This window comes from Malus domestica, chromosome 12 (assembly GCF_042453785.1).
Source record: "Malus domestica chromosome 12, GDT2T_hap1".
NCBI classification, from domain to species: Eukaryota; Viridiplantae; Streptophyta; class Magnoliopsida; order Rosales; family Rosaceae; genus Malus; species Malus domestica.
Genome location: NC_091672.1, coordinates 27,605,560 through 27,718,740, shown reverse-complemented (window position 1 = coordinate 27,718,740; position 113,181 = coordinate 27,605,560). Strand labels below are relative to the sequence as shown.

At 38.2% G+C, this 113,181-nt stretch overlaps 14 protein-coding genes, 1 long non-coding RNA gene and 1 pseudogene across 23 annotated transcripts; 7 read left to right on the top strand and 9 right to left on the bottom strand.

Moving 5' to 3' along the window:
• Positions 1–248: 248 nt before the first annotated feature.
• On the top strand, positions 249–6,705 carry LOC103450881 (eukaryotic translation initiation factor 3 subunit A-like). 2 transcript variants are annotated; one of them, XM_017336460.3, is made up of 14 exons: positions 249–476; positions 1,035–1,124; positions 1,349–1,830; positions 2,449–2,664; positions 2,800–3,168; positions 3,269–3,298; positions 3,690–3,917; positions 4,018–4,179; positions 4,268–4,489; positions 4,577–4,777; positions 4,851–5,057; positions 5,321–5,401; positions 5,617–5,818; positions 6,007–6,705. In XM_017336460.3, exons 2-14 carry the CDS (start codon positions 1,079–1,081, stop codon positions 6,414–6,416), a joined length of 2,856 nt encoding a protein of 951 aa, XP_017191949.3. In that variant the 5' UTR covers positions 249–476; positions 1,035–1,078; the 3' UTR covers positions 6,417–6,705. The 2 variants fall into 2 exon arrangements, with proteins under 2 accessions (XP_017191949.3, XP_070665331.1); XM_070809230.1 differs by having other exon boundaries at positions 470–572.
• A 901-nt stretch (positions 6,706–7,606) lies between these two features.
• Positions 7,607–10,251, top strand: LOC103450880 (single-stranded DNA-binding protein, mitochondrial-like). 2 transcript variants are annotated; one of them, XM_008390282.4, is made up of 6 exons: positions 7,607–7,853; positions 8,254–8,447; positions 8,763–8,971; positions 9,042–9,142; positions 9,639–9,698; positions 9,937–10,251. In XM_008390282.4, the coding sequence occupies exons 1-6, from the start codon at positions 7,781–7,783 to the stop codon at positions 9,951–9,953; spliced, it is 654 nt and encodes a 217-aa protein (XP_008388504.1). In that variant the 5' UTR covers positions 7,607–7,780; the 3' UTR covers positions 9,954–10,251. The 2 variants fall into 2 exon arrangements, with proteins under 2 accessions (XP_008388504.1, XP_008388506.1); XM_008390284.4 differs by having other exon boundaries at positions 7,664–7,853; positions 8,257–8,447.
• Positions 10,252–13,366: 3,115 nt separating this feature from the next.
• On the bottom strand, positions 13,367–16,855 carry LOC103450879 (probable protein phosphatase 2C 5). 2 transcript variants are annotated; one of them, XM_008390281.4, is made up of 9 exons: positions 16,558–16,775; positions 15,576–15,829; positions 15,094–15,265; positions 14,784–15,001; positions 14,570–14,677; positions 14,352–14,477; positions 14,029–14,258; positions 13,682–13,929; positions 13,367–13,572 (listed from the first exon to the last, which is right to left on the bottom strand). In XM_008390281.4, the coding sequence occupies exons 2-8, from the start codon at positions 15,783–15,785 to the stop codon at positions 13,710–13,712; spliced, it is 1,284 nt and encodes a 427-aa protein (XP_008388503.2). In that variant the 5' UTR covers positions 15,786–15,829; positions 16,558–16,775; the 3' UTR covers positions 13,367–13,572; positions 13,682–13,709. The 2 variants fall into 2 exon arrangements, with proteins under 2 accessions (XP_008388503.2, XP_070665329.1); XM_070809228.1 differs by having other exon boundaries at positions 13,367–13,929; positions 16,558–16,855.
• Positions 16,856–20,209: 3,354 nt separating this feature from the next.
• LOC103450877 (kinesin-like protein KIN-14I) lies at positions 20,210–25,770 on the bottom strand. The gene is made up of 19 exons (XM_029089978.2): positions 25,425–25,770; positions 25,126–25,292; positions 24,888–25,031; positions 24,523–24,756; positions 24,367–24,438; positions 24,184–24,252; positions 23,958–24,047; positions 23,703–23,822; positions 23,529–23,610; positions 23,304–23,399; positions 23,019–23,195; positions 22,831–22,937; positions 22,557–22,735; positions 22,298–22,459; positions 21,922–22,175; positions 21,662–21,825; positions 21,377–21,574; positions 20,744–21,282; positions 20,210–20,609 (listed from the first exon to the last, which is right to left on the bottom strand). Exons 1-19 carry the CDS (start codon positions 25,540–25,542, stop codon positions 20,483–20,485), a joined length of 3,099 nt encoding a protein of 1,032 aa, XP_028945811.1. The 5' UTR covers positions 25,543–25,770; the 3' UTR covers positions 20,210–20,482.
• A 9,200-nt stretch (positions 25,771–34,970) lies between these two features.
• LOC103450876 (uncharacterized) lies at positions 34,971–38,685 on the top strand. The gene is made up of 4 exons (XM_008390278.4): positions 34,971–35,122; positions 35,647–36,900; positions 37,006–37,987; positions 38,212–38,685. The coding sequence occupies exons 2-4, from the start codon at positions 35,647–35,649 to the stop codon at positions 38,463–38,465; spliced, it is 2,490 nt and encodes an 829-aa protein (XP_008388500.2). The 5' UTR covers positions 34,971–35,122; the 3' UTR covers positions 38,466–38,685.
• A 1,835-nt stretch (positions 38,686–40,520) lies between these two features.
• LOC103450875 (protein DEHYDRATION-INDUCED 19 homolog 3-like) lies at positions 40,521–48,570 on the bottom strand. The gene is made up of 5 exons (XM_008390277.4): positions 47,795–48,570; positions 42,426–42,568; positions 41,864–41,941; positions 41,240–41,493; positions 40,521–40,909 (listed from the first exon to the last, which is right to left on the bottom strand). The coding sequence occupies exons 1-5, from the start codon at positions 47,868–47,870 to the stop codon at positions 40,801–40,803; spliced, it is 660 nt and encodes a 219-aa protein (XP_008388499.2). The 5' UTR covers positions 47,871–48,570; the 3' UTR covers positions 40,521–40,800.
• A 701-nt stretch (positions 48,571–49,271) lies between these two features.
• On the top strand, positions 49,272–52,548 carry LOC103450874 (syntaxin-43-like). Its single transcript, XM_008390276.4, has 8 exons — positions 49,272–49,796; positions 50,461–50,737; positions 50,903–50,992; positions 51,261–51,338; positions 51,513–51,590; positions 51,683–51,748; positions 51,825–51,905; positions 52,007–52,548. The coding sequence occupies exons 1-8, from the start codon at positions 49,600–49,602 to the stop codon at positions 52,112–52,114; spliced, it is 975 nt and encodes a 324-aa protein (XP_008388498.1). The 5' UTR covers positions 49,272–49,599; the 3' UTR covers positions 52,115–52,548.
• Positions 52,549–53,214: 666 nt separating this feature from the next.
• On the bottom strand, positions 53,215–56,682 carry LOC103450873 (exonuclease DPD1, chloroplastic/mitochondrial). Of its 2 annotated transcripts, XM_017336537.3 has the most exons (5): positions 56,384–56,628; positions 55,805–55,865; positions 54,784–55,437; positions 53,774–53,979; positions 53,215–53,692 (listed from the first exon to the last, which is right to left on the bottom strand). In XM_017336537.3, the coding sequence occupies exons 3-5, from the start codon at positions 55,359–55,361 to the stop codon at positions 53,478–53,480; spliced, it is 999 nt and encodes a 332-aa protein (XP_017192026.2). In that variant the 5' UTR covers positions 55,362–55,437; positions 55,805–55,865; positions 56,384–56,628; the 3' UTR covers positions 53,215–53,477. The 2 variants fall into 2 exon arrangements, with proteins under 2 accessions (XP_017192026.2, XP_008388496.2); XM_008390274.4 differs by lacking the exon at positions 55,805–55,865 and having other exon boundaries at positions 56,384–56,682.
• Positions 56,683–59,100: 2,418 nt separating this feature from the next.
• Positions 59,101–61,033, bottom strand: LOC103413947 (GATA transcription factor 16-like). The gene is made up of 3 exons (XM_008352380.4): positions 60,716–61,033; positions 60,512–60,616; positions 59,101–59,815 (listed from the first exon to the last, which is right to left on the bottom strand). The coding sequence occupies exons 1-3, from the start codon at positions 60,731–60,733 to the stop codon at positions 59,411–59,413; spliced, it is 528 nt and encodes a 175-aa protein (XP_008350602.2). The 5' UTR covers positions 60,734–61,033; the 3' UTR covers positions 59,101–59,410.
• Positions 61,034–64,305: 3,272 nt separating this feature from the next.
• Positions 64,306–68,558, bottom strand: LOC103450872 (importin subunit alpha-1b-like). The gene is made up of 11 exons (XM_008390273.4): positions 67,982–68,558; positions 67,254–67,350; positions 67,076–67,167; positions 66,858–66,989; positions 66,542–66,727; positions 66,199–66,362; positions 66,038–66,116; positions 65,697–65,825; positions 65,436–65,563; positions 64,970–65,347; positions 64,306–64,877 (listed from the first exon to the last, which is right to left on the bottom strand). The coding sequence occupies exons 1-10, from the start codon at positions 68,189–68,191 to the stop codon at positions 64,972–64,974; spliced, it is 1,593 nt and encodes a 530-aa protein (XP_008388495.1). The 5' UTR covers positions 68,192–68,558; the 3' UTR covers positions 64,306–64,877; positions 64,970–64,971.
• A 2,475-nt stretch (positions 68,559–71,033) lies between these two features.
• Positions 71,034–72,482, bottom strand: LOC103450871 (uncharacterized). Its single transcript, XM_008390272.4, has 5 exons — positions 72,097–72,482; positions 71,856–71,940; positions 71,688–71,758; positions 71,507–71,563; positions 71,034–71,415 (listed from the first exon to the last, which is right to left on the bottom strand). Exons 1-5 carry the CDS (start codon positions 72,205–72,207, stop codon positions 71,269–71,271), a joined length of 471 nt encoding a protein of 156 aa, XP_008388494.2. The 5' UTR covers positions 72,208–72,482; the 3' UTR covers positions 71,034–71,268.
• Positions 72,483–73,097: 615 nt separating this feature from the next.
• LOC114820051 (calmodulin-binding protein 60 B-like) lies at positions 73,098–79,261 on the bottom strand. The gene is made up of 10 exons (XM_070809227.1): positions 78,761–79,261; positions 77,622–77,914; positions 76,154–76,298; positions 75,998–76,067; positions 75,597–75,649; positions 74,982–75,484; positions 74,718–74,878; positions 74,420–74,620; positions 74,057–74,228; positions 73,098–73,847 (listed from the first exon to the last, which is right to left on the bottom strand). Exons 3-10 carry the CDS (start codon positions 76,243–76,245, stop codon positions 73,345–73,347), a joined length of 1,755 nt encoding a protein of 584 aa, XP_070665328.1. The 5' UTR covers positions 76,246–76,298; positions 77,622–77,914; positions 78,761–79,261; the 3' UTR covers positions 73,098–73,344.
• LOC114820052 (uncharacterized) lies at positions 79,239–81,535 on the top strand. Its single transcript, XR_003767350.1, has 2 exons — positions 79,239–79,376; positions 80,653–81,535. It is a non-coding gene; the product is annotated as an uncharacterized lncRNA (long non-coding RNA).
• Positions 79,723–85,071, bottom strand: LOC103423645 (uncharacterized). 3 transcript variants are annotated; one of them, XM_070809226.1, is made up of 13 exons: positions 84,709–85,071; positions 84,549–84,606; positions 84,198–84,250; positions 83,584–84,086; positions 83,239–83,399; positions 82,946–83,146; positions 82,560–82,754; positions 82,143–82,195; positions 81,541–82,031; positions 81,280–81,437; positions 80,982–81,182; positions 80,619–80,790; positions 79,723–80,409 (listed from the first exon to the last, which is right to left on the bottom strand). In XM_070809226.1, exons 1-13 carry the CDS (start codon positions 84,798–84,800, stop codon positions 79,961–79,963), a joined length of 2,787 nt encoding a protein of 928 aa, XP_070665327.1. In that variant the 5' UTR covers positions 84,801–85,071; the 3' UTR covers positions 79,723–79,960. The 3 variants fall into 3 exon arrangements, with proteins under 3 accessions (XP_070665327.1, XP_028945806.1, XP_070665326.1); XM_029089973.2 differs by having other exon boundaries at positions 83,530–84,086; positions 84,549–84,615; positions 84,709–85,022; XM_070809225.1 differs by having other exon boundaries at positions 84,549–84,615; positions 84,709–85,022.
• Positions 85,072–89,446: 4,375 nt separating this feature from the next.
• Positions 89,447–91,819, top strand: LOC139189941 (uncharacterized; annotated as a pseudogene).
• Positions 91,820–104,040: 12,221 nt separating this feature from the next.
• Positions 104,041–109,223, top strand: LOC103413943 (uncharacterized). Of its 3 annotated transcripts, XM_008352376.4 has the most exons (14): positions 104,041–104,351; positions 104,451–104,538; positions 105,292–105,365; positions 105,476–105,651; positions 106,231–106,274; positions 106,419–106,909; positions 107,048–107,132; positions 107,267–107,354; positions 107,570–107,754; positions 107,905–108,037; positions 108,135–108,271; positions 108,385–108,459; positions 108,725–108,832; positions 108,924–109,223. In XM_008352376.4, exons 4-14 carry the CDS (start codon positions 105,504–105,506, stop codon positions 108,993–108,995), a joined length of 1,566 nt encoding a protein of 521 aa, XP_008350598.2. In that variant the 5' UTR covers positions 104,041–104,351; positions 104,451–104,538; positions 105,292–105,365; positions 105,476–105,503; the 3' UTR covers positions 108,996–109,223. The 3 variants fall into 3 exon arrangements, with proteins under 3 accessions (XP_008350598.2, XP_070665325.1, XP_008350597.2); XM_070809224.1 differs by lacking the exon at positions 106,231–106,274; XM_008352375.4 differs by having other exon boundaries at positions 106,231–106,909.
• Positions 109,224–113,181: the final 3,958 nt, after the last annotated feature.

Genomic DNA, 113,181 nt, shown 5'->3' with positions numbered 1-113,181 from the left:
ATTTATATGAGACGACTCAAACAATAATCTTTGCCCTTTATATTTAAACTACATTAGTTTAACTTTGTGAAATGTCCGTAAAGTATCATCATATGATTGGTTTTAGGGCACATTTCCAACAGCTTAACCGTGATCACACAAAACAGGACGGCACGGGAACAAGGAGGGCAGACAATCCTTACCCTTTTAAAAGCGCTTTCAAATAGGGAAGTTAATCCTTTAAAAATCCAAACTCCAAGAGGAATAGCGGGTCGGTTTATACGAAAGCCCAGCCCAATATAATAATAGCACGAACTCTGCAACCCTACGATAAAAGTCAGGCACCCAGCATTCACTTAGCCCACCATATCCACAGAGAGCCCAATCGGACTGAACCAATCTCCAGTTGGACATCGGCAAACCTAAAACCCTACACTCTCTCCCTCTCTCCCTCTCTCTCGCTCCTCTCTCTGTGCATACAATTGCGGCAACTTCTGGTACGTTCTCTCTCACTCCCAATCTCTCCATCTCTCTATCTCTGTCTCCGACTTCAATTCCAATCAGAAACCTGCTTCTGTTCGTAATTGCTGCCGGTAGCAATCTAATCTGCTCGGATATTATCCCTTTTTTTTGTTGATGTATAAATTTCACGATGAATCCCTGAAAAATATTGGGGTTTTTAATGTAATTTCATGAAATATTGGACCCCGTTTATCTCGCGGATCTTGGATTCGTGAAAAGTCACAAACTTTATCCCCAGAAACGATTCTGATTTGCCCTTTTTTTGGGTAGAGTTTTGTATGATTGTTTGATGATAGATGCATAATGTTTCCCGGTTTCATGATTACGTGATTTGTTTTCGGAGTTTTTTTCGAGCCCTGTGTACTGTGATTTTTCTAATGGAGTTAAACGTTATAGTGTGCCCCGAAAGTTGACACTTTATCTGCATATGTTTTCTAATTGTGTGATTGATTAGTGGTGTAGGCAGACTGATTGGATTTAGATGATTCGTTAGCCGAGTTCAATATTGACGAGATGGAAATTTTCTGGTTCAGGTGACTGTTGCGTTGTGTAAGGCGGCAGGAGTTTTGAATTCAACATGGCGAATTTTGCGAAGCCGGAGAATGCATTGAAGCGAGCTGAAGGTGAAATATGAATGCTTAGTTCTTTAGTTTTATAAGTGATTGCTTGGTTTCAAATTTTACCCTAGCGTTAGTATCTATCTTTCTGTTTCATTACATTCTAGTAATTGGGTAAAAAGAATAAAATTGTTTCGAACGTTGATGTCAATTGCTTGACAGACAATAGCAATTCTGGTCTCAGCATTACCCTATATATCTATGCTGACAATTATAATGTGTGGATGCAGAGTTGATCAATGTTGGGCAGAAGCAAGATGCATTACAATCGCTTCATGATCTTATCACTTCAAAGAGATATAGAGCTTGGCAAAAACCACTTGAAAAGATCATGTTTAAATATGTAGAGCTCTGTGTTGACTTGCGCAAGGGTAGATTCGCCAAAGATGGTCTTATCCAATATCGTATTATATGCCAGCAAGTTAATGTTAGTTCGTTGGAAGAAGTTATCAAGCATTTCATGCATCTATCTACTGAGAAAGCCGAGCAGGCTCGTACTCAGGCCCAAGCCCTTGAAGAAGCGCTTGATGTTGATGACCTTGAAGCTGATAAAAGGCCAGAAGATCTGATGCTGAGCTATGTCAGTGGTGAGAAAGGAAAAGATAGGTCAGACCGTGAAGTTGTTACTCCCTGGTTCAAGTTTCTTTGGGAAACTTACAGGACAGTGCTAGAGATCTTGAGAAATAACTCGAAGTTGGAGGCTCTATACGCGGTAATGCATTTCTGTGGAACAAATTTTCGATTCCATTGTTTTTGTTGTTATGTTCCTTTAACAAATTTCGCCCACAAGCATTCTAGCAGTTAAAACCACTCTAACTAAAAATGCTGTAATGGAATATTAATGTTCTCCAAGGTTCTAGTAGTAGTAAAATCAACTCAGCAATTAAATACTCATTTCTTGATTATTAGGTGTTCTCCAAGTTTAACTGGTGGAGATTTATCTAAATTTTTGTAGAAGCCTTGTTCTTGCTCCGAATGACTAAAATAAAGGAATTCAATCAATCAGTAGATAAAATTTTGTCTGATGTTTACTTCGACTTGTTTAACACTTTATAGTTCTTGCAAAGGACCGTTATGGGACCTTTTCTCATGCCAACTCCCAGTGGAGTTGGAAGAATATACTTTATAATGCTGCTTTCTACCTGGATTTTGTTAAAAGCTAATGGTTGCCATTTCTTTTCGAGCTTTCTACACAATGGTGCCATTCTTTTTTTTTCATTATTTATTTTTGTGGTGTGTGTTGAATAGTATTGTACAATTGATGTTACTAATTAAGATTTGTGTTTCATGAAATAAATTATGGAGTCTTATTGAGATTTTTAATCTTTAGATGACGGCACATCGAGCCTTCCAGTTCTGCAAACAGTATAAGAGAACGACGGAGTTTCGCAGGTTATGTGAAATCATCAGGAATCATCTGGCAAATCTGAACAAATATAGAGATCAAAGAGACCGACCTGACCTATCTGCACCTGAGAGCTTGCAGCTGTATTTGGACACAAGATTTGAGCAGCTGAAGATAGCCACCGAGCTTGAACTGTGGCAGGTGTCTAAATTGTTTTTTTGTCTTTTTTTCTTTTTAATTTAGGCGTGGATTCTGTGAACAAATTGAAAAATCTTTGTATCTGCGTGTAAGATCTGTCGATTTCTTACAATAGGTTTTTAATCAATGTGTCTGCAGGAAGCGTTCCGTTCTGTTGAAGATATTCATGGCTTGATGTGCATGGTCAAGAAAACACCCAAAGCATCCTTGATGGTGGTTTATTATGCCAAATTGACAGAGATCTTTTGGATTTCAGCTAGCCATCTTAATCATGCTTATGCATGGTTCAAGTTGTTTACACTGCAAAAAAGCTTTAACAAGAATTTAAACCAGAAGGATTTGCAATTGATTGCATCATCTGTCATCTTGGCTGCACTCTCGGTTGCACCCTATGACCAAACACGTGCTACATCACATTTGGAACTTGAAAATGAGAAAGAACGCAATTTGAGAATGGCTAATCTCATCGGGTTTAATCTTGAACCCAGAGTTGACAGAGGAGATGTGGTATTGCCATTTTCTCTTTTTTATTTTATTTTTTATTTTTTTATTCTTATGATTCCATTTTTAATGAGTTCATCATTCTAACGCTTTGTTTTGTGTGCAGCTTTCAAGATCAGCTCTTCTCTCGGAATTGGTAAAGTTTGTTTTGTTATTTTTATTTACACAGTCAATTGAAATTTAATTCCTTTTTCCTGTGATGGACATTAGCAAAAATTTCTCTTAGCAATAAGGGCAATGCTTCTAATGCTTCTCTGATATATTTTATGATTTTCATACAAATGACAATTTTGCGATGGCGTATCATGTTGAGAATTTAATCTTTTGGTACTTTGAGTAAAAAATTGGCTTTCATTTTGTCATATAAATCTTGCTATGACATAATTTCCTTATGTGCTATTACTTATTAGTACTAAATTAGATTTTCTTTTCAAATGTTTGTCAATGTGTATGCATTGTGCATATTATGACATTGTCTTTATGTTAAGTTTGCAATCAATATGGTCTTATTTCGGTTTTGTTTTCAGGTCTCGAAAGGTGTGTTGAGCTGTGCAACCCAGGAAGTAAAAGATCTTTACCATCTCCTGGAGCATGAGTTCCTACCCCTTGACCTTGCTATAAAGATGCAACCATTGTTGACCAAAATCTCGAAATTTGGAGGTAAGCTGTCCTCAGCATCTTCTGTTCCAGAAGTGCAACTGTCTCAATATGTTCCCGCCCTTGAAAAGCTTGGTACTCTGAGGTTGCTCCATCAGGTGTGTTGAATATTTGTTATCTTAAATGATTTGTAGTAGTATCTCTGTGTTCGTATAAATTTTTAACATTGTTGTTGATTTATCCCTCTTCAATTGTCAGGTATCCCAAGTGTATCAGATAATGAAGATTGAATGTTTATCTCAGATGATCCCATTTTACGACTTTTCTGTTGTTGAGAAGATTTATGTGGATGCTGTTAAACATAACTTCATAGCTATGAAAGTTGACCATATGAAGGGTGTTATGTTGTTTGGTAACTTGGTAAGTTAGAGATTGCATACTCTGCATTTGCCTCATTTTTCATGCTGTACAAGTCACAGTCTGACTGTCTTCTCAATAACTCTGTCAGGGTCTAGAATCTGATGGGCTTCGAGATCACCTAACCAACCTTGCCGAGTCTCTAAATAAGGCTAGGTCTATGATGTACCCTCCTATTAAGGGAGAGTCAAAACTAGTTGAAATTCTGCCTTCTTTAGCTGATACTGTTGATAAGGAACACAAAAGGCTTCTTGCTAGGAAATCAATCATCGAAAAAAGGAAGGAGGAGCAAGAACGTCAACTTCTGGAAATGGTAAGTCTCTGCGTACATCTACCTTGAGTTGCAGTTATTAATAGTATGGAAATGGACAAATCATAGACTAAGCTTTCAATTTCTCAGGAACGTGAGGAAGAGTCTAAGAGGCTCAAACAACAGAAAATAACTGAAGTAGCAGAACAGAAGAGGCTTGCTGAAGAAGCAGAACAAAGGAGGAATCAAAGGATCCGAAAGGAAATAGAGGAGAAAGAAATTGACGAAGCACAGAAGCTCCTTGACGAAACACGCAAGAAAAAGAAAGGAAAGAAACATATTTTGGATGGAGTAAGTGAAAGATTTCTTGTTAGTTATGTTTTAGATGGAAGACCCTATCTTTATCTATATTATTTGTGTACAGGGGAAGGTGACTAAGCAAAGTTTAATGGAGTTGGCCCTGAGCGAACAGCTCAGGGAGAGGCAAGAAATGGAGAAGAAGTTACTAAAACTTGGAAAAACAATGGACTACTTGGAAAGAGCAAAAAGAGAAGAGTCTGCTCCTCTGATTGAAGCTGCATATCAACAACGTTTAGTTGAAGAGCAGTTACTTCATGAACGTGAACAGACGGTATGTATTATGGTTACATTTTGTATTTAGTTTACCAACTAAATTTATCCATTATAATACTCTTGTCAGTTTTGTAAATATCAGTTTTCACTGTAAACTGCATCATTTCTCAATGTTGGCCATGGCCTGCAGTTTCTTCCTTTTACTTCTGCTAATTTTGGCCATTTAATGACTGCGTTATCATCCTTTTCTTTCTCCCTAAATTCATTTTTATTTTCTCTTTGCCTTGTATGCTAACCGTAATTCAATATTCTGCTTTGCAGCTGGAAGTTGAACTGAGCCAACAGCGCCATGAAGGAGATCTGAAGGAGAAGAATAGGCTATCACGGATGATGGACAATAAGGTGAGTTTGCATTTTTATCTGGCCTAACCGTGTTGGATTGCTCAGAAGAGTTACACTTCTGATCTTCATTTTTAACACAGGATACGTCTAGATTATATACACTGCCCTGAAAAATGTTCATGCTATTATTTTTGGGGAGAGAGAGAACAGATGCATGCACAATAATCAATTTTACTATCAACAAAATTATTCTGAGCTTTTTTCCTCTTTGTCAGACTATCTTCCAGGAAAGGGTCTTGCATCGTAGGCATGAAGAATACGAGAGGAGGAGGGCAGAGAGAGAGGAACAGATTAGCCAACTGATTTGGGCCAGGAAGCAAGAGAGGGATGCCAAGAGAAAGAAGATATTCTTTGTGCGGTCTGAAGAGGAGAGACTGAGGAAGCTTCGTGAAGAGGAGGAGGCGCGTAAGCGTGAAGGTAGCTGTCCTCCCTGACTTTTGACTAGTTGACTTTTTCTGATTTCTGCAGTTCTTCTAGTTGTTTCTCAGCTGATGAGGGAAACATTGTTGAGTAATTTTACTATCTATGATGGCTCTTGTGCTTGCTATGTCTTGTTATTTTTGTCTTCTGATGTGCGTCCATCATTTCTGTTTTGAACCATGCAGAAGCTGAGAGGAAAGGAAAAGAAGAAGCGGAGCGCAAGGCCAAACTGGATGAGATAGCTGAAAAGCAGAGGCAAAGAGAGAGGGAACTAGAAGAAAAAGAAAGGTTGAGGAAAGAAGCACTTTTTGGGAGACCAGCCGAGATTCCAAGGCCTGCTGAGCCACGCACGGAGCCTGCTAGTGCTCCTCCTGCTGTTGCACCTGCTCCTGGGAAATATGTACCCAGGCACCTTCGGCAAAGGGGAGCTGAGGCCCCTGGCCAGGCTCCTCCAGAGCCTGACCGAAGGGGAATCAGGCCAGAAGACCGCCCACCGCCTTCAAGTGATAGGTGGCGCAGTGACAGCGATGAGCGCAGACCTGCACTTGGTGGCGGTGGCCCAAGGTGGTCTTCGTCCAGGGGTCCAACCCGCTGATTATGTTGAGTTTTGGTCTCGTTTCTTGATACCTGGGCATTTTGATCTTGTTCAAGCTGGGAGTGTTCCGGGTGGACTAAGAAGGGTTATTTAAATTGAAGCAGTAGACATGCTAGAGCGGATATAACCTTTGCGTTTAGTTAAATTCTTTTTCGCTTGTTTATTTGCCATCTTACGAGTCTCTTCTCGCGCGAATGCTCCTTGTAATCTTGAAAGTTCAAACTTATTGTTCCCCCTGTGCATGTTTGGATTGTTACAAAGCTTGCTTCTCAGAGGTGTGGTTTTCCAATGCTTCTTTGTCGCCAACTTTTCAATCTTCGGAATATCCAAAAAGTAGAGAAGATGTTTGATTTTGAGTACGTTTGAAAGTACTTTTAAAATGATTGAATTGCGTATAAAGTAAATGATTTTGGGTTTCAAAAGCTGTTGAAGTGATTCCTGTAAGAAGCATCAGTTGAAGGAAGTATTTCAAGTGTTGTTTTTTTTTTAAATTCACTTGTATTTTTATTAAAAATTGGTTTTAAGAATATTATTAAAAACACTTTTTGTTATTTTAAAAATACTTTCAAACGAGCCATTTATTTTTATTTCTCCAAAATGTCCTACAAACAAAACCATGTGATAAGTTATACAATGCATACTACAAATGGAGCCAAAAAAAAAATCATTTTCTCCATAATTTGGTTGTTGGAAGGGTAAATTTATTATTCATGTTAACATGTACTAGTAAATTTTTTTTTTTTTAACAAACGATATTATTTACACGGGGATGAGAAGTGGGTTAAGCCTCATAATTGGCTGATAATAATGTGGTTCAAATTCACCGTAAGACCTCTCACTTACAAATGAAGAAGAATATCATTAGACCATAATAGTAACAACATGTACTAGTAAATTTGAATATATTGATTTTTACAAGCTATTTGCATCTCTTATATTGATTAGGAGCATTGACTCTACATTTTGAGTTTGATTTTGCCCTGTCAATATCACTTGTATGAAAAAACAAAAAAGACCTACTAATTTTGTGACGGGTTTGAGTGTGCTACTGTGTCTATAAAAAATTGCCAAATTATTTAATGAAAAGTTATGACGATGAAATAGGGTTTTTTGGTTTTTTTTTTGCTTGAGTTGAATTTAGAATTTCATACTTTTATCTATTTGAGCTACAAACTCTTTTGATTTTTAATTTTTTTTTTCAAAAGCAAAATTAGTTATTTATTTTTTTTTTTCATTAAGGATGCTCATTTAGCTCGCTTTTCTCTCTCTCTGACTCTCGCGCCTCCTCCTCCCAACACCTAAACCCTCCTTGAACCCTCCACGCTCCTTCCCAATTCGCATTTCCTGCACTGACTGACTGAGTTATGAGTTCAGTCGCTGCGCGATTCGCCAAGTTTATGCGAGTCTCCGTTCCTTCCTCGCCCACCTCCTCACTCGGTTCTCTCTTTCTCTCCCAAAACATTATTAGTTTGTATTTGTGCATATGATTCCTGAATGTGTTATTTGCAGTGCGCATTCTGATTTCTGATTTGGTATTTGCTTAAAGTTTTGATTTTTTTTTATGGGTTGTGTTCAAACCCCTTTTAAATGGACTATTTTTCCCAAATGCAAGTTTCTGCAAAATTTAATGATCTTGTTGGTTTATTTGCTGTATTATTTTCACTTTTGTATGTTTCCAGAGATGGGTTTAATCCAGAAAATCATTTTGAATAACTTGTTGCCTGGAATTCAGCATGATTACATGTTTTGTTGGTGAACAATTTCCTCGAATAGTGAAGAATGGGTGTTTTTAGGTTGATTATTTGGTGTATATGTTTATTTTTTACCATTTTTACAGCAGTGGGTGTGCAAAGAAGCTCAAAGTTGTGGTGCTCAAGCATCCCATCTGACTCTGACATTGGCAATGATGACACAAAGAACAATGGGGCGGAAGATGGTTTCGACGACTTTATTGGTGCGAAGAAAGATGTGAATTTGCAACCCCAAGGAGTTGATCCCAGGAGGGGCTGGGGATTTCGTGGTGTGCACAAGGTATTTCATATGCCATTTCAATGGAAAACAAAGACGTAACTGTTACTCATGTGTATGTAATCGAGTTTTCATGCGTGTGAGTGTGTGCATATAGATTTACTTACATGTTTACACATACAAGTCATCATGTCATAACTTGTAAAAGACTTTTAAGGTCTTACGGATGGAAAAAAAGGATATTTCATTGGGGATGCTAGGACACGAACAACATAAATAATCAAATTTTAATTTTTCTTTAGTTTATCAGTAATCAAAAAGTTGAGTAGGGATATGCTCTTTCATATGTTTAAGTGAGGCTCTGCTGAATTTATGTAGGCAATTATCTGTGGAAAAGTTGGGCAAGCCCCTGTGCAAAAGATCTTGAGGAATGGTCGAACTGTAACCATCTTCACGGTTGGGACGGGAGGCATGTTTGACCAAAGGGTAATGGGAGCAAAGGACTTGCCAAGACCTGCTCAATGGCATCGAATTGCTGTGCATAATGAAGCACTTGGGGCTTATGCGGTTAAACAATTGGTTAAGAAGTATGTGTCCATTTTTTAAAATGAATGAATGTCTATATATGTTGTGTCTCTAATGATTGGAGGTTTGCAGTGCATCAATCTATGTCGAGGGTGACATTGAAACTAGAGTTTACAATGACAGCATCAATGGCGAAGTGAAACATATTCCAGAGATATGCATTCGTCACGATGGTATAAATACCAGGATTTTCTTTTCCTTTTACTTTACTAAATTTATTTTTTTAGATTGGTTTTCTTTTTTCTGCAGTTCTTTTGGATAAACTTGTGTTCGTTCGTGTACTTTTGCATCAGTTATAAATGTATTCCAACATTATGTTGCAATGATAACTTGGGAGGATTTATCAATCTAACATTAGAATATTCTCGATGCCCGAAATTCATTGAATTAAAGCTTTCAATGAGGATGAATAAACATGAACACGAGGATTTGTATTTTTGACCATGTTCTGCATTGACAGAAAGTGCTGATATGGCAAATAAGAGTGAAAGGTTCAACTTCAATATTTAGTTTGATTCCGTAGATACTTGTAACCATCCCTCCAATCTTTAAAAATCAAGTATAGAAATAGAAAACATATTCATTTCATGTAGATGCTATATAATTCAAATGTTCTCCTTCCATAATGGCACTGTGAAATTTCTTATAGTGTGATATGATATCTTACAGGGAAGCTTCGTCTTATAAAGACTGGAGAAAGCGTCAGCAGTATATCCTTGGATGATCTGCGTAAGTTCCTTTACTTTATTTAACATTTAAACTGATGCCATGCCCAACTGGTAAATAGTAATCTCCTCCTGTGCTATCGTTTTGAGACTGCGGTTGGATACAAACATTACGTGTGTAATCATTGTTACTTCTGTGCTCCGCTGAAGTTTTTCAGACCAACCACCGCAGTCATTTGAGTTATACCATTCCATCTTTTGACATTTATATTTTGATCAATGTGCTCATTGGTTACTTGCAGGAGAAGATTTGCTTTAGCTAACGGAACAGTTGATTAGCGCATTAGGGAAAACTCCGCTTTGGAAACGGAACATAGCTCAAGCCACTTTTGTAGGAAATATGTTACATTTGCTAGTCTAGTCTGGTTGTAACCCGGCAAAGAGTAATCGATGGAGTTTTGTTCTTCTAATGTGTTGATATATCACTCAGTTTACTCCAGTGAATGAAGCCATTTATCCTTTCCTCTTGTTTGGAGAACGTAGCGTGCTTAACGAATGTAAAAACTATTTATGTTCTTAAATCCCACTAAATGAAGTCATTTACTGTTCCTCAACTATTTTAGGGGCCCGTTTTGAAATGCTTCTCTAAAAAGCGAAAAAACACTTATATTTTGCTTCAGCTAAACATTGTGAGAAGTGCTTTTGATGAATTGAAAGTGCTTGAAGTTATTTTAAAAGCACTTATAGACTGACCCTTATTGTTTTTACTGTAGGACTCAAAATTTGAAAAAACCACTTTGCTTTCTATATAAATTGCCCATCATTGTTCTGCTCATAACTCCATAGTTATACTTTATACAAGCGATTCAGAAGGTGGAAGAATTAAACGATTTTAGGTTAAGAGATAAACGTTTTTAATTACTTAAACAAAAAGTTCCTCGCACAAGTGTTTGCATTGAAAATTTAATTAACATAAGTAGTTTGTGGATGGTTTACGGGGTCAGGGTATAAACCACATTCTTTTAAATATAGATCGTACCATTGACTTGATCTCTTACAATATAGGATACAATTTTCCAATAGACTTTGCACAAGACAATCTTACAGGACAACACATGGCCGTCGACAACCAAGTATTTAGAGGAACGATTCCGCACATTTTTTCTTCTTCTGCATATGAATTTGATTATTTCTCAGAAGAGATCCTCTCTGGATCTCTTCCACCAAGGTCATGGATCAAGTGATCCGGAATTTTAAAATTTCATCCAATGGCCCACCTGTTTTGACCCCTTAAAAACTATAATAATTTTTTGCCGTTAGATGAAATTTCAAAGATCCGAATTAGTTGCCACTTTTGCTTTCTCTCTTGTTTCCTTTTCAAATTAGTTGCCACTTCTTGTTTGTTTCCTTTCCAAATTAGTTGCCACTTGTTATTTCCTTTCCAATGGGTGAAATAAGATAATTAGCTTCACCATTCATGGGAGAGATTTTTCAGTGTCCAAGAACACAAGCACATACGACAAATGTGGTTATACAAGTGTAGGGACATTTAAAAAGAAAAAATTTCCTCCACTTGTGTAATATAGTTTGTGAAATCACATAATCATCATTTGTAAAAAACAAAAACATTACGCTAACTAACTAGCCTAACTCACATATGCCGACTTTTACAACATGTTAATCACATAACTAAGTACATATATATATATATATATATTTTTTTTTTTTAAATTTCCGTATTAATAAACTAATCCTTCTTATGCTAAACCCTAAAAATAATATAGACGTTTAGTTTTCAGCATGTCATGCATCCTCTCTCTGCTGCATTCAGATATGGTTTTCAAACTTTCTGTGTTCATGCTCATCAGTCTTACAACCATCATCAAAACAGTCCACGTGTCAGCTCTTGGTGCTTGCCCTAAACGTGGCAACATGGAAGTTCCGTACCCTTTTGGTACAGACGACACGTGCGGGGGACTCGAGTTACAAACTCTACTGCAACAACAATGGAGAGTTCTCGAGTTCCAGTCAGCTGAAGGCTTCAGCTACAGGATCCTCAGCATTGACCTAGCTGCTCATAAAAACCACATGATCACGTACAGGATGACGACACGTGTCGCTCTACCGATTTCTCCTCAGAAGGTCCGAGACTCTTGATGAACAGTTGCCCTTCAACGTGTGTGCTCAGAACACTGTCACATATTGCTCAACTGCTGCGACGATCTTCTCCGATCGCTTCTCAACTGTTCCCCAAACAGCCTCTGTAGGGTTTGTGAGGAGAACATGTTGGACGGTAGGAATAGTGCATGCAAAAGCAGGCTCTGCCGCAGTTACTTTAAAGACTCACACATGACGTTGCATGTGATTAGGGTTAGGGTTAGGGTTAGAGGGTGCACTGCTTGTACAAGTCTTCCTCTTCCACCGACGGTGCTTCTCTTTTTGTAGCTTTTCGCAAGCACGACCAAAACCACGAAGGATCCATTTGTGGGAAAAAAACAATTGTACAGTTTTCGCAAGCTTGAACGATAATCAAGATGTTACAACCATTTAAAAGCAGGCTTACCATTTATCTGAGTCACATAAGTATTTTTTTAATCTAATTTTTATGTCGAAATAAAGAAATTAATAAAAAAGTTCAAGGTCGGAATATCTTTTAGTCAGTTTTTTATTTTTTGCACAAACAATATCACCAACATTAAGACCATCTCCAACTTTTATGTTAAAACTTAAACCTTTTAACCTAGAAAATTTAGGTTTTAATTCAAAAACAGTTTTTCTACTCTAACATTTTTGAGTTAAATTTTTAGCCTAAAATTATTAAGAATGAATTTTGGATAATTTTTTTTCTTAAAGTAACTTTTTTCAAAAATAATAAATTTTATGTCTGAGTATCCTAATTTAATTTTATGAATATTTTAACTTAAAAATATTTATATTTTGATAAATATTAAAAAATCACTAAACGACATCATAAAACTCATGGGAAAATTATGAAAAAAAATATGAAATACATGAAAGAATTTTTTTTTATTTACTTTAGCTGTTGGATTTAAATTTGAATCGTTAGATTTTTTTTTTTACCATTGGACTTGATCATATTAAATCTTAGCCGTTGAATTCAATGAATTTATAAATATATAAAACTATAAAAAAATACACATATATAGTAAACCAACCCACTAACCAGCGAGAAATCTTGGCCTAAATTTACAAAAATGGTTTTTGGTTAAAACTCATATTTGCCCCAAAAGTTGGAGCAAGTTAGAATGGGTTTAGAACCTAAAAATTGAGTTTTATTCCAACGATTGAAATAGGTTTAAAGGGATGAGAAAGTGAGCTAAACCTCACAATTAAGTAGTCATCATAATGTGGTTCAAATTCATCTTTGGCGATAATCGAACATAATACCTCACAAGTGAAAAGGAATACCACTAGACCATAGTACTAAGTGGCAGTTTTTCATTAGTTTTAACATCTCACAATGTCCAGTACAAACAATTGTGGTGCTTAAATCTTACTCTTGTATTTCAAAACAGCAACTAAACGAGAAAAGCTTGTATAGACCGTATCCATTTCATACAAGACCGTATCCATTTCATGCAAGTTGTTCTTCATTTAGGCACATTTGGAGTAAAACAAAATCAGGCAACTAAAGGCAGCTCGTTACATGAAAAAAAACAGTAAATTGACAAGATCTAACCAGCATTTGTAGGCAACTGCAAACAAGTGCTAAAAAAAATTGGCTATCGATTATATATTCATTTGTTGTAACACAGTAAGTAGAGGGAACAACAATGAGTTAGGTTCGTTCTAACACAACAATTACTCAAACCTTCAATTTACTTACAAATTAAAGCTGATAGCGATAACACTTCAACCCTTTGTCAGTCAGTCAAACAGCCGAGCACAAACCAGAATCGCCACAAAGTTTCGACACACTGCAAAAAGGATATCTCAACTTCATTTCTTACACACATCTATAAATAGTCACCACCTGAAAAACGAAAACCAAGCATATGCTCACACTGCCAGATTAAAAAAAATTACAATTTAGTGAACGTAATCGGGTAAATTACTACAAGACCACTGTGGGTCTTGTCAGTCTTTTTCCTTCCATGGCGTCTTTCTTGTTCTGACACTTTGCGCAGAGGAAGGGGCCTTCCCATGGCTTTGATGCCGGGGAGAAGAAAGGCGCAGAGTTTACTGATAAACCTTCAACTTGGGGCTGATCCACTTGGCAGACTGCGCAACGGAAAATCCCCGAATTAGCATTCAGAGGAGAATCCTTACCCAACCTGTATTTCAGTCAAGAAACGAAAGAAATTAGGGCTGCATTCAAACTAGAAATACAGCATAATAATTAGCAGTTAGATAATAAACCATGCTGAACTGACCTTTCATCGAGCATTGCTGAACCTTCTTCAAACAACTCCTCCACAACTCCGATAGCAGAAAGTTTATTTGTCTTGTTCATGGAGTTCTGATTTTTCTTCCCAAAGATAAGCGAAGCAAGCATGTTTGGTTTCTTAATTGGTGGTGGAGGCAAGACAGTATGGCCTGAAGGGATTATGTCAACAACTACGCAGGTTGTATCATCTTTCAGTCCCCTTGACCTCAGAGCCTCCTAAAACAGAACAAAGAAAATCGGGACTAGATCAGTAAAAACAGGCTTAATTCTCTTGAGCTGTACATAATGTTTGTATTTAAGGAGCATCACCTTAACGACCAGCTTTGCAGCAAGCTCTGCAGGCAATCCTCGACATGACTTGGCAGCCATATCAGATGACAAAGCATCCCAGATGCCATCAGAAGCTATTATAAGTCTTCCCCCAGCATTTGAAAGCTGCATAACCAGGGAAAAAAGTTGCTGAGAATTAAAATTTTGTAAAAGCATAGTAAAAAAGAACCATTGTCAATAGTACAAGATGAAGTCACCTTCACTTGCTTGACATGGGGTATTGGGACAATGTATTCTCCCACATCTGTGTCGCCAATTGACCTAGAAAGGCATAATCCACCAGGCCAACAGCGAAGGGGACCAACCTGAACCATGTAAACATAAGAAATTTAGACCATAAAAAAAAATGGTTCATTGAAATGCCTTTCAGTTTACAAGTAAAAAGGGTGAACAAAATAAACTAGGATATACCTCATTGCCCCCAAAAATATTGAGCCTTCCTACTTCACCTCCACTGGCAGTAACACGCTCCCTCTCTTCTTCATTTTCTTCCAGCCTGTGATCAACAGTTAAGAGTGAAACAACACCTCCCTGGGTGTCTAATATACATCGTGAATCCCCAACAGATGCAACAGTCACAGTCCAATCATCAATCACAACAAAAGTCACAGTTGTACCAGAAGTTTCCCCTGAGGTTGAAATTAAATCAGAAAGCTAAGAAAAACAAAATCAAGCAAATCAAATAAATAATTACTGGAAATCAAATGGCTTGATGTTATACCTTTCTGTTGAAATTCTATATCAGTTTTGACAAATCCTGCAACCAGCGCCCGAGGAAGGGCTTGCAGCCATTCATCCCTACTGGTTCCTTGAGGAATGGCACTCAAAACATTAGCCAATAAATTCTCCTTGGTAAAAATAGCAGCTGATATACCATTATGCCCATCAAAAATCTGCAGACAAATAATTTCAAATTTGTATCAGAAAGAGTGAGGGAATGAAGTGATGCTCTATTGGTGCTGACAAATGTAGAAGAAGAAAAGTTACTACACAGTGATTGCTCATTTATCACACCGTTTCAAACCTGAGAACAACAATGTTCCACTTTACCGGACACAAATGCAACTATCAAATTCACTCAAGGTGACTTTTCACTTTAAATGATTCTCAAATTCTTTTCCTTTTCCTCAGTTTTCAGCAGCCAAACAGAGATCAATTGTCCTTCATATATGTACAAAGACAGAAAATAGAGGGGGAAAGTACCGCAAAGACAGAAAATGATGTTGACGGATCCGAATGAATTCTTTGGCAATCGGTTTTTATAAGAAAGTAATCTTCTCCTTTCTTCGCCAAACCAGCCTGCCCATACTTCAAATAAGGTTTCTCAACTTTCTCACCCCTAAGCTCACGACCAATCAGAGTCGCAAGTGGAGTGAGAGGAGATTTCATCGCCGATACTTCAATCTGGCTCATTTTAGTGTCCGTTGGGACATTTCCAAGACCCAAGTGCCAAAACCCTATTCATCCAAACGATTAAACAAAATCCTGTCAGAACTTCATTGCAAACGTGTACATCTAAATGTACTAAATCACCTCGTACGTCCATCAACTGGCTTAAATGATTCACATATCAAAGTTAAAAATGATAACTAGATAACGGAGCATATGCCACTAAATTTTTACACATTAGAAGCTTTCGCTACGCCTACAGAATCTAAAACCATCCCCGGAAACTGACCCAATGCTTCTATGCACATATTTCATAAAACCGGTAAGCTACAAACGAAACAGAGCTAGATACAATTTCTAATGGAAAACAAAAACCAACAGAATTCATACCGAAAGAAGAAAAAGAAAAAATTGTTCTTGCTAGTATATTTTATAAATTTAGTACCTTTTCCTCGAAACAACAACCGATCAGAAGCCATTTTACACCAACAAAATGAGAAAATTATATCAAGTAAAAGCAATTTACAAAAACCCCCACCTAGCAATAACAAAATTTAAACTTTCATAAATAGTAAAGGGCGAATTCAAATAAAACACTTCACAAAATATGCAAAAATAGTCCCTTTAGACCCCGAAATCCATCGAAAGATCACAGTAAAGCAATCTACTGAATCCTCAAGAAGTAAAATTGAGCTAACCACGAACTATACGAATCATAAATATTGCAAAATTAAAAACCGGGGAAATTCAGAAATAGCCAAAAAAATGGAAAAATCAGAGGGATTTATCGGGGTACCTTCGAATGCAGAGCAAAAACACTGACAGTCAGAGACGGATCGAGCAGGGAGGATCCGACATTGAAGCCCATCTACAAGTCCTCCATTGGAATCGAGCTCGCACTGGTTCGAGAACAAACCCTAGGAGAGAGAAAGCGTCGCACCTTTTCCGTGATTTGATTGGAAGACAGCTTAGAGAGAGAGAGAGAGAGAGAGAGAGAGAGGGGGTGGGATTTTTGGGAGAAAACTGTGTTGTATGAGATTTATGTCCGAATTCTCCGGCGAGAGAATTGCAAATTGGTAGGGGTGAAATGACGGAAGTGACCTCTGATGGAGTGGGTTTGGTTGACAGTTGGGTCCCTTTGACTAACGCAGCTGGATGTGGTTGCCTGCATGATCCACCGGCTGGTGGGGACTTGGGAAGCCACATTGTTCGTATCGTATCTTTTTTGTTTTTTTATTTCGACGTAATATTTACGTTTGTTGCCAACCTCCATTTGTGAACCACGTATATTGATTAGATCAAATAAACGATCAAAATAGTTCAATTTGTTAATTTTTAGGCGAATATCAAGTCAACAAATGTATCAAATAAATAGACGGTTCATCATGAATATATTATTTGATATCTGCAACTCGGGCGGGTTGAATGGTCAACCCAACCCTGATTCATTCTTTACAATTCAGGTTTGAGTTGGGTTTGGGTTCAAGCGGATTTAGTCAAGTTCATATTTTAATTGGATTCAGATTTTATTACACCTTGTTTTCCTTGATTTTCACATTTTGAGCGAAACAACGTCAATTGTAGTTAGATTTTCATTTACACATCATCATCCACACAAAAGTTAAAACAAACAATTTTTAATGTTTCAACCATGCAAATTTGAAATTGGATTACAAGACCTACACAGAGATTCAATAAAAAAAATGTAATAGTAACACTATCATTCATTCATATTCATATGAAGACAAACTATAAAGAAGTATAGTCATTCCAAGACTTATTCATAACTTATATAATATGAAGTGCGATGGTAATATGTGTATGAGCGAATTAGAGCTCAAAATTGGATTGTGTTTCAGTTGACATGGGCGGGCAAAAACATCATGTCAACCCAACCCAATAAATGATCTGGTTGAGGTCGGGTTGGGTTTGGGCGGGTCTTTTCTTCATACTAACCTACCCGATCGGATTTGAAAACAAGTTGGACATGGACGGATTCTGGTTGACCCAACCCAAGTTGCACCCCTACCTACCCTGTCTAGTTATTATATACATTCAAATGACTAAATGATCTCCGATTATAAGTAATTGAATGATTCCAATTATGAAATTTATGGTCAGAATACGTTATTTGTAAGGATGGAATGAGCTCATCCCCCAAGGGGGAAATGCAAGTATTAACCAACGTCAAATGTAGTTTACATTAATTAATTGGGTTAAGATTTAACTGTTGCAAAGACTTATTAAATCCCTACATGCAATATTTAATCGTTAACTTTTCGGACCATGTACTTGTACGTAGTATAGAAGTACAAGTGCAATTAATCAGGGGCACTGTGCTCATCTCTTAGGTCTCGAGTTTGAATTCTCTATTTTCTACTTCATTTGTTTATATCTTAGGGTTAATTTATTTCTAATTAGATGACAATATAATTTAAGAAAAAATTAGTATCCGGTTCCTAGTTCTTACTGTTCATTAACTAAGACCTTATTAGTTCTCAAATTTTGATTCAAGTCCCTAGCATTAATGTGATAATGAATTTACATGTTTATTATATATTTTTTTAATATAAAAATTAGTAATTAATTTAGGGTTTAATACTCACACCTCTATTAAACTTCTAATTAATTTTCAATTCAAACATTTCCAAAATAATAAAAAATTAAATTAAGTTTGTACCTATTAGTTTATATATATATATATATATATATATATATAAAGATTCTCAATTTTTTAATCTTAAATGTACCCATTCATATAATTTTTCAATTTTTTTAATCTTAAATGTACCCATTCTCAAATATATCAATTTGTTATATGTAAAATGTACCATTTTTTTAATATAAAATCCATTCAAAATTTTTAATCTATGTTTAAACTTATATGGGTACATTCTTTTTCGTTGATTTGAGAATGTATCCATGTTTTGGTACAGTAACTTTTTTTGTTAATTTTGGTTAATGTACCCATACATATATGTACACACACACATACAATATAATAGAGAGTATAATTTTATTTTATTATTTTTAATCCCATAAATTATGGGTTTTATTTAAAATCTCATTAATATAAACAATTACAAATTTCAATTTTTAATTTTTAATTTAAAAAATATAGTAACTTATATTATTACATTAATGTCAGAGACCTCAATGAAAAATTAAAAACTAACAAGGTTGCAATCAAAGAATATTTATAGTTAGGGACCGCATCCAAAGTGTCTCATAATTTAATGTAGCACCCAATTGCGTGAACAGTATAGTTTCAAACTTGAGATCTCTTGTTGAAGAGGTAATTTGAATTGTAAGCGCCTTGCTCCAGTCAACCCTAATTTGAAAATCGTAGAGTATTGTACCAATATTTTTATGTGAGATCTCTTGTTTAACAACCCTAACTTGGCAGCCACGCACCAACTCCAATTTCACCAAAAACAAACCCTCCTCCCTTGTTCCGTCACAAAACATGTGACGGAACTTTTTCACCTTGCAAGCAAGAAAGACTCCGACTTCATTTAATGAGATAAGACTTTGTTGTTGTTGTTATATCGGAATGATCGCCAAACTGTAGTTAATTTTGTGTGTACCATACTTGATCAATCCTGAAACTACTGAGCATCGGTCAACGTTATACCGTCAAGGACCCAGAAAAGTTTCCCTCCAACCAGGAGGCCAATCACAGCGCGACACGTGTCGACATCAGAAGCCAATCACAACACGACACGTGTCAATGTCAAAATGAAACTAGAAACTCTCTTCTATAAATAGAGATCATTCTCTTACAATATTTCCTAATGGCATTTGTACTAAATCATTCACTAGTACTCATAAAAGGAGAGCTTGAACCTATGTATTTGTGTAAACCCTTCACAATTAATGAGAACTCCTCTACTCCATGGACGTAGCCAATCTGGGTGAACCACATACATCTTGTGTTTGTTTCCCTGTCTCTATCCATTTACATACTTATTCACGCTAGTGACCGGAGCAATCTAGCGAAGGTCACAAACTTAACATTTTTTGTTGTACCAAAGTTCTCACTGATTTTGTGCATCAACAAATTTCATGTTCCCAGTATATTTCTCCAGTCAAGGTTGATAAAATGTGTACTTAGCAGTTAATTAATTAGTAGGAACTGAATTCTGATGAAATGATGATACTTATAAATCCGCTTAATTACGACATTGATTTGTTTATGTTAATTGATAACGTGGATAATCTTGCATGAACTGGATATTTCAAGATCTTTGTGAAAGGAACAAGTAACTTGCGTTTTTTGTTGGGATTATCAAACTAGTATGATTTTAACCGTGCACGAAAGGCTTGTAGCTCAAGTTGTTTATAACGGTTACCATGCATCCAAGATTTATGTTCAGTTTTCCTCCTCCCCTACCCAGTATTGTTTGTATCGAAAAGAAAAATATAGACTCGCTTCAATCCCGAGGGCAAACTGTAATATCAACACTCATATAAAATAAACTTTGATGGAACGGGGTGCTCGACAACTTACATCTCATGACCACCACCGGAGAAACTCAGGCAACCAGAATTATTGCCTATAGAAAACCTCTCTCTCTCTCTCTCTCTCTCTCTCTCTCTCTCTCTCTCTCTCTCTCTAGGTATATGTGAACACACAAAAATGACCCCGAAAAAACAAAAAAAAGAATCATACAGCCAACTTCCCTCAAAACACAATAAAAAAAGCAACCTCGTCGTCGGTATCACTTTGCACTCCCAGGCCTTCGTTTCCCTTCACCGGACCTTCCACTTAAGGTCCTGTGCAGAGGCTGACTAACTCCATTGGGTGGTTTCCGTGATGGCGAAGGAATAAACGATGGAATCATACTCCTGGTGACAAAGCAGATAAGTTGAAACATCTTATTAGAACATGTCAAGGTACATAAGATATTTTGCATAGGAAACAATATGCTGATAATGCAGCTCAAAGAAAACGATATAAACTTATAGCAGTCGGAGTTTACCTAGTTTCCGGGCTCCTTATTGGCCTCGAATTAGTTTTCTTTGCTTTTGCCCTCAGACCGTTTGGAATGCTGGTAGGTTTCGGAAGGTTTTGCTGCCAAAGCATGTCTGGCTCTGAACAATCACTTGTTGCAGCATCAAGCTGATCATCAGAATCATCGGTATTGGCCATCTCATTCCGACTCCTTTGTACATCATAGTCTTGGCTGTCCTCTTTGCTCGCCGTTAATTTTCCAAAGTGTTGTTCCATGTACAACTTCGGAGGGTCAGGAAGGCTACTCGGTCCAAACATCTCCGGCAACTGTCTATTGTCCATATCCCAACTTCCTAATAGATTCTCTTCTCTATTTGCACCTTCATGTTTGTTCACCATGACCTTATCAACCCAATCTCCAGAAAGTACTGAATCCTTATCGGATTCCTCCTTTGAATTTAGTCCTTGATTACAAGCAGGTGGCCAGGGAGGCGAACGTGCATGCATCATCATATCTTGAGGATCTAAACTTCGCCTTTTTGGCTTCAATGCAGTGTTTTTGCGAACCTAGTGCAATTAGATGAACCTCCAGTGTTAGATTCATCAACTAAAAAGGATAAAATAAAGTTTTCAGCTTATCAATTTAATACTTAGCCAATACCTCTATGTTTCCAAAATCATCTGCTGTTTGCCTGCGAGCCCCGGCCAAATCTCCAGTGCTTTTCCGATTAAAATGCAAAGGGGAAGACCCAGCAGACTTGATTCTAGATCTTTCTGGGCTCATGGATTGAGAATATTTAAGTTGCGCTTGCGCTCCCTCGCTTTCCTTCCTTGCTAAGGCTGCCTTAAGTGTAGCAATCTGGATAAGACAGTAAGAAAAATTGGTGAACAAGAGGTTATTGTACATTATAATTGGATATAATTGTAGAAGCCATAGATTAACCACCTGTTCTTTGAGTTCTTTTACATCTGCACCGTCTTTGTTAACTCGAGCAGCACCAAGTTCAACTGTGGAAACTCTTTCTGCAAATTTGAGTGTACTAAGTGTTTCTCCGAGAGCGTCAGGCTCAGGGCTGATATGAACAAACATGAGCGTCTTTGCTTGCCCTCCTGACACAATTGAGGATGGATCAAATGATTACAATGGAGACCAACAAAAAATCAGAAAAATGCCTCTGTGTGCTCAAGTTTATTAAACAATCTTACCGAGTGAGTCTTGGAGTAGTTGTGTAAGTTTACTGTTTCTGTAAGGAACGTGTGCGTTCTTTTGAGCAAGAGAGGCAATGACATCTCCTAAAGCTGAGAGAGATTTGTTAATATGTTGTGCCTCCTTTAACCTGTCTCCCGTCACCTCAGATTTGTCAACTCTCTCACTTCCTGCCAAGTCAACTAGATGCATACAACCCCGAAGAATACTTCCTGACGTCAGGTCTCTTCCGTGAATATGTACTGTCAAGCAACTGTTTATGATGTCACAGGAGTTAGTTTAGACGGATTCATGGTCACTTCAGAACTTTACTCTTAGTGTGAAACGAGAAGGGATCAACTCACAATTTATCTAAGAGGACATTATTAATCTTACCTGTGCGACCTACTACTCCTGTCATTCATGGCTGTGGCACTCACTGAACGATTCTTATGCCCAAGGTTCATCAAATATATAACATCAGAAGTCGATGATACGGGAACAAGGTTCGCCTCAGGTACATTAATTCCGTTTTGAGAGCTGTTGCGAATTTCTAATGTATGTTGGAGTTAAGGACACAGAGAATTATGATATGCATTGTAAAGAAAACAATAGTAAACGAAAAATAATGAGTGTCATGACTCATGAAGGATATCGTTTGCTAGAACCCTCCACCGCAAGGAGATCCTTGACTTGCTCATTGTAAATTTCAAGCATCTGAACAGAAATTTCGTAACAAATGGTGTCCTTTCTCTGTTCTGATAGATAAAATAAATCACTGAGTGCTCTGTAATTTACACCTCGACTTTCCTCTGTAATCTCCTTCGGTCCAGTCTACATAGGTGAACAACATGAATTTATAACTTGTAAGGAGTCAGTTGGCCAAAGAATGAAGATTATATGATGAAACATCTATGCACATATTTTACCATTGTAAAAGTTTTCCCTGATCCCGTTTGGCCATAAGCAAATATACAGACATTGTAACCATCGAGAACAGACCGAATCAGAGGCTGCGTATCTGAAAACACCTCCTCTGCAGAGAAAGAAAAGTGGCAGTGAAAAATGCTGACAAATATGATAGATTAGGAACGAAACCATATTGAGAGTAGCTAACCTTGGGTTGAAAAGGGACCAAAAACTTTGTTGAAAGTGAAAGATTTCCTTCCCTCTTTGCCATATTTGGAGGGAGTGATAATTTTAAGACTTCTGTCATCTATGTGATCATAAGTACTGGCCCGATTTGGTTGCCCAGGCAAGAAGGGCCGCACTCGACAGTATACCCTTATATTTCCTAACCAAAGTAATTGATGGACCAATTAATCTTGTAGACACGTACAAAACACAAACTGTTTCTTAAACATAGAACTCGAGACCATTAAAGGAAGACCAGAAACACTACCTTTCAAATCCTGCACTTGATTGTATAACTTGCGATTTTCTTCAAGAACCTTCTGATATCCTGTCGCTGCAGAAGCCAAACCATGGAGGTGCTTGCCTACATGCATGGTAAACTAGTTATGGTCCTCCGTTGAGAACGTGAAACAACGTTAAAGTATTCGACAAAACGTGAGCTAAGTGAGCCTTATTAAAAGCATATCATATCGTTTTTCATTTGAAGTCCTACCTAGGTTGTTGAACTCCTGCTGGTACCTCATTTGTAGAAGCTTCATTCCTGCTTTTGTATCGTATAGAGTATGTTTCAATTCCTACAGAATAAAGATTAACATAAGTTTCGCCAGTATCTTAGGGCAGATAAACAAAATTTTGTAGCTGCTAATATGATGTGACCGTAGTTTACCTGGATGTCTTTCTGTTGTCGATCAACCAACGTTATCTGCTTTAAAGACTGACTTTTCGATACCTCGCTTTGGTTGTATATTTCCTCCTCTTTGGTTTCAGAGGAAGCTTTCTCTTCAATCTTAATCATCCATCAATGGCAGCAAAATGTCACCCATTGTGCTAATGATAAAAGATACAAACAAAACCGAGACACGTGCACAAGGATATCATAACGACACAAACTTGCCACTTCTATTGAATCTAAAACTTGTACCTTCATATCACCAGAAGCACATTCAGAGGCACAGTCCGAAAGAGGTCTATCAGGGCCGGACAACGTCATATCTCTGGAAGCTGTTTTCATCTGTCATAAAGAATTCAATCATCCCACATATAACATACTTTCTCGAAAGGAGGCAATGAGCTTTCTTTGGGAGAAAAGCAATGCACATAGGAAAAAGCAAGGCAATGTTGAAGAAATGCTGCTGCTTAGTGCTTACCAGTTCGCCTTGGCTTGCTAACCGATGCTCAAACTCCTCCATGACTTTACTCAGCATATTTTCCACAATCTGTTAAAAGCAACAGGAAATTGTTTCTCTAAGTTATACATATATGCATATATATAAACAGGTGCTCGGGCTGAACGAGTAGATAATCAACATAAAAGGTAGAAGAACCCTTACGATTGGTATGTCTTCCTGCCTCTTGTCTGAAAGCAGTTCACGGACTAGCACATGTAAAGAATGAGAGGAACTCTGAAGAGCAGAAAGCAAAACAATTACTTTCCTGCAATATTATGAGTGCAAAATAAAAACTGAGAAACACCTGATCTCACTTACTGCTTCATTGAGATCTTCACTGGACAAACTATCGTGGGACTTTTCGCCCCATGATAAGGTCATTGGAAAGGAATTTGAAAAGGGTTCTGAATTTTTTCGCACGAAGTATTTCCCGCAGGTAGTTGGTTTCAAAGCTCCACAATATTTCCACGATCCAATTGCACCTCCTTGTTTCCACTCAGAGTATGATTTCAATGCTAGAACGCAGTTCACAATCCTTGCGGATTTCCCTCCCTGTAATTTCAGAATGTGAAAAACTGCCACAGCCGAACAACAAATAAACAAAGTACCAATGCATTTCTTCCTAAATCATAAGGATTCATCAAAACACAATTGTTTTCGGAGTACATTTCCTGAGCACAAACCTGTTCCAAATCCGAGGCTTCAAAGGTTGGAAGCCCCATTTCCTCAACAGACACAAGGAAGTTCCTGACATTTTCGAAGTACTGATACGCTGACAAAGCCGCCCCATCGGGAATAATAACGGAGTCACAAGGGCCTTCAACTACCTAAGAACAAATCGCCAGTTAACATTAGCAAAACCAGTCAATAAACAAAAAGGGCTTGAACCAATGCAAACTGGAAACCAAGTTGGGCCATTACCTTCGGCACAGCTCCGGGTTGAACTTTGTTGAGAACATTGCAGAGGATTATTCCACTGCGCAATCCGAGGCGGAAATCCTCTTCCGAAGGCTCAGCCGGCAAATCTTTACCCCCAACGACGCCAACGGTCTTTCTTAGCCACCTTGCTGCTTCATACCTTCTCAACGCTGCACAATAACACGGCAACATTCATAGGATCAGAAGACTTTCTTGGCCACCTCAAGAAATGCAAGAACCAATCAATTGAAAAAATTAATCTGAATTGAAAGATCAAAAATAAATAAAGGAAAGATGATTACATGCTTCCTCGGCCTTCCTAGAAGCCAAGTCGATATCGTTTAAACGACTCCCATGCTTCTGAAGAACGCATTCAACCACAGAAGCTATGGAGAACGGCAAGACTTGCTCCGTCGCCATTTACCGCCAAAAAAAACCCAGAAAAAAAAAACACCAAAAATCTGGGCGTTAAAATTCAACTCCTACCCGTTAATCCAACTTGCTCAAACTACCCAAATCACAATTCATAAGCCAAAATCGTAATGGGAATTCCGGCAAGTTCGAATCTTTTTCTTTGGAAAAATGTGAAGTTTATGAAAAATTTTCCGGAAATCTCTGAGGGAGAAAGTGAAATTAGAAATGGGAGGAAACTTGGATGTGAAGATAGCAAAAAGATAAAAAATTTGGAAAGTGAAGAGAGAGAAGATTTTTAGGTTCGGATGATTTGATTCTCTCTCTCTCTCTCTCTCTCTCAGGCTTTCTCTCTCTATCTTTCTCTGGTTAGACTAGTTTTAGCTTGTTTCCCTTCTCTCTCCGTTTCTGGGTTTGTCAAATATAGAAGGAAAAATACTACACCGAACCTGGTTCCGAGCCTCTCGGGAAAGCTTGGCTCTAACGGTTTGTATTTAACGGATCCTTTTGTCTCTAAAATTAACATTTTCCTTGTTACTTTGTTATTTCATTTTAGGTTGTGAGAGATGAAAGAATAACTTTTGTCACATGACGTTTTGTGCTAATGGAATAAAAATATGTGAACAAAAAGTTACATATGTCTTTATTTCTTTGAGCAGGACGCTACCATGACAGTATACATGTGCTATATAAGTCATTATCATTGGAGGGATTCTTTTTTCTTGGAAGTGAATTAAAGGGGCATTTCTTCAATTTTGTGGTCACATAAAACCTAATTTGACTCTTGCCCTTCTCTTTGGCCAATTGGACTGGTTGGATTAACAAACTTGTCTTTTGCCTTTGTTTCTCACTTTTTGGTTAAAAAAGAAGGGTGTGGCTTTATGTAAGGTAGATTGATGAGAAAGTTTTTAATATCGTCATGCTATTACAAATTCACATGTTATATTATAGTGTATAATACTACTTATATATTATAAATATAATATATAATATTAACAACTAAATATACATGTTATAACGATTGATGTCTATAAAATTACTCTCAAATACAAGCAAAATAAAGAAGTCAAAACCTTTTATGTTCAAATAGTAATATAATATTCAACACATTTCTTAGAAAAGTCAATATCTTCTCAAATGACTTAGTCATCTAATTGACGTTATGTTAATTGATTGAAATGATTAGAGAAATTAATAATTCAAAAAATAAATAAGTTATTAAATTATTAAGAGTTAGGATATGATCATTAGGACCATTCTACTTGCCCAAAAATTGAGAACTTGGCCTTTTTAGATATATTACTTGATTTGAACTTAATATTATTCAGTAGTTCTCATGCAATTAATCAAACCCTTCATAAAGCACTTTAATTTAATTAAAAACCATATAAACTAATTCAAAATTAAGAAAAACAAAATATAAATATAAATTTCAACTAATGAAAAGGAAATTGAAAGAGGAAGAACACCAGCCTCCAGCTGCATGCACTACCCTATCTTCTTTGCCCCTCTTCCACTTGTCAATGAAAGATGATTGGGGACCCATTTGAATAGCACATGATATATGTGCACCACTTCATGATTTAGGCCATTTGTAGTCACATTAAAAAAAAATCATTTGTATTAGAAGCTTATATACTAATACCTTTAAACTTTGCTAATAATATTTTTCTCTTTTGGGTTCACTTATTTTGAATGTTTTATGGTAAAGTTGCATAGTCCAAGATTCTTCTAGGCTTTGTGAGTGTGGTGGGGTGGGATAAGGTGAAGATGCACATGATCTCAAAGTTTTTTTTTTCTTTTACATTTTTACACTAGGAGAAGGAGGAGTGCGGCTAAACTACACAATGGACAACCTAATTAGAGCCTCCACCTCAATCGAGATCTCCCATCCACCCAAGGTTGTTTCCTTTAATTTGGGGATAGATATGCGACTTTGGGTTGATTTCTCAGTTGTTGGTGGGTTAAATTCATTTCCAACGACTTGATTTCCATAGTGGTGTTGCTTTTCTTGAGATTTGTGGTAGCGTCGCCTTACCTAGCCAGATCTATTGTGGCTCTGCTTGCGGTAGCAGCGGATCTCATAGTTATGAAGTCATAGGTGGTGATGAACTAACTAGTGGAGTGAATCAACCGGTGGATTTTGTTCTTGGGTTAGTGTAGGTTTAGTGCAACTTTTGTTTGTACGGCGTCTAGCAAGTGATGTCTTGCCTAACGAGTGATGTGGCCTTCCTGTTAGTGATGGTTTGATGTGGACTCGCTTCTTGGTGATGATATTGCCTATGCTCTGATATAGGTCTATTGTGTCTGTCATTTTTATGGCAGATCTACCAGCAATGCTTATGCTATTTTCAACGTTGCATATGCTTGTGGTAGTCATTTATAGGATTATTGTTTATATATGAGTTGTGCGAATTATCTCCATATCAATGAATTGATTATTGAAGAACGTATCAACATGGAAACCCTTGTCATTATTATTGTTTATCAATGAAAATTGCTATTGCTTCTTGTTAAAAAAAAAAAAAAAATCACGATCCAACCTCCATTTGCATGAAATGACCTCAAAAATAATAAATTAAATTCAACATTCGCAATGATAAAGTAATTATTATGAGCATCATGGAAAATAAGGGAAAAAAGAAGACACATTTTTAGTTGTTCTAGCAGTATTCAGTTTTTACATGGTTAGAGAATGTTTTAAAGTTTAGTTGACACGAATGCAAGATGACAATATTTATTAATAAATTTATTATGAGTTCGATATCATATTGTTTTTTTGTAAGTAATAAATAAATAAAAAACTTAAAAAGAAAAAGAATATTGTTGTTAATTCAAGGCTAGCCTTAATTCAACTCCCGTTCCGTCTTCCAACGGTTGAATTATTCAAATTTACCCGGTTAGGAATACGAGCCTAAACAGGTTCGGCGCCAATTTTAAATGTTCGTTAGTCGGAGATTCGACAAAAGCCGTTGTGGGGCCCGAAAGTTAGAGGTCCACACGGGTAGGACCCAAAGCACCACGCCGGCTTTGTAATATTAGTTAAGGACATCAGGCTGCCGGCCCAAGCCCAACAATCACAACAAATGGGCTCCACAGGCCCCGCTAAAGACCCGCCCAATAAAAACATGACAACAAATCACATCATAAAGTTTATAGAGTTAATTATAAATTTGTTCCCTTAATTTTAGTGGTTGTTCCACTTTGGTCCTTGTACTTGCTTTCGTTATATTGTTCCTTAAACTTTTGAATGTGTCAAACAAGGACAGTAGTGTTGAATATATTGACATAGAAACCTTAAAAAAAAAAAGGGCTAGAAGAAGAGAGGACTAGCGTTATAGGGCCGATAAAGTGTTTTATGACCAGTTTAACATCGAAACAACCACTCAAATAGCTACACATCTAACAAAATTATTAGACCACATTATTCAATGAGGTCGATTTTATTGAACTTTTTGAAATTGAAAACTAGAAGTAAGTGGTTATGTGTTAGTAGATTGTGAGCATTTTCAGCAAAGTAGATGAGTTACTAAAATGCACTAAAAAATGTAGTCACGTGTCATTGTGCCAATTTTTTTTAAACAGAGGCTACCGTTTATCCTTAATAATTTTATCCTTGATAAACACACTTTTAAAAGTTTAGGGACCAATTTGGAACGAAGCGACATACACATGGTCGAGTAGTTGAGCTATAATTATTAATATCAAATTCAAATGTGAGTAACCTCTTAGAGATAGAGCCTAGAGGCATGTCCCTCCCTAGCACATGTTTAGTTTGCAAATAGACTATGCATACTTTTGAATTTGACCAAAGAGAGAGACCCTCCATTTCCAAACAAGTCAGTCATTGTCTAAAGTTAACTTTGTAGGACACTTATTGAATTAACTAGAATCTCTACACTCAAGGGACACATCTTAATGGATTTCATAATATTTTGTGAATCTTGATGCAGTAATGTCTTCTTTTTTCTTAATGTCATTGTTGTTTTGCATGATCAGGAGTTACTTTTACAAATGATGAACTAATCGTCGATCGTTGTCAGTCGTTGATGTATCTAGATTTTTTTCGTGATTAGGATCGCCATTCCTTTACCATAACAAGCTATAATTGACAGGTTCAAAGAATCAAAGGCTTTAGCTATAAGTCAAGAAGAGTTAGTTCAAGATTAAGAGTACTTAGCATAAATAGTATAACGGTGCCTCATTTCCACCGAATCGCTAGCTTCCAAGACCAAACCCGATTGAAGAGAGGTTATTGGCTTTCTGCGGAGATATATCTCGATCTTTGTATAACACTCAAAAAATTATTTCATTTGTATGCAAGATTCTCTATCTGTCATAAAGAGAAGCTTTTGGTTGTTTGCGGAGATCGATACATCTCCATCTTCCTGATCTTGGTTGCATGCAAGATTTTCTCTCAATTTCGGATCACCAATCCTACACTTTTGGCTATTTAATGAGGAATTCAGGGGTTTTGTTTGCACTTTGCATTTGCTTTCATAGAAATTTAGAAAGAACGTCAAGTGACAACAGAGAAGATAAGGGAAACAGATAAGAAAAATAGCGAAAATTTAGGGCCTGTTTGGTATTCTATTTGAATTTTTTTATCATTTCTCAAAACATTTCTTAAGAACATTTATTGAAAATATTTTTTTTAAGACTTAAAAACTTGATTGTGTACGATTTAAAAATTTTAAATCTTACAACTTAAACTAGACAAAGAGATATAAAAAGAGGGGATCGCAGGAGAGGGAGAAAGATGAGAGAGAATGAAAGAAAGTAAGAGATGATTGAAGAAAAGAGAAATAAGAGAGAGGATGAGATAAAGAGGAAGAGGAGTGAGAGAAACAAACGAGATAATGAAATAGCGGATTGAAAGAAAGACGAAAAAGATAAAAAAAAATAGGAAGAGAAAGAAGAAAAGAGAGAGAGAGGGGGAAGGAGGGAGATAAAAAAATGAGCGAGTTTAAGTTTAAAATTTCTAAAAACTAAATTTTTTTGTTTTTAGAGAATAAACTATATTTTTTAGTTAGTCTTGAGTTCAGTTTTTCAAAATAGTTTTACCAAACAAATTTTTAAGGCCTAAAACTTGAAAATTGTTTTTCAGTTTAAAAAGTTGGATTCAAGTAGAATACCAAACATTCTCTTAGGGTTTTTGACATTCTTTCTTTAGTTTTCTTCTAAGCACAACAAAAGGGTGAAATAGAAAAAGAACGTCAAGGTGCAATGTCGAAATTCCAATTATCTGACCCTTTTCTGTGAAAAAAAAAAATCTCAACCTAACCGGACCCAAAACTTATCATAATTTTGAAAGCACATAAAAAAAACGGGTTGAGGCCATCATATGCAATTGTGACTTGTGAGTCAAGTCAGTCATGGCACTTTTCCCCCTAAATCATGACAGGATCAACATTTCATATCTTTTGCTGCCTCGCCTCTTTGCCCCCTAAACAACTCGTAAATTTCTATCACTTGGTGACATTTCTACACATTGTTTTGTCTAATGGTCCAGCATCATATGCTGCAGATTAAAAAAGTTCAATAATACACCAAAGTAATGCAGGTATCATGTTTGCTAGAGCAGTGTGGCTATCGCACACAAAACTATAATATATTAAGTTAAATTGTCTTGGCACATACGCGTGACGGAAAGAAATTTCATTTTGAACTCCTTATGTCGAATTTGTGGATGCTCCACCTATTTGCAATCGTTGATGTCCGCATCTTCAATTTTACTTGGCAATAAGGGAAGGGAGCCTTTTTGTAACGGCGACAAAGGGTGTTGCTGGACTTTGTTTGCAAAATACATAAATACAACTTATCATATGAGATTTCAGGGGATCATATGCTGCATTAATGGCTTATACTCGTCCACATTTTTATTAAATTTTGTACTGTTTCTAAGTTTGAATCTTCTTTTCCTTCCTATAATTTAGATTAGATTAAATATTGCTTGAATAGAAAAATTAATAAATTAAAGTAATAGGAAGCTTTGTGCTAAAGAACTTGCTAAATTATTATGTCTGCTTTCCTTTAATCTCACACTAAATTCTAACATGGAGGAGTTTTTTTTTTTGCCTTATTAATTTTTTTTTTAAAGGGACCAACTAATGGCTTTGTTATGGTAGTCATTCTTTTGGGGGCCGATAAGACTCACAGATGCATTTGAGTCTCCCCCTGGGCATCATCGTGTGATTCACCAGCGCTAGGAATCAAATTCAGAACGTATCGTATGAAATACGGGTATGAAATTCATCCTAACCACTGGGGCATTTAACATGGATGAGTTGGGGAAATTCAAGATAAGCACATTAATTCAAGAGATTGGGGATTAAAGCTTTGGTGTTCTTCTTTAAGGGGCCAAGTTTCTGTTTTCTTTTGTTCCCAAAACCTTCATTATTTTAAAGCTCTCAGTCACCAGGTCGGTCCATAAAACATTTAGTTTGAGTGGTTATGGATAGGCCTAATAGACAATGCCATTGAATTAGACAACTCAACTCTCTTCCAGTCATATCATGTGTGGGGGAAAAAGGGAAGTCGATGAGTTGTTAAACCTAAAAGAAAGGTGATTGATTCCAATTTTCATGCTTCAAAATATTGTGAAACAATAAGATATGTGAAATAAGTGTCTTCTAGGCTTTTAGAAACCTAAAATACGGCGAACTTAAGAGCATCTCCAACAAAAGTTGTAAAACCACTAAAATTTTATTTTAAAGAGCTAAATCTAAAAAACACATCGTCAACTGACTCAAGGGTGGATCCGTGAGCCAAGGAGAAAAGAAAAGAGAGAGGAGGTGGTTTTAGAAAATGAGTGTGTTGGATTTTTTTTTTATTTTGAAATGATTGATTTAAAGTATTCAACGTTTGTTAAAATATAGTGTGGTTGGATATGAAAAATTAAAGATACTAGCTAAAGTAGTTTTTCGACACTATTCACCAGCTAAACTAGCAAAATTTAACAAAACTGTTTGTTAGAGATGCTCTAAGCTCGTATGATTGGATCAATTAGTTCTTTGTCTAGTGATCCTTAACTTATGAAAGCTCAAAGAAACTTTAAATTTGAATTCCCTTCCCAATGGATTCAAAGAAGAGAGTGCAAAAACCAAAAAGAAGATATTATAAGAAGTGAACAAGGGCTTGAATAAATGAAAGAGGACTCAAGAAACATAATTAAGCAGAGAATTGTAACAGGTTAAAAAAGAGTGCGGAAATCACTTTTGTGCAAAAAATAAAATAAAATGAGACCAATAAGATGAAAGGCCCAAACAAACAGTTCTACTGCTAACCCACAAAAACATTGATCAAAACCCAAATTTGGTATCTCAAGCCCAAGTTTCACTCTTACCCTTGCAATAGGTCCAATGTTGGTTGGATCCAAGTTCAAGTATGTTTTAAAAAGCCCAACCGCTAATTATAAGCCTAATTACCATATATAGTGTGTGGGTTTATCCACAAAACACAATCTTTACCACTAATTGAGCATGAATGGTTGAAATTGCATAAGCTTAAAAGTTAAAAGCATTAAGCACTTGACAAATCAGACCCCATAATATTTTCCGATAAATGCATTTTTTTCCTAATGGTTCTTGTTAAGTGGAAAATACACGATAACACGTTGCAATCAGTGTTATGTGAAATGAACATGCAGAGATTAAAAAGAAATGGTTGACATTGGAGGGGAAACGTTTATGACTCGTTTGGAAGTACTTTTAAAATGGCTGAAAACGTTTTTAATGAAATTTTTTTTGAACCAATCTTTAATAAAAATACAAGTGAAATCTAAAAAAGCATTTCAAATGCTTTTGAAACCGAAAAATATTTTCTTTACAAGTACTTTCGGACATTTTAAAAACAAACAAACATGATGAATCCACATTCCACACCGACAAGGCATTAGAAAACAAATGGCAGTGCGTACCTTGCCTAAGCTGTAGGTCCACGTCATTTTGTGATTAGACTTACAATTATTCGGTGCATTTCCTTACTGAGCAAATTTCTAAGGAATAAGATCATCTCCGGATCTTATTTGTGGAAATTTAGATAATTAATCATTCATATTCGTTTATTGTACATCGTACAGTTAAAATTTATTTAAATTTAAATATAAATAATACCTAATAAAAACTGATCGCACGATACACAATGAACGGACACAATTGATTGATCTTCCAGATCCTTGTCCAATTTCCAATGGTGGAGCTTACCACACATTTTAGTGGGGGGCTCACCAATTAAAAAAAAGAAACCCTTTAATTAACAACAATGATGATGGGAAAATAAAATAAAGAAACAAATAAAAACTAATTAATTAACTCTTTAACTTTATTACTAAATAAATTTATTTGTAAATGCCGTATTTCAGGTTATGATTCTCCATCCGATTTGGACGTTTCAAAATGTATATTTGTTAATGGGAAAGAGCCATGTAAAGAGAAATAATTTTGATTCTTAACAGGCAATGCTTACTTAGATGAGATAAGAAATAATCTTGACATTTTTCTTGCGTTTACCAGAATACAAGAAAATGCGAGTTGTAATGGTGGAGCTTAGCACAACTTTGGTAAGACCAATTGGTTTTATAGAAATGAAAATTTTCATGGTATTCTAGAGTATCGAATATTCTGAGTTATTTAATCATTAAATCTTTGGTTAAAACCACAAAAACTATGATCTAACAATTAAAAAGTTCGGAATATGAAATACTTTTGGAGCACTATAGAATTTTATTTAGATATTCATTATTTTCCATCTCTATTTTACTTTGCTCATTCTGAGCATTCGACCCCACATTTGTCACGTCGTCAACTAATTACTAATTTGACAACATGCAACGAAAGTCTAACATGACAACGAAACAGTAACTTCAAGTACGACACAACAATATTTTACATATTAAATATCAAAACATTAACTTCAAGTATGACATAACAGTATTTTACAGATGAAATATAAGCGTAAAAATATGATCACATTTACTTATAATTTTATGACATAATTTATTTTAATTAAAAAAAATTTGAAACAAATATTGTGCGAAAAAATAAGTCCTTTGGGGGATTTTTTTTTAGAAGAGATCTCGGATCTCTTCTATCACCAAGGTCACCGGATCAAGTGATCCATGTCTTTAAAATTTAATCAAACGGCTCACCTGTTTTGACACTTTAAAAGTTATAATAATTTTGTTACCGTTGGATGAAATTTCAAATATCCGAATCACTTGATCCGGTGACCTTGATGGAAGAGATCCTTAGGTTAAAAGCCAATCAAATCTTTCAAGCCAGTCCTACGTACGCAGTGAAACCAAAATCTACCAAAAACCTACCAAATCCATCCATGCCTGTACGAAATTACGAATAAGGGCCGGCAAAGCATAAGGGTAATTCCGTCACTCCAGAAAAGGAAACATCCAACTTGCGTACGCCGTTAAGAAGCAACGTTTTCTGTTCCCCTCCCTCTCGCGTTTTACGTTTTCGCGTTATTTGTTTTTTGTAATGCTCTCGAGAGGAGAGAGAGAGAGAGAGAGAGAGAGGAGAAACAGAAGCATTTCGGACCATTTTCCATTGTTTCCGGTGCTCGCTTTCTCTCTCAGGTACCCACCACACACGCCCTCTCTCTCTAGAATTTTTTGTCCTTCTGTATTTTTTGTATTTTGTGGTTGTATATATAGGTGTATTTTATGTGTGTGTTCGTATGGAATTTGATTGGTTTTAATTTGAGTTTTTTAGGATGTGTTTTTGTTGATAAGTTTCTAGGGATTTGATTCTTGAATTGGGGATTTGTTATATTTGTTGAATTTTTATTGGTAATTTGGATAAAATTTAGCTGAAAAAATATATATGGAAAATAAAAATGGGAGAGGAGATATTTGAAAATGGAGGTTCTTGGTGGATTTTTTTGGTCAAGGAATTTGGTGTAACTGGAAAGAATTTGTAGGAAAGCAAATCTAGGATTTTTTTTTTAAATTTTAAATTTTAAATTTTAATGCAGAAAACAGCAGATCGGTGTTAGGAAATAGAAAAAAGATTGAGGAAAGATTGTAATTTGATTTGTTTTAGCTGGTTTTGGGAATCTGAAATTTGGTTTAATATGTGGATTTTTGGGTGCGAGGAACAGATGGTAAAGGGAGGGAAGGTTAGTTCCAAGCGAAAAATCAAGACGAGGATTCCGTCAAAGGATCAGGGTTCCGATGATTCGGATGAGGATTATGTGATTTCGGGGGAAGAAAATGAAGTTTCTGAGGATTTAGAGGAGGATTACTGTTCTTCTTTGGATGGAGATGAGTCAGAAGAGAGCTTTGGGAGTTTTGTGGACGAGGAGGAAGAGGAGGAAGAGGAGGAGGAAGTGAAAAAGGTGAGGAAGAACAGTAGATCAAGAGCGAAAAGGGGTTCTGCTGGTTTTATTGTGGAGGAGGAGGAGGAGGAGGAGGAGGAGGAGGAAGACAAGGAGGAAGTGAAGCCGGTTAGGAAGGGAATCAGGTCAAAAGTCCGAAATGGTTTTTCTGGTCGGCAGAAAAATGGGGTTAAACCGTTACGAAAGAGGAGAATGATTGCATATCGTGAGGTGGAGGATCAGGATTATAATGATGAAGATGATGATGACGATGAGGAATTTACACCAGATGAAGATGAATTTTCAGAGGTGGAAGAAAAACATGTGGTGAAAAAGAAGAAACTGGGCAAGCGGCAGTTGAAGAAAAAGGGTCGTTCTGTAAGAGGTGAAAAAAGGAGAAAATCTATGGCTTTAAAGAAGCCTTTGAGAAAGAAAGGTAGAACGAGTCAGGAGTTGGGGAGGAAGGCAAGAAGGGATGATGAACTTGAAAGTGATAGTGATTTTATTGATAGTATTGTGCCCTTGAGAGTAACGAATGAGAAAAAAAGGGTTAGGAAAAGGAGGAGAATGTCCGTACCGTCAGATTCAGATTTTGTGCCTTCTGGAGCATCTGATTTTGACTACACCATCTCCGAGGAAGAGAGAGAGCAAGTACGAGAAGCCAAGGAGTTGTGTGAAAGATTGGAAACTAATTTGCAAAGTTCATCAGTGCCTACTAGCCTTCAGGAGGATACGCTTGTACAGCAGCCAAGAAAGCCTCCTAGAAGGAAGGGCAAAGAGAAGATTGAGCAAGTGAAGGTTGAGGTTGTAAAGCAGGTCTGTGGAATTTGTTTTTCCGAGGAAGATAAAAGAAGAGTGAGGGGAACATTAGACTGTTGCACTCATTATTTTTGTTTTGCATGCATCATGGAATGGGGAAAAGTGGAATCTCGTTGCCCTTTGTGCAAGCAAAGGTTTAAGACAATCAGTAAGCCTGCAAGATCTACGACAGGAATTGATTTGAGAGAAGTGGTGATACAGGTCCCTGAGCGTGATCAGGTACCTTATCGTTTATTTGTTATGTCATGCTTTTTCTTGCATTCCGTTTGCTTCTTCTTCAATATTCTGTTTGTTTGTTCAAAATGGGTTTATTTCTTTATGCAGGTCTATCAACCGACGGAAGAAGAACTCAGGGGTTATCTTGACCCTTACGAGAATGTGATCTGTACAGAATGCCACGAAGGAGGGGAAGATGGCCTCATGCTACTGTGTGATATATGCGATTCACCTGCTCACACCTTTTGTGTTGGTCTTGGGCGAGAAGTACCTGATGGTAATTGGTACTGTGAGGGTTGTAGACCTGTAGCTATGGGATCATCAAGTTCACAGGCTCAGGGTCGGTCGTCTGATCAAAGAAATACAAACAACATTCTGTCTAATAGACCATCACCTGCTGTATATTTTGACGAAGGGATAGACCTTAATGTGGTGTCCTCACCTTGTCCACAATTCACTCAAGGATTTTCCCCAAGAATTCCTGTTGGAGGTTTTCAAGCACCTTCCCCGTTGTCTGGGGCTGCAGCACCGACTCTATCAGGGAGACGCTTAATACAGCGTCATATTCAACAACTCCTTAATCTTAACAGGACGACTTATATGGCCAGTATGAATGAGAGGAACTCATCCAATAATTTGAGTAATGATTTCTCAAACTCTCAAGCTGCTCGGGCGAGGGAAATGACAGTCCAACATACCAGGACAGACGAGATGGAGGCAGCTTATCATACATTCTTTGAGGAGAGATTACAAGATAATCATTTAGCACTAGTGCCAGATAATTTGAGTACTGATTTCTTAAATTCATCAGCATCAACCCCTCAGAGAAGGCAAGCAATCGAGGATCCACCTACTACATCTGCTAATAGATCTCTAAATGGAGCATTATGGCCTGAACTTACCGGGATGAACTCAGTACCAAATTACGGACAATTCCATCACTTAAGCAGTAGACCAAACATTAGTGGATCTGATGCTGGTGTGTCCCCTAATACAGCTGTAGAACAGAGTGGCTTTCACCTAGCAAAGGAAAAACTGAAAGCGATGGTGAAAAACCGCTTGGATAATTTGTCCCGAGATGTTGATCTAGGTATGCGAAGCTTTCAACTTATTTGTATGCTTGTATGTAAACATCTCCTAGTTCATTTTGGATTGATTCAGACTCGGCATTTCTACGCTGAAATGTGAAAATACCTTTGATCTGAATCCGTCCGCTTGTCATTACGAATTATCATTCTCATGTCAGGCAGCCTAGCGCCTATGATCTACACTGCCAGTCGAAATGATCTAACTCTTTGTATCCCCGTGTTTCAGACAAAGATACTTTCAATGACATTGCAAGGAGATCGACACACACTGTCTTGGCTGCGTGCGGACACCAGCACAGAAGCAACGAGGTAGTTGTGGTTCCTCCCCCATCAACCTGCTCCCACATTGAATTAACAGCGTGTGGAATGACAAGTCTGATGAGAGGTTGCTGTTCATGTTGTTTCGAATCTTTTGTAGGGGAAGTCGTAAAGAGGATCCTCGATACCAAACTCCAACATTGGTTGAGTTTAGCTCTCTAGGTATCGAGGATCCTCGACGCAACACGCGTCCTTTTGCTCTTTCCCCTCCCCGTCGATCCTGTTTTGTTAGGAATTTTAGACCATAATTTTTTAGCTAGTTCATAGATTAAACTAGCACTGAAGTCACTCAAGACTCCATTATTCTTATTTAATCCCATTTTTACATTAATTTTTTAGATTTAGGCTGATCCAGATATATTAAATTGCTACGTATTTATCACTTTCCATTTTTGCTCATTGGCTGCGATTATTCCTAGCCGACTCTGCTATTTTTAGATGTTTTCTTGACGGTTGTTTCTTTGTCCAACTTTTTTTAGGCTTTTTAGCCAAAATAGTATTGGCATAACTTTGGTCCAGATTTAAAGTCGATAGAAGTGAATACTGAGATTGTCAACTGTCAATCATTTGTGTTTCACTGAGGAATTTCCATTAAATTGAGATTATTTTTGTTAATTAACTCTCCACTTGAACTGGATTTCTTCTATCTAATGGAGATTATTCATAGAATGGCCAAAATGATTGACGAGCTGTACAATCTCAGGGATTATTTTTATTGATTTTAAATCTCAATGATCAAAGTGAGAAGTTATAACAAACTATTTTAGCTAAAAAGTCTTTATTTTCTTTCTTTTTACTGGAAGTTATTTATGCATTTACTGTTTGGGAAGAATGATGTTTGGGGTAATTATAAAGTTACATTGGGTGAATTAGAATTAACCACTCTCAGTACTGGATTGGTACTAAGGTGTTTTTATAAAAAGTGGGTATAAAAAAAAACTGAACTCAAAAAGGTGTTTGGTAAACACTTAAAAACAACTTATTTTCACAGTTTTGGATAAAAAAAAGCTAAAAACATGAATCAGTAAAACCGAACTTATTTTCACAATACAACAGAAGCAGTTTTTTTTCGGTCACCACCAACCAGCCATTTTTAGCCTTTTGTGTTTGCCCTTTGTTTGTCATCCCACTCAGCCGTCCACTACTTCACCTTTCTAGTACAAATTGACATGTCAATCCCACTAATCTTTTCGCAATTTGAGACCGCTGAAAATACTTGGCTCGTTACATGTAAACCTCTTCTTTGGGGGTAAAGTTATATTTCCAATTATGAAAGATGCTTGGCTCTTTGCATGCAAGAAAATGATTACAGTTTGATGTGTGCAAAAACATCTTTTTTGTAATTGTGAATAAACATGTGTTAAATTATAATTTGCAAAAGCGACAAACATGGCTCTCTCATGCTATTTACATAGATTAGTGATATCCAAACATTTATTTTTACCTTCTTCACACCCTGTTTTAATTTATGTCATTTATTTTTTAACAAACCCTGTTTTAATTTATGTCATTTATTTTTTAACAAACGATATTATCTCCACTAAAGGGAAATGTGGGCTTAGTCTCACAATGAGCTAGCAATAATGCGGTTCAAATTCGTTTTTGGCGAGAATCGAACCTAAGACCTCTCACTTACAAGGGAAGAAGAATACCACTAGACTGTAATACTAAATGGCTAATTTATGTCATTTGAATATTCTTCAATTTATTTGATCTAACCACCGAAAATTAAGAGAAATGTGTTGATAACACCGCACTTCACATATATCCAACGGGTCCTTTTCTTCAACAACTGTATGAATACAAAGGAACCGGCTCCATATGTCACATATCCTTCAATTATGTTCACACCCTCCCATGACCCCTTCCCAATTATAAATATTTAAGGGGCCATTTGTTTTCTGGTTGGTAAGTGGGTGGATATTGACTGCACCTCACCAAAACAAACAGCCAAATTATGATCCTGCCATTAACTGTGGTCCATGTTAGGTACGTTGGATCTCCTACTTTTCTCACCATTTTCTCTCACTGTTCGTCGATGCATTGGTCAATTAATTGAACAAAAACGATAATGCGATATTTCAAATTACTCTACGGAAAGAGAAATATGAATTCGGTACAAGCAGCGACTACCTTGACCGACTGACCTAACTCAGATTTGCTGTGGAAGAACAAAGATCCGTACAAAATGCTTAAAGGGGTTTTGAGAGAGAAGCATTGAAGGAAAAGTAGTTATTTTCTTTTCTTTTCTTTCCCTTTAAAAAAGAACTAAAAAACGACCTGAAAACGACAATTGACGAGAGTTCTGTTGAGGCCTATAAAACTAAAGTTCACATGCCAACATAATTACACTGAAACTCCTACAACTTATTCCACACACTCCTTGTGCTCAATAACCATTGGGAAATACCCTCAGCTACAAACCAACCACAGAATGCAACGGACTTCGCTCTCGGTTGTGAAAACGTTCACTCCAGCGGCGGCGCCATGAGGAAATTCATAAACCGTCGTCAAGAACGGTGGACAACAACATCCCCTGAACAAACGCACACCTTTTCGTCTTCTCTTCCTTATCCTTGATGGACAGAGGAGGCGACTGCACATTTCTGTGGCCAAGCAAATGTATTAGACCTACGACGCTGAAGCATAACGAGGGGAAAACCAGAAAGGCAGAATAGCATGCTCTTTGTAGAATTTTGACAATATCTATGCAAATGCAATCGTGCGTGCCTAGATGGTGTATGAAATTGAAATTGTGTCCAACCAACAAGACCAACCCTTGTCCAAACTTCTTATGCATAAAAGGAGATTTGGCAAGAAATCATGACCGTTTAGGCATTCAGCTTGACCAAGGGTTACAGGATCAGAACTATAGCAAGATAGGAAGATAGGTTTTACGTGCCCATCAAAAGGAATTTTAAGATTAATTAACGTACCGTTCTGATACTTTCTCAACTGAACTTTTCTTGGCTGAGCTTGTTTCAGTTGAGAAGGGTGGCATGCTAACAAAATCATCTGCCATAGGCAAAATAAATTGTGACAACAATGGATCAGGCGCTGCATTGGAGGAGGAAAGTAAACAGGAAGAGTTCCCAAAAAGAGACTGCAAATTTCCTTCCCGCAGCTCTTTCCTCAACAAAGATAGAGTTGAATGAGCTCCACTTTTCCTTGTCTTCCTCTTGCGTTGCATGTAATTACTAGTTAAGGAATTCAAGCATTTGGAGAAATCTTCAATCTGATCAATCTTTGATAAAATGTATGATAAATCTCAGCAGTATGATGAAACCAAAAGAAAAATGCCCTACGAGAGACCTCGTAATGTTCAATCAGAATTGTGGGAATAATGGAGCATGTTTTCATGCAAGAAATTATAAATTACTAGTTTAAACCATTAAGAACTCAAACAATACCGTATGCATATATAATCCTTAGAAAAGTTATTTAAAAACAGATGTCATGTGGAATGCTAATAAATTTGCATTTAACGACAAAGTTGATTACGACAGAAAAAGATAACACATAACATCTGCAACAGATGTCAACTGCAAAGAAAAGGATATCTTGAATATACTTCCATGTTGTAGGGTAATGTGCGCAACCATATCAACCCCCACCCTCATTGCACAAACCGGACATACCTGCAGAAAACAACATTCCTGTTTAGTAAGATTGAGCTCCAAGTAAACCCATTCTCATTAAAATAAGAAAAAGGTAGCATCCAACAAATGGAATATCTTAGCAAGTTTACATAACTTGACCAGCTACCTAATTTCCACTTTTCCCACCACATCAAAACCTTGTATATCAATAAGAAAGCACTGAAATCAATTATTCAAGGGCAAAATCCAACTTTATAAGAAACTGGGACCAACAAAATTCCCTTAATATTCAGAAACCAATTGGCTTTGAATCCAATCATTTTCTGGCCAAAGGTTGTCGTGGCAGTTTTCGCCTACTAAAGTGATGCTTGGATACTTCTTTATAAAACAAAGCATGCAATAGACTCTCAAGAAAAGTTAAAATTTAAGCATCAAGTGGCACACTAATTTCAAGTTATATGCACCAAACAATGATGAAAGTTAGAGTAATTTGGTATTGATAGATATGGAAAAGGATTCATACCCCATTTTTTGCCTCCACTGGGTGCTCTTCATCAATGTGGCAGCACAATCCGACAATGTCAAAGTATTCGGAGCAGAACGGGCATGGAAATTCCTCCCTTATATCATCATCCCCATCAATTTCTTCAAACCCCATGAACATATCTGCATTACACAATGCCATGTTTCAATAGGTGCAAAATCATAAAACCGAAGAACTTCAATTGATTGGGGTTTCACCATTGAAAAACACAAAATTCTGATGTAATACAAAAGCTCGAGAAAGAAATACCTAGGAAAACTTTGGAAGAGACTCTAAGAAAAGACTTAGAGTACTTGGATCTAACGAAGGACATGACACAGGATCGAGCACAATGGCGTTCTAAGATTCATATAGCCGATCCCACTCAGTGACTTGGATTTTCCAAGTCTCCAACCGAGAAGTTTTCCTCACTCGGGAAATTAAGGGAACACTACCCCAACCTACATGCTCCACTCAGAAAGCTTCAACATACAAGCTTCAACAAAAGAAAATTCAAAGAACTTAGCGAAGAAGGCTTTGGTGTATTTAACACAATACGTTGAAATGAAGGAAAGCTTATTTATTGATATCCCCGATCAGCTACAAATATGTACATATACATGAGTCAAAATAAACACACAAGACGGAGCCTTCACAAAGGTTGCTTAGGAGAAGTCTCAGCAGTCGGTAGAGCCCCAGAAAGAGAAGGCACCGGAGGGGGATCATTTGGAGCCTCAGTACTGGACAAAACCCTAGAAGGAGGAGGCATCAGAGGTTGATCATTCGGAGCTTCATTACGCGGTACAGCCCCAGAAGACGAAGGCAATAAATGCCTTTGGAACAAACCCACAAATCTCTGATGATCAAGTAAAACCTGACCATCAGTTTCCTTCATCTGGTCAAGCTTCCTCTTCATGTTTGTAGCATAGTCATGTGCGAGCCGGTGCAACTGTTTATTCTCATGCTTGAGCCCTCTAATCTCCTGTTTGAGACTCATCACTTCAGCCGCCAAGGATTCAACTTGGCGGGTTCGAGCAAATAGGCGTTGGGCCATATTAGACACAGAACCTGCACACTGAACACTGAGAGCCAGCGAATCCTTAACAGCTAACTCATCAGACCGTTTGGAAAGTAGTCTGTTATCTTTGGGAGTGAGAAGGTTCCTGGCCACCACCGCAGCGGTCATATCATTCTTCATCACGGAATCCCCAACGGTAAGAGGACCAGTAGGGGAGACGAAGGATGGGCGCCATATGTTGTCTGGAGAAGGCGGGGCTGCCTCTTCAACAAGGTTCAAGTCAAAACGACGGTCGGAGGGGCCAGACATTTTCAAAGGTGTTGAAGAGAGAAGAGGTCGGACAAATCAAGATCTTAGAAGTGCAAGAATGAAGCTTCTACTGGTGGAGATTCAAGTGTGCTTTGGAACTTAATGTCAGCCTCTATAAAAATCTGCACTCGACGGAGCTTCAGAAATCGAAGAGGCGCCTGCTCAGAAATCGAAGAGGCGTTTGCTTTCTCAAAAGCTGGGCTGCTTAGAGATCACGAGGGTTGATCTCAGAAATCGAAGAGGCGTTTGCTTTCTCAAAAGTTGGGCTGCTCAAAGACCACGAAGGCCGATCTCAGAAATCGAAGAGGCGCTCGCTTTCTCAAAAGCTGGGCTCCCCAGAGACCACGAGGGCCGATCTCAGAAATCGAAGAGGCACCTACTTTTCCAGCCTTGTCAGCACCCGTCACACGCACACTCAGCTTTGCAGAAATTATGGGCATTCTGTCGAAGACTTCTGGGGAAGTAGAAAACACATGAATCTTACTGTTCAATCACCCACTTCCCACACGCAACAATAGCTCATGGGTACCACAGATAACTTTGCCAAAGTTGAGCACGTGAAGCTTGCAGCTCCCACTACATCGCTCTGACCAAGAAGGGTAAAAGAATAGCAAAGAAACAGCACTAACAAAGTTTAGACCCATAAATTTTGAAGGTCTAGCTACCATATTATTACCCACAAGGGTAAAGGAACAGTACCACTGCTGGATAATTGGAAAGTCCCTGTGTGTCAACCTCTGTGCTTCGTGGCAAGGTAGACTAGCAAACATGCCCAACCTTTACTCACATTCGAGAAAACACTCCCAATAAGATTGCTTGCTCCAAAATCGAAGAGGCACCGTCCTCCGAATCTCGAGAGCCAGACTCCCAACATGACTACTTTCTTAAAAATCGAAGAGAGGGTAAAGGAACAGTACCATTGCTGGATAATTGGAAAGTCTCTGTGTGTCAACCTTTGTGCTTCGTGGCAAGGTAGACTAGCAAACATGCCCAACCTTTACTCACATTCGAGAAAACACTCCCAACAAGATTGCTTGCTCCAAAATCGAAGAGGCACCGCCCTTCGAATCCCGAGAGCCAGACTCCCAACGTGATTACTTTCTCAAAAATCGAAGAGACACTGCTCCCCGAATCTTCGAGAGCCAGACCCCCAGCATGATTGCTTTCTCAAAAATCGATGAGGCATCGTTCTCCGAATCAATCGAAGAGGCGCTCGCTTTCTCAAAAGCTGGGCTGCTCAGAGACCACGAGGGCCGATCTCAGAAATCGAAGAGGCACCTACTTTTCTAGCCTTGTCAGCACCTGTCACACGCACACTCAGCTTTGCAGAAATTATGGGCATTCTGTCGAAGACTTCTGGTGAAGTAGAAAGCACATGAATCTTACTGTTCAATCACCCACTTCCCACACGCAACAATAGCTCATGGGTACCACAGATAACTTTGCCAAAGTTCTCTGCCAAAGTTGAGCACGTGAAGCTTGCAGCTCCCACTACATCGCTCTGACCAAGAAAGGTAAAAGAATAGCAAAGAAACAGCACTAACAAAGTTTAGACACATAAATGTTGAAGGTCTAGCTACCATATTATTACCCACAAGGGTAAAGGAACAGTACCACTGCTGGATAATTGGAAAGTCCTTGTGTGTCAACCTCTGTGCTTCGTGGCAAGGTAGACTAGCAAACATGCCCAACCTTTACTCACTTTCGAGAAAACACTCCCAACAAGATTGCTTGCTCCAAAATCGAAGAGGCACCGTCCTCCGAATCTCGAGAGCCAGACTCCCAACATGACTACTTTCTCAAAAGCGAAGAGAGGGTAAAGGAACAGTACCATTGCAACTGGCAGCTCCCACTACCGTGCTATGACCAAGCAGGGTAAAGGAATAGCATTACTACTTGTTGTTAGGGAGACTCCTATATATGTCGACCTCCATCCCCAACGGACAGGCAGACCTGCAAAAATGCTCAACCCTTCATCATATCTGAGAGGGCACTCCCAACGAAGCCTTTCGAAATATTCAGCTTTCTTTCCCCCCGATAATACCTCTGCAAACAAGCTATACTAGAGCAAGAATATCTCATATCATCAGGGTTAAAAGCAAGAGTATCTCATATCATGCTTTTTCCCTGTCTTTTCCTTTGGCCTTGTTTTTACCTGCAAGACAAGGAGAAAGAGAGCAATCAGTCAGCACTTGGAATCAAGCTTCCAGCCAGGAACTGACTGCCTGGAACCCCTTACCTGATTACTTACCTGGCATTGCTCTCGAGTACTCATCTTCAACATCTTATGTTTCCAGGGAAGATTCTGCATCTGCTTGAGGAACAGATAGGGCAAGTGCGAAGGATACAAGGAAGCATGTGGAGACAAGCGTAACAGCACACGTGCCGATACACCCATTACTCTGTCAAAAGCAAAAGTATCCCATATCAGTAGGGTGGAACGTACTCTAGATTTGATGGACTTGTTTTGACCCTCAAATTCTTCAGTCGGCCTTATACTCTGGAGGAAACCAGAAAACCTTCCAGCTCAGTTCAAGAATAAGCCTGTGGAAAGTTACTTCTTCAAAAGCAAAAGTATCTCATATCATCTCTTCTCATTTTTCTTCTCTTTATCCTTCATGCTGCTGCAAGATGGGGAGAAGGTGAACAATCAGTCGGAGCTCTGATTGCTTACCTTGTCTGTCACCTCTTTCAGCAGACCCCCTAGCTCGGCGACTTGGGGGACTCCTACTGCATGGTTTGTATCGCGCTTGACCAAGCCTGAGACTACAAGTAAGCTTCAAGTGAAATTGATACATTACCTTGTGCATCTCCACCAGTTAAAGATACCACCCCTGGATGGAGGAAGAGTACTTTCAGAGAAGATGCCACATCTACCTATGAGACAGATAAGGCAAGTCAAGACGACACCACACTCCGATACTTAGAAGTTTCGTGATTACGAGATCATTCTCCCACAATATTTCCTAATGTCATTTGTACAAAATCATTCACTTGTACTCACTAAAGGAGAGCTTGAACCTATGTACTTGTGTAAACCCTTCACAATTAATGAGAACTCTTCTATTCTGTGGACGTAGCCAATCTGGGTGAACCACGTACATCTTGTGTTTGCTTTCCTATCTCTATCCATTTATATACTTATCCACACTAATGACCGGAGCAATCTAGCGAAGATCACAAAAAGCGACCGTTTTCGCTACCTAGGATCTATCTTGCAAGAGAACGGAGAATTAGATGGAGATCTCAACCATAGAATACGAGCTGGATGGATGAAGTGTAAGAGTGCATCCGGCGTGTTGTGTGACCGTCGTAGGCCACTGAAGCTCAAGGGAAAATTTTATAGGACGGCAATAAGGCCAGCGATGTTGTATGGCACAGAATGTTGGGCGGTGAAGCATCAACACGTACACAAAATGGGTGTAGCGGAGATGAGGATGCTTCGTGGGATGTGTGGGCACACGAGAAAGGATAAGATTGGGAATGAGGATATCCGAGGTAAAGTAGGAGTAGCCGAAATTGTAGGAAAGATGAGAGAAAATCGGCTCCGATGATTTGGACATGTGCAAAGAAGGCCGACTGACGCTCCGGTTCGAAGATGTGACTACGGGACAGAGGTTCAGGGCCAAAGGGGTAGAGGAAGACCTAGGAAAACTTTGGAAGAGACTCTAAGAAAAGACTTAGAGTACTTGGATCTAACGGAGGACATGACACAAAACCGAGCGCAATGGCGTTCTAGGATTCATATAGCCGACCCCACTTAGTGGGAAAAGGCTTTGTTGTTGTTGTTGTTGTTGGGTATAAAAAATTGGGAAATTGTAAAATTCCAACTTTTAATATAATAATGAACCAAGCTTTCTAATTTCTCTCCTCTACCATATATGTTTCTCAGATTATTACCAAAAATTAAGAGGAAAAAAAAACAAAACAAACAGCAGCATTTGCCTAATTCCTCTAAAAATCCATAACGAAACAAGAAAATACAGAGGAAAAAAAATTAAAAATGAATGATAAAATGGGGAAAAAATGAATGTGAGCTTACCAGATCGAGATTGAAGAGCGGATTGATAACGCCGAGAGGCAGAAGAAAGACGGGCGCTCCAGGAATCACCGTCCATAGCTAACTACCCTTTACGAATATAAGCGAAAAGGTAAGGTCTTTGGGGTGCGATTCGCCTTTGGGTCTGATTTCTCAGATTCAGAAACCCTAGAAATGAAGAATTGATGAGATTATTGATATGGGAAAAAGGAATCAGCTTTTGGGGTTGGTTGAGCTGGAGGAGCTGAGGATGACGATGGTTGACGAAGGCGGCGGCGGTGGCGATGGCGGTGGTGGTGATTCTGGAGAAAGAAGGAGGAAGAGCAGGAATGAGGATGAATTTATCTCTCTTACCAGATTTTATCTATATATATCTACTGAATTGTGGAATATCACTCTCTCTCTCTCTCTCTCTCTCTCTCTCTCTCTACGCTGTATATTTCTGTAGTTTTTTGTATTTTTAGTTTTTTTATTTAATTATCTGTTAGGATGAAAGAAGGGAATTTAATAGAGGTAAAAATGTGAGTATGACAAATGGCCAGTAAAATAGTGATGCACTTGTGTTATATAAGTCTTTAAAGAGGAGAATAATTTGTATATTAGTTTATTATGACCTTATTTTGCGTCAATAATAATTTGTATGACAAGAGTTATCGTTATTCAGAATAATATTTCATGCATCGGCCCGTATTCTTGGCATATTGAAAAGTTCTCTTCACGGTGGCTGGCACACATCGTTTTGCAGCTCGTTGTTTGTTGTGACTTTCTCGCTCAGCTGTGCCTTCATAGTAAGTTTCTTCCCCTTTTCAATACCTCCACTTTCACTTGGGTAGTTTTCATGATTTGACACGTGGCCTTATACGAAAGACTCACAACAAAGTTATTTACGAATTTGCCTAGAACTTTTGTGAGTTATTCCACTTTGGTCCTTGAGACTGTGTATTTGGTATAGAGAATTACAACTTCCTACATTGTTGTTGAGGAGGGATTTGGATCATCTCCTAAGCTCAGCCTGCTGAGCCTCCTGAACAAATCACACGGGTCGTTGAATTTTAATTCAACGACTACAAACAGAGAGGTCCCTCTAAAAGTTATAATAATTATAACCGTTGGATTTTGATTAGGAGGCTGAGCTCAAGAGAGGATCCAAATCCGTTGAGGAGTCCGGATCCTCTTTGTGAGGATTCTAGGGATTTATGAATTATGTTCATTCATTGTACATCTGCGGTCAGAAATCATTTTAAATATTTTTATTTAAAATAAATATAAACATTACTTAATAAAAATTGATTGCATTATGTATAATGAACAGACACGATTCATAAATATCGAAGATCTTCATCAAAAGAATCCGAAGACGATCTTGTTGGGTTGTTGAGCTCTCATTCCACAAAAATGAGATAAACTCTACAATTCCTCAGGCCCAGGCCCAAACTGGAAGAAGACGGCGTTCGTAATTGGAAGTTGAAACAACACCGGCGAACTTTCAAACCAACCGACGAAGAAGCCTTAATTACAAAGTTACCAACTCCAACACCCCCCAACCTCTCTCTACCAAAAATTACAAATTCCAAATTCGCCGGAGCACGTGACTCGCCGCCCGCGCCTCCCTCTCCCCGGATCTCCGACCACGTGACCTCCGCCCCCACCCGCCCGAGAGAAGAAGAAGGACCCTTCATATTTTCCACTCCATTTCCCGTATCATTTTTCATGTCAAGGCGCGCGCAAAATCAACGTCTCTGATCGTCCGTTGGATCCGTAGATTTTGTGATTGTCCAGTTCGAATCTGAATCAGGAGCTCAGTTTCCATGGCGACGAGGAATCGGACCTTGGTTTTCAGGAAGTATAGGGATGCGTTGAAGAGCGTCCGCGCTCCCACGAGCTCCTACGCTTCGCCATCTACGAGCTCCGGTGGCGGTCCGGTCATTGAATTGGTCAGCACTTCGCTTTTGAATCCCAACCGGAATTATGCCCCGCTCAGTACTGAGGATCCCGGTAATTCAAGGTCTCTCTCTTCTCTCTTTCCCTCTCCGTCAATTGGTCTGCTCTGTTTAATTTAAGATTTAATTGAAGTGTTTAAGATTTAATTAAGTAAAAGTTTAGCTTGGTTTCATAGATCAATAGTAGAAAAGAAATGAAAGGTTCAGATAGTGGAGAAACAAAGAAGCCTAAAACTGAAGTATGCTGAATGCAGATTAGGTCACACTGAATTGGGATATTTAGATAACAAAATTGAAGTTTTAGGCATTCGATGTCGGGTGGATGATCATTGGGTGCAATGTAAATGTACAATTCAGAGATTGCAGTGATGAACTTTTAGGATTTTGAAAGTTGCGGTCCACGAAGATGATTCATTGTATAGGAGCGTTATGATTCGTGGGTTTTCGTATTTGAGGTAGTTCTAATATGTTTGCAATGTGAGAACCTGAAATGGTTTGGTCCTCGACCCTGCTATTGCAAGAAGGTTGTTGAAAGCCTTTTAGTAAGTTTGGGAAGTTTGTAATTACTGAAATTTGTTGCAGGAAGGGGGATGAATTTGGTTTCAGGGGAATATTATCCTTTTTTATTCTTATACTGCACAGAAAAAACCAATGCATTGGGTGCAAGTATGGGGTTTTTTTATCATTTATCTCTGCAATGGGAAAGTCATTGTGTTTTTATTTCTGCAGTCGTGGTGCACTTACTGTTGGTCTACCGCCAGCATGGGTGGATCTATCTGAAGAGATAGCAGCAAACGTGCAGCGTGCACGGGTAAAAATGGCTGAGCTAACTAAGGCTCATGCAAAGGCTTTAATGCCTTCTTTTGGAGACGGTAAAGAAGATCAACGCTTGATTGAGAGTCTTACGCAAGAGATAACGAATTTGATAAGGAAATCTGAGAAGACACTACAGAGACTTTCTGCAGCTGGGCCTTTTGAAGATTCAAATGTTAGAAAAAATGTGCAGGTATGAATTAGAAGTCACTAGATATTTTTGCCAGCTCAGTAAAATGGTTTGGGGTCAGTTCTAATGTCTGGTTTATTCCAGAGTGTTACTCTCTTGAGCGGGGCATTATATATAATTCAACTATTCCCAAAGGGCAGTGCTAATGTCTGCATGTTTTTTTTGCAGCGATCTCTTGCCACTGACCTTCAAACCCTCTCAATGGACCTTCGCAAGAAACAGTCAACTTATTTGAGGCGACTCAGGCAGCAAACAGAGGTGCGGAAAGAATTTTACCTTTTAACCATTCAAGTCAGTGGATTGTTATACATCATAGCTTTGGTTCAACATTCTGTTCTTACTTTGGCTTGATAATCTGGTTCATACGTAATATTCCATATACTTTTTGGAACTTGGAATTGTGTTTTCATGCATTCAGTTTGTATACTGAGGGTAACTGTGTGATCTGACATGTTATTGGAAACTAGTTAAACTGTTAGTTATATATTTTCAAACATTCCTTTTGTTTTTCTTTTTGGTGATGCAGGGTCAAGATGGGGATGATTTAGAGATGAACCTAAATGGAAGTACGTCGAGAATGGATGGTGATGATTTGGATGACATGGTAAGCTTTCTCTCCAGTTCACTACCATTTTCTCAAGATCTTGTCAATCATGACAAATATGAGTAAACTAAATTCCCTATACTGGTATTTGTAATGTTGTTGAGTGATCAAATTTTTAAGACACTTTTTACCATAGATGAACGTAGTATGATAGTAATACACATATCCTGTCAGATGTTTAATGAGCGTCAGATGGCCAAGATAAAGAAAAACGAGGCAGTCACAGCAGAAAGGGAAAGAGAGATCCAACAGGCAAGTGAAGATCTTTTCGTTTTTTCTACATTGACGGGTGTTTGATCATGCATCTTTCACAGTTGACAAATACTCTTTTCTCTTTCCAATAGGTTGTGCAATCTGTGAATGAGCTTGCTCAGATAATGAAGGATTTGGCAGTACTAGTGATAGACCAGGTTAGTCTTCATGCCCTGTCAATACTTGATATTTATCAGAATATCAGTCGTTAACTAAATATCTTTCTTCAAACAGGGAACTATTGTTGATAGGATAGACTACAACATCCAGAATGTAGCAAGTACAGTCGATGAGGGCCTCAAGCAATTGCAAAAGGTCCCTTTCTTACATCGATAATTATACTTCATCTTTATGTTGTTTTGAGATTCTTTACTGTGTTCTTATGGAATATTATGTTTAACGGATGGGGCTTACAGGCTGAGAGAACACAGAAACAAGGGGGAATGGTGATGTGTGCTAGCATACTCGTTATCATGTGCTTTGTCATGTTGGTCCTCCTAATCCTCAAGGAGATATTCTTTTGATCTGCAAGCGAAATAACAGTTGATTCCAGATTTTGGTTTCATACTAGTTGTCATGACCCTTCGAACTTCTAAATGCGCAAAGATGCTCTCCGTAGTAGAAGATTAGACAAGTTTTGGAGTGCCTTAGTTACATATACTACATCAAGTGACCATCTGTGGGTATTACTGTATTGCTAGGAAAAGGTAAGGGGAAGGGGTAATGATTCATTGGGGAATGAATGCCCCGGAATCTGTATAGAGCTTAAAATACATGTTCTCCATGGGGAAGGGCGTTTTGTTTTCGCCAAGGGATCTATGTTGATTCTTCCGATTTTTATTTGCCGGGATTTTGTGCTTTCATTCCCCAGAACTCGTGTGTAAGATGAGGCATTTATTTGTTCCATTGTATGTTTGATCGTTCAATAAAGTGAAATACATCAATTTTTAGCTCCCAACTTTCTGCATGTACACCTTATATGTACGGAGATGATATAGGAAATGATTTTCGCACTCTTTCTCTCCTTCTACGCATCCTTGTTGATTTATGTCCCTAATAATCAAGGGTGTGCAGAAAGGAAAAATGGTGTGTGACAATCAATTCCTCGAACATTGTGTTGTGGTACAGCTGAACTGAATTGGAGGCAGATTGTCTGCCCTCCTGTTTGGGTGCCCTTCCCATCCCCTCTTATTCGTACGGTCACGATTAAGCCATATCAACATTTTATATTCTTATTGCTTTTTGTCTTATTATCTCTTTAAAAAAATTAATATAAAATTTTGATATGACTTAATCGTGACCGCACAAAATAGGAGGGGATGAGAAGGACATCCAAACAGGAGGGCAGACAATCTGCCTCCGAACTGAAGCCTGCAATCCAAGTTGCAGGACTTCCAAATTGAGCCCGACGTGATGGTAGTACAAGCTAATTGACATAGAATTCGAACTTAAGCGTAGAGGAAGTCAAGACCTACATAGCTTGACTGTCAAATCTCTACAAAATCAAACCTTTCATTCCGAGTTTCCTCGCTAAACGTAGATTGACAGAGATAGGAAGTTCTAAACAAGCTTCCTTCCATTTCCGCGCGAGATCGACGGGCCGAAAATGTTGTTCCACATGAAATGGGGTTATTTGGTGTATTTATATAAGTTTTTTAAGTGAATCCAATACAGATAAATTCTGGGCATAAATTATTAGAAACAACAATGTATTACAGTTACAATGATCAGCTGTTTTCTTTTTCGACCAAACCCTAACAGGTACCGTTAGGATCCTCGAGCAATCTACAGCTCCGACCTGAAGCTCTGCGAGAGGAATCCCACGCCACCAGACCACATTTGATGATTGGTTACGAGAATGTATTTCAGTAATGACCAGAAGCATGCCTATCTGGAACCCTTTTTCTTTGCAGTGCCAGTTTCCGACGCTAAGAAAGCTTCTCCAACAAGGCTGGAAAGTGGGAGTTTCAGAATACAAGTCAGCCTTTGTAAAACTGCTGACAGCACTTTCACGTCGGCCATGGCTCTGTGAGCTGTACCATCCAATGGAATCTGGAAGTGCTCACGAAGGGCTTGCAACGATATACTTCTTGAAGATGATCCTGTTCACAAATAAATTTAAAGGCTTAGATATCTCATCAATTACATTCCACAGGCTTCAGCATGAACACACAAAAACTGACCTTCAGACTTCATTGCTTCACGTCCCAAAGGCATGGTATCCCTGAACAGCCAAGTTGAAGGAATATCTACGGAACAGCGAAGGAATTCACTTCTAACGAAGGGTACATCAAAAGTACGAGCATTGTGAGCAACCAACATTACACAACCTCCCGGTTTTTGACGGCTTTTGACATACTTGACTAAGATTGGTAAGAGGTCCTTGAACCTACATGATATTCACAACAGAAAATCCATAAGTAGAATTTCCGAAAATGTTCACAAGCTTATACTATGTACGTGTTATACACACACACATACTCTTTCCTAAATCTTTCAAGGAACAAATACACTAGCAAACTTGATGATGCTTTGTACATAACAAATGGTTCTACCATAGCTTTGCCATATAGGAGAGTGCTACAAACCAAGGCCTACATGTTGGGTCCGTATGCGTGTGTGTGTGTGTCGAGGTACAAATATCATGTATATTTGTACTTCGACAAGAAAATAATATGCATCAGGTTTACATATGGACCCAGCATGTAGGCCTTGGTTTGTAGCACTCTACTATATAGCTTGGTACATGTTATGCAAACACACACACATACACTTTCTAAATAATTTATCCTCAACCCCTTGAAAATCCCTCATCCAAGCATAGACTTTGAGTGAAAAATACAGAGATACACGGGTTTATTATTCAGCGAAACCAAAACAGTACCGTGCTTGTGCGAGCACATGCACAAACCAAGAAACTTCAGTGAATTTTCCTCTGCTTGTCATAGTCTAATTGCTCAGCTATCATAGCCTGATTGTAAAATTACATATAGCTTTAGGAAAACAAATTTAAACCAGCAGAAAGAACCAGGAGAATTTCCAATTAAAAAAAAAAAAAACACTTGGCATGAAACATATTTCTGAACAATAAGGCCTCATATAAACAAAATTGAAGGCTTTAGGTACTAGTGGGCTGATTCACATACGAGAGTAAAAGTTTCTAGAAAGTAAAAAAGCAGTCAGGGAGGATTACCTTGGAACATCAGGCCTGTTGACCATATCGGTTGTAATTCCATGAACATGTGAATTTAGAACACTGCGTTCAGGGTTTACCAGTGTCTGGAAAGTACTGTTTTCACCCCCTTCAAGATCTTGAAGTGCAATCTCTATGATTCGATCTTTCTCTCTGCTAAACCCAGTAGTCTCAATATCGAAAACAATAACTGTCACTAAGTCGGCTAAGTCTTTATTCTGAGCAATTGCCTGTCGAAAGTCTAAGGGTTGAGTCTGTTGGTATTGACTTGTTTCCATTTTATTTATATTTAATGCAGCGCTTGTTGAAACCGTTACATCTAAAATTTCACGGCTAAGTTTTATGGGGCTTTTGTTTCTTCCTTCTGTTTTTGTGGTCAGAGATCTTCTAGTCCATTTCCTACTGTTTCCTCCATCAACCGCATAAATTCTGGAATCATGTAGCTTAGAGTTACAATTGTATCCACAAGTCCTGCTCAAATTGGGAAAACCTTCACTCCAAAAATGAGCTAAACTATAAACACTGCATGATCTAGGCACTTGCGATAAAGATGAAAAGCACATCGACAAAGTTCTCATCTGAACGCAAGAATCAAGAACAGGCAAGATTACACCAGGAGATTAATTCCCACCATAAAAAGCAATTGGCTTTTACCTGAAAATTAAGATGCAAAAAAAAAGGGCACTGATGAAAAGAATGACAAAACGAATACTAATCAAACCACTACCTCAATAACCAGAGCAGCAAATTAATATGATTCAACCCAGAATGAAGAACAAATTTAAGCTTAGATTAGCCATCAAATGTTGCATATTTATCAAATCTGAGCGCGAAGTAAAGTAGGGATATTAAGTAGACATGAACAAACAAACAAACTTTCATCCTGGTTGTACGAGTTTCAACACTTACATCATCAAATCAAACATAGCAAGGAGTCGAACTAATTTCCAGTTTTATCTCAAACAAACAATTATTGAACGCTCAATTGGAAAATTGATAAATAAATTCAAATGCCACTTACAATAGTCTCAGTCTCCACACACACAAAAGGTCCAACACCAGAATTACATTTTATTTGGAACCTGGAAAACCAATTCCACTTCAATAAATTTACTTCAACTATTTCGGAAAAATCGTGTGAAAATCGTAATCCGAAACTACAAAATGACCATAATATTTCAAATTTTCATAATCCGAAACTACAATACGACCATAATATTTCAAATTTTCATAACTTTTTGAAGTGTTTCCTCATCAAATAAAGGATAAACGAATAACCAAAACAAACCCAAATCGAAACATTTATGGCTAACATTTCGAAATTAACATTTTGACAAATTCAAAGCAAGCAGAGGGGGAGGGGGAGGGGGAGGAGGAAAGAAGCTCTCTTTAAGCTCATACATAACAAATGAGACTGCAATTCATCATATTTACGACAAAACAAATCAACCCATATAAGCAAATAATGGAAGCTCACTGATTCATATGCAAAATGGCCTACAAAATCCAGAAAACAGCAAGGGTCTACCGAAAATTGCAACAATCTTCCATAAGAACTCTAAAGCAAACAAATGCGAGAGAGAGAGAGAGAGAGAGTTACCTGGTATTAGAAATCATTTGAATTGATTAGCAGAAACGTCGAAGATGAAGATTTTGTAGGGATAGGGAGAAAGAGAAGAGAGAAAGAGATGGGGAAGAAATGGAAAATGAGTCGTGTGGGTGTAGTTATGAAGAACGTGGGTAGGGATTGCGAGTACCGACGGCAATGGCAACACTTGCGGATCGCGTGCTCGATCCGGTTTCTTTGAGAAGTATTGCCTGCCTTGAAAGTTCAAATTCCTCACTGCACCAACCCTTTTTCCAACGATTTTTATCTCCTACTTTTATTTGGATAATTTTATTTATTTATTTATTTTTCTGGAAAGGGATCCCCCTTCCTCCTAATCCATTAAGTTCGGAAATCCGGATCATTGAAATTTTATTAAACGGTTAAAGTTATTATAACTTTTAAAGTGAACTCCTATTTGTAACCGTTTGATCAAATTTCAATGGTCCAGATTACCGGATTTAGTGGACTAGGAGGAGAGGATCCGATGTGGATCCCTTTCCTATTTTGCTGGTTTGGAATTAGAATTTTTGACCCAAAAGTTAAGTAGCTTGTAATATTTATTCTATTGTTTAGTACGGTATCTTCCTCCCCAACCTTGGAACCCGGTTCCTCTTCGAATCCCCAAAAACTAAGCTTAAGAATCAAATTATCCGGATCGTTGAAATTTAATCCAACAGCTACAATTATTATAACTTTTAGGGGTCTTTTGTTTGTAGCCGTTTGATCAAATTTCAAGAGTCCGAATCATTTGATCATTAGACTCAGTTTTTTGGGATCTAGAGAGGATCCAAACTTCCAACCTTCAATGAAAAAAACAGAGATGGGTTGTTTTGAATTAAATGTTGGCATTTTAATTCAAAGTATTACTTTGTGTATGGTGAAAATTTGTTGTTGTTGTTGAGGAATAATAGGTACAACTCCATTGTTGGGAAATAATTGAAATGTTCGGGATGAAAGTAGCGTCGTTAAAATCTTGCTCAAAGGATAAAAGCTTCGAGCAAAAGAAAAAAAAAACCGCACCGACGGTCCGACGTATATAACCCTTAGCAATTAAAATGCCAATCATTCATCTCTCCCAAAATACCTTCCTCAAACTCAAGTCAACAGTCACATTTTAGGACAATGAGAACATCGTAGGCCATCATTATTTGAAGAGATTATTCAATATGCCAAGAACACAATCTGACATATCAGGTGTTATAATATAAGTAGTTAGATACTTGGACAAAAAAAATTTCAAACCACTTATATTATGCAACTTGATGTATCGAACCATGTTCTCAGCATACTAAAAAATTTATCCATTCTTTGCTTGAGATTGAAATTGTAAAGGGTTTTTAGGCCAAAATGGTCTATGATATTGACATAATTTCTCACTTTGGTCCATAAGATTTAAACTTGATAGAATTGTTCCCTAAATTTGTCCACCATGAATTACTTTGGTCATTCCGTGATAAATTTTTGTTAAACAAGAAAAAAAATGACAAAAATACTTGAATTTTTGTCAAATCATTGACTGTATTTTTGTTATTTGGTCTTTATTTAACAGAGATTTTACATAGAATAACTAAAATTATTACTTTTATCGATTTCAAATTTCAGAAACCAAAATAAGAAGATACCAACATCAAAGATCATTTTGTCTAAAAGCTAATTGTAAAGCAAGCAAGCGAAATGTGGTACACATACAAGTGAGGTAATGCCAATTTGGCCATGCAATTTACAAGAACCCCTTTTGAAATATGATTCCCTTTCTCCATATATTAAGGGGCAAAGCTGTCAATAAGATGACAATTTGAGAGGACTTGAGCTAGAATTGGCACTGCATCTTTGGGCAGCTTTGTATGGCAGGAAAGGCACCTGCCCAGCTACCCACATATCAAATCTCAGATACTCAAATAATTGGGCCATGCAGGAGGGGGCCGTAGGATGGTAGGGGCCGTAGGATGGTAGGGGCTGGCTGGGCATCATGACCCTTCAATTTACAGGCAGCCCTTAAACTATGGGCGTCACTAGTCCTTTCTCCTTTTGATATGCCCAACATATCACTTTTGGAGGGAAATTCTGTAATGAACACAGTGTAGGGTTAATTAAGGGCTAATATTCAGGCTTACATTAATGTCACAGAATTTAAGGTGAATGTTCCATCGAAAGTGATAAGTTTCCTTCATGTCTAATTTGTCTTCTATCTTCAATGGATAAAAATTGAGAGGTTGATCTCCATGTATTTCTCTAATATACCTCTATTCTAGTGAAATGTTCAATGCAGTGTAATCATAAGCATCAAACGTAACTTAAATTGTCTATTCCCTCTATTTTATTTTTGAAACACAAACAACACATTCGATTAAAACTCTTGAGCTCCGGTACGGCATCTCAATACAAGGTTATATCACAAGGCTATACAAAATGATATGTTTAGAGTTCGATTCCATTCAACTTATTCCTTCCTTCTATGTCGTAATATACATGATCGATATTCTGTAATGATTAAAAAAAGGTAATGTTATTCACACACTTATATTTACCTCTCGTACACGCTTGCCAATTTTTCTCTATTAATATTTTTTAAAATCCCACAACTAAAAATTAAGAAGAATGTATAAAAGGTAAAAAGAATACATCGACCGCTGTCCAAAAATCCCTCAAACATCAAAACATGGGATGTGAGTGTATTTTGGCAAAACAAGCATCCAGAAAATGGCAAATGGAAAAAAAGTAAATAGTGAATTACTCATACTTCCATTAATATGTACAACACAATCAAAGATTGCACCAAAATACAGGATTGTCTTAATTCCCTAAGAAACCATCACCACCCTCTATTTCTTAGACCTTCCCATGTTCCTTCCTATTCATTACTTCCCCTAATGAGCATTAGCAAGGGTATAATAATCCCCCCTAATCTTAATTAGTAAAACTAACTACCAAAAAAAGACCATCCAAAACTATATTTTGACTCCTTTGGGGACTTCATTGTTTACTATAATATTGTACTCCACAACTTTTTGTTCCCCATTAACCAAAAACAGAGTGAGATGACATGGCCAGCAAGCACACAGCTGCTTGCTCCACCTCTCCCATCTCCCTCCTCCTCTTTTGGTACCTCCTTTTCTTCTGCACTGGTGGTGTGCCTTGCAGGCACACATCCTTCCCAAAAGCCACTAACTTCACCTGCAGTGACTCACTCAAGCCTGTGCTACCACCACCACTGCCACCAATTTTGGCTTTTCTGGCAGTGGTGCTCGTGGTGGTGGTGGCAGAAGCAGAAGCAGCAGTGTTTGTGGTGGCTGGGGTGGTGATTGTACTGGTGCTGCTGCTGCCGCCATATGTTTTGTCTTTCTTCCACCTCTTTGGTCCCTTGCACATACTCACAGTAGGAATTTTCTTCCTGTATCTGATCCCACAAGCATTGCACAGTGACTGAAAAAAAAAAAAAAAACCACACAAAAATCATTAAACTAAACAGATGGGTTTTGCTTTGTAAGAAAAGGGAAATAAATGGTCATATATTTTTAGTAATTCACAGCTGCAGATGCATGAAAATTAAGAAGTATGAACAGAGCCAAATGGGGCTTTTTTTTTTTTTTTTTTTTTTTTTTTTTGAAAAAAATAAAGAAGAAGAATCAAATGGGTTTTGTTTTTTGAGAACAAAAAAGAGCAAAACAAGTAATAGTTTGAGAACAGAAAAAGTAGTGAAATCATCAAATGGGTGCAGCAAACAGGAAAAAGACAGCTACAGATCATAAAATACAACCAAAAGTTGGGACCCAAAACATCAATCTCAAAAAACCCAATTGAAATTGACAAAACAAATAAAAAAACCAATTGAAAAGAAGCATTTTTTTTTAAGAAAATTAACATTGTCTGAAGAATGAGGAGGACCCAGCAAACAAAATCAGACCCAATTCCCAAAATGCAACAAAAATCACCTGGGTTTTTGCTCATTGAGCTGAAAAGCACTAATGCATAACATGCTAAAAAGAAAGATCCAAATAGTTAAGGGGAGTCCCAAAAATCAAAACAGAAAAAAGAATGCTGCAGGAGGAATGAAATGACTAGAAAACAAGCATATTATTGTGGACAAATGGTAGGGTGGGTGGTCGGGTCGGGTCTGACCTTGGGCCCAGCCGGGCCACTCCTCCACAAGGGCGTCTCAGTGGCTTTGCAGTCAGTGCAGAACTTCTTGTTCTTCACATTCTTCACGTTCATATCCTGAATTACCTGTTTTCGAGTCCAAAAATGTCACCAAATTTTAATGAAATCTGAAAAATGAAGGAAAACCCAGAAATCAGAAGCAGATGTAGAAACTAAATCTACTACCTTTCTTCTCAGATCCATTTTATCCACAAACCCTGAGAAACTCAAAAGAAGATAGGAAGAAAGAGTGAGAGATTTGGGTTAGTGGGGTTTTAGGGAAGCCTAATGATCATGGTTTAGAAAGTAGAGAGGGAGAGAGGGAGAGAGAGAGAGAGAGAGAGAGAGAGAGAAAGACATGGATTTAAAGAAAAACACAGATAAAAAACCAGAGGAGTGAGAGTGCCATGCATGAGCGCGAGAGAGAGAGAGTGACAGAGACCTCTGGTGGCCGGTGGGAAGGGTCAGGTGGAATGAGTACTCTCTCCGGATTATCTTTGCAAGGATCTTGGAATCATCCAATTATATTTGTTCATTGTATATCGTGCGGTCAGAAATTATTGTAAATTTTTTATTTAAAATTAAATATATATAGTACTTGATAAAAACTGACCGCATAATATACACATTGAAAAATTCTTATTCGTTCGCATCAGGTGGATATGATTAGGGGTGGATTTTTTTGCCAAATTGTCGTGCCAACCGAATTGTCAACCGTGCCATACCGATTTTGTGCCCAATTTTTTGTACCAATCGGTAATGGTACGGTATTGGTAATGGATACCATTACCACGGTATTACCGTACCATACCGAAAATACAATATAATTTATAATTTATCATTTATATAATACATAATTATATAACACATATTTATAATATTCCAATAATTTGAAAATAAAACCCTACTTATATTAGCATTGTTGTTGGTGACTTTGATCTCTTAAAATTATGGAAATCAAACACAAAAGAGTTCCTAATTCTTTCACAAATAGCCAAAATATTTTTGTAACCCCCACTTCTACTGTTGCTAGTGAAAATGCATTTAGTTTAGGGAGGAGGGTTGTGAACCCTTTTAGGGTATCCTTGACTCCTAAAATAATTGAGGCACTAGTGTGTACTAGTGGTTGGCTTAGGGCAGGTGAAGTAAACTTCTACAAGGACCAATGGAAGATATGCTTCAATTTTACAAGGAAATAGAAGAAGAGAAAACAAGAAAGATATGCTTTAATTTTTTTAGTAAATTTGTTATTAAATGGTTTTCAACTTTAATTCTTCTTGCTACTAATTAATATGTTTTCTTTGTTTGTAATGTAAGCTTGACACAAACTCAATCTTCTACAAGTTCAATGCCTCCTCCAAAAGCTTCGACATCTCAAGCTTGAATAACTGATCAATGAATTCTTCTTTTTGAAGTTTACTTCCAATTTTCATTTGGTTTGAAACTTTAATTTCTATTTGGATTGTTAACTTCTATTTGTTTTGGTTCGTAACTTTTATTTGGATTGTAAGCTTAATTTTCATGATGAATCTTAATGCTTCATTTGAATTATTATGTGTGTGAATTGTGAATGATGAATAATAAATGAATTTAATCTATAATGTATGAGATAAAGGTACCAAAAAAAAAGTTTTGCCCTTGAATTGGGTTAAAAAAACAAAAACATATTTTGTCCCAAAACAAAATGGCAATTACCATTGTCATACCATGCCAACCAAACTTTTGGCAATACTGAACTTCGGTATACCGAAAGTTTGGTACGGTAATGGTAATAGATTTTACCAAACCGAAAGTTTGGTACGGTAATTGGTACAAGGATTTTGGTACGGTAACTGTACCGAACCCACCCCTAGATATGATCTTGAAACCAAAAACCCTAGGCCGAGGTGATCATCGTGGAAATGTCGAAAATATCCCCCACTGTGATCCTCTCGTATCATTCGCTTTTATTTCCTGTTGCCTGCTGGTGGCACTGCGTACGGTAGCCAAATTTCAGGCGCAGGGACAGTCACGTGGCAGTTAAAGAATGCGCCTTGTTCCGCCACTCGCAGCGACTGTAGATAAACCAATACTCGCTGCTGCTTGTGATGTGTGAATGAGTTGGTCAGTGTATGGGTTTGCAATACACAGTACACTTACCTACGCACTGTTACAGTTATTACATCACCGTGACATCTTAAAAGTTAAAACAAATATCGCATTGTCATGAATTTAAACAGTTATAAAAACATAATAATACGTTATCGGGAAAATGTCGCGGTGACATGCTATAGCGTATATAACTTTCTCATAATTTTGATATGGGGGACTTTGGGTGAATGCATGTTTGAGATCCACTCCGGATCTCTCAATTACTCAATTTTAATCCTACAGCTCCTGTTGGCTCATCTCACTAGCCCATTTCACAAAATCTCAAAATCTTGAGCCGCCCAAATCTCTCTCTTTCTTGAACGGTTTGGATCTCTCGATACATAAACTCCTGACACAGAGATCCGAAGTGAATCTCAGTCCATGCTTTGGTTACTTGTTTTTTTTTGTGGTTTTGAAAACCCAAAAGAATGTGTTTTGCATGGGGAAACTAGAATCTGATGGTTCCTAACATTCTTTTGGTATGTGCAGATTCTCTGGTTACCAAAACATGAAAGTTTCTAAAGTCAGTGGGGTTCAATGGAAACAGCCACGTAACCATTTGGTGCCTTGGTCGTGGTGCTTGAGGATGCTTGCTGCCACAGGCTGCCTGTGGTTCTAGACAGTGGAACACTTCTGAGAGTTGACGTTCGAATGTGGCTTGGCAATTGGCTTATGGGCAGTTTCAAGAGGGTGCGGATTCCTCCTCAGGCTATTGGGTTTTTAGCTTGATTATAAAAAACATTAGACGCTAGTCAGGTGGTAGGCTATAACCTAGTTCCTGGCGCCTAACGTTTAGGTGGGGTCTAAGCAGACTAGACGGATTTAATTAAATTTATTAGATTTCGTGTAAATAAGTATCTATTTATACTTAAAGTATATATAATTTCATCATAAACTACAAAATAGAATGACATATATATTATGAGCTATTGGAACACAATGAAAACATGGAGAACAAGTATATAATGTGTGTTCAAGTATTCAACAAATCTTTTACAATTTATTGAAAAAATAAAATGCAAAATAAAAGTTATCTATTTTCTGTCTAAGTGAGTCGCAACCTAGACGGGTGTCTAGGCGGGTCTAGACGGGTTAGGCGAGTGCCTAGGCGGTCTAGATGGGCGCCTCAGTAGGTCTAGGCGTATTTTCTTAATTTTCAAACGCCTAGGCATTAATCGAGACGGTGACTAATCACCTAGCACCTAGGCGGAGCCTAGACGACGCTAGGAGGAGATTTTTAGAACAATGGGTATTAATAGGCGACCAACGTTCATACTAAGTCGGGATCAAACTCTACATGAGATTCATAATTACATTACTTATAGCTTCCTCGTTTATATACAAAGCAGATTCGAAATTCCAAGGCATAACTTGTTTATGCCCATTAGCCAGACAGCCCAGACCCACCATAAAAAGTTGATGGCAGTTAGAGGAGATCGAATCCGCATCAAAGTGCATATGCATAATTGCTTTATGCCAGTGCGAGAAAACGCCATCTGCAACCCCATCTGGTCAACATCCACATTTCATTTTTTTAACTTCATTCCTACCAAATTTATAGGGTAATTAAATTTGTTTGAAATTTTACTATACAAAATTCCTTTTGTTAAACCTAAAGCATTAACATAACAAGTAGAAATAACATATTAAGTCCAAAAGTTTTTCTCGATCATATTAAAATCTTTAGACAAATTTTAATATATAACCAATATAAAGGTATACCATCTGGCAATATATTTTGACTCCGACCCAACAACAAATCTGGAACCCGAAAACGGGAAGACGAAGATTCAACAACAGACAGAACCATAAGCAAGAACAGAAATCCTTCGACCGTCGACTACGAAAACGAAGTTTGGGAGTTCCAAAACCACCTGTGATCAACTGTAGTAGACATATGACACCGATATATGACACCTAAAACAAATGGAAAGACGAGAAAACAACTCAAAATCTTGCTTCATGGGACAATTGACCCGACCACCGGAAATAACGACTCCAAAAAAAATAACTCCGGTTCTTTCCTTTAATCTGTGTTGGTGATGTCCCTATGATCAAAAGCCCATGGAAGCCTGAACCGATTTAAACCAGCTGGTTCAAACACCTGAGCCAGCCACCCCCGACAACATTCAACCCTACAACAGGACTCGAACATAACATGACGCTTGACCTGACCTGACCTGACCTGACTGGATTATTGCCTTGCTGAGGAATGTTTCTGCAATTGATACAAGATTACAATTTGAAACATCATTAACACCGTCCACATTCCAAAACAAAAAATTATGTAATTTGTGAAAGGTGCATCACCTCTAGCCGAAGTTGAATCCACCAGATGGGACAGTTGGAACGTCATTCCCTCCAAAGTTGAACGTAGTTGGAGCTGCATCACCTGGTGGCATTGTTTCATCGTCGTCCTCCAACCAATATGTCTCGAGCATCTTTACTGCCTTCTCATAAATCTCTGTATTGTCATGACTCTGCAGAGACTCAATTTTCTCCAAACCATCAGCATCTTCAATCGCCTGAGCATAGAGATTCACACCTCCAGTAGTACCCAAGTTCTTCTCGGCTTCACCAACCTTCAAAATGTTCTCCAGGCCTTCTAAACAAACTGTAACAATTCTAGGATCTGGGCAAACAAGAAGATCACACAGCGGCTTGATACACCCTTGACTAACTAGAAACCTGTCACCGAATAGACAAATTAAATCAGTACAGAACAAAGCTTCATACTTTATCGGTAGTAATAAAGCTAACAAGATTTTATTTGTACTTTATCTGCTCATGAGAACCACCAGATGTAGCATTTGAGATTGCCCATGCAGCCTCTTTCTTTATATCAAACTCAGCATTTTGAAGCAGATTAACAAGAGGGCCGATTATATTAGCCTCAACTACAGCCTGTTAAACCCACCAAGTAATTAGTACATCAGTACCTCAGATGCCAGACTTGACAGAAACTTTAAATCAAGTTCTACACTTCATGATTGCACGAATGTAAATATTCAAAGAAATGAGAATATCTTTGCGTTACCCGGATCTGTTCCTTGTTTCCGGCTGTGATATTTGAAATAGTCCAGCAAGCTTCCTTCTTGATGCTCTTTTTGTAATTGTTAGTCAAAAGATTTAGCAGGCAAGGAAGAGCTTGATGTTGGATGATAACCTAGGAAGAAACAAAAGCTCATTAATTCCAAATGCAGAAACAGAAATGTTACAATGGCAAAGGGACAGATTATTCCATTAAACTTAAAATTTTTATTATTTCGTCATTCTCTAAAAGGGCAACCATAGAGAAGGAATAATATACTGGGTCACATATCATCTAGAAACAAATGGGAAAACAAGACAACCAAAATGCCAAAGAGCAAACAATACCTGAGTTTGCATATCATCTCCAGTAACAATATTTCCAACCGTGCGGAGAGCAGGAATGAGAACTGATGGAGATGGATGCCTGGAACAATGCTTAGAAAAGTCAGAATTTACAGAACTAACAATAAGGGATGAAATACAAACAGAGCACTGTAAGCACTCACATTAAAAGCTCAACAAGCCGGGGGCACACTCCAGATTCAATAACGGCTTGGATTTTGTCATTTGTACCATCAGAAAGGTATGAAAGAGCCCAACAAGCATCAGTCAAGACTTCTTCATCGTTTGAATGAATCAAACGCGCAAGAGCAGGAAGGGCAGGCTTAACCTGCAACAAAAAATTAAAAAAAATTATATATCAAACTACCATTCTTAGTACGGACGCAACCTGAATTGACCTGACATTCTTGCCAAAATATTACAACAGACGGTACTACCAAAGCCATATAACACCTAAGTCACTAGGTTCAGAATCTTTCAAGTTAAACATATCTTTAAAACCCTAACCTGTTCAAATGGAGGCTGTGGTTTGCCCCTGCAAAAATTTGACAGTGTCCAGGTTGCGTTTCTCAGCATAGAGAGCTTTGCATTCTCATTAAGCTGTGAAAGCAATGGAAGCAAAGCCCCATTACCAAGTACAAGATCACGGCATCTAGGGGAATCACCAGCAACATTTCCCAATGCCCAAACAGCCTGCAAGTTAAAGATGACAAAGGGAGGGAATCAATGACAGTCAACACTAGAGTAGATACAACTAGACAAGAGCAACAAAATAAACCTAACAATTTGGAGAAAAACCTCAACTGATCTTCCCAATGTTTACCTGCTCACGAACATCATCACTCGGAGAACTGAGCAGTTTCACAAATATCGGAACAGCTCCATGATCAATTACCACCCTTGTATTATCAGATGTCCCAGAAGCAATATTTGTAAGAGCCCAAGCAGCTTCAAACTGCAGGAAATTGTATGCAACATTTTTTAGCAGACATAAATAAGAACATAATCAATAACTAAACATTAAAAAAGAAAGTATCATACCTGAAGTTGTGGAAAATCCTCCCTCATTAGAAACTCAACAAAGCGAGGAACGACACCCGCTTGTATGACTTCCTCAATCGGAGGGCTACGTTCTAGCATGTAGGAAAAAAAATCAATAGGCACGTACAGTCTGCTGTATGAAGGGAAAAAAATTGTACAGCCCCAAACGTCTACTCACCAATTGAAAGCAACTTCCTAAACTGGGTTGTTGCCTCAAGCTGCATAGTGCCCTCATCACCCCAAACACCAGCAACCATGGATGGTAGATGCTCTAGCTGTATCAAGAAATATTCAACCACTATTAATATTATCTCCAACACAATGTCAAAACTACCAAAACTTAAAGCATAATTAAAATGTTTTACAGGAAAAAAACATATGCATCGATTTTCCTTCATTTCAAACTCTAGAAGGTTTTTTGTGTGGAACTGCACTAATCAGTACGCAGCCACAAACACGGAACAATAACCTTAGCACAGCTCCGTGACTTGAAAACTTAAACATTTGGAATCCTAAAAAATATTTAAAAGTAAGGCAGGACTTGACAAAACAGCAACAAAACAACAGTGATGCTAAAGTCTACTAAATAGAAAACACTCACATCCCCAAATGAATACAATAACTACGCAGAGTGGGTATTCAGCATGCATCTAACAACCGCTCAAAGGATTAAAACTATTTCCCCACAACTCCTACGTCGATCATATGCACTCAAAGTAGCTTCCATTTCAGCTAAAAAATTGATAAGCACAGTAACCAATTAATCAATCCAATCCTAATCCAATAAAACAAAAAGTCACCAAACGCACGCATTCATCTTAATCAGTAAAATCCCAATTTAACAAACCCTACAAATCAATTCAACCAAACCCCCAAATCACTCCAAAATGAAACATTAGGTTTTACCTTCTTATCCAGACCGGCGGAGTGAAGACTGGAGGGCAATTGCTGGGTTTGAAGCCCCTCGCGGCGCTTCTTCTGGAGGCTCTCTTCTCTGCGGTTCTTCCTGATCTCCACCATATTGTCCTCCCTCCGACGCCGCCCCTCCTCCGCGTCCACAGCCACCTTGTACCTGTTCCGGCGGACCTCCGCCCTCGCGTTCGGCCTCAACGACATCGTTTCAGTCCAAATTAAGAATCCGAAACCCTAGAAGAGAGAGAGCGAAAGGGTTTTAGCGAGCAGAGGAGAGAGAAAGAAGAGAGAGAGAGAGAGTTGGGGGAGTTTGGGAGTGGGGTTTGTGCTTTGTGTTTATTTCCTATATTTTTCAAGTGAGAGGGATTGGAACTTCCAGATGGAGAGGATTTTTATAGCGCAAGCGGAGGGGTCGGAAGGGGTTGGTGTTTTGGGCTCGGATCGGCAGGTAATTACGGAGATTGCCACTTGGTTTGAATTTGAAGATGAGGGAAATACCGTCGCTTTCCTTGGGCTTGGTTCGATTGTTCGACGAAGGAAAACGCGGTTTTTACCCATCAAAACCGGCCCCGAACCACTTCGCTGAGAGTTCTATTTGTTTGACGCAACCCACAAAAGTGTCTTGATGTCGTCTACCGGCCGATTATTGTCAATTGATTTTATAGTATAATTTTAACTTCTTTCAGTTCATTTGTCGAGATAAATACACGTAAAACAATAGTAGTAATATAATTATTTTCGTAGGGGTAAAAATGTAAGCAAACGCTGAATCCGTGTGACAGCGAAACGTAATCCCAAGTGTACAGAAAAGAATTAAATTGTTGGGGTAATTTTAGAAAACCAAAATGAATATACCAAAATGAATATGAGAACGACTGAGGTGGCTGACTTTCTTTGAAATTTCTTATAAGGTTAGAATTGTTTTCTATGAAAAAAAAAAGAATTTAATATTTTAAAAACAATAAAAAATCACTTACAAGTTACAAGGAAAATAAATACACGTCATGGGCTTCTCTAAACCGAAGTTTATTGGTCCAGCCAATATGCCCGGGAAAAAGGCCTTTAAACAAGCCCAAATCAAATCGAGTAAACCATTATTGATCCACAATGCTTTACGTAATTTATAGGCCCAATAAATACTTTTATACAATTTTATGGGCCTAATAAATACTTTTATACAATTTTTGGACCAACATCCTGCAAAATAATTCCTTATGAATTTTCTATCATTTATATCTTTTAATAAATAAAAAATTTCTATTCTTTAAATAATTTTTTCTTTGCGGTGTCATCGTACAAGGCCCTAGTTCGAAAGTGCCCTCAATTTATGATTTTATTTTACTTGTATGTGAAATATATACATATCAATTGACCAAATTAAGTTTTTAGTGTAAGTGTTTTCGCGTTTTTTATCTTTGTAGTTCCAACCTTGTTCGAATACCTCCTCCGTCACTTCATCTTTTTATCTTTTCATATTTAAAAGCAAGGAGTTTCGAACCCAAAAATATAAGGATGCAAATAGGTACGCAGTCACCACAGCGTGTTTCATTGAATTTATTTTCTTTTGCGTAATCAATTTACACACAATAAAAAATAAAAATATAAAAGAAAATACAACAACCAAAATTTTAGACCTTATAAGGCCTCCGTTTGAATCTCGCATAGGGCTCCCAAAATCTCAAAGTCGGCTCTGCTCTTGATATAAAATGATTCTGACTCTAAGAAAGGGTTAATATTTGCAAAGAGCTTCTAACTCAAAATATTTAAAAGCATTTACTCATGCACCTGAGATCTTAGGTCATTTTACATTTTCTCAATATCGTAACTCAAAATAAGTTAGTCATAACGATTAGTATCGATTCTATCAAACTTGCCATGAAAGTGAATTAAACTCAAAATTCTCGCTTATAATATAGAAAAGTATCATTAGCAAATCTAGCACACTATAGTTTGTATGGTCTAATAAGAACCAAAGGCAATCTTAAACCTACAACAACCACACTTGTGCCAAACAAATATCTCTACTGATTGCCTAGCTAGCGACTGTGGGACTTGGACTTGTAGTTTTAGACAAACCAAATCCCTAGAATTTTGTTTGAACTTCGAAAGATACCTTGTTACATGCAAAGCAATGTTGCCCTATGCGTATGGTGATAGGCGGGTGCATTGTGTATACGACCATTGTGTGTGGTTGTACAACCATGGGTTCAGAGTGTTGGGCACAAGAGTTTCTTGTCATTCTTTTTTCTAGACTACCTCCTTAATGAACAAGAAACAAGATTTAAAAAAAGACACTAGACGCTGGTCGGACGGTGAATAGAGGCCTAGACTGAGCGTCCAGGTGAGGACTAGGGAGTTTATTTATTTTTATTTTTATATTATTTAATTAAATTACAATAGAATGTGTACTTATACTAAAAAATACATAAATTACAATAGAATGACACATAATTATAAAATTTAAAACATATTAAAAACATATGAAACAAAAGAGTTCATACAAATATTCAACAAGTCTATTACAATTTATTTTAAAAAATACAAAATAAAAATCATCTATTTTCTATGAGAGCTACAACTTAAGTAGAATGCCTAACAAGTCCCTAAGCACGTCTAGACCTATTTATTAATTCTCAAACGTCTAAAATTAATCAAAATGACAACTGACTAGCACCTAAACAGACAGATCCTTTTCCTGAGGATTCAAAAAGTTATGTTCGTTCATTATACATTGTGCGGTCCTAAATCATTTAAATTTTAAAATTAAATATAAATAATATCTAACGAAAATTAATCGTAAATGAAGGTAGATGAATGAAGATAATGTATGAATTCCCTGAATGTTCAGAAAAAGAATCCTGCGAAAATCCTTTTCCCACCTAAACAGAACCTAGCGACACTGACTGGCGTCTTACAATTGTAACACATCTAAGAAGGCCAATTTAATTAATGTACAAGAGAAGACACCAGAAAAAGGCAGACGTCAATGTCAACCAACTACATCAAATTACCAATCACATTGAACCAGAAATAAAAACATCAAAAGGAATAAAGGAGAATTATTTAATTACTAAAACCACCAACATACACGAGTCACCACCACCACCCACAAACTGGATTTAACCCCCCCTTAACCTCCAATCACTTCTTAATCCGGGAATTAAGGATTAAACAAAAGTTCAATCCAGTCCAAATTAAAAACGAAAATTAAAATAAAACACAATTGGGTGGGCCATTTTTGAATAAACAACATTTTCCTTCACATGATCCGCTGCATCGCGCTAGCAGCGAGACTTGGCACCTCTCGACGCACTAACACGTGGCTTCTTGTTCGCCGTCGGATTCATGTCGCCGAAGTCGAATCCCATCATCCCGTCTCCGCCGACCATGTCGTTGAACATCCTCTGGAGATCTTCCAAACTGTCCCCCTGAATAATCAAAATTGTAATTAGATCCCCCCGAAAAGCATTAATCGCGTTTAAGGAAAGTTAAATGATAAAATTACCACATTCTCCTTACCTCGTCTTTCACATTGTTCATCATGGACAGCATTTCACCCATGAAATTGCAAAATTCCTGCCGACAAAAGTACAAAAATTCAGGGACATAACAGGAAACCGAAAAACAGCGACGTAATTTTGTTTTTTTACTTTCTTTTTTTTACCGTGCATTGTGTACGGTGAATAATTTTGTAACGCACCTGGTCTTCTTCTTCGAGGGGGTCGTAGAGCCCGGCGTCGTACATCGACCGCTTCGCCTGATCCGAGAGAACTGCGGACAACTAAAACGGCGTCGTTAGCGCGAGAAATTCAAGGCTATCAGGCTTTTTAACTAACGACGTCGTATGAACGTAAATTCATAACGTTACCGGAGTAAGCCTCTTGGATTTGCTGAAACCGCCGCTTGGCTTCTCCCGCCGCCGTTTGACTTCGCGCCCTATCCGGATGCCATTTCTTCAAATAAAATGAAAAAAAAAATATATCACAAGATCAAATAATACCCAAGAAAATTTCCGAAATCAAGCTGTTGTTAGTTTTGATTTGCAGAAAACGGAGGACCCACAAGATGAACGAGAATGAAAACGGCGGCGTTTGGTGAAGGGGAATTACCAGAGCGAGCTTGCGGTAAGCTGTGCGGATATCAGAGAAGGAGGCGTCCCTGCGGATCCCGAGGACGGCGTAGTAGGAAGATCCGCCGTTGGATCCTCCTTCTCTGTCCATCACTCCACACACCCACAAAAACCCTCAACCCACCCAACAAATCAAAAAATCGAAACAGAGCCTTCAAAATTCAAAGCCGAAGAGCTCCAAGAACTGAAAAGCTTCTCTCTCCCGCAACGGAGCCTGCCGGAGAGAAGAAGAAGAAAAGAGGGAGGCTCTGCGTTTCTCTGGGATTTTTTTTTTTTGGGTGGTCACGTTTGTTTAGAGGCGGAGAAAATATCTTGGTTACGGTACGGAGGGGGAAGGTTCGAGAATTTCATTTCGTGTGTACGAAAACTGACTCCGTCTGCCGGGCGGCTAGATATTTTCTTCGTAATATTCAGAAAGGGCCTGAAGTTAACTTGAATTACGGTGCTCTGCCATTGGGCTTTGTTTGGAGGTCCAGGCATGTCGGGTTCTCAATTGTGGGATTCTTAGGCCTATTTGAAGATGGAATTGGCCCCATATTTACTTTCAGATAATCAAAAGCGTTTTTTACGGTGTTGGACAAAAAAATTATTGCTAATAAAAATGCGTAACGAACAAAAGTATCATTAGTTTGATCAACTTGATTCCGTAACATATTACTGCACACCACGTGTCGTCGTTAATTTGATCAACGTATTATACGTTCGCTTTTACATCTCGCTTTCGTATCTACTTATATTAGAATCTGAAATCATTATACTTATTTTTTAACAAGCTATTGCACTTCACGTGTCATCATCAGTCTGATTCATTAACGCCCATCTTTCGCCCTTTACTTCCTTACTTATTTAATTAGCATCTTAAATTAGTATCGTCCCGCTTCCTTTAACAAATTAGTACACACCACGTTATGGTCAAATAGATTTACGATGATCACAAAAATCTACGCAATTTCTTGTGGTGAAAGTAATAGCTAAGTAAAATACATAAAGCAATAATTTTTATTTCTGTATTCCTTTTCAAAAACCAAATTTTACATAGACCAGTTTGACACTATGTACAATATGATCAATGAACTGCAGAAAACTAAAACCTATGAACTACTAAGCTTAGCACATCTAGGACTAGGAGATATTTTTACCCCTTTTACCTCTAGGGAATTGCTTGCTTTCTACAGCTAGTAAATAGTAATTAGCAAACTAAAACAGAGAAGATGAAACTACATTTCTTCTAGTAGTTCAGATACATAGGAGACCTTGCCATTCTTCTAGCAATCCCATGCCTCCTAACCGAAACCCACCATTTAATGGCGGCACGAAGCTTGCACCAGCATGCCTTGGGTTTCTGTCTAGTCCCTGCGTTATGTACAAAAGCAGGAAGAGGGAAATGTGCGGCTTCTGCTTCGCTACCTGAGGTGAAGTAGAAGCCGCCTGCTTGTTCCCATATTGGGTTTGCAGGAGACCAAGTTGATGCTTGGACCTGGAAAAGGTTTTCTGTCCCTAAATGACCGGTTGGGAGAATTGGCGCTTGGAAACCACCGAGAGGCGGCCAACTGCTTTCTCCATTGTAGATGACGGAGTTAAAGTCCTCCACCGAAAAGCTGTTGCTTCGGAATTGCATTGGTTGGCTTTGTGCTAGAGAAACCATTAACTGATTGCTGCTGCCTTCTGATTGGTAGGCAGATGAGGTTGAAGCTGATCCATGGTTGAAACCTAGTTGTATAGGGAGTTCATCTGTGAAAAATTACTTGGTTTTTAGTTACTTGGAAAGGCATACGTAAGGCAGAACATGCCATAATGTTAAGATTTTAGAGAGACGGACCAACAGATACTACTAATCAACGATAATACTATCCCTAAGCTGCATTTTATTTTATCAGGTTTCCGATGTGGGACTTTAGATTTGTCAGCGGATTGTACCTTATACACAAAGTAACATTTACCTTGATGTGTGAACTGAAATTGAATTTGTTGCAGATCAGGGTTTGGACTGGTGACTTGCTCAGGTTGTGGACATGGCAAGGGCCTCGAAAGGCCAAATATAGTCGAAGCATCGACAGGGACCAAATCTCTTACATCTTGATAAGCATGCTGCTTCAGAGTTTCCACCAGCATCTGCAAACATAACCAGGGAGCTCATCAGTTTCTTTACCCCCAAGGATTATTTTAAAGTTTGCTCCATCAATCATGCAACAATTCTTTGTCTTCTGAACCAACTTATAGCAACCGAAAAATGAAGGCAGATCAAGAATACGCGTGCGAGATTAGAAAATGCAAAGGAGCTCGAAAATGCATAGCACGCTTACCTTCTGATGCACGTCGAGTTCATCCAGAGAACAGAACTGGCCATTGATTATTGCCCCTAAAAGCCTGTGGATGGAATTGAAAATGAGACTTACACCCTCCTCAGCTCTATGGAAGGCATAATACTTATGGTCATCCAACTTACAGGTCATAGCATGCTCTAGGATTGTTTCCCATATCTTGTTTGAGATCCCACCGAAAGCCTACATTTTCGCAGCAGAAAATTAGACAGATATAGATTAAACTACGGGCATAAACTACGGTAGGCACACTGCGCAGCAGAACAAATGATTCTCTTACATTTCGTAGCGAGGATGCATCTCTCATGTACAACCGCAGGAAGTCCTCCACTGTGCTGATTCCATTCTCGCAGAGTCTCTTATGGAAGGCTCCGTCTTTCGCTATCTTTTCCAGGCGCCATATTTCGTCGGTTAGGTGTGGAGGGTAGTGCTTCTTATACACTGAATCAACATTTTGTATGTCAGTTTCATTTAGTTCAATGCCAAAATTGTCTATATTTTAGTAAAGATCAAAGAGTAGTGAGTTAAGTTTTCTTGAACTTACATTCTCCACGGTGATCTTTAACCACAAACGGTTCACTTCTAGCTTCTCTAATTCGTACTTCACTCGAAGATTTGGCCACAACTCGAGCTGCTAGTCTGAACGTTCGGCTTCTTATCCAGCTCGAGTTGTCAGTAAACACAACATCACCAACAAGACCAACTCCCTCTCTTAGTGTAACTTGTATCTCACCCGTCACCAATGGCCTCCTGCCATCCCTTGCACGAACAATGTAGTTGTTGAATTCTCGTTCGGTCCAATCCTCTTGATCATCAGACCCGAACTCACCATTCACGACAAGAAGTTCAATCTTTAGCGAAGATAGGGGACCGGAACGGACTATAGTACCAGTACTGGCATCGACTAGTTCAATTTGAAGAGGCGCACCGTTCTCTGCTCCCACCTTACTGCCTGTGAATATGGTACTTAGCAGCTTGTTGATAAAACGCAACTGCAAGCCACATCCTCCAGAAGTACTCCCACTTTCCAGCGGCGGCCTGGATACGCTGCGTGTTTATCATGTAGATTATATCAGCAATTGGAAGCTTTGTGACTTAAGAAAAAATTATAAGACCTTCGTTATTTTATAGAAGACAAACATTTGATTTAAAAGCTAACCTTGGAGATGACATGAGGAAGGGAAGAATACCGCGCTCCACCTCCTCTCGCACCTACACGCGACAAAGATACATGAACAATGAACTCAAGAGACCTCACCAGGAAAAGATTTCGAACAAATTCAAGTTCTAAATGTGAAAAAACAGCGTTTAAACAGTCAAACATGTGTTCTTGTTTTCTATTACAAGAGGGCTAATCAAACCAAACCTAACAGTCAATCCAAGTTTTCATGTTAGCAGCTACTCAACCAGTCTTCTTAATCGAGGAAACAAAGCAAAGTCAAAGTTTAAACCTCTATGTTACGGCAGAATTATACACGAAAACTAAGACGGAATGATTTCTTAAGCCTCAAGTTGAGCTCAGATTCATTCGTGTAGACAAGAACGGAGATTTGAACTTACAATTCCCCGAAAGAAGCGTTCCCACTCGCGTTCATTCAGCGTGGCGTCTCTCATCACATCCCTAACAACACTGCACAACAAGCATCACAAAAGTCAAAAAAAACGAATTCAATCAACCAAAAAGCACCAAACTTTCACTCAGGCTAAACCACCCACTTCCTAAAAGTAGGCCTCCTTTTGGATTCTGGAACCGGAAACTTGAAGTCCTCGCTTCCCTCGTCGTCGCGAAAATGCCTTTTGGGGACCATCAAAAACCCTCCCGAAAACAGCAGCTAGCAGCTAGTTTAATTTAGTTTAGTACCTGAAAAATACACAAGATTTCGAACAGCAGCTAGCTTCTGTGTCCTTAAATATACAATCTTGGATTGACCTTTTGATTACAGAAGGTACGAGGAAGGTTCTTCGTACAGACCATAAACACGCCAAACCTTGAAAGTCAAGCAAAGATTAGCTCACGCTCTAAACTAACAAGAACCCAAGATTTGTATTAAGATATTATTAATTTTAGGTAGCACCAAAGTTGCATCGACTTTTATGTTTGGTTTGATCGATGACTGTCTGCGTTTTTTTGTCTCATTTTTTTAGGAAAGAGAGAAAAGAACAAATATTTTCAGGATTCTCAAGCATTGGAATTTCAGATAGATGACTAATCAAACGCGTCCTGATTGAAAAGTACTAAAAAAATCGCAGTATATTCCAAGAGATCCAGGAAGGAGAAAGTTTAGTGAGAGAAAGTTTGTGTGTGACCGGATTTAGTGAGAGGAGAGATTTTTCCGTGTTCGCGAAACACGACCCGGTACACCTCAGAGAAAATTTGTTTTCATTTTTAAGTGTCCCTCCTAAAGAAAGTTGGGGGAAACAGGGATGTGGAGCACGTGTACGTGTAGCCATTGAACTTCACACGTGGCTCAACCTACTTTGATATTACGAAGAAAATTGAGGTTTTAACATAAAAATAATTTGCAACATGGGGAGTAACCCAATTTCTTATAAACTCTTGAATGGTCTGGTCCCTCACCGACATGGGACTTTGTCCTCACATTCTCACACCTCCACTTGTATTATGACATATGATGTTCTAGATCCTATTCTGGTTACATTGAAAAATTTATCGAGAGGGTGAGAGAGCGATTCCACGTGAATAGAGACAAAACAAAGAACAAAGCGTGTTTAGAGTACTATTCGATGATATGAAGGTTGCTAGAAGTTGCAGAAAATTACAAATTTTCCATAAGTACGCGTTTGTTTATCATTCTTAATAGTGATGGAAGCAAGATGTGGCACTTTAAGCAGAACCCCATTTCCCGGAATTTGACCTGAAATTTCATGTCAACTTCGATGCAAAACCAGCTAATTAAAATTACGATGATACATCGATAACATGTCAACACGTCATGTTATTCAAATATTTGTCAATGTTATCATGTCAACACGTCACGTTATTCAAATATTTGTCAATGTTATTAACGACTTATCGAAACCATATCTAACAACTTGAAATCATAATTATCCGCATGCAGCTTCCACTAACTTCAGTATGTCACAATCTTTATCTGTCCACATGTAAAGGGTTGATTTTTATTGCGAGCAGAAAGCAGAAAAGAGAAGCAAAAGATTAAAAAACCTGAGTCTTTGAGTGAGACTGTTGAGGCTTGAAAGGTAGTTCACTTGATTGATTTGGTGGTTGGTGGAGTTTGCATGATGCAGGTTCTGCGAAACTTTCCGGGAATCTGGTTTTCCGGGAAAGTTCTGGGAATGTATGTGGAAGGGAATGTATGTGGAACTGGAGCCGGAGACTTACCTTTCCCCAAGTCGTCCCCGGACCCAGGGAGACTTTTTTATGTACTGTTCTGAGTTCTGATGCAAGCAAGGCATCAATTTTGACTAACCACTTTTTAATCCACTTTGTTAATGCTCCTAATCACAAGAAGTTATGTTACTGATTTGACTTAAAATTCTAAAAGAATATGATATAAAAAAAATATTCTAAAAGAAAGATAATATAAAAATGTAAAAACAAATATAACGAGTTAGTTTGAGCAATGCGTAGCTTTACACTAAAATTCAAATGTTCTTTATCATCATAGTAGACTATAGTAATGTAATTATTGTTTGTCACAGAACAAATCAAGTATAAAAAAACGTTTATTTAGAGGTACTTTTAAAATGACTACATACGTTTTTAGATGAAATGTTTTTGAATTCATAAGGCACGTGATCACTTCTTGAAGTGATCATATGTTGTTTCAAGATTTACTTTCATAGTAAGAATTGATTTTAAAAATATTTTCATTAAACATTCTTTTAATCATTTTAAAAACTTGTTTTTGCTTTTAAAATAACTAAAATCGTTTAAAAATATTTTTAAAATCAATGCTGAATAAAAATACAAGTGAAACCTTAAAAAAATCACTTAAAACTTAAAAGTGTTTTCTGTAACATCAGTTATGTGTTTCATGTACGAAACACTTTAAGTGTTTTTAAAATCTAAAAACATTTTTGCTAAAAACATTTTCAATTATTTTAAAAATAATTCTAAACGAGTCATAAAAGCACTTTGAAACGAGCTTAAAGATTATTTTGTTGTTTAACATTTAATTATCAAAATTAATCAAATGTTGTTAGCCAAAACTCAGAAGACATATCAAATCATGAAGAAAATAAAAATCCACTAGCTTCAATATTACTTCAAAAAAAGAGCTTCAGAAAAATAGTTTAAAACCAATACAAACAAAAAAGGAAGAAGCTTTTCTCAGTTCGTACCTGTACAAATTTTCCCACCAAATTGAAAACCCAGATACCAATTGCTACCAACAGCAATGGCCTCCCCTACGCCGGACGCAGAGACCCTTTCAACCCTCTTGGCAGCCATTGACATGGGCACCAACTCCTTCAAGCTGCTCATAGTCCGAGCATACCCAAATTCTTCACCATCGACCAATTCAAAGAGCCGGTGGTTCTCGGCCGCGACACCATCTCATCGTCATCAACACCAACCCCTTTTGCCCTCTCGCACCACTCCCACCTCCTTGCTCTCGAATCCCTCAAAAAGTTTCAGAAAATCCTGAAATCCTACAAAACCAGCAAACCCCATGTCCGCTGCGTCGCGACCGCTGCCGTGCGCGAAGCCGTGAACAAAGCTGAGTTCTTGGAATGCGTGAGGGCGGAGGTGGGTTTGGAGGTCGATGTGCTGCCCGGTGAGGAGGCAGCTCGGCTGGTTACAGTACGGAGGGGGAAGGTTCGAGAATTTCATTTCGTGTGCACGAAAACTGACTCCGTCCGCCGGGCGGCTAGATATTTTCTTTGTAATATTCAGAAAAGGGTCTGAAGTTAACTTGAATTACGGCTCTCTGCCATTGGGCTTTGTCTGAAGGTCCAGGTATGTCGGGTTCTCAATTGTGGGATTCTTAGGCCTATTTGAATACGGAGTTGGCCCCATATTTACTTTCAAATGATCAAAAGCGTTTTTTACGATGCTCGACAAAAAAAATATTGCTAATAAAAATGCGTAACAAACAAAAGTCTCATTAGTTTGATCAACGTATTGTACGTTTCACGCTTCACTTTCATACTTATTTAGTTAGAATCTTAAATTAGTATCGCCCTGTTTCCTTTAACATACTAGTACACACCACGTTATGCTGTTATGACCAAATAGATTTACGATGATCATAAAAATTTACGCAGTTCCTTGCGGTGAAAGTGACAGCTAAGTAAAATACATAGAGCAGTAATTTTTATTCTGTATTTCTTTTCAAAAACCGAATTTTACATAGATCAGTTTGACACTATGTACAATATGATCAATTAACTGCAGAAAAGTAAAACCTATGAGCTACTAAGCTTAGCACATCTAGGACTAGGAGATATTTTTACCCCTTTTACCTCTAGGTAATTGCTTGCTTTCTACAGCTAGTAAATAGTAATTAGCAAACTAAAACAGGGAAGATGAAACTACATTTCTTATAAAAAGTTCAGATACGTAGAAGGCCTTGCAGTCATATGCCTCCTAACCGACATCCACTTAACGGCGGCACGAAGCTTGCACCAGCATGCCTTGGCTTTCCGTCTAGCTTCTGCTTCGCTACCTGAAGTGAAGTAGAAGTCGCCTGCTTGTCCCCATATTGGGTTTGCAGGAGACAAAGTTGATGCTTCGACCTGGAAAAGGTTTTCTGTCCCTAAATGACCGGTTGGGAGAATTGGCGCTTGGAAACCACCGAAAGGCGGCGAACTGCTTTCTCCACTGTAGATGACGGAGTTAGAGTCCCCCACCGAAAAGCTGTTGCTTCGGAGTTGCATTGGTTGGCTTTGTGCTAGAGAAACCATTAACTGATTGCTGCTTCCTGCTGCTTGGTAGGCAGATGAGGTTGAAGCTGATCCGTGGTTGAAACCTAGTTGTATTGGGAGTTCATCTGTGAAAAATTACTTGGTTTTTAGTTACTTGGAAAAGCATACGTAAGGCAGAACATGCCATAATGTTAAGATTTTAGAGAGACGGACCAACACATACTACTAATCAACGACGATACTATCCCTAAGCTGCATTTTATTTTATCAGGTTTCCGATGTGGGACTTTAGATTTGTCAGCGTATTATACCTTATACACAAAGTAACATTTACCTTGATGTGTGAACTGAAATTGAATTTGTTGCAGATCAGGGTTTGGACTGGTGAATTGCTCAGTTTGTGGACATGGCAAGGGCCTCGAAAGGCCAAATATAGTCGAAGCATCGACAGGGATCAAATCTTTTACATTTTGATAAGCATGCTGCTTCACAGTTTCCACCAGCATCTGCAAACATAACCAGGGAGCTCATCAGTTTCTTTACCCCCAAGGAATATTTTAAAGTTTGCTCCATCAATCATGCAACAGTTCTTTGTCTTCGGAACCAAGTTATAGCAACCGAAAAATGAAGGCAGATCAAGAATACGCGTGGGAGATTAGAAAATGCAAAGGAGTTTGAAAATGCATAATACGCGTACCATCTGATGCACGTGGAGTTCATGCAGAAAACAGAACTGGCCATTGATTATTGCCGCTACAAGCCTGTGGATGGAATTGAAAATGAGACTTACATCCCCCTCAGCTCCATGGAAGGCATAGAACCTATGGTCATCCAACTTACAGGTCATAGCATGCTCTATGATTGTTTCCCATAACTTGTTCGAGATCACACCGAAAGCCTACATTTTCGCAGCAGAAAATTAGATAGATATAGATTAAACGACGGGCATAAACTACCGTAGGCACACTGCGTAGCAGAACAAATGATTCTCTTACATTTCGTAGCAAGGATGCATCTCTCATGTACAACTGCAGGAAGTCCTCGACTGTGCTGATTCCATTCTCGCAGAGTCTCTTATGGAAGGCTCCGTCTTTTGCTATCTTTTGCAGGCACCATATTTCATCGTTTAGGTGTAGATAGTGCTTCTTATAAACTGAATCAACATTTTCTAGGTCAGTTTCGTTTAGTTCAATGCCAAAATTGTCTATATTTTAGTAAAGATCAAAGAGTAGTGAGTTAAGTTTTTGTGAACTTACATTCTCCAACCACAAACGGTTCACTTCTAGCTTCTCTAATTCGTACTTCACTCGAAGATTTGGCCACAACTCGAGCTGCTAGTCTGAACGTTTGGCTTCTTATCCAGCCCGAGTTGTCAGTAAACACAACATCACCGACAAAACCAACTCCCTCTCTTAGTGTAACATGTATCTCACCCGTCACTGATGGCATGTTGCCATCCCTTGCGCGAACAATGTAGGTGCTGAATTCTCGTTCGGTCCAATCATCTTGATCATCAGACCCGAACTCACCATTCACGACAAGAAGTTCAATCTTTAGCGAAGATAGGGGACCGGAACGGACTATAGCACCAGTACTGGCATCGACAAGTTCAATTTGAAGAGGCGTGCCATTCTCTGCTTCCACCTTACTGCCTGTGAATATGGTACTTGGCAGCTTGTTGATAAAACGCAACTGCAAGCCACATCCTCCAGAAGCACTCCCACTTTCCAGCGGCGGCCTGGATACGCTGCGTGTTTTTTATGTAGATTATATCAGCAACTGGAAGCTTTGTGACTAAGAAAAAATTATAAGACCTTCGTTATTTTATAGAAAACAAACATTTGATCGAAAAGCTAACCTTGGAGATGACATGAGGAAGGGAAGAATACCGCGCTCCACCTCCTCTCGCATCTACACGCGACAAAGATACATGAACAATGAACTCAAGAGACCTCACCAGGAAAAGATTTCGAACAAATTCAAGTTCTAAATGTTAAAAAACAGCGTTTAAACAGTCAAACATGTGTTCTTGTTTTCTATTACAAGAGGGCTAATGAAACCAAACCTAACAGTCAATCCTAGTTTTCATGTTAGCAGCTACTCAACCCGTCTTCTTAATCGAAGTCATTAAAATCGAGGAAACAAAGGAAAATCAAACTTTAAAAGTCTATGTTTCTGCAGAATTATACACGAAAACTACGACGGAATGATTTCTTAAGCCTCAAGCTTGAGCTCAGATTCATTCGTGTAGACAAGAACGGAGATTTGAACTTACAATTCTCCGAAAGAAGCGTTCCGACTCGCGTTCATTCAGCGTGGGGTCTCTCCCTCTTATTGCTAATTGATTTTTGAATTGTTCAGCTTGGGGACATGGCAAGGGCCTCGAAAGGCCAAATATAGTCGAAACATCGATGGGGACCAAATCTCTTACATTTCGATAAGCATGCTGTTTCAGAGTTTCCACCAGCATCTGCAAACATAACCAGGGAGCTCATCAGTTTCTTTACCCCCAAGGAATATTTTAAAGTTTGCTCCATCAATCATGCAACAATTCTTTGTCTTCGGAACCAACTTATAGCAACCGAAAAATGAAGGCAGATCAATAATGCGCGTGGGAGATTAGAAAATGCAAAGGAGCTCGAAAATACATGGTAGGCGTACCTTCTGATGCGCGTCGAGTTCATCCAGAGAACAGAACTGGCCATTGATTATTGCCCCTACAAGCCTGTGAACGGAATTGAACATGAGACTTACATCGTGCTCAGCTCGATGATAGGCATAGCGCTTATGGTCATCCAACTTACAGGCCATAGCATGCTTTATGATTGTTTCCCATATCTTGTTCGAGATCACACCGAAAGCCTACATTTTCGCAGCAGAAATTAGATATAGATTAAACGACGGGCATAAACTACAGTAGGCACACTGCGCAGGAGAACAAATGATTCTCTTACATTTCGTAGCAAGGATGCATCTCTCATGTACAACTGCAGGAAGTCCTCCACTGTGCTGATTCCATTCTCGCACAGACTCTTATGGAAGGCTCCGTCTTTTGCTATCATTTCCAGGCGCCATATTTCATCGTTTAGGTGTGGAGGGTAGTGCTTCTTATACACTGAATCAACATTTTCTAGGTCAGTTTCGTTTAGTTCAATGCCAAAATTGTCTATATTTTAGTAAAGATCAAAGAGTGGAGAGTTAAGTTTTTGTGAACTTAAATGGGGGTAAGGCTAGCCGACATTCACCTCTCCTAGACCCTGCGTAAAGCGGGAGTCTTGTGCACTTGATACGACCTTTACATTCTCCACGGTGATCTTTAACCACAAACGGTTCACTTCTAGCTTCTCTAATTCGTACTTCACTCGGAGATTTGGCCACAACTCGAGCTGCTAGTCTGAACTTTCGGCTTCTTGTCCAGCTTGAGTTGTCAGTAAACACAACATCACCAACAAAACCAACTCCCTCTCTTAGTGTAACATGTGTCTCGCCCGTCACTAATGGCCTCCTGCCATCCCTTGCGCGAACAATGTAGTTGTTGAATTCTTGTTCGGTCCAATCCTCTTGATCATCAGACCCGAACTCACCATTCACGACAAGAAGTTCAATCTTTAGCGAAGATAGGGGACCGGAACGGACTATAGCACCGGTACTGGCATCGACTAGTTCAATTTGAAGAGGCGTGCCATTCTCTGCTTCCACCTTACTGCCTGTGAATATGGTACTTGGCAGCTTGTTGATAAAACGCAACTGCAAGCCACATCCTCCAGAAGCACTCCCACTTTCCAGCGGCGGCCTGGATACACTGCGTGTTTATCATGTAGATTATATCAGCAATTGGAAGCTTTGTGATTAAGAAAAAATTATAAGACCTTCGTTATTTTATAGAAAACAAACATTTGATCGAAAAGCTAACCTTGGAGATGACATGAGGAAGGGAAGAATACCGCGCTCCACCTCCTCTCGCACCTACACGCGACAAAGATACATCAACAATGAACTCAAGAGACCTCACCAGGAAAAGATTTCGAACAAATTCAAGTTCTAAATGTTAAAAAACAGCATTTAAACAGTCAAACATGTTAGCAGCTACTCAACCCGTCTTCTTATTCGAAGCCATTAAAATCGAGGAAACAAAGCAAAATCAAACCTTAAACTTCTATGTTACTGCCGAATTATACACGAAAACTACGACGGAATGATTTCTTAAGCCTCAAGCTTGAGCTCAGATTCATTCGTGTAGACAAGAACGGAGATTTGAACTTACAATTCTCCGAAAGCGTTCCGACTCGCGTTCATTCAGCGTGGCGTCTCTCATCACATCCCTAACAACACTGCACAACAAGCATCACAAAAACCCAGAAGTCAAAAATACGAATTCAATCAACCAAAAAGCACCAAACTTTCACTCAAACTAAACCACCCACTCCCTAAAATTAGGCCTCCTTTTGGATTCTGGAACCGGAAACTCGACGTCCTCGCTTCCCTCGTCGTCACGAAAATGCCTCTTGAGCACCATCAAAAACCCGCCCGAAAACAGCAGCTAGCAGCTAGCAGCTATTTTAATATAGTTTAGTATCTGAAAAGTACACAAGATTTCGAACAGCAGCTAGCAAGAACCCAAGATTTGTATCTAAATATACAATCTTGGATTGACCTTTTGATTGCAGAAGGTTCTTCGTACAGACCATAAACACGCCAAACCTTGAAGGTCAGGCAAAGATTCGAGCAGTTCCACCGTGGAAAGGTCCCAGCGTATTCACTATTTAATCCATCAGTAAATAATAACTTTACTTAATCATAATCAGTAATTGTCTTTTCATCTCCGTCCTAAACAGAATATTAACTTTTTTTTATTTATAAAATAAGAAAAAAATAACGATTAACGCGTTCACGCGTATATGCCTGTCGGTGTCGTGTATCAATATCGGTGACCACTATATATCATCCCTCCATCACCTTCCCATTAATAGCAGGTGCAGATATTTTAATATCCCAAATCAAATAAAATCTGCGCTTGTTTATCTTTCTTCTTCGATCTCTTGCTTTTTGCATATCAAAATCAAAAACCCAAATTTTCAAATCCAATCCAACTGAAAAACGGGTGTTCGGGCCGGTACGAATCCACAGGCCTCTCTCGGGACTGCTCGGGCTCGCTCGCCAGCCAACATTCGGCTTCCTCCCTCGGGCAATCAAGCCCTGTTCCGCAGCCTGTCCCTCGAGCACGAGCTCCCGCTGGAGCTGCTCTTACTTAACTCACGCTCTAAACTAGCAAGAACCCAAGATTTGTATTAAGATATTATTACTTTAGGTAGCACCAAAGTTGCTCGACTTTTATGTTTGGTTTGATCGATGACTGTCTGCGTTTTTTTTGTCTCATTTTTTTAAGGAAAGAGAGAAAAGAACAAATATTTTCAGGATTCTCAGGCATTGGAATTTCAGATAGATGACTAATCAAACGCGTCCTGATTGAAAAGTACTAAAAAAATCACAGTATTTCTCGAGAGGGTGAGAGAGCGAGACCACGTGGATAGAGACAAAACAAAGAACAAAGCGTGTTTAGAGTACTATTCGATGATATGAAGGTTGCTCGAAGTTGCAGAAAATTACAAATTTTCCATAAGTACGCGTTTGTTTATCATTCTTAATAGTGATGGAAGCAAGATGTGGCACTTTAAGCAGAACCCCATTTCCCAGAATTTGACCTGAAATTTCATGTCAACTTCAATGCAAAACCAGCTAATTAAAATTACGATGATGCATCGATAACATGTTATCACGTCACGATATTCAAATATTTGTCAGTGTTATTGACAACTTATCGAAACCATATCTTACAACTTGAAATCATAATTATCCGCATACAGCTTCCACTAACTTCGGTATGTCACAATCTTTGTCTGTCCACATGTAAAGGGTAGATTTTTATTGCGAGCAGAAAGCAGAAAAGAGAAGCAAAAGATTAAAAAAACTGAGTCTTTAAGTGAGAGTGTTGACCGAGGCTTGAAAGGTTGTTCACTTGATTGATTTGGTGGTTGGAGTTTGCATGATGCAGGTTCTGCGAAACTTTCCGGGAATCTGGTTTTCCAGGAAAGTTCTGGGATTGCATGTGAAGCTAGAGCCGAAGACTTAGGTCATCTCCAACCGAATGGTCTTGAGGGCCAAAGGGTCGAAAATAGCCCGAAAATCGTCTTTAACCGAGAGCTAGGCCAGAGGGATGTGGAATCTGAGAGGATCCCACGGAATCGGAAAGGGCCAACGGGCTAGAGGGCTGGCCACCTCTAGCCAGCCAGCCCCGGGCTGGCCAGAATTTTTTTAAATGTGTCGGATTTCATGTTGGTTATAATATAAATGTATTTCTGTTAGTTATAACCGACAGGAATTCTTAAGAAAAAGCTGACTAGCCGTTGCATTTGAATTTTTTTTTTTTTTACAGTTTTATTATTTTTTTTATATAACTTCTATTTTTTCCTATAACTTTTATTTTACAAAATTTGTTTCATATTTTTTTTAAACTTTCATTTTTCCTATAACTTCTATTTCACAAAATTTGTTTCATTTTATTTTAAATTCTTTTTTTTTTCCTATAACTTCTATTTCACAAAATTTGTTTCATATTTTTTTTAAATTATATTTTTTTCCTATAACTTCCTAAGTCATTATACAACATTAAATTAAATTAAGTAACATGAAATAACATTAAACAATATGAAACAACATTAAATAACATTAACCAACATACAAGTTATACAACATAAAAAAACATTTAACAACATGAAACTTAAACAACATTTTTAAAAACATTTAACAACATAAAACTTAAATGTCTACTCCATGCTTCTTTTGGCCCAAAGATGTGCAACAAGATCCTATTGTTTCGCAAAATTGTTCAAGAGTATCAAGACATGTAGACTCATACATACCATGTGTTTCATCCATCGAATCAGTTAGGGAGTCATAGGCCATCATTCGGAGTGCAATAGTAACCTTCTGATGAGGTGATAAACTAGGGCGACCTCCTCTGTCCCGCTTATGTCCAAAGTACGGATTGACCTGCTGAACATCACAAAGTAAACGTCTAAAGACATGACGCCTCATCAAGAAGCGACGTCTGAAATCCTCTTCTGTGTACACCGAGTTGGGGTTAAAGTAGTTGTTCATCAGATTGGCATGCGTCATTGCTCTATTTCGTGGTTTGTAAGAACGACCAACAACAGAGCCACCCCATTGAGGTTGTTTCTCAGTTGGTTGACACACCATGGTTGCTGCTCTATTTTGTTTGTTGCGCCTTACTTAAACTTCTTCATCAGATTCATCATCTTTTCGTCTCATTTGCGCCCATTTTGCTTTTATTTTGGAATTGGACGAGGACCCCCAGTTGGAATCTAAAGAGGATCCAAAGTTGGAATTCATTGCAAACTTGAATTGAAAGAGATTGAATTGAAATAGATTGAATTCAAAGTTGTGTGAATTATATCCCAATATCCACCCTATTTATAGCAAAAACAAATTCAAATCCAACGGCTAGCTGACATCACTTAGCTGTTGGAATTGAATTTAAGTTGTAGTTTTTAAATAATAAACTATGTTTGGCCCTATGACCCTTTGGCCCTCAGTTTGAGACGGTTTTTTGTGACAGGGCTAAAATGAGCCATCTGGCCTTCTGGCCCTCGGTTAGAGACGAATGCAAATATGGCCCTGTACTGTTCATTAAAATATTAATATCTTGGAAGCCCATAAGACTAAAACGAACCCTCTGACCAGCCATCGGTTGGAGATGGCCTTACCTTTTCCCAAGTTGTCCCCGGACCCAGGAAGACTTTTTTATGTACTGTTCTGAGTTCTGATGCAAGCAAAGCATCAATTTTGACTAACCACTTTTTAATCCACTTTTTTAATGCTCCTAATCACAAGAAGTTATGTTACTGATTTGATACTGTTGAATAATCAAATTTATTATTAACAAACTTAAATATTCTAAAAGAATATGATATAAAAAAAATATTCTAAAAGAAAAATCAAATATAACAAGTTAGTCAGAGCAATATGCGCATTTTTATACTAAAATTCAAATTTTCTTTATCATCATAGTAGACTATAGTAATGTAGTTATTGTTTGTCACAAAATAAATCAAATTTTAAAAAATGTTTGTTTAGAAGTATTTTTAAAATGACTAAAAACGTTTTTAGAGGAAATGTTTTTGAATTCATAAGGCACATGATCACGTGCTATTTCAAGATTCACTTTCATTTTTAGTAAGGATTGATTCTAAAAATATTTTCACTAAAAAGCTCTTTTAATCATTTTAAAAGCTTGTTTGGAAGTACTTTTAAAATAATTGAAATCATTTAAAAATATTTTTAAAACCAAGCCTGAACAAAAATGCAAGCGAATCCTCAAAAAATCACTTCAAACTTAAAAGTGTTTCTTGTAACATCAGTTATGTGTTTCGTGCAGGAAGCACTTTAAGTGTTTTTAGAACCCAAAAACATTTTCACTAAAAGCAATTTCCTTCATTTTAAAAGTACTTCTAAACGAGTCAGAAAAACACTTTGAAACGAGCTTAAAGATTATTTTGTGGTTTAACATTTAATTATCAAAATTAATCAGATGTTGTTAGCCAAAACTTAGAAGACATATCAAATCATGAAGAAAATAAAAATTCACTAGCTTCAATATTAGAGTAAATTTTAGCAATAGTCCCTCAACTTTAATCAAATTGGAGCAATGATTCCTCAACTAAAACCCTCAACTTATCAAAATGTGTAGCTATAGTAATTTTCATCAATTTCATCAAAATTTTGTCAAAATAAATTATATTGGAATGATCATTTATACAATTAGGGTCCCTCAACTCATCAAAGTGTGTAATTATGATCATTTTCATCAACTACGTCAAAATTTTTGTCAAAACGAGTTATGTTAGAATGACCATTGCTATAATTGAGTTAAAGTTAAGGGAGTATTTCTCCAGTTGAGTTAAAGTTGAGGGACCAATGGTAATTGATTTTTAGTTGAAGGACCATAACTGCACATTTTGATTAGTTGATGGACTAATGATAATGAATTTTTAGTTAAAGAACTATTGCTTCGATCAAGTTAAAACTAAAAACCAGCTACAATTTAGTCTCAATATTACTTCAAAAAGAGAGCTTCATAAAAATAGAGTTTAAAACCAAAACAAACAAAAAAGGAAGAAGCTTTTCTCAGTTCGTACCTGTACAAATTTTCCCACCAAATTGAAAACCCAGATACCAATTGCTACCAACAGCAATGGCCTCTCCTACGCCGGACGCAGCGACCCTTTCAACCCTCTTGGCAGCCATTGACATGGGCACCAACTCCTTCAAGCTGCTCATAGTCCGAGCATACCCAAATTCTTCACCATCGACCAATTCAAAGAGCCGGTGGTTCTCGGCCGCGACACCATCTCATCGTCATCAACACCAACCCCTTTTGCCCTCTCGCACCACTCCCACCTCCTTGCTCTCGAATCCCTCAAAAAGTTTCAGAAAATCCTGAAATCCTACAAAACCAGCAAACCCCATGTCCGCTGCGTCGCGACCGCTGCCGTGCGCGAAGCCGTGAACAAAGCTGAGTTCTTGGAATGCGTGAGGGAGGAGGTGGGTTTGGAGGTCGATGTGCTGCCCGGTGAGGAGGAAGCTCGGCTGGTTTATCTGGGTATGGTGCAGTTTTTGCCGATATATGAGAAATTGGTGCTGGGTGTGGATATCGAAGGTGGGTCTACTGAGTTCGTGATTGGAAAGGAAGGAATGTCGTTTTGGGGTCTTCGTTGAAGCTGGGGCATGTTAATTTAACCCAAAAGTTTGGGGCCAGTGAAGGGAATGCTGAAATTATGAGGGACCAGATCAGGTTGGTGATTCAGGAATCTGGGTTGGTTGAAAAGATTCGATCTTGCGGCTTTGAAGTCGTTGTGGGGGTCTTCCGGTACGATCAAGGCTGTTGAGAAGGCGGTCCTTTTCGGATATAGCAATGTGAGCAATTTGCTGTAGGTGGGCAATTTGGTTTCTTTTGGGGATGGCAAGAGGGATTGGAAGCTGAGCAGAGGAGAGGTGAAGGGTGTTGTGGGGAGTTTGTGCGGCGGAGGAGAGGGGGAGAGGGTTAGGAAGGGGAAGTTTTATAAAGGGTGGTCGGAGTTTATGGTTGCAGGGGAAGTGCTGTTGGAGGGGATATTTGAGGTGCTTGGAATTGAGGAGATGGGAGGTTTCTCGTTATGCATTGGCAGAAGGGGTTGTTGCAGAGAGTTTGGCAAAGGGTAGTGAGGGTTATGATTTGAATGCCAATTGAAAATGGTCGTCTGTCATGCGGCTTACAATGAGGTTTAATGGCAAGAAGAGGATGAGAGCTGCTGCATAGTGTGTTGATATTGCAAAGGTATATTCAAATTGAATTGAATATCTTGTTTCCTAACGTACTTTTGTGAGATAGACAGAAACTAGTTCTGGATAATTTATTGATGCTTGATACCAACTTAAATTTAGTTTAAGGATCAGTCAAAATGTAGTGTGATGTTGGGCATATTTATGTATTCTATTGTATATTCTTCATTATATTGGGTATGGAGAAGAATTGTATTGCGACGTCGAGTGTTTTTGAGTAGATGTTTTTGCAGGAAACGTTTGAAGCTTTGAGAAAATGTGATCACCTTACTAAGGCCCCGTTTGGGATTGAGGTGATTTTAAAAAAAGCCACTGTGAAAAAAAGCTGAGGGTCATTTTTGTGTTTGGTAAACTGAAAAAAAATGGCTTATTTTGGAAGCTGCTGTGAGAATAAGCTGAAAATCAAAGGAAAAGCTGAAGCTGCTATTTGTTGCTTTGAAAAAAAGCCAGTTTTTTCAAAGCACACGGAGCTACAGTGCTCCTTTAATGAAAAGACACACTATCATCCTGCTTTTTTTTCCAAAAGCACTTTCACAAAAAAGTTTACCAAACACTCTACTGGCTTTATTTCACAGCCGCTTATTCTCACAGCACAGCCGCTTATTCTCACAGCAGCTTTTTTTCAAAGCACAGCAATACCAAGGATCTTGAATATCTTGAAGCTGCATGTGTGCTCCACAATATTGGGATTTCCGTCGGCAAAAAGGGTTACCATAAGCATTCTAGTTCTATCATAACGGTAATGATTTTCCCTCTTCCTAATTCATTTACTGTGCATTGAAAATAAAACTTCAATTTCACTTATTGATCTTAATCTTGATGAGCTAAATCGTTTGTGTAGAAGGGCAATCATCTTCATGGTTATAGTACTGAGGAGGTCAAGGTATGTCAAGTGTTTATTTGTGTGCTATGTCTTGGTGCATACTCTGTATTCTACAGTGATGATCAATTTGTGAATCTGCAGCTGATAGCACTACTTGCAAAACACCACAGGAAGAACTTACCAAACTTTGACCATGTATCCTTCAAGGAGTTTCCAGAACAGGTAGCATTTTATCTGAATATATACAATTATTTGTGCTTTTATGTTTATTTTTGCGTTCTTTCTCTTTTCTGTCAGGTCAAAAAGAAATTCAGGTTTCTATGTGCAATTATCTGTACATCTGCTGCACTACAACAACATTGACTCATAGGTTTCCAACATCTGGAGATCTCGCATTCTCAAGAAGGTTTTAGAATGGTAATCTCCAATCCGGTTCAATTGAACTTTTTTCGAATAAAATTGGAGGTTTTTTTCTTTGCATTTGTAGAATGTTTTTGTAAAACTACACAGGAGTCGAACATATCCTGTACTATTAACTTTGCTGTAGTATTTGTGTTGTTCTTTTAAAGAAAATTATCAATATTTGTATTTGTATACAACTTCTTGTGCTGAATGAGTAAAGAAGGCCTTGGTTTTCAATTGATGGTGTGAAGCAGAACTTTGAACTTTCATCTTAGATTCTGCAGTTAAGCACACCATTAGACTGGTGAGAATATCGTAGTGGTATGGACGTCTACATAGCAATGCATTTTAATTATCACATACACCTGCTTTGTCTGTATGCTTTTCATTACCACAGAATCTGCAGACACTGCAGAGGCTATAAGACGTGATACCAAAGATTTCATCTTATGGCTTATCGATTAACTTAAACCTTGAGTGCTGCTTAATGTGATTAACTAAAGCAATTTCTTTTCTTGAGTTTGGCTAACTGTGGCATTGACCTTGGGATTGTTTTCAGGCATGCAGTAGCATAAAAGATCAAAATTATCCACCTGGCATTGTCCAGACTCTAGCTGAGGATATTGGAGATGAACTAAGGCAAGAGTTAGCGCACTTTAAAATGGTAATTTTCTTAATCTTCCCGTTTATATTAAAATTTTCAAATCAGAATGAAAGGGGTCCCTCATGTTCAGCTGGTCCCATAGAAGCCAAAGCCTTCGGCTTTCTGTAAAATACTCGTTTGGGTGAGGGCTCAGGATTGCCTGTTTTTAATTCCAGGGTTTCTCTGAATTTAAAAAGTTCTCAAATCCTGGCTCAGGACGAATGTTGGCGGCATGCTTAACACATGCAATATTTTCATAACAAATATGGACTTGTTTTTGTTGGCTTCAGGCATTCCAAGAAGAATTGTACATTGTCATTCCTTCAAGTGCTTCAGAATGATCTGAGAGAGGAATATATCGGCAGAAATGGTGTTTTGTGATGTCCTGAGAAAATTCATATACTCCTCAAGTTCGGCCTATTCAAGGTCTATACCGTCTCTCTAGATCATAGAACTGTTTATTCGTTTTGATATGCAGTTTCATATTTGATTAGTGGCATAAACATTATACGCCTTACAATATTAGTAACCTGATAGTAGATCGCACTTTTAATGGAGTACAGGCGTTGAAGCCATGGAAGGCCAAAGGACAGTCACGTTGCGCAAGTGGAAGGATATCCCTTACGAACCATTGACACAGAGCTCGTGGCCTGAACTTGTGTCGATAGAGATTCATTTTGCCAACTGACCCGGGTTCTATTCAAAGTCTGAAATAGAGCACTTGCCGGAGAATTGGGAGGTAACCATACTCGATCATGAAACCCGTGAATTGGGAGGTAACCAACTGACGCGGTTCTAATGACACTCTTGAATCGTATTCTTCAGCTTCTGCCAATTCACAAGGATGCGAAATACAATGAGTCGGGTTTACCATACTCCCTCATTAAAATTTATTTTCTTAAGCAATCTCATGATTCGGTTTTTCGGTTTTCTGTTGTTTCCTTAATCTTCACAATGCGACTCCAATGAGTGGCAGCCTAGTATGAGAGTGGTGTGGATGATCTAGAGGCCATTTCAGATGTTTATGTATGAAGAGGTTCTGTTGTTTCCTTAATCTTCACAATTACTAAACGCTGTCGTTTTTGGTTTCTAATTTATTGCCATGACAGAATTTATCATAGGCAACAAGGCCCAGATGGGCAATGTCTTAAAATGTAAAGTGTCCGTTGTGTGGTTCCAAAGGCCAATCATTATTGAATAGTGAAGTGAATAGCAATTAATAGGAACATACCCGAATCGAGATCCTTTCTGGATCTCGCAATATGAAGCTGAAGGATCGAGAAATTCGAACCACTCATTTTAAATCCTATGTCCTTGTTAGCCCTTCCCACTTCTACCTTACACAAATCAAAGGATCTTGCAATTTGAAGTCGACGGACCGAGAAATCCGAACCACTCATTCTAAATCCTACGGCCCTCGTTAACCCTTCCCACTTTTACCTTACACAAATCAAGGGTCCGAATCTCTCTCCATCTATTGGACGGTCCAAATTTCTCTAGGCTATGGCCTGTGAGATTGGAAAAGGATCTGAACCCAACCCACCCAAACCCAATTTGTGACAGGAATCCATGGATAGACATTGGGTACCTTTCAAGCTAAGTCCACGACATAATGTGAGGCCTATCTCTTCCGCAAATGTTGGTGAGTGGTAGGATTCATTATCTCACGTTCGAAAATATAACAATCTCTTGGAATGGTGTAAAAGTTTCGAATACCTTTTTGGTTGAGAGCATGAATTTCACGTCGAGAAAGGAAGGTCTTGCCTAAAAGTGTTTATGATTATTGATCTCTTCCTCTTATTGCTAATTGATTTTTGAACAAATGCTCACTTTTTAATATAATATCAAAGATTCAAAGCAGATTATTCATGTGTTGAACCTAGTGTCCAATGTGTGGCATTATGTGAGTCTCACACGTGAAAAACGTTACATATATTGGGTGACGTGGAGGGGTATGTATTGTTCTATCCGTGGACTTTTAACAATTAGTAACAAAATGCTCACTTTGGAAATGCTTTTAAAATGATTGAAAGCATTTTTAGAGAAAATGATTTTGGATTCCAAATGTACTTGGAGTGCTTTTTGCAATAAGCACCAGTTTTGTGCTTATTCCAAGAAACACTTTAAGTGCTTATTCCAGGAAGCACTTTAAGTGTTTTTTCAGGATTTACTTACATTTTTACTAAAAATTTATTCCAAAAACATGTACCCTAAAAATATTTTCAGGCATTTAAAAGTATTTCCAAACGACTTCTACGACAAAGTCCACAAAGTGGGCGATTTGTAGGAGGAAATTAGTACAAGGTCAATGTTGCTACCGTGGGCAGAAGACATCATTCAGCACAACTTTAGAGGCAAGTTTTACCCATAAGCTCTTAAAAGTAAGTTTCGCCTATGTGCGTAAGGAGTCAAGTTGGGAGTAAATCTCAAACTAAAATATTTCAACCGAGCTCTGAACCGGACAAAATCTTACAATCGGTGATAGGGCAAGTTTTTCTGGTGAACTGACTTCAATTTAGTTTGAGCTCAAGCTCAATTAATGGGTAAATTATGCTCTTTCTCCAATCCAACATAAGTTGAAGATATTTAATCGGATTACAACCATCCAAGTTGCATCCTTGTCCTTAAGCTATGGTGGAACTAATTTTGTTTTCCAATCTCCAATCATGATACAATTTACAATGCACATTGAGCAGTAACAAGTAGAAAGTCGTAGGGTTCATCACTATACATGACATCCTTAGCATATCTTCTAGGGCCATTTGTCTTGTCACGGATTAAAAATAAACGGCAAAATTTTTAATTATTTTGTTCTAATATTAGAACCAAACGCAATGACGTTCTAGTATTCATGTAGCCGACCCCACTTAGTAGGAAAAGACTTTGTTGTTGTTGTTGTTTGTTTGTTTTGAAATTAACATTTATAGGTTCATAGCCCAAATCTCATAGTTTGGAGCTAACAGACGAGTAATTTGGACTATTCAAGAGAGAGAGATTTAAACCCTTAGTTTGTGTAAAGTGTGTCAATGAGATTGACAAATAAATATTGTAAAATTTAAAATGAGTAGTTTAAATTACTTAATACGGTAGGTTCAAATTGCGAGATCCGAAAAAAATCTCGAAATGACAGTGACTAAGGTGGTGCATCGCAACATGAACTAGGGCTCGCTAGATATAAGTACAGTAAAATGGAATAGACAGCTTAACAAAATGTTTAGATTTGTGCAGTAAGAATTAATATCATGCATCAAATCCAAACCTCCACCACCAATTTGTTAGGTCATCTCAGCTCCGCCTTCTGTTTTCTTTATGTAAAATATTCATAAATCTCATCATTTTCCTTTTGACTACAAGTGAAAAGTTTGGTAAATGACACCTATATATGTCTCGTATAATTCTGCAGAACTCATCGATATTGCATGTCTTGTAGTCATGCACGACGTGGATAACACATATCTTTATCAACCACCAACTTGATCAATTGTAGCATAATTAAAGATAATAAGAAGGTTGTTTCATTTTTAAAAGGTGACCAGCTAGTAGTTTTGTCATGACAATTCATATTTTTTTAGTCGAAAAAACTCACAGAAACATTTCAGCGTATAATTCACCAGCGTTAGGAGTCGAACAAGTCATGTGGAATACGGACCTAGAAGTTGTCCCCAACCACTGAGTTAAGGTATTAGATTAATGTTGTAATCTTGTACTTATTCCACTTGACTCCTTTTAGTTAAAATTCTAATAGAAAATAAGTGAGAAGCGAGTTCAATTACGAAAAACTAAGATGAACAAATACTTAAGATAGTCATCATACATAAGTGGATAAAGATGGATATTGATCTCACAATGCATCAACAATTAAGAGTCATACACTCGTGGACGACTAACTCAAATCGAGCTTGCGTGACAATACTAGTCGCCTATACCAACATTTTCTTAGGCAATTGTCTCATCCTGGCTATTCCTACACATGAAATCGTGCAGTTTTCTATCTTTTGATGTTTGATCTTGAGTGTGACTGTTATGTAACTGAGATATTTGACAAAATGCCTAAAAAATAATAAAACAAAGGGTAATGCTTAGGAAACTAAATTTATAGATAAAATTTTGTAAACTAAATGACATAAAAAATAATAATTAGGTTACTTAAACGTTAATAAACGTGATCATTTATATCGATAACACATTATTTAATTTATAAATTTTATCTACAAAAATAATCTCTCTAACGTTATCGTAAAACAAAATATGAAACTACGAACAACTAGGCAAAGTAGCATGCGAACTTTGTCCCGTTTTGAAAAAGGATATTTTGAGGATCCGTCACTAGGGTTTTTATGGGTTCGTTGTATTTTCCACTTGTTTTATACAGCCTTGCATTGGTACGTGTACACTGTACTTGACGTGTCAACTGGTCAAGTATGGTCCATCAACCCTATATAGCATAGCTCTTGCCCTCAGTACACGTGTCAGCTTTTGGCTTCAGATATTTCAGGGCATCGTCCCAATGCGGAAAGAGGTGGTGTTATCCATACTTATTTAATACTTTTTACTTGCTTTTATCGATTTATACGAGCATTTGTCTACATATTTTTTTTAAGAAAATAAGGAGTGAGGGAGAGAGAACATTGGCAGTGGGAGGTTTTTTGTTTTATGTTTTATGTTTTCTTGGTTTTTTAATTTTTATATTAGAGGTATTTTAACATTATTAGTAGGTGAAGCTTTAATAAAAAATAGTAAAATTTGAACATGTGAAATAACATTATTGCTTTTTTTTTTTTTTTGTGATAGAAGATTAATTTGTCTTTTTATCATCTTTTTGTTGACAAATAATGCTTTATTAATTAGTAGAGATAATTTATTCCACTGCAAATCATTCTATTCGATAATTAAAAATTAAAAGATGTGTGAAACTTAAAAATGAGTGCGTAGATAATACTGTCAAAACGAAAACGCGAAAAATAAGTGTGTGACTTCTTTTTTATTGTTGTTTGTTTTCTGCAGACTGCGACGCATAACCGTGAAACTGAATTTCCAGAATTGTCACTAAAGGCCTAAGGTCACGTTCCCAATAAATTAGGTGAAAGCGCAGACGATGGCACGATGCAATGAACCGTCGTGCAAACTGGGATGCCAGACTTTTTAATAGAGTTTTCGTATCATCACTTTTACTTAATCTAACAAGGTGTGTTTATCAAGTCAAGATGTTAACTTTGGTACATGGAGGCAGCTCACATGTTGCTGAGTTCAGATTATATGACGACGATGACATTTAGTATTACGGTATGATAATATTCATTTTTACTTAAAAGTGAACGGTTTTAATTTGGTAGATGATGAATTTAATATCAAATTAAGTTGCTCATTGTGTGGCTTAACCAAACTCTCCTTTCACTTAGTGTAAAAATATCGATGTACAAAAAAAAAAAACATGATGTGACATGCTCGTTTGCGTCATTATGTATATCTAGTGTATATTAGACTATAAAAGTACGTTCGTTTAAGTAATGAATAATGTTAGATCAGTATGTCGACTAAAACAACCACAAAAAGGTTTGATTTAGTATTAAAAACAAGACAAATATATGTAATTTTTACTTTCAGGTGAGTCAAACTCAAAATCTCTTATAATCAAGCAGAGACTCAAGCTAGTAAGATATTTTTTTATAAGCATTTTTCTAAATAAAATAATAATAAAATTTTTGTTACAAACAATATTCTACACTAAAGAAAATAGGGAAGGTTAACTCGAAACATAATGGGTTGAATAGAAAAACTCTAATTACCGAAGTAATCTACCACTTACAATTTTTTTACAAACATAAAGATTCTTATATATATATATATTTTTTTTTTTTAGGCCGAATAGATGGGGTTGGAGAGAGCTCGCTAAAGGATAAGAAGATCAAGACATTGGGCTTGCAAGCCAGCCCAAGATATCCCGTGACAGAGCGCCACTATCAGAATGAAAGACAACTGCCATCAAACGACCACTCATAGCCCTGGATTGTTTACAAACAAGAAAAGACGAGTGTAGAATTTAAGTACTTTCCAACCACTCAATTTAGTTGGCAAACCTGACAACTTTCTGGCACAGAGCTTTAGGGACATGTTTATACAATCGCCATTGTGGAGCCAAAAATAATCACAAGGCGACATGTGGATTTTTGGTAAAAAGGACAAAGCTACCCCTGAGACATACCGGTTGTCCTACACACGAGCAGTGGACAATCATTCTTTAATCAAGCTAAGAGTGTCCAAAAAAGGTAACCAATTCCAAATTATCTCATCCATCCTCATCTTAGGTAATTACTTTATAACCTACAAATTATTCCATATAAATGGAGATTAATTGGCTAATTAATGGATTAATTCCTAATTAATCTATTAATCACCAATTAAATCACCCATTTTCACACAAAAAACCTCTAAGGGCCGGCCACCTCCATTCCCTATATATATATGACCCTATTTTTTTCTAAAAAGGAGGTCCACACTCTTGCAAAACTCCCAAAAACTCCCCAAATACTTTTATTTCTAAATTCTAACTTTGGCATCGGAGGTTTTTCGGCCAAAACCTTCCCCCCATTCATCGTGGGCGTGTGAGGCTATTGGCCTTGACCTAAGGTATTAATTGTTTTGTAGGTGCAATTTTATCCAAGAAGAAGAAGGCGAAAATTTGCATGCACAAATTGGTGCTTTCATTGAGAGAAGAAATCCACACTCATAAAAGACTCTCGCATAAAAAAAAGGTTTTTCTCTATTTTCTATTCTACTTGTATTTTTTCGTACTTTCTTATTATTAGAATTTTTTATTTGCAAAGATTCTTTGATAAAACATAAAAGAATAATACAATGGCTAGAAATTTAGAAAATTCCACGAGTGAAAATTCCAATATCCAAAGAATGAGACCACGGCAATCCACGAGGCTAAATGTGACAATAAGTGGAGCGGCACCACCATCACGAGTTTCCACCACATGAACCACCACGGTGGCTATCACGATAGCCACCCATGGCGAGGTCCATGGTCTCACCACTTCCACGACCTGTGCCGTGCCACCAAAGCAAGCCCAACGCGAGCCCAAGCCTCGCACTCACATGCATCACGCATCGAGCAGCCCACTCTTGCGGCCCAGCATGCTCCCGCCGAGTAGCCACTCTCGTGGCCCAGCCTGCTCCAGCCGAGTAGCCCACTCCCGAGGCCCAGCCTGCTTCCGTGGCCTTCCAATAAGCCTAAATCGGTCAAAGATTAGTTCAACCGTCCCGACTCCAAATTTCCGGACCAACCATCGAGCAGAGGCATTTTCACCATGTTTCTCCGCGGATTTGACATTTCCCAATTCAAATCTCACGCCCAGAGCTTACCACACTTCCACTGCTCAATGAGACATATTCTTTCCAAGCTCTTATAATCCAAATGGCAAACAACACTTGTCTCGACAAGTCATAGAGTTGACGAGCGCTCTTGCACAACAGACAACCTTGGCGAATCAACTCTTGCAACGCACCAGGATCCAACGTGCCCCAGACGAGGTGTCCTGAAGAAGGACAAGGGTAGACGAACCTCTCCACCAGCGTCTCGGCAAGCAGCCACTTGACCAGTCACGAATTGAGCATTCTAACGGAGTACATTCCCGACTTGACCCCCGAGATAGCGTATACTCTTGTCTTAGCGCGTGGAGGAGCGTGCACTCTCACTTAGGCCCACAGACAAACATACACTCACGGTTAGGGCCATATTTCGATAATCAACATGAGCAACATTCTAGGCAAAATGTTTATTCTTGGCAAGGCCCGCAAAGAACATCATCCACCTCACATCGGAGTAGGCATCACAGCTTACGAAGATAAGCAATCACTCAATCCGACTCAAGTTCAACTAACAGCTTGCGAGTTACTCGCTCTTCTGCTAGAAACATACCATATCGACCGCAGCCGCGGCGTAGACGAGCCGAACACATGGAAGAACAGCCTAGACCAGCAAGTCACGACTGAGGGCTCTGCCACCTCATCAAAGGTAAATTCATGAAGAAGTATAAATACTCCTGATCGAGCGATTGCGCGATTTCCCGCGCAACGAAGCTATTGATAAGGCGCTTCGATGAAACATGACCAACATAAGCGAGTCATCTTTCAATGAAAAGATCGAGCAGACGGGACTACCCCACATAGATTGCCGGATATAAAGACTTCTTCTGTTCCAACAAATGCAGCAGCTCAGCCTAATGGCACGCTGGGGGCATACGAGTACCAAAAGTACACACTAGCCTGACTACCAAGAACCGGGGCAGACCTTGTTCTCAACACTCCAGACAATTCCTCTTACTGCGCACAACCTAGCCCAAGTCAGCCTCATCTTTGATTTCACAACCACGTCTGCTTGCACCACGGCTCCCGACAGCCATTGATCTATCACCATGGCTCATAACTGTGCCAATCTTGAACCATGACTCCCAACCATGCCGATCTTGCCATGTGGCTTGTGCCAACCAAGCCTAAAAAAGGCACACGACGAAACACATGTTGATGGCACAATAATTCTGGGAGCAACTTACTGCGCTTACACCCTTACGCGAGGTCCATAAGCAGTTTGAAGTCTAAAGCATATCGCCAAACATGACCTCGTAGGCTAAGGATTATTTCGGTTGCCCCAGCAGTCAAGTTTTCCTCAGCTGCACACATGACAACGACTTCCATGCTCTCAAGTGCGGGAGGGTAAACCAATTCCCCGACACCCATATGGGTCTGCTCTCCATTGCGAGATGATAAACTAATTGTTCTCCAGTGCGAGAGGATAAACTAATTGCTCTCCAGTGCGATAGGGTAAACCAATTTCCCGACACCTGTGTAGGTATGCTCTTCAGTGCGATAGGGTAAACCAATTTCCCAACACATGTATGGGTCTGCTCTCCAGTGCGAAAGGATAAACCAATTGCTCTCCAGTTCGATAAGGTAAACCAATTCTCCGACACCCATATGGGTTTACTCTCCAGTGCGAGATGATAAACTAATTGCTCTCTAGTGCGAGAGGGTAAACTAATTGCTCTCCAGTGCGAGAGGGTAAACTAATTGCTTTCAATTGCGAGAGGGTAAATTAATTCGCCGACACCTATCTGGGTAAGCTCTCCAGTGCGAGAAGGCGACATAGCTTAAAAGATCGAATGCTTGAAGATCAACTAGGCAGCAAATGGTCAGGGGGCAGCAACCACTTTTACACTTAACAATTCACTCATCCGACACTTCATCTTCAGCAGCTCCGATCTTGGCAGCTTTATCCTTGACTACTCTATCTACGACAACTGAGAAATCAAACTTAAGCAGTTTCCTCATTTTTGGCAAGCAACCCAAACCGTTGCCTATGCCACGCCACTTCATTGGCCCATGCCGAGCCAATCCTTGGCTTCAATCAAGTCGAGTAGCATAAACAATGGCCCATGCCAAGCTAACTCCTGGCCCCTGCCTGCCGACATGCCACACCACCTCGACGGCTGCCCTGTGGCAGCGCCTCCCAAGAAGAAGACAAGGAGAATTAAGTTTTTCTTACATCGGTACGGCGCGGAGAAGACGAAGTAAACAACGAAAGACGATCTTTTGCATGGGCAAGTGTAGAAGATTGTTAAGGAAGGGGGAACAAACATTTTCTAAGCTTTATCTCTCTTGTAGAGTAGAATAAATCGCTCTCCAAAGTTGATTTAACAACCCACTTAAGGTGGACTTAAATAGGCTTTGAAAGAAATTTATTTCCCTTTCCTAGAATGATTTAATTTCATATTAAAGAGGGAATCTACATCAAAATAGGAAGCAGTCATAAGTTTCCTAGAGCAAGAAGATCTCTACACCTGCTGCCATTTCTTATGAGCAGCCCAACAGGTGTGGGGGCATTTGTGGAGCCAAAAATAATCACAAGGCGACACGTGGATTTTTGGTGAAAATGACAAAGTTACCCCTGAGACACACCGATTGTCCTACGCGCGAGCAATGGACAATTATTCTTTAATCAAGCCAATAGTGTCCAAAAAAGGTAACAAATTCCAAATTATCTCATCCATCCTCATCTTAGATAATTACTTCATAACCTACAAATTATTCCATATAAATGGAGATTAATTAGCTAATTAATGGATTAATTCCTAATTAATCCATTAATCACCAATTAAATCACCCATTTTCACACAAAAAACCTCTAAGGGCCGGCCACCTCCATTCCCTATATATATGACCCTATTTTTTTCTAAAAAGGAGGTCCACACTCTTGCAAAACTCCTAAAAACTTTCCAAATAATTTTCTCTCTAAATTCTAACTTTGGCATTGAAGGTTCTTCGGCCAAAGCCCCCCATTCATCGTGGGCGCGCGTAAGGCTCTTGGCCTTAACCTAAGGTGTTAATTGTTTTGTAGGTGCAATTTTGTCCAAGAAAAAGAATGCGGAAGTTTGCATCCACAACCATCTCAAAGCTACGTGTTGGTCACTGACAAGAACAAAAGTCTATGAAGGGACATAAATATTGTCAGACCTAGCGCTTGCATAAAGTGCTTTTGAACCACTCTCTAACGAGCGATGCACTCGTGTAAGAGCTTAGGACTTTTGTGGCTAACTCAGGGCTTATATAAATGGGCTAAATACCCTTATAAGCTGTCGAGGGAAAAATAGTGCTCTTATAATCCACATCAAATATATTAGATCACTTAACCACCTAAATCCTTTCAAAATATAATTTTACATCATCATACTGGTTTTTGTTCATTCCCTAGTTTGAGCGTTAACAGAGCTTCTATGTCAATCATAACTACTAAAACAATCGAGTACCAGCAAAAGATTCCAAATCTAATACACTTGTAATTTGTGTTTTAATGCACATAAAAGTAATTATTTGGAGTCTTAAAAACCAATATCATGATTAGCCAAATATATCGACTTATTTATGTTATAATGTTTTATTTTCTTGGATTTTATATTTGTAGTTTGCTAATAATTGAAGTTTATTTGGAAGTCAATCTTATCCAGTTGCCCAGCACCTGTATCATGCACGATCCAATATCCATGCTCAAGTCCAACCCCCACTTTATAATACAAGCAAGGATGTAGTCCCACGCAACTCCAAGCCCTTTCATACAACCCCATCAAAAACATTTGTTTGATAAGTGCAAAAATGATTTGTTGCTCACGTCGTTAAGAACATTTACAAATATAGTCGTGATTCTAAATTAGATTTTACGGTCGCCAAGCGTTGACCAACCAAAAATAGATAAAAACATTGAGAATTCTCTTTATGGATCATAAGCTTCATTGTGGACCATTAATAAAATGACAAGTGCTAAAACAACCAATTTTAGACTCGTTTTTACACCAATCGGGTCCAACTCGAACCGTTTTGAAAATCAAAAGTAAGAACCAGATGATTTTTCGCTAGGCGGAGTAGTGGGGTCTTAGATAACAATCCCAAAACTCTAAAATGCCCTTGGTTCTGATCTCGTGTCATTCCTTGCAAAGGAGGGCAGTGCCCACCGACGCAGCCGATGCATTTGGACAGAATTTGGCTGCTGAAAAAATCAGCCGCAATTCTCGCTCCTCACCAATAACAGATGGACATGTTTTTAATTTGTATTAAAAATTTAATTATTTGAACACGTATTCATCGTTATTGATGAGGAACAGAAGCTGCGGCTGATTTCTCGGCAGCCAAGCTTTGTTCGGTGCATTTAAGCAGCTCACCCGCCTTTTAGAGAGAGAAAAGATCCGTTAGCGACTCCACAGTAAAATGGAAAGCATTTTTCTTGCCATTTTCGGGAAACAAATCCGGTGGGCCATCCCGTACTGTATCAGTGCCTTCTGATTTTCCATTTTCTTTTTTCTTTTAAAATATTTTACCCCTTTATTTATATATTTAATTTTGTGCAGCAAGTTTTCCATTCTATATATATATAAACACATTTTGGGAGGTAAAACAAGGAAGCTCCGCGGCAGAGTTTGCAGAGAGAAATAACGGGTAAGCTTCTCCAGGCACTGTTTGGTTGCTGAGAAAATTGAAGAAAACAAAAGAAAATTCCGAGTGTTTGTTTTTTTTTTATGTTTTTCTCGTATGTTTTTCTTCTTGTGTTGTTAGAAAACTAAACGTTTGAGTTTGAGCTGATTAAAATAGTTTGTATATCTGTTGTTTTTGAGATTTTTCTTCCTATATATGGTCAATGCTTAATGTTTGTGACATGTTTATGTGATTTTTGTATATGTAAAATTAAATTATGCGTCATATTTGTGTGTTCATATGTTTGTGATTTTATATGTAAATGTTTTTGTGAATGTTTAATGCTAGTTCAGCTGCAGTTTGTTATAATTTTTTTCTTAATGTTGTTCCATTTAATTAGCTAACATAAAACTTGACGCAAAACTCAGCAGTGACGTTCTAGGATTCATACGGCCGACCTCAGTTAGTGGGATAAGACTTTTTTGTTGTTGTTGTTCCATTTAATTGTTGTTTATTTGACTAATTTCGAGTATTTTTTGTGCATTTTCTTCGACTATTTGTGCCTCATACTCTCTCATGGTGATGCATTTGTAGTAATTTTTTGTATACATATGTAAGATTGCTTCCTTCTGTGTAAAGTATTCATTTTTTTTAAGTCTTTCATTAACCCCTTTTTTTGTAAATGGAAACTGAATTGAACTTCCTAGTTGATATGTGCAAATTGTTCTTCCTTAACTGAGTTTGTGTATTAACCATCTGGCTGTTATTTCACCACAGCGTTCGAGTATTGATTCCTTAGGTAGCACCGGTTTTGTTACTTGCAACTGAATGATTTATAAGAGACAAAGAGAGTAAGTTGTTGGGTCTCCCTTTGCTTAGAATGTATCTATTGAATCAAGTAGCGTCGAATGTGATACGCGTTCAGTAATTCACTTACTATTTCAAACTAATTTTGGTTCAGTTTCTGAGAAGCATCACTTCATTCCGGCATGGGGTTGGAGGAAAGAGTTGACAGACATAACAACAAGCAAGGCAAAGTTAATCAGACATCAACTATTTGCAAGCATGCTTTTTCTGACCTGACGCATATTACTCCGTTGGTATTCGTATACCTCTTGAAAGAGTGCTATTTCCATGGTAGGAGTATTTTGCTCTCGATCACTAATTTCACCGTCTTTAAGCATGATTATGTTGTGACGAGGAACTTGATCCTAGCCTGTTGATGTGCCTTTCATGTTAGTGGTGTACCACATTGTGGTCAATGACTCAGTCACTAATTTTTCCTCAAATTAATCCTTCAAGTAGTATATTAAACCGTTCTTCAAAATCCTGCTGCGTATTTTCTGTCACCTAACCGTTTAACAAAGCTTATGCCCCAAGTCATTTCCATACACGGGCAAGATAGAACCTGTCCTAGTGTTGATAGAACCAACTGTTCACTCTTACGATCTAATATTTTGAAAGGCACTCGACCCTCATGAGTGATGAAATACTTCTGTCCTGTGTTTAGATTACCTTTAGAGATCCAGGATGAATTTTTAACATATGCTGCAGTCCAATCCCACAGAAGTTTACTTTGTACTCTATGCTACATTTTTTCGGTTGCAAATTGAACGGAGTTTGGGTAAAAGATCTTATTTTCTCAGCTTTTCTGCATGTACTTTGGAAGTAATGTTTCTTTTCTGCTTGTTTGTTTCCAATTGAAACATGTAATAGGCACATGTAAGGCAACTAAGAAGTTCCGAGCTCTTCAAGACCAGGTTTATCTAGTACTACGCAATGATCCCCAACCTGGACCAGCTACTTTTGTTATTCAGTGCCTCTATGTTTTGCCTATATTTGATTTATACTGTGAAGGGTTCAGTCATTTGATTATATCTGGTCTTCTCCATTTCCTAAAAAAGGAAACATGCTCGGGGGACTCTATGGAAGCAAAAGACCTCGCTGCCCAGTTATTTCTCGATATTGTTGGGGGCTCTGTCAACCATGAGGGGAGGATAATTGAGAAGATACTTGAAGTTTATGGTGTTCAGTTGGTAAACATTGATAAAGTAATGTGCCTGAATGCAAAGAATAATTGCAGATTTGACAATGCAAAAGCGTTTGTTGAGCAATATATATTTGGACTGATAGAGTCTCAATCATATATGACCGCGGTTACTTTATTAGAGCACTTCTCTATCCGCCAGTCTGGCCAATCGTTTCTCCTTCGTATGATAGAAAGCAGTCAATTGAAAGCAGCAGAAAAGTGGGCAACATTCATGGGAAAGCCAATGTTGTGTATTCTTATCCGGGAGTACTTCGGCAGAAACATGCTAAAAAATGCTTATGACATTATACAAAAAAACAATCTCCGACATGAATTTCCTGATGTTTATCATAAGTACAAAGAGAGGTAATTTTTTATATTCATATTTCTGCGTGGTATCAAATTAATTTCTTTTTTCCTTTTCTTTTTCCTTCAATGAATTCTATTTGTTAGTCTTGAATACTTATTTTCTTAAAATAAGAAGAGTTAATCATAAACTTTCAGCACTTTAAAGAAACTAGCAGAAAAAGGTAGCTGGGAAGTTGCAGAAGCAAGGACAAACAGTAATAGGCAACTTCTTGAATATTTGGTATGTAGCTTTTGGAATAGATCATATTTCCGAAATCCATATACGTATGCTTTCATGTGTGAATGTATGCTTGGTTGCATTCTTAGCTTTACGATTATAGTGATACGTGACTCTACTTTTTCTTTATTTCGAAGGTTTACTTAGCAATGGAAGCTGGTTACTCAGAGAAGGTTGATGAGCTATGTGATCGATACTCGCTTGAAGGTTTCTTGAATGGAAAAGGTAGAACTAATGTTACTTAAACCGTCGTGTCATCATGCTTGCATTTATCCATATGGAACTATTTTTCTGGAGTTAGTGCAGTGAAGCTGTCAATCTTGGCAACCCTTCTTTAGCACAACTAGCAGTTTTGGTTTTTCTAGTAATTAAGGACAACGTATGAAGATCGCAATTCAAAGTTATAGATTTTATATAATTTTGTTTTATCTTTTATATAGTACCCAAGGCAAGTCTTCTCGAAAATCGCTATTTGCATCTCAATCAGTTGGTTATAGAGGGTGTTGTTTGGGTTGATGAAGCTGATGCCTTGCATAATGCTACCTCTCACTTTGAGGGATGCAAAGTTGTGGGTCTTGATTGCGAATGGAAACCGAACTACGTAAAAGGCAGCAAACCGAGCAAGGTAATTAGGTCATATTGATTTTCATTCTTTGCTAGACTTCAATTTTCTATTTTTACCTTTTGGCTTCTCATATTTCCAAATACTTGTTCGTAAAAATAATCTCATAGTCCACATGCTTTGTTTTGTTCAAGTGTTTTCTCCACGTTTCAGGTTTCCATCATGCAAATTGCTTCTGAAAAAAAAGTTTTCGTCGTGGACTTGATCAAGTTATTCGCTGACGCTCCTGATGTCCTGGATGACTGCTTAACTCGCATTCTGCAATCTCCTAGGATTCTGAAACTCGGTATGAGAAATTGTAATACAATAGGTGAATTAGAGCTTTCTTTACTATACGAAATAAACTGGAAATTAAGCATGGCTGTGAATTATGCTCCTTGTAGGCTATAATTTTCAGTGTGATATGAAGCAGTTGGCTCATTCGTACGGAGAGTTAGAGTGTTTTAAACACTACGAAATGTTACTGGACGTCCAGAATGTTTTCAAAGAACCTAGCGGCGGTCTCTCTGGGCTTGCAAAGGTAACAGAAGCACGAAATTGAACATACCACATTCTTTTCTTTGTCTCTGTTGATCTATCTTTTTGCATTCTAATGCTCATTACGTGCAATTTACTTTGCGCGTACTGCATCAGAAAATACTGGGAGTAGGTTTGAACAAGACAAGAAGGAATAGCAATTGGGAGCAACGACCTTTGACGCCCAATCAGGTAGTTTTTGTACATTTTGAACTTATAACTCCAATGAGTTATAAAATTGCTTTCGGAGCACAGTTAAGGTCCTCCTTCCATTGTTGAGTGAAACTAGAAGTTAACTATGCCTAAAGAAATCCGACCCTGAAAAGTGTCGTATGGTAATTTTGAGTCAGTAAATTACTCAGTCGTCGTTGAAGTTTTAGGATCTGACACGATTTATTGGTTGAGCCACACATCCAGTTGTTTAGTTCAAATAAACTAGTGCCATATTCTTGTGCAGCTGGAGTATGCAGCTCTTGATGCAGCTGTGCTGATTCACATATTTCGCCACGTTCGCAATCATTCCCAGACTGCCGAGGGAGGAAAACTCGAGTGGAAATCCTGCATCGTAAGTGCAGATGCAAAAACTTATCCGATTGATTGTACTCATGCATGAACATTTCTCCTTTAAACCATCTATATGTTGTATTAATGTACAGGTTTCCCACATGGATAACAAGAAGGCGAAGAAGGGGAGTCGAAAGGGTTCATCAGAAGCTGAGACAATGTAAGAACAGCAACTTAGTTAGCCCCGTCGCGTTTTCCCTGTCGTTGGATTAGGTTGTAATCACCTGTAAATTTATCCATTTGGTCAAATGAGATGGTGTTTAATCATAGATGATGGTCTAAATGTTTTCAAAATTTAATCTCTTCTACTGTGTAATATGCTAAGGGACTCATTTGCTTTGCCTTCGACCGGAAAATTCAAAATTGTTAGGCCAAATATGGTTCCTTGGGTCCATCTTCTGTGCAATTGTGCACGACTATATTATTTTCGTGCTGCATTTTTGTCACTCTGCACGCTCTTGTTTAGTTACGTCCTTTTATTTTTATTTTTTTAATTTATTCAATTCAAAAGTTAGAGATAAACATAGATGTGTAAGTGAGAAAAGAGGTGCCCAAAAAATCACTTTCCTTGTGCACATCCTCCCAACAATAAGAAATTCTTGAGTTCGGCAAGTGGACCAGGTCATCCATTTTCACATAGCTGAGACCTTCCAAGTATTTGGGTCTCCCTCGCTTATATGATGATCTCATCTCGTAGTGCGGAGAAGAATTTGGATGGAATGTGTATACTACTATAGTGACGTTTTACTCCAACGACATAATATTATGTGGAATCAAATTAATATGTGACATTATATTACTAGACTGAGACACTACCGTAGCGGTGTACCCATCCATCTAAGTTTCTCTCCTCATTGTATGCGGAACCGCAGGGGTGACGTGGTCTTCTCGCTGGACCAAAGAATTTCTCATAAACAACCCTAAACAAAGCAACGATTTTTCGACCGATTGGGATTTGAAATGTGAAGGAAGTGGGGTGTGTAAACTATTTGTATCACTAATCTTGTTTAATATAACAAATCAATATTACTCACCAGGGGCAGGACAGTAATAACGTTCAACCATCTAAATTTACTTAGGTTGGCCAACAAAAATCCAACCGGAAGTTCAGCCATCTTAACCACCCTTGAATATTTAAGAAGGCAAAAATAAAATCCTAATAATGCACATAATTAACCGGTTGTCTCGTAGTTTCTGAGCTATCTCCCTCTCCCTCTCCCTCTCTCTCTCGAGAAAAGATTCAAAGAGAAATCTTTTCAGAGAGGGAGAGAGAGATGATGGAGGAGATTCGATACCGCTCGTATGTAACTGCTGATTACCGGAACAACCTAGAGACGGTGAACGTGAGGAGGTTAAGCGAAAACCAAACAATGTACGCGGGGAGGTCACATTTTCATCCGTCATGGGATCCGAATCCCCCCATGAAAATACGACAATGCAGCGATCTTCAAGTGCGGGTCGGGGGGAAGAAGGCGAGGAAAGAGAGATCGTCGTCGACGAAGTCGTTGAAATTGTGGTGGAACGATCCGGAGATTAAGAGAAGAGGGCGAGTGGCTAGGTATAAGTTGTATGATGCCGAGGGGAAGGTCAAGAGGTCTTTGAAGAAAGGATACCGTTGGTTCAAGAAGAAATGTCTCGAGATTGTACGTACCATTTGAAACACTTTGATCGGTTTGAAGACATTGAAAGCTCAAATGTTTAAGTTTTTCATTCAATTCGTGTATGGATGGTGTACGTACGTTTGTACGTACATACGGCGTCTATTCTACGTATGTACAAGTTGTTCATGATTGCAAATTTGCATGGATGCAATGGAAAAGTTGTACCCCTTTGAGATTCAAGCTTCTTACCTAATTTATGACAAACAAAAAAACCCTTTAATTTATTTAAAATTTGTAATATATTGTTGAATTACTTATGTGTTGTATTTTATTGATTTTCGTACCGCATTAGCTTTTATACATTTATTTTTTCAAAGTGATTTTCGCACACAATTTTACTTCCTATGCAGTATGCAAGCTTAGACTCATGCTTACATATGACTTCTGGATGACATAAAATAGAAAAATCAAGGGATAATTTTAAATCGAGTGTGCATAAAAAAATAAAATGATTGAGTAGAAAGAATCATTTTCACTGTTCTATAGAATTTGGATTGAAGTAGTGAAAGAAAAATTAACAAACATAAATAAAAGGATTTGACTACAATACTTACAATTATTATTTCCTTGGTTAGATGTTGGTTGTATTAAATATATACTAACATTTGCCTACACACTTTGTGTGTATGAACATATTTTTTAGAAAATGAGAAGGAGAGATGGAGATAGAGAGAATGTGCGGGAAGTGGAAGGTTTTTGTTTTTGGTTTTTTATTTTATTTTTTAATATTGGAGATATTTTAACATCACCTGTAGGTGAGTTTCAATTAAAAAAAACAATAAAATTTGGACCTGTAAAATTAAATTATTGCCCATCATTTTTTTTTTGTGTGATAGAAGACTAAATAATATTTTCACCCTCTTTTGATTGATACAGATGACATACCCCGCCTCGAATGAGGGCATGCTGGCCGTCACGTGAGTGTGACGTAACCATTTACACAGTTCGGAAGCTTTAAAAATACAATTACTAAGATGAAACACCCGAGGGTGAGTCCTACTTTTGTGAATTCTATCAGAACACCGTTGGATTCCTCGTGGCCACCAAAGCTCTGCTATTTAGAACCTGGAGGGGCGCAAAACAAAGTTGAGTGGGTCAGTAAAACAAAGTTTTTCGAAAACATTTCATTTAAAACATTTCTAACCCCTCACTATAAAACCTGTATACTTTCCCATAAAATAACATAATAGCATATACCTTCAAATATCTCAAATCATCAATCTTTATCAAAACCAGAAAGTATGCCATGCATGCATATTATGAGATTTATGAATTGATAATGATACATATATATATATATATATATATATGTGTGTGTGTGTGTGTGTGTGTGTGTGTGTGTGTGAATTGGTGCTGTGGACGCACATGTGAGTATCATGTGAGTTTTATGTTATTCATGTGAATCATTGATGATGTGAATTGTGTTGAGAGCTCATAACCTGCACCCCTGGTGTTAGTGCTTATATTATTCACCCGCACCGCACGCTCACCTTGGATCCAAGTAGGTGCATGTCGTACAGACCATGAGAGGGTTCCGACATGCTAGTCGTACAGACCACTAGAGGTGATTCCGACTGGTAGGTGACCTTAGATTATGTGCACAGATGATTGATGAGAGAAGCACTAGAGCTTATTATTACACCATTCTTGTCGTACAGACTACTTCATGTAGTTCCGACTTATGTGCAGAGTAGCGCCGTACAGGTCACCGTGGTGACTCCGGTTGGATTGGATATTGAGCTATAGAATTAACCGTACATGACCAACTGCAGGGTCTCTGGTTGATTCCTTATGTCACCTGTTATATTGATGCATCCATATTCTGTTTTTGACTGTTTTGTTTTTGAGAACTCACGAGCAACTTCCCAGTGGGTCACCCATTATGGGAGTGCTTTGGCCTCCTTATCGCTTAACTTCGGAGTTCCTATAGAACTCGAAGCTAGTGAGCTCTCAAAAGGCCTCGTGCTAGGTAGGGATGGGAATAGTAAGCCCAAAGTGGACAATATCGTGCTACGGTGGTAGAACAGGCCCGTGAAGTGATCCGCCCCGAACCGGGATGTGACACAGAGGGTTTCATTAATTAATAAAGATATTCACATGAATTATTATGACCGTCTGATCATGATTATATTAATTACATGAATTATTCAAAATTGAGAAAAAAGTTTGTACAAAAATCACTAGGGCTTACAAAATTTTATAAAAAAAAGGCCAAATCGGATAAATGATCTCTATGGTCATAAGGTATTCGGAAGATAGCCTATGTACTAAAAAAATTCGGATATATACCCCTGTGGTGTACTCCGTTAACAAATTTACTCCAAAAGTGATTTTTCCGTTAACTATCTGTTAATACATGGGTAATATTGTACTTTGACGTGTGCATCTTCTTATTCCTCGTCTTTATACTATCCAATGTATAAGAACAAGGTCTGTAATTTGTACTTTCACAACACCCGCAAAACGCTTGATCCCCCATAAATCCAAGACTTGACTTTGTCTATTAGATCTAGTAGTGAACGATCAGGTATTCCCATCGAATGGCAACAAACCAACAAAGAACAAGGAAGCCGCATCTCTTCCTCCTCCTCCTTCTTCTCCTCAAAGCTAAATTCTTTTTATTCTTCTTAATTTCAGTATAATTAACAAATAAAAATAAAATCCCCCACAATAAAAATGGTGGGTGAAT

Coding starts and splice junctions, on each gene's coding strand:
- LOC103450881 (XM_017336460.3), top strand. CDS start 1,079: ATGGCGAATTTTGCGAAGCCGGAGAATGCATTGAAGCGAGCTGAAG. Junction 3,918..4,017: donor CTCTGAGGTTGCTCCATCAG/GTGTGTTGAATA, acceptor TTCAATTGTCAG/GTATCCCAAGTGTATCAGAT. Junction 4,490..4,576: donor AACGTCAACTTCTGGAAATG/GTAAGTCTCTGC, acceptor TCAATTTCTCAG/GAACGTGAGGAAGAGTCTAA.
- LOC103450880 (XM_008390282.4), top strand. CDS start 7,781: ATGAGTTCAGTCGCTGCGCGATTCGCCAAGTTTATGCGAGTCTCCGTT. Junction 7,854..8,253: donor CTCGCCCACCTCCTCACTCG/GTTCTCTCTTTC, acceptor CCATTTTTACAG/CAGTGGGTGTGCAAAGAAGC. Junction 8,448..8,762: donor GATTTCGTGGTGTGCACAAG/GTATTTCATATG, acceptor GAATTTATGTAG/GCAATTATCTGTGGAAAAGT.
- LOC103450879 (XM_070809228.1), bottom strand. CDS start 15,785: ATGAGCCAGATTGAAGTATCGGCGATGAAATCTCCTCTCACTCCACTT. Junction 14,678..14,783: donor ATATTTTTGGGGGCAATGAG/GTATATCCTAGT, acceptor TACATGGTTCAG/GTTGGTCCCCTTCGCTGTTG. Junction 14,478..14,569: donor CCCATGTCAAGCAAGTGAAG/GTGACTTCATCT, acceptor CTGGTTATGCAG/CTTTCAAATGCTGGGGGAAG.
- LOC103450877 (XM_029089978.2), bottom strand. CDS start 25,542: ATGGCGACGGAGCAAGTCTTGCCGTTCTCCATAGCTTCTGTGGTTGAA. Junction 21,575..21,661: donor TAAAAGAACTCAAAGAACAG/GTGGTTAATCTA, acceptor TGTCTTATCCAG/ATTGCTACACTTAAGGCAGC. Junction 20,610..20,743: donor ATAAGGAGCCCGGAAACTAG/GTAAACTCCGAC, acceptor CTTTGTCACCAG/GAGTATGATTCCATCGTTTA.
- LOC103450876 (XM_008390278.4), top strand. CDS start 35,647: ATGGTAAAGGGAGGGAAGGTTAGTTCCAAGCGAAAAATCAAGACGAGG. Junction 36,901..37,005: donor AGGTCCCTGAGCGTGATCAG/GTACCTTATCGT, acceptor TTCTTTATGCAG/GTCTATCAACCGACGGAAGA. Junction 37,988..38,211: donor GTCCCGAGATGTTGATCTAG/GTATGCGAAGCT, acceptor CCCGTGTTTCAG/ACAAAGATACTTTCAATGAC.
- LOC103450875 (XM_008390277.4), bottom strand. CDS start 47,870: ATGGACGGTGATTCCTGGAGCGCCCGTCTTTCTTCTGCCTCTCGGCGT. Junction 42,569..47,794: donor CGCTCTTCAATCTCGATCTG/GTAAGCTCACAT, acceptor TGTGTAATGCAG/ATATGTTCATGGGGTTTGAA. Junction 41,942..42,425: donor CAGTGGAGGCAAAAAATGGG/GTATGAATCCTT, acceptor TGTTTTCTGCAG/GTATGTCCGGTTTGTGCAAT.
- LOC103450874 (XM_008390276.4), top strand. CDS start 49,600: ATGGCGACGAGGAATCGGACCTTGGTTTTCAGGAAGTATAGGGATGCG. Junction 51,749..51,824: donor CAGTACTAGTGATAGACCAG/GTTAGTCTTCAT, acceptor TTCTTCAAACAG/GGAACTATTGTTGATAGGAT. Junction 51,906..52,006: donor GCCTCAAGCAATTGCAAAAG/GTCCCTTTCTTA, acceptor TGGGGCTTACAG/GCTGAGAGAACACAGAAACA.
- LOC103450873 (XM_008390274.4), bottom strand. CDS start 55,361: ATGAGAACTTTGTCGATGTGCTTTTCATCTTTATCGCAAGTGCCTAGA. Junction 53,980..54,783: donor AACAGGCCTGATGTTCCAAG/GTAATCCTCCCT, acceptor AATATCATGTAG/GTTCAAGGACCTCTTACCAA. Junction 53,693..53,773: donor TGAAGCAATGAAGTCTGAAG/GTCAGTTTTTGT, acceptor ATTTGTGAACAG/GATCATCTTCAAGAAGTATA.
- LOC103413947 (XM_008352380.4), bottom strand. Junction 59,816..60,511: donor GTGGCCCGGCTGGGCCCAAG/GTCAGACCCGAC, acceptor TTTTTTTTTCAG/TCACTGTGCAATGCTTGTGG.
- LOC103450872 (XM_008390273.4), bottom strand. CDS start 68,191: ATGTCGTTGAGGCCGAACGCGAGGGCGGAGGTCCGCCGGAACAGGTAC. Junction 66,363..66,541: donor CACAGCCTCCATTTGAACAG/GTTAGGGTTTTA, acceptor TTTTTGTTGCAG/GTTAAGCCTGCCCTTCCTGC. Junction 65,826..66,037: donor GAGATGATATGCAAACTCAG/GTATTGTTTGCT, acceptor GTTTCTTCCTAG/GTTATCATCCAACATCAAGC.
- LOC103450871 (XM_008390272.4), bottom strand. CDS start 72,207: ATGGACAGAGAAGGAGGATCCAACGGCGGATCTTCCTACTACGCCGTC. Junction 71,564..71,687: donor CCCTCGAAGAAGAAGACCAG/GTGCGTTACAAA, acceptor TTTTGTCGGCAG/GAATTTTGCAATTTCATGGG. Junction 71,416..71,506: donor TGAACAATGTGAAAGACGAG/GTAAGGAGAATG, acceptor TTGATTATTCAG/GGGGACAGTTTGGAAGATCT.
- LOC114820051 (XM_070809227.1), bottom strand. CDS start 76,245: ATGGTCCCCAAAAGGCATTTTCGCGACGACGAGGGAAGCGAGGACTTC. Junction 74,621..74,717: donor ATGCATCCTCGCTACGAAAT/GTAAGAGAATCA, acceptor GCGAAAATGTAG/GCTTTCGGTGGGATCTCAAA. Junction 73,848..74,056: donor ATTTCAGTTCACACATCAAG/GTAAATGTTACT, acceptor AATTTTTCACAG/ATGAACTCCCTATACAACTA.
- LOC103423645 (XM_029089973.2), bottom strand. CDS start 84,800: ATGGTGCTCAAGAGGCATTTTCGTGACGACGAGGGAAGCGAGGACGTC. Junction 83,400..83,529: donor TTACGCAGGGTCTAGGAGAG/GTGAATGTCGGC, acceptor ATGTTGATTCAG/TGTATAAGAAGCACTACCCT. Junction 80,410..80,618: donor ATTTCAGTTCACACATCAAG/GTAAATGTTACT, acceptor AATTTTTCACAG/ATGAACTCCCAATACAACTA.
- LOC103413943 (XM_008352375.4), top strand. CDS start 105,504: ATGGGGTTGGAGGAAAGAGTTGACAGACATAACAACAAGCAAGGCAAA. Junction 107,133..107,266: donor GGCAACTTCTTGAATATTTG/GTATGTAGCTTT, acceptor TTTATTTCGAAG/GTTTACTTAGCAATGGAAGC. Junction 107,755..107,904: donor AAGGCAGCAAACCGAGCAAG/GTAATTAGGTCA, acceptor TCCACGTTTCAG/GTTTCCATCATGCAAATTGC.